The sequence below is a fragment of the Melospiza georgiana genome, chromosome 10 (genome assembly GCF_028018845.1).
Source record: "Melospiza georgiana isolate bMelGeo1 chromosome 10, bMelGeo1.pri, whole genome shotgun sequence".
Lineage (NCBI taxonomy): Eukaryota > Metazoa > Chordata > Aves > Passeriformes > Passerellidae > Melospiza > Melospiza georgiana.
Window position 1 is genome coordinate 16,694,603 of NC_080439.1, and position 106,670 is coordinate 16,801,272.

The window sequence follows — 106,670 nt, forward strand, 5'->3', positions numbered from 1 at the left end:
AGAGCTGGGCCATTGGCCCTATTGGAAAGGTGTTTGCTGGCTGTTACTAAAACACCTCTGTCTCTGCACAGGGTATGCAATTCTTCAGTAGAGATGTGGTCATTGTTTAGCCAGTACAACAGTACTAAACACAGCGAGCTGATCTGCGGTTTTGATTTTGTTTAAAGTCATCAGAAACATCTTCCTCAAAATGTAAATCACTCTTCCATGTACCAATATGAAGGTTTTCTTTAATGTATAACTGACTCTTTATTAGCATAAATGTTGTGATATTGCATGTTAATGTTTTCCCATGTGCTTTGCAGGGAGGAACGGGTTCAAGTCCTTTTCCCTGTGAAGTTTACAGAGATGTGTGTGTTGTGATTTGGGACAGGAGGTCTTTGTCCTGTGCGTTGCCTCTGTACTTCTGTTGTACATCAGCTGAAGTTTGCTACTTCTGGTGGCTTTTGGGAGGCTGAATGTTGTGTGAATGACTGTATAATTAGGTGTTGAAGAGTGTCTTTTTAAAAGCTGTGTGGGCAAGAGTGTTTGCCAGAAGAACAGCAGGTGGTGATGGCTGTTTTCAGTAAAAAGTATTAAGAGCATAGTTTCCATTTTAATAGAGTTTTGAAGACACTATTCAGGAAGAGACTTCTGCTGAAGTCAGATTTCAAAAATATGCCCTTTACCATTGAACATGAGGTAGAGGATTGAAAAATGGAGAATGTGAAAGTTCCAGTAAGAGACAAGAAGACATCACTAAGATGTGCTTAAGGTGAGTTTAATGTTTACATATTTGATCTTAGTGGGATTTCATTTACAATCTGTAGTAGAATTCTGCTAAGCCTTATCTAATTTCAGTTCCTTCTTAATTTCTACTTAAAGCTTCTTTGTAATTTTGTTAAAATTTCATTAGTAGGATTGTAGTTACATGTGTGAGTGCAATTATTAATGTTTGTTTTCTTTGCATTAATGTGCAGCTGAAAGCAGTAACAAGACTTAATAAACATGGAGTTTAATTCTTTGGAATTTTTTTAATTAAACGTAGGATTTGAGTTTTGTAGCTGTTTGAAGATGTGTAGGCATGTACTTTCCTTGTACATGAGCTTATTTAAAGGGATTTAGAGTATTCCTCATTTACTGTCATAACAAATGTGATGATCCTATGGATCCCTGGTGCAGTTCTTGTTCTTTTCCATGTTCACTACCTTTACAGCTTTGGTTTACTCTTTGTGTCACCTGGAATTAATCCAGACAAATTCCCCACTGGCAATTCACAGAATAAATGAATGCCAAGCAGACTAAGTCTGTGATGTTAAACTACTCCTGAATGCAATGTCTTTCCTGTTTTCCAAAGACCAACTTTGCTCTGTTGACCCTGAAGCTTCCAATGCAACACAATTTGTTCCACTTGCTGCTGCTCATTTAGAATCAGCCACTGGTGTCAGATTTACTTTCCCTCACGCAGTGGGAACAGAAACTTTGCACTGAATACGCTGGGTGGCTGAAGTGTTTTTATTCACATGTATTGCAATCAAATTGTGTAGTACCTGATGGGTGGCACTTACATGTATATACATATGGTAATAGAGTTGGGACAAGCTTGCACAGAGATGGGGTTCCAGTCTTTTCAGAAGTACCAAAAACTGGAACTACTTGTGGCCTCTGCTTGTCCAAAACTGGTCAGAACCTCTGTAGCTCAATCCAACCCTGTGGCTCTGCTTTGTTCCTTGTGGTGCTTAGGGGGAGCTGCACTCTGATCCGGAGCTCCCCCTTCCACGGAGTCCTGTAGAGCAAGGGTTGCTTTGACAGCCTAGAACTGGACTAAATAATGTGCACAGCAGGCATCATCTTGTGTGTGTCTGGGACAAAGGTGAATTTCTGTTGAAACTCTCATTTTGATAGCTTGGACAGTAAATGTAATAACCACTGTGCTCAGTTTGAAGTGTGAGTTTAATGGTTCCCCTGTCCTCTGGAATGTTCATTTGAAAAGACTGTAAAATGCAGAACTTACATATCCAACTGAAAGCTGGATAAAGGTACAGGACAATAGTTCACCCACTTTTCTGTCCTTTGCTGTGCAGGGAAGTGTTTGTAGATTGTGTCCCCAAACTGCATTTAATATTAATTTAATACCTCACATCAATATCTGCCTGGGTCTGGAGCCAGTCTGACAGTCTGCCTGCTCTCAGCAGCTGCTTGTCCTAAAGCAAGAACCAAATTGCTGCCCAGGAGGGAAAGGCCTGATTCACCTCCCCAGTCCTGGAACTGCTGAGCTGGACTAGCTGCAGACAGGACAAGGAAATTGTCTGGAGAGCTGCTCTTTGCCTGAGTAAAACTGGAGGGAGAAAATGGGGATCCACCAGAAAGTGCAACTTCCAGCCTCTGTTTATGAATAGAGTTCATTTTAGCAGTCCTGGTTTTGGGAGGAAAAATTCACAATAAGAAGTCCAGAGCCTCAGAGTGATGCTACATTAGAGCCTGGTGGTGCTTTACAATGGCTTTGGAGTTCATGTGCAGATTTTCCTTTGCAAAGTTACCAGAACATGCCCCAAATCCCAGTAATGCCTGAGTTTCCTAGACCTTAAGAGCTACTTCTGCTAATATTTGTTGGCTGTTTGGATCTTGCTTCTTTTGAAATTCTGTTAAAGATGAGGCTAATAATCTCCTGCAGCTTGTCTGTCACAGCATTTGGTATCAACTTAATTATGCAAATCTGCAATTCCAGAATAATGTGGGATCCAGGCCAAGGCTCTTTTAATTAGAAGTTTGGGTGTATTATTCTGTATCTCAGGAAGGCTGTCTTCAGGAAAGGGAGTAATTAGAAGCCTTCACAGTGCGTGGGTCTGTGTTGTTCCTTGAGCTGGAGCTGGCCTGGCTGGCGGGGTCAGCACCTCCTGGGGACTGGCTCTTATTAGCACTCGGCAGGGAGCAGTCACACCCGGGCTGCTGCTGGCCTTCCAAGAATCCTGCTCTGAGTGCCCTTCCACAATGCCAAATGTGAGCTGGTTAAACAAACACTTCGCTGGGCCCTGCAAGTCTTGGGTTTGTTCAGATCTGCCGATGTTCTTTTGCTGGAAGATTTTTAATTGAGGTGTAATGTATATAAACATTAAATCTTTCAGAAACGAGTCCCTGGAGCTGGGCATGTAAATTCACATGTAGCAAGCTGACCTCCCCCTTGTCCCACTCTGACCTGTGGGAGTGTGACACTGGGGATGTGGCAGAGGGATCCTGGAGATGCCATCTTGGGTCAGTGCTAAATGCTGGCTCTTCAAAGTCAGGACACCACAGGAAAAGCTGAGAGAGTTGGGCTTGTTCAGTCTCAGGAAGGCTGAGAGGGGATCAAATCAATGTCTACAAGGGACTGAAGGGTGTCAAGAGAATGGACCAGGCTGTGCTCTGTGTGTGAAGCAATAGGACAAGAGGCAATGGCAGAAACTGATGCCCAGGGAGGGAGGTTGGACCAGATGTTCCATGGAAATCCCTTCCAACCTGGCCCCTCCCCTGATCTTTGTTACAAATACTTGATCCTGCTATAACCTCCAATTGGCTCATTGCGTTTAGTGGGTCTTGTTTTGGGTGCACGGAGTGTCTCGGCTATTTTAAAAAGTATTTTAGACAAACTGAAAACTGAGTTAAAATGGAACTGTCTGCAAGTGCCCTGTAACTGGCTGAGGACACATAACCTGGTGAGTTGAGTATGACAACCAGCCAAGGCCATGCAGTGCCTTTCTGCAGCACATTTGTTAGTACTGGGAAGCTCACCTCTGTGTCTCAGTGCTGCTTTCAGCCTTGCCCTTGCCCCAAAGCCTGCATCACCTGCTGACAGACCCTTGCTGGATCACTACTTTCTGATAGCTAAAAAGAAGAAATAAGAATAGCTTGGGAAAGAAGGCTACTTAAATAAATGCAGTAGGTTAGATGGGGTTTTGGTCATTGGGTCTTTAGTTCCTCCAAAGCGGTGATGGATTGGAGTCACAGGGTTTGAAGCCAGAGGCAACCTCTGAGAAGACTTTTGTATTCAAGTAAGGCCTTAATCTTGATTTTTATCTTAGTACTGTGTGTGCTGTATATAACTGTCATCTACAGGTTAATTTAGTAGTTTTGTCCTTGTTATAGGCAGAGCTTGAGATTGGTGTAAAACAAAAAAAGAAAGTTTTTAAAAGAAATTAGGAAGCCTGAGTCATGTATTTAATGAGGCCTTCTCCCGAGGTGCTTAGGTAATACATACTCAGTCTCTCTCCAGTTAATTATGTTCTAATAATCTTTGTAAAGTACCTTCCTTACAGATGTTGCTCTGACTTTATTAAATCCTGTGATGCATCATCAGTTTTGGTGGTGTCAGCTGGAGCAAAGGGCTCTTTGCCCTTTGGAACAGTGCAGAGGACTAGACACAACTCAGGAATTGATTATGAAAAGGAATTTTTAATTAAATTAATTAAAAGCCTTTCCACTGTAGAATTTTATACTTCCAGCAGGCAGTATTCTCTGAGGTTTCATACCATAAAGTGTTTATTAGTTGTTTATGTTTGGACTTTAATTTGTGCAGGGCTTACCAGTGTGTGCATTAGTGCCAGTTCATATTTGTCCTGCTCTTACACACAGCTGGAGTGTCCCACAGCTTCCTCTATGTTCTGCTGTGTTACCAGTCACTGCCAGGTGGGAATGGGGCCCTGATTTTTTTAAGTCACATATCAGAATTGTTCACCCCTCCTCCCCTCAGCAAAGCCACTTTTCACATACCATTGAACTGCTATTTTTCTAATCTCTTGAAGAGATCTTTCTTGGCACGTTCAGTAGGTCACTGTGAAAAATGTGCTTTTCCCTTTGGCAGCCAGACTGGGAAGCTGGGGGAAGGGGAGGCAGAGAGGAAGGCAAGGACTCATTCCATTCAGGAGCAGAGTGAAATCAGCACTTTGCTTTTCTTAGATGACCCAGCAAAAGCCAGCACTGTTCTGGTGGCAGCCATCCCTGCTCCCCTGAGCCCAGCAGTGGATGAAGCTCTTAGCTCAGCAGCTGCAGCAGGGAGGGCCATTGCACCCAGGCTCTGTCCCAAGGCTTGGGGGCAGTACATTGGACACAAAGGGAGGGCATGAGGATATCCTGGGCCCAAAGGGCTGAGGAGCCTGGTTTGGGCCCTTCCCCAAGGATATTGAGTTGTCAGAGCAAGGGGAAGAGAACGGGAAGGTTCAGCTGGGTGGTGGGGCTGCCCTCCTCTGAGGAACAGGGTCAAACAAAGGCTGAGCTTCACTCCCATGCTCCTTGCAGGAGGATTGGTGGGTGCTCCTGACCCAGAGCTGCTGGGGAGCTGAGAACCAGTCCTAAAACTGTTCTCCAGACAGCTGCATTTCAGAGCTGAGATTGTTTCCCTGTGTCACCCCTGCAAGCACAGCAGAAACACACGGTGGAGGATTCAGGATTTGGCCTTTTTTGTGAGTAAGGCTCAGGTTTTTGGCTGCTGGGACAACAGGAGAGATGCTGCATGCCTTCAGCAGCCTCTGTGGGAGGCACCTACCCATCTGGAAAACAATTTGGCTCCCCCTGGCCACAGCAGGAGCTGGAGAGGGCCGAGGTTTCTGCATCATTCCCTAACCAGCCCTTGCTCTCCACCTGCTCTGCAAGAATTCTCATCCTCTGTCACCTTCACCCCAGAGCTGCAGCTGCCCAGCAAATTCTACCCAGCAGGCTGGAGCAGGGCTGGGGCTGAGAGCTGCCAGGCAGCAGTGATGTCTCTGCACCAGGAGAGCCTGCCCTTGCTCTCCTGTGCCCTGAGTGGGAGCAGCTTGCAGGGCAGGAGTGGGGGTCCTGCTCCCAGAGAGGGGGCTGTGGGGCTGTAGCAGCCCAAGGATCTTCACCTGGGCTGGGAATGGGGACCCTGCTCACGGGAGCTGCTTCCAGACACAACCCAAGGCCTGATGAATTGACTTTCTCCAGGGGTTTTTTGTGTTTCAGTGTTTTCCTGTACAGGCAAATTCCCCTGTTCTTCACAGGCAGGAAGGCAGATGACTGCCTGCCCCTGCCCTGTAGCAAGGAGTTGATGAATCATTTCCTTTTCCATATTTTAGTGAAATTGTGTAGTTCAGAGCTCATCTAGAGCATTTTAATGTTTTCAGCACTTGCACTCTTCACTCTCTTCCTGCAATTGTCTGAAGGCTGGATTTTGTTTTTGTCTCCCTCCCAACAGCAGTTACTTGCTTGAAGTGTTGCAGGTGGGTGCAAAAGAATCTTTTTCCTCATTTTCTAGACAGTCTTTTTTAATTTTTATTGTACATAGGTGTCAGTGTAGCTTTTAAAGCATGAATGTGTGTTTCTACCAGTGGGAGAGATCTCCCTAAAGCAAACCAAGGCACTGCTGCTTATACCTTTAGACCTTGGAGATTTTACTTAGTTGAATATAAAGTTAGGGTCATATTAAAAAAATTAGTTCTGAATTTTCAGAATTTTGAATAACAGACTTATTGATGCTGGGATTTCTTAACAGTGAACCACTGCTTTGTGTGCTTGGCTGTTTGGGGGGAAGCTGGCAAGTCAGCAGAGAGAGATGTGCTGCCCTTAATTAGATGGGGCTGGACAGATCACCAGAGGCCCCAGGTTTGATTTAAATACTGGCTACAGTGGGACAGCTCTGCACAGGAAGTGGGTTTGGCCTGACCTGTATTGTGCTGCTGCTGGGCTGGCAAACAGGGGGATGAAAGGACAGTGTGATTTATTGTTCACACCAGAAGAGAGCTGGAAAGAAGTGTATTTTCAGCATTCCTATTGTAGCTTATGCAGTAAGCTAATTACCAATATGTAAACCCAAGGAGCAAGAAAAAAACCCTTAGACTTTGACTAAGGCTGCTGATTACATGGGTATCTCAGGAAAAAAAAAAAAAAAGTAAAGGGGGGAAAAAGAAGCAGAGGGCACTGAGAATGGGAAGCCTGGTGCCCAGCTTTTATGGGCTATGTACAGTAACCCAGGACCTGGTTTCCAGTTAGGCAGGAAGTTACCTGCGTTGTGAAGGGTGTAACTGGGAATCAAGGCTTTTTCCCAAAGCTCCTCTTTCCTGATTTATATCTGCCCTTATTGTTATCTGTTATGTTCACACGGTTGGGTTTTTTCTTTTGTTATTTTGTTTTCCTTCCTTGTTTTCAAAGAACAGCTTATCTGTGTGCCCCAGAAGGGTGGGACTCAGAGATCACAGGCTTTTTACAATGAGCCAGAGCCAGCCTGCCGACTACAAGGAAATTTGCTGAGCGTTTCAGCCATGAGTGCCACATGGGCTTTGCAAAAGGCAGTGATTGCCGCGGTGGGACTGGGCTGGGTCCGGAGCGGCCACTTCCACTGCCGGGAGACAAGTGAGCATCACCTCACCCTGGGAAATCGCTGCTGGTGACTCTGCTGTCCTGTGTTGTGAACGGCAGGAGGATGCAGTGCTGCTCCTGGACACTTGGGTGGCAGGTACTCAGTGCCCAGAGCTCCAGAGCTGGGAGTGAGCCTTGAGCCGAGCTCCGCTGGGATGTGACCTGGGACCGCTCGCTTAAAGCCTTGTCACCCTGCACCTGGCCCCTCTGGGGCACACTGTGCTCACCCACGTGTTTCATCTGGTTACTGCAAAGCCTGCGGGAGTCCAGGCTCATTCTCTCCAAGGCTCAGAGTACACCCTTGTGCTCCCGAGGCAGAGTAAAAGGAAGGCACCAATTTGTCTGGTTTGATTTTTTTGCCCGGAGTGTTTGCAATGGATGATGGAGCAGAGTCTCTGATGACCGTGCATCTCCTCACCCATTTGGGACGCTCAATCCCTCTGCAGCAAACTCTGGATAGGCTTCTGGAGTGGCTCTGCCTGGACGTTCGCCTTTTCCTGGTGTCAGAGCGAGTTCCTCCGCTGAGATACTACGAGAGATACCGCAGGAGGAGCTGCAGCTTTCCTGGGATCTCCATCCTCCTTTTCCTGCACGAGGACTTGGGAGAAGAGCGGATCTTCCAGGTGCACGAGCAGTTCCAGCGCCCTCCCTGGCGCTGCCAGCGTGCCCAGTTTGCCAGTTCCCGCTGTGCCCCGTCCCAGCAGGAATTCTACGGGCTGGAGGAGCAGCTGCCCGTGTGGGGCATCAGGCGGGTGCGCCGCGGCCCCGAGATCCTGCGCGTCACCCTGCACTGCAGCTTCGACAACTTCGAGGACGCGGTGAGGCTGTACGAGCTGATCCTGCGGAGGGAAGGCAGCGTGCAGAAGGGCGCCCTGTGTGTGTTCGTGCTGCGCTCCGGCCCACACGCGGCCGTGCAGCTGTGCCTGAAGCAGCTGCCCATCGGGGTGGCGGCCGAGCCCCCCGAGTCGGCGGCCCTGCAGTTCACGGTGCAGGAGATCGGGCAGCTGGTGCCCCTCCTGCCCAACCCTTGCGTGCCCATCAGCAGCACCAGGTGGCAAACGCAGGACTATGAAGGAAACACAATTCTGCTCAAGGTATGTGTCCGTGGGGCTCTTTTATCCACTTGTTTCCAAGGGAAGCAGGGCTGGTTCAAAATGGAAATAACGATTTTGTTTGTTCATGTTTTCTTTTGGGTTTGTGAATGCAGCAATTGGTGTCTGCCGCTGCTGCGATGCTGTTGATAAATATAAGCACTGATCCTTGGAATGTTTTTATACAGTTAAATTAACATCATTACTGCTTGCCTGAAATGCAGATTGTTGATCTTTTCTAGGGCACACTAGCTTAACATCTTCCCTCCTCTGCCTCAAAAAATGATTGTAGCAGCCTAATCTTTTTCTGATAAGTCATTGCTGTATAAATGTTTTTCAAAGTAGATTTTTGGCATCCAAAACCAGAAGTTTTGTAAGTGTAATGTTGATACAGCACTGCCTGCAATTAAGGTTGTGAGCTCACAAGTGAGTTGCAGTCGGGCAAAAGTGGCAAGGAGATGTGTTCTAGGAAATCTCTGCCTTTCTTTTGAAGTGTGCAGTCCAGAGGTTATATGAATACAAATTAAAAAAAAAAAAAAAAAAAAAAAAAAAGAAAAGAAAAAGACAAAGTCTGTGCTGAGATCATATGTAGTGAGAATTACATAAGTGAGTAGAATGGAAGTTTGGCTTTCTTTCCATTCTAATAACCCCTCCCACCTCTGGTTATTTTTCTTGTAATTTGGATTTTAAATTGTTTGACCTGTCTTTTTCCTCCCAGAAGTTGTCTGTTAAAATTAATTGCTTGGTTCAGCCTATTTTTGTGCTGCTCTGAACACTAATCTTAGGGCAGCCCTTGCTGCCTCATTCAATATCAATTTATAAAGTGGTTTTCACCCTCTTGGAGTGGTCAAGGCCCTGGGTATCTTCACATAGCTTTGAAGTTGGTCTTACCTGGAGTAGGGGACTGGGCCAGGTGAGCTCCAGAGGTCGCTTCCTAAATTACTCTGTGGCTCTTTCTTCCTGCTGTAGATACAAGGTCTTTGAGCTGACAGATGTACACGAATTCACTGGCAGGAAAATTTGGAAGCTTTTTTGGGGCTGTGACCGTGCTGCACTGTGCTCCTCGCAAAGGAAGGTGTAATCCACTTGAACTGGAGGATGTATCTTGTGTCCAAGCTCCAGACAGCAGGCTGACAGCCCAGTGCTTTACTCTGCAACTCTTCAGCCCATACTGTAAATCTTTCTTTTGAGCACCTGCATTTACCCCCTGGCCTGACCTCCTGCCATACTGCAAACTAAATCCCAGGCTCTGCTCACCGACTCCACATGGAGTTGTCACTGCCCCCTGAAGCCCCTTGTGGTAACTGGCCGTGGCTGTCCTTTCCCGGTGTTTATCGAGGTTTCCCTGGAGTGCATGCGGATTTTTTGTACGCCCAGCCTCCTTCGGCAGGGACTCCCCCAGGTGTGCTGACTCAGGCTGCAGGTGACCCCAGCACAGTGGGGCTGGGCGAGAGCATTTATTAGTCCAGCTAGAAATGTGATAACTGGCTTCTCTCGTTTTCAACAGGTTCAAAGCAGCTCCAGGACCCTCGAGACAAACATCGGGCTTTCCCAGCAGCATGGTAACACAGGCAGTGGAAGAATCCCGCAGGACAGTGTGCCGGCCCCTCTCGCTGTAAAACAGGGCGATCCTGGGCAGAGGAGCCGGGAGGTCACAGCTCCGAAGGGTAAAACCGAATGTGCCCCAGGTGAGGCGTGCCTGGGCTCCGAGCGGGCGGGCAGTGCCCTCCAGAGGCCCCTGCGCTCTGCCCCCGGCGTGGCCGCCCCGCAGCAGGGCTGGGCAGCGCTGTGGCTGCGCGGGCGGGCGGGCCGGGCGCCGCGGGGAGCCGAGACCGACGTGGACACCGGGCTGGCCGTGCCGAGCCCTGAGAGCGGCCGCTGCCCGCTGAGCCTGTTCCCCGGGGCCCTGCGGAGCAGCCTCCGGCCGCTGACAGACCCGGGAGCCGGCACCGGCAATGCCCTGCCCGGCCCGGCGCTGCGAGCCCCGGCCCGGAGCGACGGCACCGCGCACGGAGCCCCGGGCCGGGGCTGCAAGGACAGAGCCCCGGGCTGCAGGGACAGAGCCCCGCACAGAGCCCCGGGCTGCCCCCCGCCAGCACCGGCACCGCCAGCAGCGGACGAGGAGCAGGAATTCTATATATGACCGAAACCAAACGTGCCTGGTGGACTCGTGCTTGGCAAAGGACAGCGGAGCGCTTTGGGAAGTGCTGTGACTGCTGCTGCTCTGTCGCTGTGACATCCCGCTAGGGGTCACTGAGGCAGACACTGAATTTCCATGGAGAGATGCTAAGGAGGCTGCAGGAAAAAAATAACACTGTATTTACAGAAAGCTGATGTTTTGGTTTGGTTTTTTAATGCGCAGTAGGTGAGGGGTATGTTGTGCAATGAATAGGAATAAGCCATGTGACTCCTACAGCCTGTTCTAAGATGCTAAAAATTAGACAGTGATGTCTTCAGATGGGTTTTCAAGGTGCAGCTTGGCTGAGCTGCCCAAGCAGCTGGATGTCCTCAGCTGTGGGAACTCACAATCCCTTGCTAGGACAAACTGGAGCAAGCTCGTGGCATGGTCACAAGTGGTCATGCTGGTTTTCCTTTGTTGGTATTTAAAATCTATACGTGTTGTCAGTTTTATGCAAGATTTGAAACATAAGAATATTCTTTGAAATATTTCTATTGAGACCTTTTTCCCAGCTCAGCACAGTACATGCAAAAACCACACACTTGAAGAGAAGTGCCAGTAAAACCTGCTGCTGCCTATTCATTTGACACTTAAAATAAACACAGCAACAGGCCAGGCTTTGTTAAACCAGTGTGCAATTAGCAGGCAATCTTAGCTGGTTTTTAATTAACAGAAGACAAGAGAAGTTGAGAGTCTTGGAGGGAATTGCTAAATCCTCAAGAGTAAAAAGGACGGGGAGAAATGAAGTCATGATTCAGCATCAACAGATGCTGAAATAACTCCCATCTTGATAAGTTTGCTTTCTCAAGTAGGATTAAATAAATCTCAGCGGGAAAGAGATGGGAAGAATATGAAGGAGGAATGAAATTATTCAAAGAAGAGCCCCAGCTGGGGATACTTACCTTCCAAACAGTACCACAAAGAGGTATTTTCTCCCTTAAATATATCTGAATTCTGGAGGGGATATAGGGAAGTCCCTGCTCTGGGCCCTTCTAGCTGGTTCTGCCCTGCCAAGTAATGCTCATGAACCCTTCAATTTGGGGACCAAAACCTACAGAACAGGACATTTCATTCACTGGACACTTACAAACATCCCCCAGGTTTTCACAACTATGGATGGGATAATCATGAACTGGGAATCAAGGCAGAAGTGGGATTCCTGGGAGAAACAGCTTTAAAGAGAGATTTCATGGCCTTCTCTCTATTCTCCCATGCCAAGGTACTTGAGTGTGACTATTTAGCATAATTTTATTTTACCTAAAAGAAAGAGGCAGAAGGTCAGTATCTAGCCTGGGGGAAATTCTTCATCATTGGGAAAAAAAATGGGACAAGTTTCACCTTGCCTGTAAGAGATCATGGAAAAGGGCCTTGAGTCAAAGGAAAATGGCTCTGAAAATACTGCTTCTAACAGTGAGCATGTAAAATCTGTGTATTTTAAGCACAGGATATATCCAGTACAATTCAGTGTTACACAGGCAGGTGTGCAGGGTGTGTTGGGTCAGAGGGCACATTTCTCCATGGACAGACTCAGTAGTGGAAGGCAAAGATTCCCATTTTCCAGAGTGCTCATGTCTCTGCAGCCTCTATTTTATACTTCCTTGCACACTGTGCCATTTCTTTCAGGATTTAAAAAAAGTCTAACAAGGAGCACGGCTTGGCAGGGTGTGCTGGAGATCAGTGTCCCAAGCACCCTGAGAGAGAGGAGCTTCCTGAGAAGGAGCCAGGGAGAATGGGTGCCTGAGGTGTGTGGGGCTGGCAGCGAGCTCAGCCAGGGCTGCCCATCCCCTGTGCTGTCCCAGCAAAGCACACAGGGGAAAACAGCCCTGGTGGGAAACTGAGGAGGGAGTTGGACAAGTTATGCTGAGAGGATCATGCATCACAATGTAGGGGGATAGAAAATAAGAAATAAAGGTGGTATAGAATGTAATCTTACCCCCTAAAGAGTTGCAGCTGAGCCAGTTATTAAGGATTGGAGCAGGCCTGATGTTAACAGGCCGCAGCTGTAGCCAATAAAGAAGAGTGTTATAAAAGAGTGGATTGGTTGGTTGTGGGGAACTGGAGTCAGTGCCTGGAGGAGCTGCCTGCAGAAAACATCAAGGAGGTATGAAACTCTAGCAATATGGAGCCCTTGCAATGTAATAGCAATAGAACTCTTGCGGTATAATGACAACATCACATCAACACTGGATGAAGGGAAATGCAGTGGGATTTTTACCTTTGGTATGTTGAGCTTGGTATAAGGGACTCGGGTGGGAATGGCTGTGACCATTGGGGTCATGGTGCTGTGGGTGCTGAGCTGCTGATTCCTTTGATGGACAGCAAGGTGGGCAGCACTGATTAACACCCTGTAACCGAGATTCTAATTTTGAGGTGTGTGCTTTTTGGGGGACACTGGGATCCTGCTTTGTTCCAGGCAGTGCCATACCAGGAGTGGGGACATGGGGACTCCTGTGAGCCACGGTGACCCCAGAGGGGGCACAGATGCTGCCATGTACCCACAGGGGATGGTGATGAACAGGCCCATCCGAACTGAAAGGCTTTTCTCCTGGGTCCCTGGCACAGTCTGGGTGATGGAGGGAGGAAACCTGTCCTTGCAGGAGCAGGGTGTGTGCTGAGAGAGTGAGCCGTGACACTGGGCTCACAAGATGCAGGAGAACTTGCTCTGGGTCACTTTAATACAACCTGAAGGGGTGAGTGCTGTTGCTTTTTTTTGTTTAGCCCCTGGAAGCAGTAATTTTGTCTTTTGTCTCCTCTGGGGCAAGCACAGTGGTGTTTCTGAGGGATGAGGTGCCTGGATACCAGCACCAAGGCAGGGAGGCTCCCTTGCTCCCCACTCCTGCCATGGTGTGGGCAGGAGCCAGGAAGCCCCTGCTGTGGTCAGTGAGGGCACAGGCTCGGCCTCTCGGGCTAAAAAGAACCTGGCAGCCTTGATTCTTTGGGGAAGCACATGCTGAAAGTCCTTTTCCCTGAATTCTGGGCCAAATTCAGCTTTCATGAATGCCTTGGTAAATCCTGAGGCAGTTCTGTGAGCACAGCCGAACTCCCAGATTGACGCTGTGGGGCTGGGCTGGGCCTTCCCTTCTCTCCACCCGTGTTGGTGCCTTCCCTTCTCTCCACCCATGTTGGTGCCTTCCCTTCTCTTCTCTGCACCCAGTACAAACAAAGCCTCGCAGCTGCTTGGTAGGGGAGAACAGGTGTTTCAGAAATCTCATGTTTGTGACGGGAACACAAACCAGAAATTCTCTTTTGCTGAAGGCGAGTGTGGCAGCTCCAGCCCCTGCTGTGTGTAATTGGTGCCCACCTGTGTCACCTGTGCAGGGCTGGGGCAGTGATGGTCACCTTCTCTGCTGTCACCTCTTGTTTCTTGCAGATTTCCAGATTACTGCTGTTATTGTTACTTTGTGTTATTGCTGTTATTATTGCTGTTATTGCGGTTGTGTCTGTCGGGTTTCCGTTGTCCCGAGTGCCGCGGTGCGGGGCCGGTCGGGCTGTCCCTGTCGCTGCAGCTCCGCCTGCTGCCCGCACACGGCATCCTTCCCCCGCCGTGTCCCTTACTCGGGATGAGATCATCCATCATTTATTAGATGCTCAAAATTTACCGGAGAATTGCTCTTGGAAAGGGACAGCGAACATAAAAGATTTTGCTAAAATTTCTATGACAAAACATGAGGTCAAACAAAACTCATTTTTTGTCTATCTTATAACAAGTACCAATGGCACAAACAGAAGATGTCATTATAGAACCGATCCTATTCTTGATAAACAATGCACTATTTTACATAATGTGTCTAAGCAGACATTCAAAAGGGACAAGCAGTAGCTTTTAGCCCCTATCAGTTTTTGTTATTTTTCAGAAATTTTTGGCATAAGTCACATTTTTTTAGTCTTTTCCTTGGGTTATTTTACAGGCTGGCATAATCAGAATAATTTAGCCTTTTTAACTCTATAGCAATTAACTACTAAAACTCAGTTAATCTTTTTATTTGAAAAAGGTTTGGTCATCATTCATCACCCACACACATGGATATAATCTGATTAATCACATTAAAGATCAGAATATTTGGTCATCAGAGAAGATGTTATTTAAAGGACCAGAACAGGAACATTAAGTGTCAGAAAGGCATTTCTCTGCACTGCTATGTGCAGCAGCAGCTCTCCCAGCCCAGCTGTGCTCCTACATGTCTGAGCTCCTCATGGAGCTTCACTCCCTGTCCCCACCCTCCCAGCAACCTGGGCTTTTAATCCTCACTTTCATTAACACAAAATTAACCTGATAGATTAGGAAGCAATAGAGGTACTATTAACAAAGAAAGCCCATTTCTCTCTCATTCATTAATTTTCTCTGACAGCAGAGTAGTCAGTTAGGGAGATCTGTCATGTAAGTGACAGGGGAAATAGAGTTCTTCTTAATGTGTTTTATTGTTTTTTGGCAGCCTCAGCCAGTGATGCTGTGAAATGTCAGGTGCAGTGGTTACTGTGCATCTGCTGTGTGTGAGAATAGTTGATATAGTACTGACAAGCTTGCTACAAAGATGTTTTACTAAAAAGTGCTATAAATTCTCCCTTTTCACCAATAGTTGAGCACTGAATGATCACTCTAGTTCAGATGTGATGGAGCAGGGCAGGGATGAGGTGAGGAGTGGGGCCTTTGCTTTGGCAGAGCAGGAGCAGATACAGAGCTTTCCAGGTCATGTCTGTCACTCTGTGCCTTGTTTGCAAAGTGGATTATGAAGCTCAAAGGCCCTGAGGCTTTGCTTTTCTCTAATCAGGAACAGGAAACTTCTGTGGCAGCCAAAGGAGAGGTCTGGGCTGTGAGAGGGACACAGAGGGCCTGGTGTCTCCCTGTGGTGCCCTGTCTGTGTGGCACACATCCTTCGCTTCCCTCCCATCACTCATGTAGGTTGGCAGTCAGGAGGATTCTCTGCAGCCCCTTCTGCCCATGGCGCTGCTGCCATTGCAGCCTGGAGCTCCTGCCCATCCTTCCTGGCTCTCCTGCACTCAAACTCAGCCTTGCAGCAGCTCTGTGGGCCTGTGTGCTGAAGATGTAAGGTCTTGCTGCTGGATTTTGCTGAGTGAGCCTCCAGATATCAGTCCTGCCATTCTGACAGACAGGCTGGGGTGGGACATGCAGGAGTGGAGCACACACAGATTAGGGCAGGGGGCTCAGCTGGGATGGAGCTGCCCAGCCTGGGCATATTCCTGTTGGAGCTCTGCCTTGTCCCCTTCTCAGCACTGTTTTCCTGTTGCCAGCACCTTTCTTTTGTCCAGGGAAATGAAAACTCATTTTTCCTTGTCTTCTGGGCCCTGCTATGGTGAGTGTGAAGGCACATCCTTGTCCCAGGGATGGGCATCAGGGAACATGGAGGAGGCCTTGGCAGCAGGAGCTTCCTGAGGATGGGATGGGATGCACAGCATGCCCTGAGTGCCCCCTGGACCTTGGGAAGGAGCCTGGGGGTGTTGTGCTTCTACCTGGCCCTGTGCCTGCTGCTGGGGCTGTGTCCCACCTGCAGGGCTCGGGGGGCTGGAGCTGCTCTGTGACCCCTGCACATGGAGGGAAACCGAAGGTGAGAGAACAAAAATGCCTTTTGAAGAGCTGCCTGCCACTGCAGCGTGTTCCTCAGGGTGAGCACTCTGCCAGGCCCCTCTCCTGGCACAGGAGCTGTGCCTGCAGCCTGGGCTTCAGCAGCCAGCTGTGTCCCAAACTGTGCCCTTATCAGTGTCAGCTGCTCCCCACCAACTCTATTTCCAGCAAAAGTTGCTCATTTGCAATGCAATATCCTAAATTAAACACCCCAAACACTTGGTACCTCACTGAAGTGTCAGAAGTGTTCCCTACCCCCAAACCCTAACAGCAGAAATACAGAATACAAAACACAGCAGGTGTTACAGTAAGAGCTTCTTTCCTGTTCCCATGTGTTTGTCTTCTTTAGGTGCAGGGGATGCACCTGATCAACCTGTACTAAAAATTCAATTATCCTGTTTTTAAAAGAGAAACAGGGATCACAGCCAGGTTTGGGAGGGTGTCTGGAGTGAGGAGTCAGTGTCCCAGGGAGCGTTCAGGATGGATCTGTGTCCCAGGCACTGCCAGGGGACAGTTTCATCTTCCATGGAATTTCTCAGCCTCCCATTTCAGCAGGCTCCTCCCAACAGCACAACTGCATTGCAGTTCGCTGTACTGTGCTTCTAATGTTTAATTCTTATTATTTCAGAGGGGTTTTGAGAGGTTTTCATCTCCCATTGAGCACTTGTATTAATATTCCAGCTCAGGATCCCAGTTTTGCTGCTGATTACAGGCAGGGACAGACCCAATTCCTATTAGGGTGAATTTATATTCTTTAAGAGTCCCAAAAGCTTTCTTCTCCCCTATCACCCCTCTTCAGGCACTGGCAGCCTGGCTGTGCTGGGAGGTGATTAGGTTTGTAAATTTGTTCCTGCAGACACTCAGTGACACTGTTCATTTTCTCATCTCCCTCGTGCCACTGAAGTTGTGACAGCCTCGCTTCTTTAATTGGGACCATCTCCAGCAGCATCTCAGCACCAGAGGAAGCCTCACAGGGGGCAGCCTGGCAGGCAGGAGCTGCTGTTAGCTGCCACAGCTGGTGGAGATTGAGCCTCCCTTCCCAAAACGGGAGGAGAGCGTGTGAAATCCCCTGACAGCTGACTGAAAGATGCTTGCTCTGAAGCAGCCTCCTGCCTGTTGGCCTTGCTGGGTTTCAGCACCTTGCTGGGGAGAAAGAGGAGAAAGTCCCTCCTTGTGCTCCTGCCTTAGGTTTGGCTCCCTGCTGCTCTCCTGGGAGTGCTGTGAGAGATGGAGGCATGACCCCTTCCAGTCCCTCCTTGTGCTCCTGCCTTAGGTTTGGCTCCCTGCTGCTCTCCTGGGAGTGCTGTGAGAGATGGAGGCATGACCCCTTCCAACACTGTCCCTTGTGCCGCTGTGCTGGGAGCTGGGGTGGCCCTGCTGGGTGTGGGGCTGCTTGCTCAGGAGGGCTGGATCTGCCTCAGGCTGGGGCTGCCACGCTCATGGCCCTCACAGGAGCCCAGGCCATCAGAGCCCATCCTGGTCCTTGCTCAGCTTCCCTCTCCTGCTGGCAAGGATGGCTGTGTGAGCAGTTCACTCACCTGAGCCATCCTGGCCCCTCGCTGCTTTGTGAACCTGAACCTTCACCACTGGATGGTTGAAGTGGGAGTGTGGTTTGTGGTTTTGCTTTTGCTTTACCAGAATTTGCTTTAAATGCGCCAGGGATTCTCAATTAAAAGGATAAAAAAGTGAGATTATACTAAAGGATCCTCCCAGGATAACACAAAGGATTCTGAGTGTGCAGTGAGCACAAAGGGAATGTATTTTGGCCATTCCAGTGGCTGGAAGTTTTATTTCCACTCTGGCAGCAGAATTAGGCAATCAGACCTTGGTTATGTTCCTGTCCCTCCCTCATTTGTTGGCTGTGTTAGACAGAAGTGTCCTCTCAGGGTGCCCAGGTGTGCTGGGAGCAGCACCAGCAGCAGCTTCCTCTGGGTGCAGAGCTCTGAACTGGAAATGGTCACTGGGGTGGCTGCACAAAACTGGCATGAATAAATGGGTGTTGTGAAACCCTAGATGAAATGCAGCACTTCATGGCGCTGATATTCCACTTCCTGGGCTTTCCTTGTCCCCTGGGCATGGTGGCTGCTGTGTGGCCTCCTGCCAGTCCAGCCAGCTCCTGAAGCTGTTGCTGCATCTGCAGAGGTGAGCAGTTGGAAGGTGACTGATCAGGCTGCTCCTGCCACCACCAGCAGTGCCTTGGTGGAGCAGTGACACTGCCTGGGCTGCACTGAGGGTCCCACTGGCCTTGGTGGCTGCTTTGGCCACAGCTGCTTTCACTGGCATGTTCAGGGGTTTCACACTGAGGAGGGCACTGGGCTCCCACCTCTACAAAACCTACAACCAAGCCAAGCTGTGAGGGTTTCCAGGCACTCTGTGAGCTGGGACACCAGAGGAAGGGAGAGGATGAGAGCAGAGTTTCCCTGAGAATTTGACTGTGGTTTTCTCATCTTGTTTTAATTTGGAGCTACTGGGCTTTGTGGAGGGAACAGCTGATTGCAGAAATGCCTCATGCTGATGTTTACCAGATATTCTTTCTAGATGGGAAAGTCATTCTGTGTCATGAGAAATTTCACAAGTGTTGGCTTTTTTTGCTAGTTGGAGTGAAACCAGATTTCAGGAGGTTCAGATTTCTCTCAAGCTGGGAAGTGTGGCCACCCCGAGGTGCAGCTCCCTGACACCCACTCAGGCTGCTCAGCCACCTCACCCTGCAGCCCCTGGCACAAAGGGTTAAAGTGCCATGGGAGCCAAGCACGTTCTGGTGGGGAAGAGCAAAATTTTACTTCTCTGAGCTGCTTGGACTCAGCAATTGCTTCAGTGGAGACTTCTGTTTTCCAGTCTCATTGTTCAGCTCTGGTAATAACCTCTGTTGTGTTTACAAGTTCTAAGTGATGACAGGCCAGAAGCCTCCCCAGCATTTAATTCTTGCCATGTCAGAGGAAGGCTTTGCCTGCCTCCATCAGCACCCAGGGCTCTCTGTCCTGCCTCTGCTTGCCCTGGAGCTGAGATATGAACAAGCCCAGCCCTGGGCTGTGCCTGTGCCTCACTCAGGGCATCCCTCAGGCATCTCTTATTCTAAGAGGTTGCATTTGGTTTGTAATTTGCTGGCATTGGTAGGACAGGTACTGTGGCATGGGCATCCTGAAGAACCCTCCTGCTCCATCTGTGCCTTGTGTGGTGTTTGTTCCTGGGTTTAGTCTGGACAGAGGGAATTGCTGCCAAGGCAGAGGTGGCAGCAGGAGGTGTCAGAGGTGCAGTCCCTTGGCAGGCAGGCTCAGGTGGAGGGGCTGCCAGGTGCTGTGGGAGGACATGCCCAGGGCAGGAGCTGGTCCCTGCCCATGCAGCAGGGCAGGAGGAAGGGCTCCTGCTGCTCCCTGTGGTGCTGCTGGCACAGCCTGTCCCCTCTGATCGTGCCTGGGGAGTGCAGCACACCAAGCTAGCAGCCTGTGTGACCCTAGGCAGCACTCAGGGGCTGGGAGCAGAGAGCTCCTGGCATTCAGGTTCCAGAGTGGGAGCTGCCAGGCCAGGCCAGCAGCCCCCACAGTACCAGGCAGGCTGTTGGCACCAGCTGGGTCACTTCCACTCATGGGGTGTGTAGGGAGCTGTGTTCAGAGAAAACCTGCAGCCTTTAGCCAAAAAAAAAAAAAAAAAAAAAAAAAAAAAAAAAAAAAAAAAACAACCCAACAGGGAGGAGAGGAAGGAAGGAAAACCCATAAAACACTTTCTTCTAATGTCTTGCAGATTCACAGCCCTTGCCCCACTCATCTGGCTGCTGGGTTTTATTTTCAGCTATTTGATTAATGAGAGCATGTTCTGGGGCTTTTTGAAGCATGGAGACTACTTCCACCCCCCTGGTGCCTCATTCCATCCATGGTGAGCCAGCAAGGTGGTGCTGCCATGGGCTGTGCTCCCCAGGGAGGCTGGGGCTGCATGGCAAGGTACCACTCTCTGCAGCTGGATTGGACACAATTTACCAAAACCAGGGCCAGAGAGGATTTTTGTCCAGGTTTAATTTGAGCTTTCTGATGTAGCTGTGAGATCTGAGGGACTCCTGTATTTCCTGTGCTCTGCTGTGCTTTTATGGCAGGAGCAATGACAAGCCTCACACCAGGCTCGTCACCAGAGCCTGGGTGTGAGTAGTTTGTGAGGGAAGCTGTGCTGACAATGGAAATACTTCACAAGTATTGCAAAGGTTGAATGGAGATCCACACCCACCATGGACACCCTGGGCCTCTGAGAGGTGGGTGAGGATGGCAGTGCTGGCTGCCCACACCTGGTGGCCACCTAGAAACTCATCTGCGTTTCTCAGTTGTTCCTCTAGGTAGGATTTGTGTGCAGGAGAATCTATCATGGTTTTGATTCAACACATGGTTGCTGCTCAGAAGGTGATTATTTGAAAGCATTTGCTCTATCTGTGTCTGTTTTGTGCTCTGTCTTGCTTGACCTACACCCAGCAATGCACATTGGCAGCCTCAGCCTGTCCATCCGTTATCATTAATGCTCCAGCATGTGGTTTTGCTTTATGGAGGATTGCACAGGGTTGCTGATGGTAATGGGAAAGGAGATGTTTTGGGCATGCAGCAGCCCCTTTTAACATTGACATTTTGGATGGGTTTTGAAAGCAGTCACCCGTTGTATGTTCTAAAAGCTATTTGCCTGTAATCTTAAATTATGATAACAATAATAACAATAACCTTGCTGATGCAGAGGCTATGTGGGAGAAACAGTGAAAATTTACCACAAAGCTTTGCCAAGCTTGAAGTGGTTTTTTTTCTGTTCTTCTTCTCCCTTTTAGTAATTGAAAGCCCTTTCTCCCAGCAGTGGCTGGCAGCTCCAGCTGTGCTGTGTCGTGGGGAAGCGGGATCTGGCTCCAGAGGCAGCAGGGTCTGGGCTGGGTCCTTTGGCAAAACACGTGGGAAGCAGCGCAGTCATTCCCCCAGAAATGTGGGGATGCAACTGGCCTTTGGTCCAGCAAGGTGACAGGGGAGTGACCACATCCCCTCCCCAGCCAGGTGTGCCCAGGGCTGATACCAATGCGTGTGTACAGCTCACGGGGCCTGGCTTCGGGCCTCAGAATCCCTGTCTCATCCAGCAGGGACACTGCACAGCCATTCCTCAGGGACACCTGGCTCATCCTCAGGGACACCTGGTTCATCCACAGGGACACTGCACAGCCCCTCCTCATCCAGCAGGGACACTGCACAACCCTCCTCAGAACACCTGGTTCATCCAGCAGGGACACTGCACAGCCACTCTGAGAACCTCTGGTTCCTCCTTCAGGGACACTCACAGCTGCTCCTGCTGGAGCGATGCAGACCCCAGCCTGCTCCAGAGGGCAGGACAGCCATCGGTGGGGCTGCCCTCAGGTGCAGAGCTGCAGTTTGATGCCCCAGAAGCCACCAGGCCGTGGGTGAGGGCAGAGCTGGGCTGGCAGGGTGAGCAGCGAGCTCCAGACGCCGCTGGGATGCGGAGCCGCCGCGCCAAATTAATGAGATTGTCACAGGCCGGTCACGGCTGAGGAGCTGCTCCCGTCCCAGCCTCTGCAGAGAATTACCCTGCAGAGTGCCATTCCTCAGGCTTATTCTTAGCCTAATCGGGTGTACTGGTTTGGGGTTTGGAAGTTGGATGAAAGTCAATTCATTTGAGTTTAAAATTCAGTCAATCAGATGTGGTTGGCTGAGTTGTTTTTTCTTTCACCTCACGCTTCACAGACATTTTGATGGTCGGCATTGAGAGCATTAGGGCTGAAGTTATCCAAACCTCTCCACTGGATAGGAAAATAGCATTATTCTCATTTTATCCAGAAGGAAATGAAAATACAGGGATTTTTTTGTAGCTTGCCTAACATCACAGAGAGACTCCCTTTAACAAAAAACAGATCTCTCATCTCCTAATCTTACAGATTAAAAGTGACATCCTTCTTCCTTTATCCTTCTTTCAGACACTTCAAAACTTTGCACTAACAGTTTGTTTTTATAGACATGGCCTTGATAAGTGATTTCTTTGAGCAATAGCCAATTCACAGGCCATTGTTCAGTGGTAATGAGCTGGCTTAACATAAATTCAACAGCATGCCAAGACTCTACACCTGAACAGGCATCCAGAGGTTGGAACCCTGTCTATTATTTGAAAAAAAAAACAAACAAACACAACCCATTATTGTTTAGAAAGAAAGATGAGGACAAGTAGGAAGAGGATGAATGCAGAGTTATGGGATATGTACAAACTGCAGTGATTTCAGGCACTCAGGCTGGATTCTCTGTTTTCTTATGCTGCACCATCACTCCCTGTTTCAGTTTTTAGCACTCCTCTTTGTCAGGGATGTGTGGAAACAATGGTGATGCCTTTATTTGGAGATTCTGGGGGCTGGGGATGGCTCTGTGGAGGCTGGTCAGTGGTGGGTGGAAGGAGGGAAGCCTTTGCATATCTGCAGGAGGAGAAGGGGCTTTGGGGTGGCAGTTGAAGACATGGCTCTTGCTTGGAGCAGTGGTGAGATATTCAGTGTTGTGAGCTATTCAGTGTGTCTTTCTCCATCTGAAGTAGGAGTTGAGAGGCCAGCTAGGCTAAAGTTAAGGCTCTTCTTGGTGAATCTGGGCACTCATAGACAGGAGGGTATCTTGGAGGGATGTGCAGAGTGGGAACAGAAATAATTAATGACTGGTTTTATTTCCATTTTCCTTATGTGTTTACATTAATTGAACTACTCTTGTCTTCCCCCCCCCCCCCGTCTTTGGACATGCTTATTACTACAGGCTGCTGGAAAATCTTGGGGAGAGGATGGTCTTGCTTTGCAGGAGCATTGATTGTGCTTGGAAATGAAGTCCTTAAGAGCATGCAATGTCCACCCTTCCCCTAGTCAAGAAGTGGCTGTTCCACTTGTGTGCAGGGCATTCCTTGGATTCCAGATGCTGAGGGCTCTTTGCTGTGCTGGTTTCCTGTGGGTTGGGTCAGTCGGGCAAGATGTGGCTGGTGCTGCCTTTCAGAGGTCACACATCTGCAGAGGTTTGCCTCATCCTTCAGGAGAGCCCCACAGCCATCCATGGGTTCCCTCTCAGTGTGTGCTCGTTGCCAGGCTCCTGCCAGGGACAGAAAGCAGGTCCAGCAGCCCTGGGTGTTGGAAACATTGAGGCTGGCCCTGCTCACATGGTGCTGCCCTGCAGAGCTGTGTGAGTTGTGTACTGCTGGTTCTGCAAAGCATGACTGGAACTGATTTTGTTTGTTGCTCGCAATAATTTTCTCCTGGGGTCAGAGATTAGGCAGTTTTGGTTTGCTCTTTTCCCAGTTTGGTTTTAATTAGTATTGGACTCCTCACTGCTGGTTCTCTTCTGCACTTGCTGTATTGCAGTCACTTTGCTCTGGGCTGTTTTCTGAGAAAAACTGGGACATACTCAGTACCTTTGGTAGATGTTATGCCTGGAAGGTGGCCCAGTGCTGTAAGAAGTGCTCCTGACTGGGTGAGGGAAGCCAAGAGCTAAACAGTTATGAGAGTGTTCCAGTTAAAACATGGGAGTACCTCATACCATTTCAAGCTGGCTTAGCTGTTGTCATCACGGTACCAAAGGCAAGGTGAGTCCAGGAGAGGGCTGGTTGTGTAAATAATCACTGAAATTAGGAGCTGTCAGTGATAGCCTGAAGCCACCCTTTCCCTCCTGCCCACGCCCTTGGCTGGTGTAGCCAGGCCAGCTGTGCTGTGCAGGGCTCAGGAGCAGGGCTCATCCTGCAGGATCAGGGACACACAGGGCATTGCTGGGCCTCTGCAGGGCTCATCCTGCAGGCCCAGGGACACACAGGGCATTGCTGGGGCTCTGCAGGGCTCATCCTGCAGGATCAGGGACACACAGGGCATTGCTGGGGCTCTGCAGAGTTCATCCTGCAGGCCCAGGGACACACAGGGCATTGCTGGGGCTCTGCAGGGCTCATCCTGCAGGCCCAGGGACACACAGGGCATTGCTGGGGCTCTTCAGGGCTCAGGAGCAGGGCTCATCCTGCAGGCCCAGGGACACACAGGGCATTGCTGGGGCTCTGCAGGGCTCATCCTGCAGGATCAGGGACACACAGGGCATTGCTGGGGCTCTGCAGGGCTCATCCTGCAGGCCCAGGGACACACAGGGCATTGCTGGGGCTCTGCAGGGCTCAGGAGCAGGGTTCATCCTACAAGCTGTGCCCAGGTACACACAGGGCATTGCCAGAGCTGCTCCAACAACCCATGCACTTTTAGCCCCAATGTTCTGCTCTGCTTGGTGTGCCTGTGATTGTTTAAATCTCTTCTGAGAGTGTTTCCCAGGGTGATAAGATCTTAGTGGCACAGTCTCAGTGGTGACCATCTGTGAGTTTATCCTTGCAGAAGGCTGTGCTCTGCCTTTGGGGCAGAGGAGCTGATGGAGAGCCCCAGGCTCTGCCCCAATGGGCCAGGCAGGCAGCTCACAGGGAAATGGGACATCAGACATCCTTCTAAAGCCTCATCCGGGTCAGGGAGAAGCTAAACAAATACTGCTTCTCTTAGCCCACTGAGGTCAGTACCTCCAAATCACATTTTATGGGATATTTGGCAATTTAGGGCAAAGGCAGTGGTAAGAGAACCTTGAGTGGAGGTACCTGGTTTCAGTGGAATTTGATATTGGTGACCTTTGTGCCTAAATCAGCCAAGCCCCAATGTGCTTTTGTCAGTGTGAGTTCTCTTGGCAAGACCTGAGTCTTCTGCTATGTTTGTGAATTTAGTGGGGCAGTGCTATGCCCCACAGTTCTGCTATGTTTGTGAATTTAGTCAGGCAGTGCTATGCCTTGCAGTTCTGCCATGTTTCTGCATTTAATGTGGCAGTGACTTGCTGGTGATATTGCTCTGGGATGGCTGAATACTGGAATTTTAGTGTCTAGTGCTGAACAGGCATAAACTTGCTAGTTTGTCAGCATGACTTCCTTTTTTTTATTCTATTTGTGCATTAAATGTAACAAACAATGGAGAGCCTCACACTGTGCTGTGGAAATGCTTCTATTCTGTCTTGTGCTCTTTTAAACATTTTGTAGATTGCTTTGTTACCTAGAAGCATAAAGCTCCCTCATAAATTGATGCATATCATGACTTTATAACACTTGGATATGAATTAGCTTGTTATTCATCTGAAGAAAGGACTTCAGAAACCACAAACATGGTCAGAATCACCTTGATCCAGTTTTACTCCATAGTTTTGCTTGACAAAGCAGATGTTTTCTGTGTGTTCAGCAGAAGAGGGGTCAAACCCTGTAGCTGAGCCTACTATCTATTTCTGGCAAAACCACTGATGTTTTTACTCCTTTTTGAACAAGACTCTTCTTAGAACTTATTTTGATTTATTAACCCGGTTGTTTGAGCACAGAGAAACAATCTGGAGCTGGGACCTTGATTCAGGAAAGTGTGTGCTCAAGTATTTCTGCTCTGAATCCCTTCAGGCTCAGCACAAAGGCTGTGAAGGAGCCTGACATGCACAGAGACACAGCTCAGCCTCAGATGCTTCTCTGAGGGGTTTGGGCACGGTTGGCTCTTCTGCTCTGTGTGGGGTGATGGGGTCTGGACCATGCAGCTCCCACAGAGGTGTGATGGGGCTCTGCTGGGCTCTGCAGGCTCTCACAGCTGAGGAGCAGTGCCCTGTGCTGCTCTCTGCTCTGGAGCAGTGCTGGCACAGGCTGAGCTGCTGGAGCCCATGGCAGCCCATGAGGCACACAGTGTCCACTGGCAGGGCTGCTCTCTTATTGACAACAGCTGGCTTTGGGGCTGTCACCCCATGCAGCTGCACTAAATCATCTCCTCTCTGTCTCTGTGTCTCTCAGGAACAGAAATCTCCTGTTCCCACGTGCACTGTGAGTGTGGTGACACAGCACAAGGACAGCTCCTGTTCCCCATTTGGCCCATGGCAGTGTCTGTGGTGTCCCCAGGGACACAGCACAAGGACAGCTCCTGTTCCCCATTTGGCCCATGGCAGTGTCTGTGGTGTCCCCAGGCTGGGCACTGCCCAGACACGTCCCTGAGGTGACACCAGCCCCAGGCTTGCAGGGGAAAGGTGCTCCTGCAGTGAGTGGCAGGATGAATAATGCCATTCCCATTTTCCGTGGAGCCCGAGTGACGAGGCAGCACTCATCTGGTCTGAGCCTCCCTTCCTGTTACTCACAGAGCTCCTGACTAATTCACACATTTCTGGCCAAGGATTTTCCAGCGTGGCTGCCTCAGAGAAGGCATTTCTGGCAAAAATGTCTGGGTTTCAAGGGTGAGAGGGAGTCTCTGCTGCCAGGGATGGACATGCAATTGCCAGCCTATGTTTTCTTTATAATTGCAAACTCTATAAGCATTTCACTGTGATTGGAACTTGGAGCTGATTTAGAGTGCTGCAAACAGCCTGCACTGGCCCAGGCTCAGCAGCAGAGGGTTCCCAGGCCGAGGTGGAGCTGTCCCTGCAGGGTGGGTGGCAGTGCCACCGCTGCTGACGGAGCCGTGTACGCACAGGGTGTCTGCTGGATGTGATTACTGCTCCTCCTGCAGCATGGCTGCTGGGAAAGGAAACCCATGGAAACAGGAGGAGGATCCAACAAACAGCCCAGCATATGACGAGTTTGTGCGTTGTCCATTAGTAAGAGATGGCAGCAGCCCAGGCCGGGATACACCCGCCCGCCCCGAGCGCTGATGGCCACCAGATGTTCAGGCAGATGTGACCAACCTCTGCTGCAGCAGCTCAGCCTTTCCCTGTGCTCAGGGCCAGAGGCAGAGCTTCCCCCTCCGAGGAAAGGTCTCTGTGGGACATGGGGGCTTTGGGATGTTTTCAAAGGCCCGAGGTTGTTTGTATAAATGCTGGGAAGCTGTTTCAAGCAGCTTGCACTGTGTTGTGAATGCTGTTTACTTCTGGGCTTTGAAAATGTGTCAGATGTAGACATTGCTAAGACCCAGCATTGTGTGTGACACTGGAGTGAAACCTGGGGATGGGGAAGGAGGGAATTAAAACACCTCAGCTCACACTACTTATATCTTGAATACATTTATCTTCCTCTCTATCCCAGAGAAATCTCAGTGGGCACCACTGTGTCTCAGTCATTAGCCAATTATTTTGTGTGCTGACTTAAGGAAAATTAAATCCTGGCCCTTCATGTTCTTTCCCAAGCACACACTTTAACTGTATTTTTAATTTTGGGATCATTTGTCAGAGTTTTTAATTATCAGTCTTGGCTTATCCTCATGTGGCTTTGTTAGCTCAAGAAAGCCTTTTTCTTCATGAAACCTGTCTTCAAGACAAGTTCCATGGGTCTGTGGGTAAAGTCCTGAGGGGCAGCAGGTCTTGTGGGCTGTCCTTGTCATTCTAACTGAGAATAGCAGGGCTGGCTGGTCAGTGACACAGGGACAGGGACAATTGCCACCTTTGGCTCCCAGTGACAGTGAGCTATTACTCAGGTGTTTCTGGAAGCCCTTTTCTACCCAGCAATGATCTGGCAGGGGATTCACACCCAGGCTTGGATTCATCCCTGGTCTGGTCTGGTCTGTCCTGCTCTGTCTAATGGCCAGGACTGAGAGAACCTCAGCTGCATGGAGGCTCAAAAGGGCTGGGCTGGGCACTGCATTTCATGCCTTGGCTGCCCTGTGGTCAGCACACAGCAGCACAGCACAACTGGCTTGGGTACAGAGTTTGTCAGGGAAATTTCTCTTTCAATCCATAACTGTAGTGCATCAGTCAGATTTATTCTGTTATCATGGATCCTGTGGTGCCTACTGTGGCCTCTCTGAAGTGACAGTATGGCTCTGTGTCCCTTTGGCAATTGTTCACTGTGCAGGTGCCTCTTGGATATCTTCACTGAAAAGCCAGGATGTTTTAGTACAAAACTTCAATACCTAATTTTCCCCTGAATTCCCTAAATAAATCACATACTCATCTAGAAAATCCTCATATATTTCAACTTTGTTTTACTTCCTCCCCTGGCCACTCCATTTTCTTATTTTATCCCTATCACAAGGGATCCCTTGTGATATCCCTTTATTCCTTATTTTGTGCCTTTCCTAACTCAGTTAGGGAGTTAGGGAAGGTTTGTCTGTAAGTGTGCCTGGAAACTCTGCACATGCACTCCATAACAGTACCATAAATTGCTTCCTTTCCTATCAAGTGCCAATAGAGACAATTCAGGGTTGTTTTTTTGAACCTCCACCTGTTCTCTGGACTTGCAGCCTGCACAGCTACAGCTCATTTCCAGCATGGGAGAGCCACATTCAGGAGCTGGAGCTGTGAAGTGATGAGCAGAGCCCTCAGCTGCTCCAGCTGTTTTTCTTGGTAGATGAAGATCAGCCCAGTGAAGCTGGTGTCTCCAGGTGAGCTAAGGAAAAGGTTTTAGAAGGTCAGTAAGTAGCTGTCTGTTATACAAACCTGGGGTGGAGATCCTTGTGGTGAAGAATGAATCATAACTTGTGCACTACCTGGTGTTCTTGCTTAAGAAAACAAACAGTTGTTGCAAATCTGGACAAACAGAGACTTTTTGATCAGGATTTGTTCTAAGCCAGGGCTGACAGCATGTGTCATCTGAGGTCATTATAAGAAGCTCTGCATTCAATTGATCTCTGTCAATAGTCTGGGTATAACGATCTGCTAGGAGCTGACATGACAGCAAATGCTGTGTGCCATTTCCCTGGAGTTTCACCCAGCAGAGTGGTGCCTGGCACCCTGTGTCCCCAGCCCAGAGCACAGGAGCCCTGTGCTGCTGTTGGCAGAGGAGCCAGCAGCACGGCAGGGCTGGCTGCTGCTCTCCTGGCAAGCTCTGCTGGGCTCTGCTCTGTGCAGCCCCACCCTGACAGGACAGTGATGCCTCTGAGGGACAAAGTGCTGCACAGGACAGGGCACCCAAGGGGACCAGAACTGGGGTCTCTGCCACCTCCCTTGGCAGCACCCAGCCTGTGCCCTGAGCCAGGCAGGGCAAAGCCAGCCTCAGTGACACTGGGGCCACTCCTGTGCTCAGGCAGTGATTGCATGTGGCCAAAACACCCACATTGTGCAATTCCTGCAGACAGCACGAGGAAAATGAGTTTCCACACACTTTTTCTGTACATTGATCACTGTTCCTTTGGGATGGATAAAGCTGGTAGGTCTGGGCCAGCCTTGTACCTGCTCCTAGCAGAGGGGAAAGGAGCCATCAGTGCCTGTTTGTTTCCCTGGTTTATGAATTTACCTGTGTCCTATGGAGAAGGAGCCCTCTGTGCCCCTCCAGAGCTGATCAGCAGAGCAGGATGAGGCATTGGTTCTGCTCTTTACTCCCAGCAAAGTTTGTGCCTGTGGGCAGAGGGAAGGTGGCTTTAGGGAGTGCTCTTCCCTCCTCAGGGCTGTGTTGGGATGCTCCTGCAGCCCTGTTACAGGATGGTGTCACACACAGCTCTGTCAGCCTGTCCATCCTAAGGAGATTCCCTGTCTTAATGCTGACTGTGAAAAGTAAGAAATATTGGGATTTTATAGCTTGACAGACATGGAATCTGGAGCTTGGCTGCTGTGCCATGAGGGGACAGCATGTCCTCCCTTCCACTGTTTAAAATAGGTGGATTTGAGCACTATAATAGAGTAGGCACTGTGGATGTTTAAACTTTCAGGATGATTGATCACCTGGCAGAGGGAGCAGATGGTGTGGTGATGAGTTCCAGATCCTTCCAACTGAGCATCACTGAGGAAAGTGCTGTGGACCAGGCTGGGGGGAGGCTGCTCTCAATTTAATTTATTTTAAAACCCCCAACAATGTAGGATTTCACATTAAATCCTCTTAGCTCATAAACAATAACAGTAAAAATTGACTTGGTTTGCAGTTAACTGCCTGAGCCCCTCTGGTGTGTGAGCCAGGGGAAAGGGCCTTGGTTCACAGCCCCATGAAGGCTTTGGGGAAGGAAGGCTTGGATTTAGTGCCTGGTCTCAGCCCAGAGCTGCTGGGGAGCTGAAGGGAGCCCAGGTCTCCTCCCAGCCACAGGGCCTTGTCCTGGGCTCTGGCAAAGCATTCAGTGCATTCAGTGCCACTGTTTGGATCACCCTCCTTAGAGACTTTTGATCCCTCTCCAGCCCAGTTAAAATACTCCAGTGGCTGTACTGGAACCATTATTATCCCACAACAGGGCTGTGCTCAGTGAGCTACCATGGATCTTTATCAGTGAAAAGCAACTAAGGAGCAAAGCTGAGCAGCCTCCCCAGCATGCCCCAGTTCCCTGCTAACCTCAGCTCTCAGGGGAGCATTGATTAGAGTTTATTATTGATTATATTTACCTTTTTCCTTCCTGGCATAATGGTACCAGCTCTCAGCATGTGTGCTGTGGGCCAGAGGAACCCCTTCCCTGGTTCCCCCCAAGCTTTCCCTGGGGCTCAGTGCAGAAACATTTGTCTCAATGTCAGGGGCTGCATCTCCATGTTCTCCTTGATCCCCACTGTTTGCTGGGGAGGCTGGGAATGACACATTGGCTTCAGTTCACAGAGCATTCACTGCATGGGCGTTTGAGGAGCCAGTTAGTTTTTTGAAGGCAGTTTCTGGGCTTTAGGGTGATGTAGAGTTTCTCTCTAAGCCAGTTGGCAGCAGTGCCTGGGTGAAAGCCCATGCTGTGTCACTCTTCCTTGAAGTGCTCTCCCAGCTCTGTGCCTGTTTGGGCTGTCTGGCTTGACTTCTGCAATTAGAGAAAGGTTATTGTAGGTTTAAAATGTTGCCTGCTTTGGCAGTATCTGCAGTCCCTTAAGGCAAGGATGCCTGTTTATTGTTATAGCACTGCCTAAGCACAACACACAGAAATCCCTGTAGGAAAGAGTACTTCAGTCAAGTCGATTTTTTTTTGTAAAAAAAAAGAAGTTTTGGCTGGCCTCTCAAACTTAAATGCCATTGGAAACTAATACTAAGTTTATTTTTTCCTCCATAAATCACGTCCCAGGGCTTTTGTTATTCTGCTCTCATCCTGCCCTATCTCCCAGCGCTGATAAGGAGCTCTCAGCTGCTGTCACAGATGCCCGGGGGTGAGCAGAGCTCCTGGGGCTGCTGGCAGGGTTCCCAGGGCCTGAGTGAGCTCCTGCTGTGAGTGATCCATGGGCTGCTCTGCCAGGGCTGGGGCTCTACCTCTGCCAGCACCTTCTGCAGCTGTGCTGCCCAGGCCTGCTGGCAAACAGAGTGTGCCAGCACCGTGTGGGGCTGGGAAAAGGGATGGGACATCACCAAATGGCTTTCCAGCAGCTCCTGTGCCTGCCACCCAGCCTGCTCACAGCACTGGGGTGGGTGGGCTGCTGGGAGCCCCTGCATCCCAGACATTTGGGAGCAGCTCCTCTGGGAACCAGTCCTTTTCAGACTAAACAGCCAGCCACCAGATAAGCATCTCCAAAAGGAAGAATTTCCATTGTGGGATGGACTTGCATATGAATTAAAACAAGCAAATGCCTTCAAATCTATATTGGGCTGTTGTTGAGAGGAACTGGAATATCCAGTTCAGTATGGCAATCCCTGCATCCCTCACCACAAAGCTAGGGATGGATGGGGAGTGAGAGCCTGTCTGTCAGGCTGTTACAAGGGTTTGAACACTTATGCATTTTTATAAGTCAGAACAACATCATATATATGTATAAACTGTATGGGTTGTTTGTGTTTGTCCCTCCAGCACACAGCTTTGAAGCTTTCCCAACACTGCACTATGGCTGTGCAGGGAGGAGCCAGCCCAGCCTTCCCGTGTGCCTTTTCCTCACTCACTTTGATGTGAGGATGCCAAATGACAGGAGAATTGAGTCCTCCTCCCCCTGGTGCCCAGCTGGGTGCAGGCAGACTCCTGCTGCTCAGAGGGAGCTCCTGCTCTGCTGGGCCCCAGAGCCTTTGCTGGCTCCTGATTGAGCCAGGAATTCTGGATCCCTGGGATAATGTGGGATAGCACAGAGGGCTTTCTCCAGCTCACTGCAGAGGACACTGGTGCATCATTCTGATCCATCCCTACTGCTGAGCAGCAAGGCAGCCACAGGTGAAAGGAATTCCTGTGGTGGGAATGCCTGCCTGCACTGCCTGTGCCCTGCCCTGCTGCCAGCAGCAGCTATGGAGGCGTTTCCAGTGATCTGGCACACGATGAGCTGGAATGATTTCTGATTTCACTCCTGACCCAGCCCTCCCCCCTCCCTCCCCAATCCAGTGTGCATAATTTAGCAGGGACAAGGAGCCAGCTCATCATCTCTGCTGTGACACACCAGCTGATGGAGTGGCCTCTGCAGCCACCAGCGCATCCTGTGTGAGCTGTGCCTTCCATGGCTCGGCCTCCCAGGGCATTTATCTCACTGTGCTCCTTGCTTTTGACGTGAGCTTCATGCTAATGAATCTCAGCTCTCTTGATGTTCCTCTCAATATTCCAATTTTCACATTTTTGTCAGTAAGGAGCAAATCAGGTCCCTAAAACTTCACAGGAGTTATGGTTTCAAAGCAATTTTTGTTAATGCATTACTCAAGGAAGGCTATTACCAGAACAGGTGTAGGTTTATCTTGCAGAAGGAAAAAAGCCAGACTTAAATATCTGTGTGTAGCTTTATCTGCTATAGTTTCCCTTTTGGGCTCTGTAACTACTATATGAGAGTCTAATGTTATATGAAACTCATCTCTTTCAGAGGAAGAGATGAAATAGCTGTGTAAATTCTGAACTGGTTTCTTTTTCCTGCCTTGTTAAATGGCAACTGTGGGAATGATCTTTTTTGAGGATGAGGATTTAATAGGAGTGTTTATTACACCAATGTTTTTCTAAATGCATGAAGTGGAACTTACACTTAAATTATCATTTGATTAAAATTGGGATTATGTGAGCTCACAGTAATGATCTTTCTGTGAGGATAATTTCTTTCTCAGCTCTCTGAAGGGAAGCTGGGAGGAACCCTCCTGCAGTTAGCAGGGTCACAGTGTTATTGCAAACCTCCTATCATTTTAAAAGGGTTTTGGGACAATAGTTATTGGAAATACAGTGCTGATACATGCCTGTGAAGTTGCAGTGCACTCATTGCCCTAACTTATGCTGGGCTGCAAAAATCCTTTTAGACTTTTTTTTTTTTTTTTTCCTAAAGGTGAGTCTGAATATTGTGATTTTTAAATACTTTTTCTAGGAGTTGAAAAAATTTTAAACCTCTCCACCAGCACATGGCAGGAGCTGTGCCTGGCACAGGGAGCTGTCTCAGCCAAGGTGCTCCTGCACTCCCTCAGCAGCTGATGGTGGGAATCACTGGCAGGCACAGGGTTTCCAATGTCCAAATGGCGGCTGGTGGCTTTTCCTGAGAGAGCTCAGCAGGGAAGGGATGTCCCTGTGCCCTTGCAGCTGGCCAGCAGCTCTCTGCAGTGTCCCTTGGTGTGTCCCAGGGCTCCCAGCCTGCAGGAGCTGCAGTTCTCTCCCTGCTGCAGTGGGTGTGCTGGGGGCTGTGCTGTGCCATGCCTTCCCCTTCCTTCTCCCTGTGGGACACAGTCCAGCACACAGCCCCCTCCAGCCCTGAGAGCAGCAGCCAGGAAATGAGGGACCGGCAAGCTGCCATCCAGCAGGGCTGTGATGCTGATGTGACCCTAATTGTCCTGATGCTTCAGGGCCAGTGATTGCCAGGTTTAGACTGGGGTATCCCCTCAATTCAGTCCTGCTTAGGGAGGTGTTTTTGCAGGCAGCTGTGCTCACAGTAAGTCTGTGTGGAGCTCTCTGTTACTGGAATTATTTCCACACTCAGCATAAAAGCACTGAAGTGCTGTGGGCACACTTGGGCATAGAGGCAGCCTTGGACCTCGTGCAGGCTGTGACCTCGGATGCCACTGGCAGTTTTGTTCTCCTGTAAATGCCTTGAGGATTGAGGGGCACGGACAAAGTGCAGGAGGGTACCAGCATGAGCTGCCATCACCTTCATGGTGAAGCCTGGCACAGGCAGCAGGGCCTTGCTGTGCTTGCAGGAGAGCACAGCCATGGCAGAGGGCTGGTCCCTCCCTCTACTCGCTGCTGGGCTGCCTGCCTGCAGATTTGGAGCGTCCCTCAGGCTGCACAGAGCTGCCCTCCCTGCCCCAGAGCTCCTGGCTGGTCCCTGCTGCTGGCAGTGCCAGGCAGAGCTGGGCAGGGCAGATGGAAACTGCAGCAGGGACTGAGCACATGCTCTGGGCTGCTCCCCCAGCCCAGCCCAGCTCTGCTGCAGCTGCCAGGCCGGACAGGAGCCAGAGGGAGCCTGTGCCTCTGAGGAGCCTGGGCTGAGTTTCCACAGCAGGGTCCAGCAGGCTCTCCTCCAGCTCCAGGCTCCACTGAGCCTCCCAGCTCCACTTCCCTTCCCAGGGTGTTGCTCAGCACAGCTCAACCCCACAGCCAGAAATGAAGTTCCTGTGCTCTGTGTATCTTGTTTCTTCCCACCATCCTTCCAAGGACTGCAGTCACAGGCTCCCAGTGCTCTCCTGCAGGGTGGGCTGTGTGCTGTGAGACAGCCACTTCCAAAACTGGCTCTGGCTTTGGGGAGATTTGCAGTGCTGATGGCTCCCCTCAAACCCCTCATCCCAGCTGTGATGTGCTTCTTTCCTGCTCATCTCTGTATCCCTGACTTCTCCTCCTCACCCCTGTCTCACAGGATGGTTGTTCTCTCTGCAGTGGCACAGGACATGCTCCAACTGCAGCAAAGACACTGGAGGCTGCTGACACCACCCTTCCATCGTGTCAAAGCATTGCTCCACATCTGGATAAATTTCTGCCAGGTTTTCACTAAGTCAAAATGAGGATTTTTCCTTTTCTCTCCTATTCCTGACACAAACGTTTCCCTTAACATCTTGAAAAAGCTCAGCCTCAGGGAAACATCTAGCTTGGGAAAAAAAAAAATAAATCCCAAGGTGATTGATTTCAGTTGTGCAGCTTCTAGAGGCACCTGGGAAGGGCAGGTTGGGAGGCAGAAAGCAGGAGGCAGCTGTGGCTGAAGAGCAGGGAGGGAGCAGCTGGCCAGCACAGGGCCACCAGCCAGACCTGCTGCCTGCATGCCAGCTTGGCTGCAGCTCCATCAGGAATTAGAGCAGAATGCTGTCATTCTGAGCTTGCATTCCTGCTTTTTGGGGGCACTCGCAGGTAAGTGTTCAGCTGTTACCAACAGGCAAGGCTGTAAAAGGGAAGGGAACATGCAACATGGGGCTGTTCTGTTGATTAGGCTTACAAGGGAGCTATGGGAGGGCTGGGATAGGGATGGAGAGATGTGAAAGAGGTGCTGCATGTCCACATCATGGTGTTTGGTGCTTGGTTGACTTGGCCTTGTTGTGCCTTACAGTTGTGTGAACTGATGAGCAGCTAACTGAAAGCTCCAGAAGGTTTTTGGCAATGAAGGGCTCTCCTCTGCACCTGCCTGGGCTGCCTGCATTGCCCATTATCACAGCATTAACTTATAGCTTGCAGTGCCTTCTGAATGATTTCTTTAATACCAGGCCTGACTTGAAGTAGGTCAGCTGAAAAATGAGTAAATTACACTTGCAAAAATGTATGAGGAGCTGCAGTGTGCATGAATCTAACTGCCATTTAGCAGATCTCATAACAAACTGGAAATTAGAGTTGTAGATAGAAGTTTTCCAGGCTGTGGCTGGTGAAGCAGCCTCTGCTGCAGGACCTTTGCCTGCCCTGTTGCTCCTGCACCTCACCTGGGCAGCTCCAAGGGCAGCTCACAACAGAGCTTTGTGTGTCAGACCTGTCCTTTCTGCTTTTCAGGTGAGATTATTCCATAAACCCTCATTTCTTGGGGCACTCCTTATAACAAGGATTAATGTGGCTTCCTGCAGCACAGGGACCAGGAGTGCAGCCACTCTTCTGAAAGCCAAAACCTGCATTTTATGTTAATGTGGTATTTGGGAACCACTGCAGTTTGAACTTGGAAGCCTGTGAAATCCTTCCAGCCTTGGTCACTGAAAAGCCCAACTCTCAAACTTTCAAACCTTGCTCTTTTTCTTTATAATGGGGGTGGGAAGGTATTGAGAGGAAACAGTTTCAGCAATGAAACTGTAAGCTATTTTTTACTTTCTTTTTACAGGAAAAAACACAGAACACCCCGAGTCTTTCAAAGCTGTATTCTGAACATACCCAGCCAGAAATGCCAGCAAATCTGTTTCCTTAAGGGTATTCTTTAGTCACCAATTAACAGTTTAAAGTCCAAGTCTCCAAGAAAAGAAAAGCAGTTTAATATAAATATGTTGGGTGAGTTGAAATGACAAATACTTTGAAATATGCATTTAAAAATATAATTAGTGTTTTCTTGTTCTCAGGCTTGTAGTTTCTGGGCCAAGCACCTTCAGACTTCAGAAAATCAATTATTTTTCCTCCTCTCCCTCTCCTCCCACCTAATTTGAACATTATTCCCTTTCCCCAGTGTAGTTCTTGTTCTGCTGTCTGCCAGGCATGCCTCCTCCTCCAAACACAGACAAAACCTGCAATGTATTTAAAAATAAATGCTTGTTATGCCCTGGCACCCATGCACGTCCCCTTCTCGGGTTCCTCTGGAGGGCAAGAAGCTCTTGAATTTCTTTAAAATATATCAAGGAAATGCCTTTAAAAAGTGCCTCTGAGCTCCTTCCCAGGTGCTCCTTTTGCTGGCAAAGTGCACTCTCAGTGCCCAGCAGGGAGGGTCCTGCTGCTGACACCAGGGAGATAAGCAAGCCTCAAGCTCAGCGTGTCAGGGCTTGTCTGTGCTGTGCAAATGCCCTCAGCACAGTCTCTGGGAGTCCTGAGGATGGCCAGGGCACTTGGGAAGGAAGGTTTCAGTTGCTGCCCAGGTCCATGGTGTATTTCACCAGGGGTAATGGTGTGTGAGCCTGGAACACTTGTGTTTAAGGAAAACTTGTGTTTGAGGAAAACCTGTGTTTGACACTGCTGCTGCTGCTGGAGCTTCTTCACGCTCTCATGGTGAGAAAATTCACCCAGCAGGGAATGTGAAACACCCACCTTGCTTTATTGCATCCTCAGAGCCCTGCTTTGAAATGCTGAGAAGCTCCTTAGGAGTCTGCATGTCCCCCTCCCTTGCCCAGCTGCTCTGTGGTGAGTTTGCCATCCTCCTCCTTGCTGCAGCAATCTCTAGCACAGGGTTAAATGGAGTCTAAATTCCTCTTTCTGATTGAGGGGGCATCCTGCATAGTTGCATGGTGCTGACCTATATCTTTAATTCTCCACAAAACCATTAAAAAGAAAGCTATAATTATTCTGCTTCAGGTTAAACTTTAAATGCAGGCAGGGAATTAGCTGTAGACAGCCAGCAGTACCATTTAAAATCTTTTATTAAACAGTATTTTGATATCTGCTCTTACTCTCATGCCAAAACATGTATTTTGGGGCATAAGTGTATAAATTACTCAGGGAGAGGAGGAAGGGGTAAGACTGTGCCATGAGGCAGAAGTACCTCTGCATCCTCAACAACTCAAGCAGGAGCCAAGGTCTGACTGCACTTCATTTCTGAGCAAACCCCACAAACTTCCAGTGGGACTGGCACAGAGGCACACAAAGATGGGCATGAGCCTAGGGCTGCATTCCCAATCATGTGCTGCTGCTGGGTTCTCACCCTTGCTTGCTTTTGGGGTTTTAAACCTTGTTAGTGGAAAGAGCACTGAGGGCTGTGGGTGTGTAGGATCCTGGGAAGAAACAATCCCTGTGCCCAGGAGCTCTGCTGAGCCTGAGCTGCAGGAGGGGGCTTTGGCCAATTTATGGAGAGAGGAAAATGAATGGGAATATTCTGTGCCTTGCCAAGGCTTTGCCACAGGAATCCTTGGCAGGTCTGGAACTCCTTGGCAGAGCAGAGAGCCTTCAGTGCATGCAGATATCACAGCAGATGGCTGGGTCTGTGCAGTCTGAGAGTCACTGCTGTGCTGGGGCTGCAGAGTGATGCTTTTTGTGCTCCCTGCTTTGGCATGGTGGGTCCTGCCTGTGTGACAGGAGAGCATTGTCCTGGGAAAGAGTGAGATGATGGGGAATGGAAAGGCATCTTTGAATACAGCAGAGCACTTGCCTGGAAAGAGAGGAGATTCTGCTGCAGTCAGCATGGTCATGCCTGTGTGCCACCAGCTGTCAAGTTCAGGACTCAGTCTCGGGTTTAACCTTGATTTTAGCATTTCAGAGCCTGTCCCCTGCCTCACTGCCCAGCCCTGCTCTGGGCAGCATGGGCTGGCCTGGATAGCTCCCTTGGGAGAATAATGAACCTTTCCTCTAAACAGGGAGAGGGCAGGGTGGTGCAATGCTGATCACAGTTTGGATGAGTTCTGGTCTCTGTTTGCCTGTTTTCTTAGCAGCCACCACTTGCAACTCATACAGCACTTCAAAGAGAGAGCAGAGACAGGCACAAAGCCCCTGGGAGCACCTTTCCTTTGTGCTGTGTGCAAGTTGCTAATTGCTATTATATGTTTAGGCACTTGGATTGTGCATAATTGGAAATCAGAGCCGTGCAAAATCAGGTTGATAAATACATTATTAGTAGCAAAATACATCCAGTCTTTGGGTATGTGTTCTTTTTTTGCACAGGTATTTCAACAGCAATTTATTCTCTTCAGTTACTCAGCATAACTGTAGTAGCAGAGGATGAAGTAGCAGAGTAGCATTAGGTTGTTGATGATGGGTAAAGGACTGTCCAAGCTGGTGCATCCCATGTGTTTTTGTTACCTATTAGAGTTTATCTGTTCAATATTCCTCCACAGGGGACAGAGGGAGAACTGGCCCTTCTGATCCAGGCTACCAACAGTCTTGTGCCTGAGCAGAGTCAGCTCTATTTAATATCTAACTTCTTCCATGTGTCACTCCAGCTGACCGAGGAGAAGTGCTTGCAGATGCCTGAGCTGAGGAGAGCAGCAAGGGAGAGGGCATCACATGCATCCCTCTGCTCAGGAGCTGTCACGCTGCCAAACCCCAGAACGCTGGAGTTTCCAAACCCGGTTTCTCTCGCCCTCTAAATCAGCTCAGTGTGCTGTGCAGAAGAGCAGTCTGAGGGGCACAGAGTGAGTACAGCTCCCTTATTTTTAATAGAAAATAACCAACCAAACGTTCTGCAGATGAAACTCAGAACACTGCTGCTGCAGGGCCAGGCCTGCCCAGGTGGATGGGACCCTGTGTTCCTTGGGCACTGTTCTCCCCTGCAGCTCCTTGCTGTCCCCTTGTCCTTGGGCTGCAGTAGGGCTGGGCATTTGTGTTCCAAGCCTTTCCCAACCCCATCCTGCACTCTTTCCCCCTGCCCCCAATCCAGGTGACTCAGCCCTTCCTTCTGTGGGGCTGCTCCTTGTGCCCATTCCCTCTCCCTGCCTGGCCTCCCACACACCCAGCCGTGCCTCACTGCTGCCTTGGGTTCGTGTGCTCTTTGCAGGCAGAGCAGGAGTGAGCAGAAAAGTGCTGCTGTAAGGAGTTACCTGACTTGTCCTTTTCTGTGTGCCTTGGCTGCTGTCCCAGCTCTCCAGAGCAGGCCCAGCAGTGCCCCAGCCTCCCAGCTCTGCTTGCAGAGAGGCTTGCCTGTGGTGACTGCTCAATGGCTCTCAGTCTAAGGCCTGAAAAATGTAAAACACCCTGGAAAAACTGCAGGCCTTGGGTACTTAACTCTTTGGTGATCATGGAACAAGCAGCTCATAGCTGTGAATATGTGAATGTTTCTCTTTTGTTGCTGACTTAAGAGAGAAGTCAAATCAGCCTTCCCAGCCTCATCTAGAAAATCTGTGTAGACATCTTTTCTTGTCTGCGTTAGGTACTGCCCTAATGCAGTACCTAATTAGAAGATTACTTCCCTCTTTTTGCTCTATTTCAGTTTAAATATCCTGGAATTAATAGATTATGGCTTGCTGCATTAGAGAGTTACCAGTTTCCAGGTCCTAGCAAGGATTGATGTGTGAAGACACTGTGCCATGGACACACTTGCAGGGAGAATTGCTGCATTAACCTGCAGAATCACGAGTTGTGTGTGAGCAGCATTTGCAGTGAGATTTATCTCAGCTGACAGGATCTCCTGCTGCAATATGAAAGACATCCACAGGCTTGTGTCACCAAGTAGAGGTGACAGAAAAGCTAAAAAGTGCCCTCATCTCTCTGCTGCCATGTCTGCCAGTAAGCTGGGGGATGGCAGGGGGGATTGGGCTGTCCAGGCTTGGGGCAGCATTTCTCTCCTGTGCACCCCTGAGCAGAGGGGTGAAGGCACCTGGAGCATTGGGGTTGTGTCAGAACTACAAACCTGGTGAGGATTCCCAGCTCCACTCAGCAAGGTGAATTATTACATCATTTTTATGCCTCAAAAGATAAAATCATATGTGTTAGAAAACCCCATTAGAGGTTTCAGCCTATGTACAGAGTGTGCATTCCATGAACCCCTTGGCTGTGGCCTGTGTGAAAAGGCACAAGCTTCTCTGTGAACTTCAGCTGATCTTTGTTCTTCCTCTAGAAACCAAGCACATTGTTTAATTTTTTTGGATAGTACCCACATCACTTATGGGCACTTCATAAATACGGCTAAACCCATCCTGGCAGACTTCATCTCTAATTTTACAATGTGGTTTTCTCTGTCAGAGGACTACACTTTATCCTAACTGCTTTAACAGCAGCAGCCAGCATGATTCAGGTTTATTCTCCTATCAATCATACATCTGTGCAATCAAAATAACCAACTCTGCTGTCTGCAGGGCTGTACAGTGCTCCTGGAGCAGCAGGTGAGGGGCTTTAATCTGAGATTCCCACTATGAAGATGGTGCAATCAATCCATCTGACTTCTTAATACCTCTGTGTGGGTTTTTTCCCCCTCTGTGACTAGGAGTGACTCACTGCAACTTCCCTGAACTGCTCTGGAGCAGCAGCCTGCTTATCTGTGCTGCTTGTTCCTCTCAGAGGGTGAGCGATGGGCCAGTACCTGCCTGGCTTGGCCTAAGCCTGGCTGTAGGGACAGGCAGTGGTGTGAGCTGCTGAGCCCTCCCAGGAGATGGGCCTGGGCCAGCCTTGGCCCTGAGCAGCTCTTGGACGGGATGCTGCACTTGTGGTTGGTCTCTTGGTGCTCAGAGAGCCAAACTTTTACTGGTTTTGGGTTTTTTTACTGTGTTCTCCTTTGCTCCCTGTGAATGCTCTCCTTTGGCAAGCAGGAATGTTCAGGAAGAAACATCTGGAGCTGCTGGGTGAGAAGAAAACCATATCAACAATTGATTTGAATGGCAATAACAGTTGTTGATGGGAGGTCAAGACTCTGGTACGTCATGTCTAACAGTTGTTTATCTTCTATAGTTTTTTCAGAATGTTTCCTCACTATTTTTTTAAATGGAAAATCTGGGGGTGGTTCTTTCCTTTCTGCTTGTAATCTCTCAGTTTAGTTAAGCCCACAAAAATGCTGAGAGAAATTGCTTAATTCCACAGAAGTCTGTCATCATCTCTCAGCTTGATATAAATTTCTGTTTGATTTTTGAGGAAACTGTTGTTTAAAGTGTTTTTAAGCCATGACAGAAGATATCTGTACGCGTTACGGAAAGTTATTTAATAAGCACAACTAACATATTGCAAAACCAATGTTCTGCGTGTTCAGCTCTTAGGCACAGGTCACAGGAATGTCCTAGAGGGTCTGGCTCAGCAGGCTGCATGTGCTGTGCTTGGGCAGGCACAGGTTTCACACACATCACTCCCAGGAGTACGTGTCTGTGAGGCTCTGTTTTGCTGCTCTGTTCTGCCTTTATCAATGAAAACTCCTGCTCTCAGTACAAGGATCAGCTTCCAGGCTTTATGGCATTGGTGCCATATGCTCCAAAGGAGATACTAACTATGATCTCCCTTGTTACTTCTCCTCAAATCACCTTTTTTCAAAGGGCACATTGTGTTCTGAGTGGTTGAGGTTTGGCATAGACCTGTCTATGCACGTGGCAGGACAATATCTGTAGCAGAACAAAACAGGTTTGTGGATGTGTAAAGGCCCTGGCTTCCTGGAAGAGTTGTTGGTAAGAACACTTTTTTGGCCAAAGTGTCCATGATTCAGCACCCATCACTGATCTCTGGAAGTCATCATGATACCTGTCAAACAGTCAAGGGTTTTTCAACTCACAAGTAAAAGTTCTTTCCCAAAGTTTTTTTCCATTCAAGTTTTTTCCTAAACTGCTGTTGTGTGCAGAGCCTTTTAATTAGATCTTTCATCTAGGTCTGTTAATTTATTAAAAGGACAGTCTGTACTAACTGAATGAGCACCATATCCCTTTGCTTTAGCCTTTCATTCTTCCAAAAGATCTGCTTTTAACTGTGGCAAAACCATTGAGTTCAAGCCATCACCTAATCTAGAAATATAAGGTGATCTTGTCCATAGCACTGACACCCTACAGACTCTCAGCTGGCACTGACCTGAACCTGCCATTGAGTTCTCTATCAGCCTGAAACATCTGCTCTCTTGTGACCAAACTGAGTAAGAACCAAAACTGAGGGTGTGTTTTGGTTTTTAGGGTTTTTTTTTTTTTTTGGTTGGTTGATTGGGATTTTTTGGGGGTTTTTTTGTTTACAAGTTTTTGTACAAATTCTGAGAAACTTCTGTACCATTCATATTCTGAATGTGGTCATGGCCCTCCCTTGGTACAGAAAAATACCCCCATGGTTGTGTAGCTGGTTCCCCATGGTTTTTCCCAGCTGAGGCTCTGCTGACAGTCAGGCAGTGTGGTGTGGTGTGGTGTGTACCAGGCTGGAAAGGCACCTCCTGACTGGAAAGCCTGTGTCTCTTGGTGGCAGAGGCTGTACAGAACATTGAGCTGGCTGGGAGGTGGCCCTCACTACCCCTCATTATTTCCTGAGATAAATAGGTGGTTTTAGTAACACATAGTGGGATTTTTTTTTTTTTTTTTTTTTAAGAAAGAAAAGTCCAGCAGTTGATTTGGAGGAGCAGGGGAATTCAATTCTCTATCAAGGAAATCAGGAGGAGACATTTCCTCTGGGAGATGGTGATGGAATGCTGGTCCTTGTCTGCTTTCCCAGCAGTGGCTCTGGGCCAGGAGCTGAGCAGTGTCCTGGGAGTGATTCCCTGCCCTGGGCAGGTGCTCTGCTCTGCCCTGAGCCAAAGCCACAGCTGCCCATCTCAGCAGGTACATGGGGCTGGTGCACCACAAGGAAAGTTTAAGCCAAGAATGTTCTGAGGTCCCACGCCTCAAGGGAGGTTGCAAAACCATGGCCTTTTATGTTCTGATCTGGGACAAAGCCAAATGGAGTTTTCACAGATGGGAAAACCCAGGGATTCTTGAACCATCACCCGTGGCCCACCTTAAGGTGTTGTAAGTCAGCCTTAATTACACAGATACACAGTGGCCCTAGAGACAGCCAAAATATTTTCCAATGGTTGCAACAGAAATGGCCAGGGCAGATTGTTCTCCTTCTGTCATCAGCCCTGCCTCAAAGGAAGCTCTGTGATTTTAAATGAAGAGAAAACACAGGGTTTTGGGGACAGAGCAGTTCAATGTGCTGGCTAAGGACAGAGCACAGCTCTGGGTTCTCCTCTGCAGAGCATTCCCCCCTTGCAGAGCAGTACAAAGCTGTATTGAACACGAGCACGGCCTTCCTGGGGCTCCAGCTGGTGCAGCCCTGCTCTCCTGCACTCTCATGGCTGGGCAGCAGGGATGGGGCAGGTGAGAAACACGTGCTAAACCTTGGAAGAGTGTAGGAACCAGAATCAGAGCATCACTGACTTGCTTGGGAAGGTGAGGGGTCAGGCAGTGGCATCCCACCTTGCTGTGGGTGTGACAGGGCTGCTGCTGGGTGTAGGAAAATGCTGAGCTGCTCTGCCCAGGGCTGAAAGCAGAAAATGACTCCTCACTGTTTCCCTGTAGCTCTTCTGGGCAGCTCTTGTGTTGGCTGTGAATGTTGTGAGGTTTCACTGGGGGCTTTGCAGCACTGATGTATTCCAAAACAACCCAGAGGTGTTTGCTGCAGCCAGAGGAGCTGGGCTACAGGGTACATTTGGATTGTTTTGCATTAGTAGTAATCCTACACCTGGGTCATAAAAGATAACAAACTTGATCCAGTGGCTGGAAAGAAGACCCCAGTATCACCCCACTCATATTCCACTTGGAGGGATGAATAGAAATGAAGTTCCCATATAGAGGGTTAACATCAAGTTGAAGCCCTACTGATTTCTCTTGAAAGTTCCTCAGGAAGACCAGCTGCAGACAGCTCTTAAAACTAACTTCACTTACAGCATCCTATAAAATCATGGGATAGATGAGGAACCTGTCCCTTTTGCCTGTATTATTCAGCCCTACTTCAGCTCCTTTCTCCTGCAAAGTCTGTCTTTTGCAGTACATCTTAGCTTTATCTAAGGGCTCCTCCCCAAATCTACATTTTTTCCATCTTAGTTATGTGTGGAGAAAATCTTATTCAACCCAGCCTGAGAAATGAGAATAAGAAAAGACTCATCTGAATGATTTCTGACCATTTGGGTTTTGGTTTGGGTTTTTTGAATTGAGTTAAAGTAGTCCCAGCTTGTGCAAACTCTTATGAAAAAAATGCAGGCAGCATTAAATTTCAGTCAGCAAATATCCACAAGGCTGATGGTGGTGATGGTAAAATCCTGTTTACATCAGTTTGCTGTTGGTGTTTGTTCAGGGGTGCTGCTCCCTGCCCTGTGCAGTGACTCCCCTGTGTGTTCCCAGCGTGTCTGTCTCGTGCCAGGTGTAAAGCCAGGAAAATGTGGGGCAGAAGCTGGGGCAAAAGGTTCTTCTGGGGGCTCTGGTGTCAGGGGCTGAGGCTGAGAACAAAACACAAGATGAATCCACTGAATCATCTGCCCTGGGAACTGCCTGTACACTCACTGGCTTCTGGAAATTGTTACAGCTGTTAATTTCCCAGGACAATCCCTGGGAGCAGTTCCTGTGCCATGACAGGAAGAATCTGCTGTTAGTTTAGGCAGGAGATGAATTGCCTGTATTGCTAATCAGCAGGGCCAGAGGTGTGAGAGGATGAGCACCAGGACCTGGGTGTGGGCACACAGCAGGGATGGAGATCATTCCCAATGGACATTGCTCCTTGTGGCACCTTCCAGGCATTTACCTGGTATTGGGAAGAGAGAAATTCTACCCCACACCTCCCTCCTGACACCAGATAAAGAACTGAAACTTGTGGCATCAGGTTCTGGTGGGCTCCAGCTGCAGCTCTGAGGGTCAGTGCTTATCTTCAGGCAATGGGCTCCAGACTGGGCTCACCCAGAGCATAGATCAACTCCAAGGCTTTGTGCACAAGGAGGTCATTAGCAGGAAGGAAATGAAGGGAAAATTAGGAATCATGTTTTCAGAACAGATGAAAAATCCCTCAGTGATCCCACACCCAGGGTTGTCTGTGCCCTTACACTGAATAGGAGGAAGAAGGAATAATTTCCTCACGTCTCTTTTTGTGCCTGTTAAATAATTAATATCACTGAAGCACTGGAAAACCCTGGGTTGCATTCAGGCCAAAGAAAACATATTTTTGCTATTAAAAGCACACTCTTATTTTATCTTGTCAGCCTATGAATTTCTTGCAGACCACGCTAACACTTGCAAAAAGGAGTTTCTCTCTTCTCTTTTTTCCATGCATGCAGCTATTTACTTTGGCCAGAGATAAGGGAAAATTTTTGGACAACACCTGACCTCACTGCAGAGTAATTGTGGGTATGGAGTGAAAAAAACCCTCTTTTAGCATATTGCAGCTTGTGACACCCTTGGGAACAGCAAAACCCCCGAGACAGCCCCAAGGGAGCACCTGGGGGGCTGCAGATTCCTCCTCCACACTGGCCCAGGGTCTCTGTGCCTGGTGCTGGGCATCCCCAGCACAGTGTTGGAGCTGACAGTGGGCAAGAGAGATGCCACTGTGGGAGCAGAGAGCCCATTACGAGGGGCAGGAAGGAAATCTGCAGCTACTACCAAGGGCAGCAATAAGGAAATAACCTAGTTAATAACTGAGGTGCTCAGAATTAGACAAATAGTGCAGCACCTTCATTTCCACATGCTTTGGAATGGGTAAGAGTTCTCATGAGTGTGGCTGTGTGGGACTGGCATTGCCACCCAGATGTGAAAGCTGCAGCTGGGGGCTGGCCGGAGCAGGGGGGAGGCAGGAGCAGGCAGCTGGGCCAGGCAGGCAGGAGAGGGGGAGGACAGGCCCTCAGGTGCATGAGAGAGACCTGTAACCTGTGCAGGGGACAGCCTGTGCACAGCAGTGATGCTGCTCCTCACAGACACCTCGGCACAGGGATGTGGCACCGAGGGAGGGAAGGGGCTGGAGCTGATGCACCGCAGAGGGGATTGGGCTGTGGAAATAAGCTGTTAGGATAGATTTTACTTTATTTTGAAGACAATATTCCCATTCCATCTACATTTCTGGTAACAGCTGGATTGTCTGCAGGTTTTGCAGCAGGCTGTGTTTAGCAGCATCCTCCTGTCGCCTGTCTGCTCTCACTTGTGTTTATGGCAGGAGAAGAGAGCAATGCTAAGGAGAGATCCAACCTTTAAAAGTCTCTTACTCCCAGGCCTCTGGTGGGAATATTTTTTAGGTTTTTCAGGTGTACAGCTGTTGCAGATAGCCCTTGATACCCTTAGCTGCTAATTTAGAAGCAAAATAGAGCTGCTCACTCCCCTCAGCCCCAGGAAGATTGGCACAGAAGGTTCTTAGCATGGTGCTGGGAGGAAGATGTCTTATTTGAGTGTTGTTTTCTCCTGCAGTATTCAGCTGGGAGCAGCCTTGACTTGCTATCCTGCTCAAAGAGGTCCTGTGGTTTTCCAGCACCACTGATGAAAAGCAAAATCTGCATGGCATCCCTGGGGGCTGGGGGAGCTGCAGCAGCTCTCAGAGCAGGTAAACCCAGATTTCCCACTTACCACAGCTAATTACAGGGAAGGGCAGAGATGGTTCTTGCCCCCCAGACAGCACACCTTTATCATTTTAGGGGGTTTTACTTGACTAATGCAGCTGTTCTTACCTTTATTCCTACAAGGTCAAACCATTTGTTTTCATGAGGTATGCTAATGTAATCTATTTTTTCTTCTTCCTCAGCCATCTCTTAAAAAAAAAAAAATCTTAGATGTTTGTTTGGGAAAGTGTTGTTAGATGTATTTTTATGTGACATATTTATGCACACTGTGGCTGATCTGAATTCAGATTAGTGATTCTGCACTAGAGCAATAACTGATAGGTTGTAATGTTTATAAACGTTGCTTTGAGATTGAAATTTAAGAGACAAGCATAGGAAATAGATCTTAGCACAATACACTGTAACCAAATGGAGTCCCAATAAAGAGGAATAAAGAAAACAAATTTTATATCTGGGCATTTGCATTCTCCCAGATGCTGGGTACCATCTGCCAGGATGTTTTAGCTCTAAAGTAAGCTGCAGTTTAACACCTATAAACAGAGATTGCTTCCCCTCTTCTCCTCTGCTTCTGCAAGGGAAGGATACACACACCAGTAACTTGGGGTGAAAATTTTCTGGGAAGGATTTTGGTGGGAGAGGAGGTTTGTATCTTCAGAGCATTCATATTTTGGATGCAACAAGGCTGCAAACTGTGGTTGTTGTTTTGAAGAGAGCCATGGATGTGTGACATGTATTCATGTGCAGTTCATGTGTACTAATTACTCAGTGTTTCAATTCCAACCTTATTGTTATATCAAAAGGATGTATAGATTTCCTGCAATTTGAGATTTTACTGGAGGGATGGTGTTTACTGACATATTGAGAAGTCTTATCTAGTTTTGGTTTTGTTCTGAATCCCAGGGATACTGCACAAAGATGAGATTTATTAGAGGCTGGAATGCTCAGTTGTGTGCATTATTTCCATTGGGTTGGGAGCAGATTCAAAGCTGGAGAACTGGACATTCACATGGAACAAGAACTGAAAAGTACAACTGGCACTGGGTTATTTTTTTCCCCTCTGGGTTATGCTGACAGCAGCCATTACATTAAGGCTGAAAAGTTTATTTACTATACAAAGGCCATATTTTCCCTTCTTATCCCAGCTTTCCTTGGCTTCCATTGCTTGGCAGCATCCCCTTAACCACTAACACCCAGAGGCGTGGTATTAAACTGGGATGAGAAATGAACATGCAGAAGAATTTTTGAGATTTAAGTGGGTATGGTTCTAAGAAAACCACTGGAAAATATGTTTACCCCAAGCATCTGTAGCACCTAATTGAAGCAGTGATATTTTCTGTAAGAACACAGGGAATACTTTTCTGCTTTCTCTTTGGCTTTGAATTTCACTTTGAATTGATGTGACATAATCCATGGAATTATTTTCTCACAGCTGCAATGAAACTTTCTGCCAATAGACAAGGATGTGTTAATGGGGGTGAAAAGCTTACATTCAGTTCATCTTTGGTGCTTTCTGGAGTCTTTGTTCAGGAAGTGTTGCTCCCCCCTCATTTATTGAAACCCAGTACACAGTAAACACTATTACTTTTGAACTATTAATGTTGCTGTAAATTTGAATGGTGGGAAAGGGTGGCAGATTGTGATCAAAAGGGAGCTGATCTACAGCTGTGTGTGAAATAATTGCTGATACTAAATGTGACAGAGACTGAAACCCACATTAATGTGCCCATAAAGGATGATGTAGTGCTCCTGAGCCTGCAGTATTGGCATTGCCACATGAATTCCTATGAATCTAATTTAGGAGAGCATAAAAGAACCTGTAGCACCTTTGGGGCACCTGCAAAGTGCTGCTGGTTGGTACTTGGTGTTCATTCATATTGCTTTTCTCAGGCAGCTCTGATGGGCAGGCTGAGTCCCCAGCAGTGGACTTGCCGGGACAAGCTGCTCTGTGCCACCATGTGCTGATCTGTGCCATCCTGTCCCTCTCTGTGCCACCGTGTGCTGATCTGTGCCACCGTGTGCTGATCTGTGCCATCCTGTCCCTCTCTGTGCCACCATGTGCTGATCTGTGCCATCCTGTCCCTCTCTGTGCCACCATGTGCTGATCTGTGCCACCATGTCCCTCTCTGTGCCACCATGTTCCTCTCTGTGCCACCGTGTGCTGCTCTGTGCTGCCATGGTGCTCTGCAGGCACATCCCCCATCCTGTAATTCACTTTTATCCTGTGTCTTCCCGCACATTTGGACTTGCCCATGGTCAGCAGGCAGGGCCAAGCCTGGACAGATGCCTGAGCCCCCAGTGCCTGCCCCAGCCAGGGAAAATGGGTTCCCACACCTCACTCATCTCTCCAGTCCCATTTCCTCACCTTTTATCACATATGCTGAAACAGGAGCTGTTTCAAAAATGTACTTCTTAATTATTTCTTTTTTCCAAAATGCAGACTAACGTTTCTCAGAGACCTTTGAAGATGTAAATTCAGCCAGATATATTTTAAAGCTCTTTTTAATCAGCATCAGAGCCCTCATTTGAGCCATATGGAGGAGCAGAGGAGCAAACTGGAGCTGAGGCATGGGACAGGGTGTGTGACACAGCAAACAGCCCCACCAGCAAGTCACACCAGTGAGGTAAGGCCAAATCACAACAGAGCATGAAAGTGCCATCAGGGTGGCTGGAAAAATGGATTTCCTCATTTAACCAACTGTACCATTGTGCAGTCATGCTCTGGAGATTAACAATGAACAGAAGAGGCCACTGAGGCAGTGCTTCAGAGATGGGGACTTCATCCTGCAGAAGGGTTACTGACAGCCCTGACTGCAAACAGCAGGACAGTGTTTGGGTGTTTGGGCTGCACAGGCAGGGCCAGCAATGGGCTTGGAGCAGAGGTAATCTCATCAATGTGTCTGTGGGGAGAAGGGCCAGAGCAGAAATGGCCCCAGCTGCTGCAGCAGTGCTGTGCCAGGCAGTGCCTGCCTTTCACAAGCTCTGCAGGACAGCAGAAAGGTAAAACCCCTGTTATGGGGACCACTGCCCAAACATTCCCTCTGGGAGCAGTTGGACAGAGCCCTGCTCCTCCTGGCCAGTGTCAGCCTGGATGCTGGACTGATGCTGGCTGTGGAGTGGCGTGCCCAGGAGGAGAGGAGGCTGCTCCACCAAAGGCTCACAGCCTGTCCCACAGCAGGAGGAGCTTTGGGCTTTGCACAGGCTGGCAGAGCTGTTGTGTAGAGCAGGGTGGGCTGGCTCCCCTCACTCTCCCTCTGTCACTCCAAAGCATTTTGTGGGGTGGCTTTTGGCCAAATGAGAGCAGAGTCTGGCCTGCTGAGGCCAAGGGGCTGCTTTGAGGGTGCAGCCCAGGGCAGGGGGGGAGCAGCACCTCCTGCTCAGCTGAACACTCATTCTCTCACTTTGCATAAAGCAGAGCAGGGCTTTATTCCAGGATTAGTGCCGGGCACAGCACAGAGCTGAGCTGAGCTCAGTGGGGTCTCCATTGGTGTGCACAAGGAGCAGCCTGGGGAAGAGCTGTGCCTCACAAACACAGAGCCAGAGGTGAGAAGGAACTTCAGACTTTGCCTCCACCTTCCCATGCATTCAAACCTGACTTGGATTCCCTTCTCCATCTTAAAAGTTCCTCCAGCCCTGCCTGACTCCAAGTGCAGGAGGAGCCTTGATTTTGTCACTCTTCTCCACCGTTCAGCCCTTTTTTCAGCAAGATTATTGTGAGTGCAAACTGATGGGCTGGGAAGGGCAGAGCTCTTGCCCAGTTCTCATGTACACCTGTGGCATCTGAGCCTCCCACTGGTGTCACCATGAGGGTGGGTGCTGGGAAGCTCCATTGACAGGGATTTCTCAAAATGTATTTTTACCATTGCAAGTACTGTCAACTTTCTCTGCTACCTTTTGCCTGGGTTGTGGAGGAAGTGCACAGTGTTGGGCACCAAAATAGAAAATATTTATTTAAAGAAGTCAAATGTTCTAATTTCTTCTCTCTTCTGGTGGCTGTAAATTAATGGCAGTTCAGCACTCTGCTGAAATAAGTGCAGTGGGATTGTGGGAGAGCTCTTTTTAGACAGAAATATAAATATACACCACTTTAATTGTGTACATTTAATACACACCCACTCATTTGCTTTTTAATGTGAACAAGCCTTTAGCAGGCTCCAGAGAACATTGATACCCACATTCACTCAGCCCTGGAGCAGCCCCAGCTCCCAGGGGCTCCAGCTTGTCCACAGGCAGGTTTTAAGCAGCTACAAGATCACTGCTCAAGGAGTCAAACAGCTCTTCCTGTGGCTGTAGCCTGGAAAAAGGGCTCCACACTTGCTAAAGTGGCAAATTAGCAAAGGAAATGTAGGAGCCCCCTGCTCTGCTCATTTCCCACAAGACATTACTGGGTGGTAAAACCTCCCCAGCAGCAATAACCATCACATGGTGTAATGGAACGTGGTCAGGCTGTGGGTTCTTGCCCACATGTGTGGTTGGTTGTTTTTGGCAGGGGAAGAAGGGCTGCCCTGTGCTTGAAGGTTTTTCAGAGTCCTCTGCAGTGGCCTTATCCTGACTGGGAAGTGTCTGACTGATGCTGGTGATTTCTGGAAGCCAGCTCCAAACACCCAAGGGCAACTCTGTACTGGAAAGGGGGCAGGACACCCCAGCAATGTTGCTGATGGGCTCTCCAGAGCTATCAGGCCACAGAGCTCTGCTTCTTTATGTAACTTCACATTGATACACAGCTTTATCTTGAGTTTTTTGCCATTTGCTGTCAGGGAAATAGAATAGTATTTTAGTTCTTTCCTTCCCCTTTGTATTGGAGTGTAATCACCATCCTCAGCCATGTGCAGAGAGCTGCATCCTGGAGCTGTAATTGCACTGGGGACACACCAGAATGCAGGATAATAACTGCATGCTAATGAGCTCCATGCTCTCAGCCAGGATCAGACCTGCCACCTCCCTTCCCATTGAAATTACTGTGCCCTGCTCATGCTGCTTTTCTGAGTGTATGCTGAGGTTTGCAACCAATTGGAGCAAGTCTCAGTCTTGATTCAAGTTGTCTTCTGAGTTATCCAACAGAGCAAGGCAAAGCCAGGACAGCAAAGCAGACATGGATCTGCAGGGCTCTCTTTAATTTTAAATCTGCTATTTAAGGGAGTAAACACAGCCATGCTGAAGATGCATAAATACAGCTTGGAGTGCCATTGAAATGCAGGTCAAGGTTCCAGCCCTGCCTGGGGGTTTCATTACCTGACTGTGCTGCTCCAGGAGCAGGGGTACAACACTGCTGAGCCTGATGAAAGCAGGTAGGCAGCTCCACTGCACACTGCAAACAGCTCACACAGGCTATTGCTGAGCTGGAATTGCTGAATTATTGCTGACAAAGGCCTTTGGCTCTCCAGGGGCTCTCCAGTGCTCCAAGGAGCACTTCCAGCATTTGCCAGCAGTGACCAAATTGCCTTCCAGGTGCTGGGAGGGAGGGATAGAGCTGTCAGTGTGATAGTTGTTAACAAAATACATAATTTGGAGGGGGAAAAAAAGGACTTCCATTGATGCACATTCATTTGCTTTGCAATCCAAGTATATGACTGCTGAAGAACATGACTCTGTTCCATATTTGAGACCCAGTCTGTGTTTGTGTTTTAAGTTCGCCTTCCAAGCAAAACATGTGCAAGGAGAACATTTAAACAGGAAGGGTTCATGGATTTTTTTTTTTTTACCTCATAAATTTCTGTAGGTCTTGTTGCTGCTAATTACTGGAGATCTCAGCACAAGAGCTTTTCTTTCTAGCAAACCAGCTTCTCATGTTTCCTACCCTTCAGTTAATCAGTTTTAATCTCCTTTCTGTTTGTTTATTTAACTTCACAGAGCTAATTGATGTTTGTGGCATGAGTCTGCCAGAGCCTGGCACAGCAGAGTTTGTGTGCGCACAGCGTGGGCAGCGGGTGGGCTCTGGCAGTGCCAGCACAGCCCCTGGGTGTTCCAGGAGCCAGGTCTGCCCTGTGCCTCCCAGGGAGGCTGTTCTCCTGCAGGAGGGTGCCTGTGGGGCTGAACAGCAGCCCAGCACCGTGCAGGTTGGGCACAGACAGCTGCCAGGGCCGGTGGCTTGCAGCAGGCAAGGCAGAACCCCAGCTGGAGAGGCTGGGTCGGCATCAGGGAAGGCAGGGATGTGCATGGAGACACTGCAAGATTCCTCTGTTGGGGCTAGAAAAGCAGATTAGAAAATAAAACATTGAGGGTCTCTGTAGAAACCTTTGAACCTTTGTGTTAACTGAAGGAAGATGCTCGTGGTGAGAGCGGTGGGCTTGTGTCCTGTCCAACTCTGCTGTGCCCTGTCCCCTCCCTGGCACAGACACACCCTTTGGAAATGCCAGGCACCCGCTGCTGGCTGTGAACAGGGAGCAAGAGCAGCTCCTTCCCCCCTGTGCCCTGGAGTCAGACTCCACAGATGCAAACCAGGAACTCTGTGCAATGAGAGTTGCTCTCCTCACCCACCCACTCCTGTGCTTCACCCCAGTAGCTGGCCTGTGCCCCCACAGCAGCCTCCACACTCAGCCTGTCTGGGGGGCTTGGTGTTCCCAGTGCTCTGTTGGGTCCTCTGAGCAGCATCAGGAGATGGCTCTTCTCAAAATCCAGCTTTAGTTGATGGTGAGGTTCTTTTGTCCATGCGTTTTTTGCCTTCACCATGCAAGAGTAACTAAGTAGAGCTGATTTTAATGAGTTTTTCCTTTCATCCTTTATAATGGGTCCCTAAATCCCATCAGACTCTGGCCCCCTTATACATTTCTGTGATGTCACATGGCTACAGGCTCAAAGCAGATGCCAGTGGAGAAATCTTCCTGCCTAAGGGGAAATCCTGAAAGACTGGGTTTGCTCAAGGTGCCTTAGTCATGCTCACCAATGACATTGTCACTGCAAAAGAGGCTTGTTTTTATTGGCACCTGTGCTGCTGGGATTGTGTTTCAGCATAGGAGGAACAGGCTGTAGTGCAAGAACCCTTCAGAAGGTCCCACATGAGTTCCTGGTATGACAAAACTAACCTCAAGCCATGAGTTAGGTGGCACTCTGTTTCTAAAATGACTTGAGGCATTATGCACAGTCCTATAAAGTTGCAAAATGGGGCTGCTGTGTTTCCTCCTGTAGCTCAAGAGGTTTGGAGCAATTGGTTCATCATTTGCTACCAAAAAAGCACTTCCCTGAAGCAGTGGCTGCCACATCTTCTTTTGCAGCAGGCTCTTTATTTTGTGCTTATAACACTGCAGTTTATTTCCGTGGCAACGACTCTAATGTGATCATTTGCATCCATAATAACTTTGCAGTTACTAGAAAAGGTAAAACTGTGATGATCTTTTTGAAAAAGTGAGCTGGGTCCAACTGAAACTGCAAACTACAAAGAAAATACTAACAATTAAGTTGATTTCTAGGGCATTAAATCATGGCATATTGAGCTGAGCAGATGATTTTTCCTGTCTCTGTGCCGTGGTGAGGGTGAGCCTGTGTAAGCTGGCTGGAGAGCGGAGGCTGTGGAGCAGGGAACACACAAACACTCTCAGTTGTGTTTTACTTAGGCTTTCACAACGTTGCTCTCTGTTTTCCCTTCCTCGAGGACTGCAATCACTCATGCACTGCTTTCCTTCCCTCTGCTAAGTGATGCACAAATTGTTTCTGCGTTCCAGGTTAGTCTGTGACATCCCTCTCTTGTGTTGCGTGGGGATGATGAAGATGCTGCCCTGCTCATCAGGAAATGAGTGGGCTGCCTGCCTCCAGCCTCGCAGGAGCCCATCCAGGCTGGTGGAACAGCCATGGCTCAGCACCAGCCCTGAACCAGGGTTTGCCCCAGCACTGCCCATTGTTCAGTGGTTTTGCATGTTTTATCTTTCACCTGTGTCCACAATCTCGGTGCTGTCCTCCACTGAGCAGCTTAGGATGAAACATGGACTTTCCTGGGATAAGCACATTGACAAACTCAGGCCAAAATGCATTTCTCTTGGTTCAGATTGAAACAAGCCACAGGGTGTTTTTTCTGTCTCCTGTAGGTTTTGCTTGCTTGAAATTTGTTTAGAACACAGCATTAAAAAAAAAAATTCTTACACACACTCATGTTTAAATAAAAGAGAATGCTGCTTGTCTATGAGACACACCAACTGTCTTGATTCGAACAATCCTCTGTTTTGATGAGTTGATTAAATCTATTTTAGCTAAATACTTAGCAGAAGTCAGGCTACTGGTGATATAAAGTGAACTAAGAAATATGCTCTCCATATTCTTTGAGCAACCTGGGCTAGTAAAAAGTGTAAGAACCCAGGGGGTTGGAATTTGGATGGTCTTTAGGATCCCTTCCAACCCAGGCCACTCTGGGCTGGAAGGGACCATAATTCTAGACTTTCCTGAAAAGCTTTCCTCCATAAATTAGAAGTAAGAAAGCTGGCGCTAATAAAACAGAGCAGGATATCAGTTTGGCTGGTGTAGAATGCCAGATAATGCAGTTTTCCATGAATTACTGACTGCATAACCATGTTAAGAAGTTAAACTTCTCTGTGAAAGGTAAGTTACATGTAAGCTACTTTAGCCCACACATGGTCATGAGCACTTTATCCTTCCTTGAAGCAGCTTGGTGAGCAAGTATCTCTTTTCTTTGTTGTATGTGATGTGGGTTGAGATAGAATTACAAAACTAATCCTCCTTGCCTGCTGCTTTGTCTCATCTCATTTTCATAGGCCAAGAAGAACAAAAATCCCACATCCAATAATGCAAATGTTGGCTTGCCTCAGCCCTGTGTTCCCCTGCCAAAGAGGGGTGAGAGGGCTCTTTCCAGCCCCTGAATGCTCCTGGGACATGCATGATCTACCCTGCAGCTGGCCTGGGTCTGCCTCTTCTTCCTGTGTGTTGCTCCTGCCCCTGGTGCTCACCTACACCAGCATATGGATTTGGCAGGTAAAGCTTTTGCTATGTATAGATGATCTGCAATCTGATAATTAATGCCTGGTCTTAATTAGAGCACAGTTCTGAAAAGTTGTCTCTCTTTTAAATGTCCTGCTTTTCCTGTTGCTTGATACTGCAGTTTCTTCACAGCTATTGGAGTCACCACATCATATGTGCTCCTTGTTGCTGTGTTTATTTTTTTGCTTCAAAATCAGAGTATCTCAAGATGGTTGCTTTGTTGTTTCTAGAGAGACATGCAGACTGAGCCACTTTCCATTTAATATTAACTGAAACTCGCTGGAACATTATCACCTGCATGGCAACCAGAAGCCCATCTGTGCTAACATCAACAGTCCAAAGTGAAAGAGTGTGCTTCTGACAGGAGAAATACACACTGTGGAAATCCTTATCAGGTCTGAATGGGAAAATCTGGGTGGGAAGAGCCACCCTCTCCCTAACACCAGGCTCAGGTCACGTCCAGTTTCAGCAGTGAGTAATGGACAGCAGTGATTCACTGCACAACCAGGCTCATAAAGTCCACTCCTTCCTCCCAGAGACAAATGGGAGTGATATTTTTACGGGCAAGTGTTATTGTTGGTGAGCCCTTTCTAGGTCAGTCCAACCCAGCACACGTAGCCCCTCCTGGCTGGCTCCAGCTCCACTGGGAGCTGGTTTGGAGGGACCTGCTGGACAAGGCACATGGCAGAACTGGGAACTGCCCACAAAACTGCACCTCGGCCAGCACCTAAATCCAGGAGGGCTGAGCTCTACTCTTTGAGGGAAAAAGAGGAGTGACAAAGGATTGTCAGGGAAGAGGAAGCCTGGTCATCTGGTGCTCTTTTGTTGAGAGATGACACCAGTGCAAGCTCCCTGTTTGGGGTTTTGCTCCCCCTCAGTGTAATGGTGCTCTTCTGCTTACAAGAAATCAGCACAGTGTTAATTTCACTGTGTCTCAATTATTCCTTTTCTGTTTTCCTACATATATGGCTGCTTTACTGCTTTAATGCAGTATTTTCCCTTAAGCAGTTCTGTGCAGTACAACAAAAATAAACACACGGCAACGTGCGTAAGATGAAACCATTAACCCACTCAAAGAATACAGTTCATAAATTAAAACTGCTTATGCTTATACTTTATTATTGATTGCTGAGTTGATACAAGAAGAAGAACTTGCCCTTAGGAAACAAAACTCATGGTTCCTTAAGCTTTTCTTTGTCAGGAAGCCAAAAAGACAACATTGAATGGAAATGTCACCATTTGTTCTTGTCAAATGTAGTTTATTCAATTAGATCTTTTATAACTCTACTGAGTTATACAAAGGAGGTTAATATTTTTTTTGTTTTTCTTCTTGCTGTGCCTCTAATACACACAGAGATAAGTTGGCCTAGTAAAATATACAGTGTAATTTGGTAATGTGTTTATTGGATTCCAGTAAAAGACTATGAGAAATTATCCAAGATTTTTGCTTCTTCAACTGAAGTTTTCTTCTCTCTCTTTTTTGTTTTGTTTTCCCTTTTTCTTTTCTTTTTGGTTTTTTTTTTTTTCATTGTTTGGGAAGGTGGGTAATAATCTTGCAAGTTTTTGTTTCCTGAAAATGCTTCAAAAAAGAAATTCCTCAGAGCAGATTTGGGTTTTTCCCCTGAGTTAAGAAAGAAAGAAGAGATTGTTGGTTTTGGGGTTTTTTTATGAGTTAAGAAAGAAAGACTTCCTGAAGAACCAGGTCTTGAGATACACTCATGTTTTCAAAAATTTAACTGTGGTTGTGAAACATATCTGACATATTGCAGAATGATAAGAGGAGCTTAAGTTTACAGTAACTTACCATTCAAAACTGTCTTACAGAGGGTTCAGATCCATTCAGGGTTTATGGATATGGTTTAAACCAGCAAAAACATATTCCTTTTTCCTTGTGGGCTTAGTTTTCTGTCCAATTGGCAGCTGGAGCTCCACTCAGCTCCAGAGGTCAGAAAAATATCACCACTGATGTAAGGAAGGGAGGCAGGAGCATGCAGCCAGTGCTGGGGCAAGGAGAGGACCAGAGTGATGTCAATTTTATGTTCACTTTCCAGTGACAAAATTGCAGCCAGAGCAGCTGGGTAAAGCTCTGGGCATGCTCACAAGTTCTGCTGGACTGGGACAGTGCTACCATGCCTGGCCACAGATGTGAAGAGGAGGAGAAGCAAGGCTGTTCAGCACTCTTGGGGCTGACAACCACATGTGTGGCCCATGGCTGCTTCTTAAAAGTACCTTTCACTATGTGAATCTACAGGAGATGAGTGAATTTCTTGAAAGAACCAACACCCTTCCTGGAAAAATTGCAACAGTTCAGAAAAGGTGAAAGTTGAGCACTGCCACCCTCTCCCTCTTGTGTAATTTGATTAGCTCATCCTCTGAGACAGCAGGAGCTGCCATGCCCACCGTGCCAGCTTTGGGGCTTTTTCTGAGTCTTGTATTGTACTGGGAACTGCTGTCATGTTAGAACTTAGCTGAGGACACGAAACCAACTGCAGTTTGGCAAGCCACACAGGCTGGAGCTAGTTTTTGTTCTCTGTTCATTCACCTGCCTGTGGCTTTTGGTGCTGCCTAGGATATAATCAACTTGCTCTGGAGATGCTGAGCATGTTTGTCTGGAGCTGGGCTGGTGCTGACTGATGGGCAGCAGCAATGTCCTCTGGGCTGGTCACTCCTGTCACAGCAGGCACAGCTGCTGGGCTGTGACATGGACAGAGCCCAGGGCTGAGGCTTCTCTTTGTTTCTGACAGGAGCATCGGAGGGGTCTTCACAGCTTTGGCTGCCTTGGCTGGTAAGGACCTAGTGGGGCTGACGTGCAGAAACCCTTCCATCAGCTCCCAGGCCAGACAGGGGAGCAGAAGGGCTGGAAATGAAGGTGTGCTGTGGCACAGGCTTTGTGGAGCAGCCTCTGGGAGGGACGCTGCAAACTGATGACTAAGAGTGGCCTGGAAGCTAAATCCCATCTAACCAAGGGTGTCAATTCAGGAAACTGCTTAATCCCATTTAAGTGCAAGCTGCTTCCAACAGAGGTGGCCTCCTCACACCCCACATGTGCACTCCCACCCTCTCCCTTCTCTTGCCCCTGGGTGTCCCCGAGCTGTGAGGTTGACTCAGACCATGCTGCTCACGCAGTACAAAGCAGATGATGTTCACTGGAGGCTCAGTGTGTGTCAGGCCATAACTATGCACACAAGAATCTGACCTAGGAGGCTCCATCTGCCAGGGCTGAAGGAGAAATGCTGCTCTGTTTGGTGGCCTTCCCTTTGAGTGGATTGTGTAAAAGGAAACCGGACTGCACAGAGTGAATAATGCTCAGGGCTGAACTCCATCCAGCAGCTCAGGAGACTAAAAATCAGAAAACCACTGAAAGCTCCTCTTAGCTACTTCATGTAGGAAGCACACAGAACCTGGAGCCTTGCACCAAGCTCCAGTAAGCATGACTGCAAAAGAAGGAGCCTTCTTTTGGAAGAAACCAGCCAGCCAGGGATGGTTTGGTGGGTTTGCTGATACATTTATACAAGTGAACAGTCTGGAGGCCAGGAAGGAGCTCTGGTTTCCAGATAAATGCCCTCTCCCACATTTACTTTACTACTGAGCACAGCTCACTTCCATTTCCTTTCCTATTCTTTGCTCCTGTTTCAGGACAGGGATGAGAAGGGTTGGAGAGGGGCTGGGGCTCAGTGCTCACACAGCGCTGCAAGGGAGCACAACCCAAAGGAAACACTCTTTCATCACTGCTCTTCTTATGCCTTCATTTTAAACACAGCTTTTCCATTCCAGGTGTAAACAGTTCCCAGGTTTATCACCTCTGGTTTCTGGAAATGGACATTGATTTTGGGAAGCAAGTGGAAGAGCAGCATTCTGCCAGGGTAAGTTCCCAGTTGCCAGCAGTCTGTTGCACAGGGCCTTGCTGCCAGAGCACAAGATTGCTTCTCTGCAGTGAGAAGCCTCTGGTGATTGCTTCCTCCAGTCTTGTCTGATGAGTGTGCTTGCACACAAAAGGTGCTACAAAACTTCTGGGAGGAAAGGCAGATCAGGGAAATTTTGAGAAGACATAGGTGGGAACTGAAAATGAGAGACAGGAGAAGACTTCTGGGTTTAATCTGTGATGCAAAAACCAAAACAAAACCAAAAAACCCAAACCAACCAAAAAACCCTACAAGACCTCAGAGAACTCAGGACATAAAAGCCAAAAAAAACATAGGAGTTCTTTTTCCAGCTTCCCCTGCTCCCCGTTCCCCTGTGCTCAGTGTGGGTGTGTTGCAGCTCAGCATCTCCCCTGCACTGAGTCCCACACACTCCTCCTGTCCTGGTGCTGCAGGGGATGTGTCTGGCACACAGCCTGAGGCTGCCCAGGTGAGTGATGCCCACCTCAGGCAGGAGATGGCTGGCACACACACCTGAGCCTGCCCAGCTGGGAAATGCCCACCTCAGGCAGGAGATGGCTGGCACACACACACCTGAGGCTGGGAGATGCCCCCTCAGGCAGCTGGGCATTCCCACCAGTGCCCTGCCTGCCAGCCCAGCACCAGGCACCCAGCCAAGGGGACCAGGGGCCTGTGTGTGGCTTCCCCAAGCCAGGCTGTTGTGGGTGAAAGTCAGATGGTGAAGAGAGGTTTGGGCTCTCCCAAACACCTCCCCACAAAAGCCTGTGGGTCTCCAAGAACTCGTCCATGCAGCTCAGGATGGGCAGGTGGCCCTGCCCCTGCCTGCAGTGGCACAGCTCCATCCCAGGCTGCACAGGAGGCAATTCCCAGGGGGACAGGGATGGAAACAATCACTGGCACAGAGCACAGCTCCTGGCAGACCTGGACTGAGCAGTGCTGGACTCCAGACTGCACACTCAACAGTAAAATCCATTATCACACCAAGTAAATACATAAAAATACATTACTTCAGGTGACTTTATATAGTAAGGTCCTGCCTGTACCATTGCTGAAGTCTTTAGTGAGTTCCTTCTCTGGTAAACTCTGATCTTTTTTTTATTATTTTTAATTATGTACTATTCCAGAAATGTCATCCTATTTCCTGCTGACATACAAAGTGCCTGAGGCTGTGATTGAAAAATCTTATGAAAAGACACATATTCTGTTTCTAATCAGATATGTTTCTGTCTTTAGAGTACCTGCTAGTTTCTTTTTGCCTGCATGACGTTTCTATTTTGATCTGTCCTCTTCTTTCCCTCCCCCTGTTGCAGTACCTCTGTCTCCATGGCCCATTTCTTTTTCACAAGTTGTTAATGTGAAAAAATTACACTGCCCCATACCTGGGCAGGTCAGCTTCAAGCACTCCTGAATCACAGCTTCAGCCCATGTTTACAGTGGCTAACAATGAAAAGTGTTTTTATGCTGAGGATAATGGTGTATTTGCACTGTGAGATAAACCTTAGATGTAAAAATCATTATTTATTTAACAGGCACATCAAAGAATACCACGAGAGAAGGGAATTTCAAAGTTTCCCAGAATAATTAGATTTCTGCTATCATGTATTTTTTTCTCCTGACTCAATAATAATGAGTAATGGAAGTGTAGTTCTCAGAAATCATTTAAAGCATTACTAGACTGAGAAGAAAAATAAAGAGGAATTGTTTCCTTAGGAGCCAGAAATCCAGTAAGTGACAGGACTGCACAGCTAATGAGAGAAAGAAAGGTCTGACTTGGAGCAGACTGCAGCACTTCCGAAACCTGAGAACGATTTTCTCCATGGAAGGAGGAGAAGTACCATTGGGAAAGTTCATTGCTTGATTTCCTAGGGTGCTTTCCTTAATGAAATGCATATTTAAATAAGCAGGAGCTGAGCAGTGGAAGTATCCTATAGCATCATTGTGCATTGTGCTCCACGTACAGAGGCACCACTGAGGGCAGCCCTGTCCCCAGCATTGCATATTGTAGGTGGAGAGTGGCACAGAAAAGACATCCTTTGTGGATCTCCCCTTACAGATTTGTCAGAAGGACTTTCTAAAGCCTCTGATGGCTGACTGTGAAACAAGGCCCCAGTTGATTAAGAAGCCGACTGGCTTGGCGGAAGAATGAGGTCCTCAGTTTAGATTCAGCCTGGTTTCCGCTTTCTGCGCCCTTTCCACGGCTCACAGAGAAATCCCTCACTATTTGTTAACCCTTGCTCTGCCTGGCTGAGCCCTGGCAAGCTGTGGGTGCCCATGGCTGTCTGTGCTGATGCTGTGCCCCCCAGGCTCAGCAGGCAGGGCTCGGAGAGAGCTGGGTCCCCGGGAGCACAGAGGAGGAACCAAGGGAAAAGGGCATCCAGCAGTGAAGGAAGCCTCACAAAAGAGGCACTTTTTTCCATTTTTCTCATTGTACTTTCAAGTACTATCAAATACAAAGGTATATTTTCCTTTGTCCTAAATACTGTATTACAAAAAAAAAAATCTGTTTCAAGTGGCCCAAAGTATATGGCTGAAAGCTTTTCAGAGATAATAATCTGCAGGTGTGTTCCAGCCCTAGACAGTGATGGATCTGCTGCAGGGAGTCCTTCCAACAAAGAAAGGAGCTCCTTCTCGTGGGATGTGCAACACAGCAGGAATGAAAAGCTCGAAAGAATATTTATCTATGTACAGGTGACAAAGATAGTGTCAGTTTAATTTTAAAATCAATATAGGCATTGTAATTATTTCTAATAGCAGGAAGCAAGACTCTTATGTCCCTTGTCATTAGGGCTGGTGAAGTCAGGACAGGGAACATAAGTGGGAGATTAGTTCAGGACAGGAGAGAAAGGCCAGTTTCAGAGCACAGATCCCACCAGATGGATTTTTAATGTGCCAGGAGGAGTAAAAAGGAGGCTTATCCTCAGTGCAGTACAGCACTTTTGAGAGAATAATATTAACAATAGCATATACAGCTGTCATAAGGAAATTTTTTTCTGGACTGGCTCCAAGAAACAAGGTCTGGACCAAAAAAAAAATAATCCCTCCAATAACATGTGTGATAAATACAATACCTTCTTGAACCTAGAAGGAGAAATAGAAAGGCTGGAAAGAGCACTATTGTGCATGACTTTTGTGGTATTTTTGTGGAAAACTGACTAACAAGCACATGATGTGCAGATTGGTAGAGTGGGGGGAAAGTGCTGGGACAGAAACCTGAGTTTCCTGAGAAATTATTCTGACTGACATTAAAACAAACTCAGTTCACACATTTGTAGGAGAAAAACTCCGCTGCCAGATTTCTAATGAAGAGGTAGCCATGATCAAGGCACAAAAAGCAAAGTGGCATGGCAAAGGTTTCAAAAACTGGCACATACTGGAGAAAGTCTATATGGAATATGTTGGCTCCAACTGCAATATTGAAACAGCTGTTGAATTTCAGGCTGAAAAAGCATAAAATATTGAAAACTGGTAACACAAGCTCCAATTCTGAAATACTTTTGTGACAAGCAGAAGAGAAACTCATTAGGCAGCTGAAAATGTCACAGAACTAATTGTTTCATTTTGCTAGCTACCCTCTGTTGCATGCATATCAAAAACCACTCATAAATATGAGGAATGTTCAACTTTTTAGGAGCAGTAGTAGACTCTGTGACATCTGAGCATCTCCATGCTCCAAATTCTTGCTGTCTGGCACCACAGTAGAGAAATGTCACTATTCCCATCTTACAGACAGGGAGGTAGATGAAAGCAAATGAAATGATTTCCTAAAGGTTGCACTGAGAGCTTGTTCACAGGTCAGGCACTGAACCCAAGTCCCCAAAGAAGTAGCTAAATCTTTGGACACTGGAGGTCTGGGGTTTTTCCTGAGTTGTAAAATGGGTCACTGTTAATAATCCAGAATTGTTGTTCTTTTCTCCTTTGACATATTTAAGGGTTTTCAGTGCCACCTCCTTGTTCTCTCATATTTTATATAGAGCATGCTCTACATATTTGGGTGCAAGCCAAGCGTGCCTCAGTTCCCCATCTGCTCTTCTTATGTTGCAACTTATCTCCCATCCCACCTCTGCATTGTCTCTTACAAGTGCATCTCTAATCTCAGGCAGTGTTCAGCAAACCCAGATATGAGTGTCACAAGGGGTGGCTGCAGCAGCAGAGCCCCTCACGGTGCCCACAGTGCATCTGTGGAAAACTTGAGCAGCCCTACTGGGTGTTGGAGATTATTTTCAAGAACCTTCACTAAGCATCCACCAGGAATAGGGAGACAGCTGTTAACACTCCAGAAATACCAAGTGAAGGTTTGAATGCCAATCCAGAAAAGGAGTTGAAAATATAGTAGATGATTTATCAAGGGCATACTGGAGAAGTGTGAATAGAGATGGTGCTGTCATGATGTGTCTTAAAGTGCCTGATATTCAAATGACTGCTTAGAGATTTCCAGTCAGATATGGCAAAACCCATGATAATTGCCAGTGTTAAGGGAGTCTCTGTTAAATGGGCACCAAAAGGCAAAATGTGAAGAGCTTGAGGACAAAGATTTGTTGAGGACAATGGAATTTGGCTGATTTGGTTTGCTTTGTGAAATTTTTTGGTTGGCGTTGGGGTTTTTTGTTTCAGTTTTTCTTTAGTTTTGATTTTTTAAAACATTCCAATGGAAATTGTTATAAAGAATTAAGAAGAAAATGGCATTTAGCACTATCCCACTTGCTAATAGTGGGCATTCTCCCAGTCTCTAGATCCAGAAAGGATGGATCCCCAGGTCTGAGGGATGGAGCAGTGAGTGTGGTGGGGACTGAAGGAAGAGCATCTGCTGCTTTTGTTTCCCCCACTTCACCCCTGCTGGTGTCAGAGGCAGCTGGGAGGCAGTCAGTCATGCCAAGGGAATAGCAATCCAAACAATAGGAATAGGTAATAAAATGTAAGGGATGCTTGGCAAGAGGGCTGTACAAGAGAAGGAGTGCTTTAGCCCTAGGTGTGAGGTGTGAAATGCTGAATGCAGAGTGTTTAGGAAAGATGGATGCAGGATCAAAGGAGCTGCTGGCACTGCTTGAGTGAGCTGTAAGCTCAGTTTTGTCTTCGTTGTTTGGAATTGGCTTTTAGCTTCTGCTGCTCTAGTACTGCACTGGTTTGATAGAAACTTAATAAAAGTAGGAGTCAGCTGCTCTGAGGGACCCACTGGGAGCACAGTCCCAGTCCATCAGGTAAGTAGCTGGCCATGTGTGGGCACAGGTGCCACTTCTGGGCACTCAGTTGCCATGCCAGTGCCAGAGATGTGGTGTGTGCCAACAGGAAACCCGAAAATCGAGTCTTGAAGGTATGGGGGTCATTACCAGAGATGTGATGTACCTTGAATCTGTTTAATAACAGTGTCTTAGAACAAGCCTAGTGACCACAAAAAGAGACCAGCAAGGTTCTGTGCATCTTGAATACAGTGTATGGATACTGGGCTCTGACTCTCTGTCTTTGATGTTGGGTAATTATTTATTTCTATGCAGACTGGACTCTCAATGCTGCTGAACTGGAATTCAGTTGTCCTGTGTTGCTCTGCAAGTGTGAACAGACCACTCCTGAAAGGTGAGGGAGATCTGGGGTGTTTGGTGGCTGTCTCACACTGGTTCTACACAGGTGTGAAAAGCTGGGGTCAGACTCGCTGTATTTGAAACAGGCTTAATAAAAATGTCTTTGTTTTGCCTCTGAAAGGAAATAATATCCAGTAGGCAGTTCTCTGTTCTTGATGACAGTGAACACTCAGTACAAATGATGTAATATTAGATTGCTCAACACTTAACATGGAGAAAAAGCTTATAAAAATTTGATATGTGAAGATTTATTGAGAGAAACCATGGCAAGCTCCCAGGAACTCCTCTGTGACAGAAATAGCCACCCTAAGAAAGCAAAGTCCAGAGCACCTCTGGGGCCAGGGCTGTCCAGACAGTGAGATAGTGAGAAATGGTTTCTCTAGAAGCACAGGGAATTGGAGTGCTCTTGAAAGAATTGGATGGATGAGACATGCTGGTGCTCTGAGCTCTCTCGAAGCTACTTTAGGCCTAATACCCAGCCTTTCTCCTACAGGTTACTAAACCCTTGCTTTGAAATGTGCCATTTATTTAACACAAATGATTGTTCAGCCTGAACAAATACCACTCACAAGGGGCAGGCATCAAGGCACCAGGTAGGAGCACTACCTTTGGTCCAGTGTATTAAACAAGTGGGAAATTCCTCAGAAAAGCTGAATTTACTTTATGCAGCTCACTGCCATCTGGATTACCTTCGTAGACCTTCCTGATGATATGGTTGCCAAAAAATAGGTTCCTCTGATGCCACAGGACATGAGAATGATAACATAAGGCCAGGGCAGCATAAGGTGTCTGACTCCTGTTGCTTCACACACCATGTGCCTCCTGCCCCTCCAGGCACAGTTAGAAGAACCCTGAGAGGGGGCTTATCTGCAGTTATTTGACCTGGGCAGATGTTTTACATGGCCCTCCCTGATCTCTGAACCACAGGCTGCACCAAATGAGCTGCAGATATTGGCTGCTTCATGGCATTGTTACCTGGGGAGGCACATCCACGTTCCACTGGAGAAATGCAGCTCTCAGTGTCAATTACCCAGGAACTCATGAAGGTAGAAATCCCAATTCATGTATTTATGATCCTTGGGTATGTGGCTCTGCAGACAAGCTGAAATGAGCCATCATTCCTGGGGTGATCCTCTCTCCTCGAGCGCTGACAGCTTTCCTGAGTGCTGCATCCCAAGGGAGGGCACTGGGGCTGCTCATCAATCACTCCTGAAGGGCTGTCAAGCCTGATGGGGCAAGAGCAAGGCTGAGCCAAGGATGCTGCTGCCTGTGTGGGAGCTTTCTGACTGCACAGCTTATCCACTGGACCCAAATGGTGCAACTGGAAAGCAAAGCAGCAAAATCCTCGCTGACAAAAGTGCATGGAGGCAAGCCAGGACTAGAGCAAAACAAAAGCTGCAAATAAAATATAGATCATCTCAGTTTGAAAAAAAAAAAAGGATTCTTGTGTGGCCAGGGTAGTCCACACAGTGATGGGCACAGAGAAGGCTTGGGAGTTTGGACATTGATTTATGTCCCCTCTTATGACACTGGAACACAGTGGGGAAGGCAGAACTATCAATCCAGCATAGCAAAAATAGAAAAAGTCATGTTTTTCTTTTAGAAGGAGGGGATGTGGGACAGCCTCTGGTTCACTGTGTCCTGTCTTGGTTAAAGGGTAGCTTTAATCTCTGGTCTGCTGGGCTGTGTGTGTTTGGGGTGAAAAGGTGCTGACCCAGGGAGGACCCCGAGAGAGACTTTGGTGCAGAGCTGAGGTTTTCTGAGACTGGTCCATGAGCCCACCAGCTTCTATGTGGTTTCAGAGTGCAGACAGCACACGCAGCCTGGAGACTGGAGCACACCCCCAGAACTGTTACATAGCTGTGGAAGTGGCAGCCACTCTCTGTGGAGCCACAGCAAGATGGATCACTGTGGTACCATCCTCTGTTCAGGGAGGGACACTCCTGGGGCTTGGGCCCCAGTCAGAGGTTCAGACCTGGGAGGAAAATGTGCCCCTCCAGAGCTGTCCAGCCTCACTCCATGACTTCACTGTGCCTAATTAATTCCTAATTGCTGGGGAACCACTGGCTGGGGGAACTGTCCAGCCTTCTAGCTTCTGGCATGGTGAAAGGTGACCAGCCTGGGACAGGCTGAGCATCCTCCCTCCTTCCCTGGTGGTGCTAGGATCCATGATGGGTGCATCTGCTGCAGCCTCAGAAAGAGAAGGAGTCTGTGCTGGTGCAGCAGGGAAGGGACAGCAGAGACAATCTCTGTGTGGCAGGGGCTGGCCTCGGCCATCTGGACAGAGTTTGAGCTGGCACTGCCACCCAAAGGGACAGAAATAAATGAGGTGGGTGGGAAGCTGTGGAGGATAACCACAGGGCAAGAGCATGGGCTGCATCTGTCCACAACACCCACACACCCTGGGAATGGCAGTGCTGAGCCTGGGAACACTGCAGCATCCTGTGTGTTCCCTGCTTCCTTTGTTTTTCCCTTGTGGGATCATCCCCTGTGAGCACTGACCTGAGCAGATGTGATGCATTTAAGCTTCAGTCCAGCTGTTTGTACTGAAGAAATATCTTTTGTGATTAAAGGTGCTCATTCTGTTTTTGGTAGTTGTAAACAAATTTTCTGAATCTTTCTGTTTCTCTGTTTTTTAAGAGTATCTGTCTCCCATAGTGCTGCTTGGTTTTACCTTTTAATTACACAAAACCAAACAAACCAATCCCTAAACAATATTGATGTCATATGTTTTTATATATTGACCATGTATTATAATATATTAAACCTTTCTTACAGACTGACTGATAGTGGGTAGTTGGTCTTATAGTCTTAAAACACAGTAGAAACTAAACTTAAAGAATTATATTTGACCTCATCTTTTTTTTTTTTGTTACATACATACCACTCCTCTGAAGCAGACTGTCCTTATACTTCAGAAAATGGAGACATTAATTCACAAATTAGTGTGGCATTACGAAAACAAACTCCACCCTCTTCTGAAAGAATGAGTTTGAATTGTGAACCATCCAGTCTACTTCTGCCTTCAGAAAATGAAACCTCACAAACTTCAGAAACTTAAGAACTTGTTAGCTTGAACTCCAGCTCTAAGAAGGGGACATGGGAAAGGATCTTTCCCATCAAGTCTTAAATTAATTCTTTAAGCTTTGAACCAGTTAATCCTGTCTTTATTATTGTTGTAGCACAAACTGACTCAATGGGATGTCTGGATTGAACCAGAGGCAAGAACCTCTCCTCCCAAGCAGAGAGCATTCCTGGGGGAAGCTCATGCTGGAATGCAGAGGGGAGTGGGCAAACCCAAGACACTGAGGCATCAAACACACCAGAAGTGGTGAGTGGAGAAATAAATAGGTGAAAATAGAAAAAGAATGTTTATCAATATGATGGTAGGTGCTTTGTACATATGAAACTTTTATATCTATCTATCTATCTATCTATCTATCTATCTATCTATCTATCTATCTATCATCTATCTATCTATCTATCTATCTATCTATCTATCTATCTATCTAATCTATCTATCTATCTATCATCTATCAATGTAAAAAACCTCACCCTACCCAAAGTTGAGTTTTTAATTGCCAAACCTTAGAGAGGTCACAAAAAAACCTGTCAGAAGGCACAGAAGATGAAGATCATTAGCATGATTAGAGTTCAAGTGCAGGCAGGAAAATAAAGAGACCAGAAATATCTTGCTAAGACATAACAAGGTTTTCAAAGCAAGCCTTGAAGGATGTTTATTAGTGGAAAGGCAAGAAACCTTTTTTAGCCAGACACTTGTGTAAGTGTCTGGCTAAATAATGTGTAAGATGGCAGCCTGATCTGCCATCTTACACATTATTTTGAACACTACCAAAGCAAGATTTCCTGTGTGCCACCTCAGCTTGCAAACTCAGAAGCTGCCTTTGTTTTGGGAAGAGGCAGGCCAAGGTGAGATGCTGAGGTTTGGCTGGGGTGCCAGCTCTGGCAGCCCTGTGATGGGGAAGATTGTGCCAACAGAGAGTGGAAGTGCCATGCCTGGGGCAAGCCTTGGTGCACAAATGCAGCCAGGTTGGCAGCAGGGGAGGTTTGCATGGTGCCCTGGTGCTGCTGGGCTTCCTTCTTGCCCCAGGGGCCAGTGATTACAGGCTGCAGCTGCTAATTACCCAGAGGGTGGCTCAAGCCATGGGGAATCACAGCCGTGGCATTTCTCTGGGCTCTCTGCTGCCTGAGCAGGCCCATGGCTTGCTGTCCCCAGCAGGCTGTTGCATCCAAGCAGGTTGGAATCAAAACCCTGAACGTTGTTTGTCTCTACAGGCCTCTGAAAGAGAACAGGAATCAAAATTGATTTCATATTCTTGGCCTGAATATCAGAACTAATCCTCTGAGGACACAATGTACTCGTTAGACCCAAAAGCCACTTGAATGGGTGGGTAAAACACAACAAAGCCACCCCAAACCAAAAACCTGAATGCCTAATCTGTAAATCTCTGGAGAGAATATTAGCTCTTTATTGTTTCCCTATCAATAAAATGCAGGAAGTAGTCTAAATGCCTCACCTCTACAACTTCCCATTATTTATCATATCAAATGTCCTTTCTTCCAGGCTTTTTGGTTCACTCCTGCAGATAGATTATGCAGACATGTTCAGCATATGGAGCAGAACAGATCCAAACTCTGTTCAATCAAATGCAAAGTGCCTTCATGTGCTGCTGCTTCAGTGTGAGCTCCCAGAGAAGGCAATGCATTGAAGTGTATTATGAACTGAGAGCATGAAAACACCCAGGTAGTCTTGGAAAAATGGTTAATCAGTAAGTATTCACTGGAGTTGGCAGGCAAGCACATTTTACAAATGCTTGTTTCATAAATATTTATTTTAATAATTGAATTTGGGGAGTTTTTAGACAAAAGAAGCCATAAAACAGTGAAGAGAAACTTCAAGATTGAAATTCTTATGTGTGTGATTTTTTTTTTCTTTATATTTCTTATCATTTCTTTTCTTCTTTTTCATTTTGAAAGAACTGAAGAAACTAAAATCTACAAAAACCAGTCTCAGGCAGAACGCAGAGCCAGCACCAGGTACCCAGAAGAATGAGTCAGTAATAGAGAAACCTACAGCTTGTAACCAAAATGCCTGGAGCTGTTTGCACTAAGTTATCTTGAATAAACTATGTGTTGTGTATTTCCTGAAGAGCATGACCAAAAACTCACTGAGACCGTGGATCTCCAAGTAGGTTATGGCTAAAAGCCTGACTAATCTTTTTGGTGCATGTCCAAAAGGATGTTTGTTTGTTTTTACTCATTTCGTACTCATGAAAAAAAAAAAAAACCAAAACCAACAACCCAGTGAACTTAAGTGGGGTTTACAATACAGGATTCATTTTTCATTTGTTAGAGAGCATTTCCTCTAGACTGTAGACAGATTGTTTCCTGGCAGAGAAGATCTGTATTGATGTGGTCAAGATTTAAAATTTAGCAATGAACTTCCTCTACTGGGGATGTTCTGAATTTCTTCAGTGCAGTGAATCATTCTGGTGGTGGAACCAAACTCAACTTCCTTATGTTGAATGGCAAAAGAACAACAAAAACTTTCCCAAATTTGAAAATATCACTGAAAAAGAATAAAAGCACAATTGTCTTCAGCCATTATGGGCTGCCCTAATTTGATTCACATGGGAAAATGCTTTGTTAATGGCTTTCTTCCTTTACTCTTCATTGGCAACAAACCAAACCAAACCTTTTTCTTTGTTCTTTTCCTTTCTGCATTGCCTTTCCATCTGGTTTTAGAAGAAGCTGGTCCTGTGGGCTAGCAAAGATTTTGAAGTACTAGAGATCTGGGGTCATTTCTGCAGACATCCACAACAGCCATGGACTGACCACATCCATTACTGTGCTGTAAAATGGGAATATTCCACTTTACCTCAAGAGGCTGTTGCTAGAAAATCTATTTATTGCTGTAAGATGTCCAGCTGGTATTAAATAATACCACAGGACTATTTAAGGCAAATATATAGTTTGTATTTTTCCTTACGAGTGTGTGCTGTGTAGAGTTTAAGCTAATAAATCTCGATGATGATTTATGATGAGGAATTCATTCTTAAGAGGAACAAATTTGAATAGATTTAAGTACATCCACGTAATAGAAATATGTGCAGCCTCCCAGAACTCTTTGAAATATAAATGTGAGAATTCCTTTAGGTACAGTGCTGGAAGCCTTCACGTCAGACCATATTGCCAGGTGCCAGGCAGAAGGAGCCAGCCAGACTCGCTGATTTATGCAGCTTTCTGCTGGAGGACCCCAAAGACTGCAACCCTCCACTGCTCTCAGCTGTGGGGCAGGAGGTGGGATGAGCTCCATTAATGCCTCCTTCAGCTTTTAAACTCAACTAGAAGGTTTATTCCCGTGTGCTCTGGACCTACAGTCTTTTGTCTGCTTTTCTATACCAGCTTCCCCATGTTTGATATTCATTTTATTCCCTTCCTTAGGGTATTATTTACAACTGAAGAGCAGAATGTTATAGGCTGAGCTGACAGGGCACTAAATATAGCAAAAGCAGGGCAGTTCCCCACTCTAATCATCTCCTTCTGCTTTTATGTAGATAGTAAATGATGGGCCACAGAGGGAATTGCCATTTGTCTCTAGGAAATACATGTCAAAGGAGTTTAAGCGCTGCATCCTGCCCACACGGGGAAGTTAATTTAGGCTTGACGCAGCAGCGCTGGCTTTTCCTAGCACTGAGCAGTTGCAGATGAGCTCTTTAGTCCTTCAGCTGAGTGCCATAGAGACTGAGGTTTTGAATAGGGTACTTACAATGGCAAATGGCACCATTTCTAGCCTGAAGGAACAGGCAAATTTCAGCCAAATCCCGGTACCATTGATTCACATCATTGCCCTGGCCGTCTGTCTGTCCCGGCCTTGGGAAGCAGCCCTGCCTTGGCCGAGGCTGGGCTCTGCCCCACAGGACCAGGGCCAGCCTGAGGCTGCCATTGGCTTTGTTTGTGCGTTGGGCTCGTTCCCCTGACTTGCCTCCCCTGAGCCAGCTGACTTGCCTGTGCTTTTTTCCCTGTGCCAAGTCTGCTTTGCTGCCTCCTTTCAGGTCTGGAGCTGTTCTGCTGCCTGCTCTTTTAACAGCTGTCCAAGTGCGCAGGAAGAGTCGAACCAACACTAAAACCTGGCCAGCTCTGCTCACTTGGGTCCTACAACCTAAACACAGTGCACTGAAGTTTAAGCAGCAGCCTCGCTGATGGGGCTTAGCCCTAAATCCACACAAATCCAAGGTAATCTGGAAGCAGCTCAGGCTGCTGCTTTAATATCAGCCTGAGACGGGGGCTGAAGGAGCTGGGAGCTGCGTGCGTGCCTTGACAGAGAAAGTTTGTGATCTAAAAGGTTTCAAAATCTGCATAATGAAAACTGCCAGAAAGTTTAGTGCAGCAGTTCTGCTTTTCCCCGTGCAGAGCTACAGGGCACAGGTTAAGGCTCAGCTCCAAGAACAGTGAGGTATTGCAATGCAAAGGAGCAGAGGAGATGCTGAGTACGAGGATATCAGTTAAACTTTCTGACCAGCCTAAGGGTTCTTCAAGTATTTTATCCACTGGCTGACTAATGTAAAATACAAAAGTATTCTGCCTGGCAAGCCAGGGGCAGAACTGCAGTCTCCACCCTCCCAAAGGATGATTTAAATATGAAGCTACAATGCCGTGGTCTTCCTTTCTTTCTGCCTGCTTAAATGCATTTTCAATTCTTTAATGCAAAGTAGGAAGGCACCAAAATCTCTCTTTCTCCAGAAAAGCCTCAAAGAGGGTAGACATAGACTTCTCCTGGGAATACCAGCAACTCTCCTCCTGCCTTCATTAGAATTAAAATCACACTCCCTGTGCTCTCAGTGACCACCTAACCCTGAGGCACAGCAAGAACGGGGTGCTGCCTCCTCCCTAGCTGTGAGCTGAGCACAGCACCAGGTCCTGCCGTGTTTTTTACCTAGGCAGTCTCAGCAGTGACCAGAGTCACCAGTGAGCCAAATCACCAGCCTGATTGTGCAGGAGTGTGGGCAAGAGCAGAAGCTCAGGCTCAGTCCCCCAAGGAATATGAGCTCTTCATGGTCCACTGTGGATTTAGATTCTTTGTGAAGTCACCATTCAGAAGCATTCTCTTTTACCCTCATGAATGTACAAAATACAGATGATTATAGGGGTCTATAAAACCTAAAAACTGGACACACTGTTTACTTCAGTAATTATTTGCTCATTACAGGGAAAGCATTTCAGAGTTGCTCCTCCTGAGGTGCTAAGGTCACCTGCTTTGGTGATTGTGCTGTAAGCCTGCTGTGTCCCAAGGCACCAATACTTCCCAGTTAAAACACTGCAGAAGAACACAATGAAAGCCAATAAAAAATCCTCCAATTCCAAAGAATTGTTGGTGGAAATGTTTCCTTATTTCTGACACCAGTGAAGGCAGCCTGCTTGTTTGCAGGGTGAAACAGAGCACAAACTTTTTAATTGTCAATCCCAAATTCACCTAAATGATTTAGGGCCAAATATTCCTCTTATTTACACCAGTGTAAATTTAGGGAAATTTCATCCAACTTAATGTACTGCCAGGTGGTGGATTTTGCCTCAGATCTCATTATTTTTGGGGTTTTATTTATATTCAGCCACTTTGTGTATACACAGATACAAAGCAGTAATTTTTGCCAGCAAGAAGAGAGTGGAGTTTGCTATATAAATCGGTATTTCTCAGTCAATATGTTGCAACCCCTGAAGGGGTTATAAAAACCATCTGGGGGCTTGTAAAAAACTGAAAATTTTATAACAATCTAAAGCAAAGAAAATGTCATTTCTTCTACTCTCCATAGAGCAGCACCATTCTCTTGGCAACCTGTCAAAACCATACATGAAACAATAAATTCTTTAGGCTTATCACTTTTACCATTTTTTTTTCTTTAGCTTTATAAAACATGGATGAGAACTGGGAAGTTTCTTTTTTCCCCCCTTTTATGTAGGATTTCCTATCTGAGCTGCTTGAGAAATGTTGCTTTCAAATTTTTGGCCTCAAAAGGCAGTAAATTTCTTTAAGGGCCTCCGCCTTGGTCTTCTCCTAACCTGCTTGTTAAAACTACAGCCTATTTTGTCAAGCTTAGGCTTGTTTGTGTTGGAGCCAGTTTTTCTATTTCACTGTGACTTTCTGCCTGTCAGTTTCCTCTTTCAGCCTAAATCACACTGGGAAACATCAACATTTCCCTTTGTGGGAAGAGATGTTTTGCATCAAGTGGAAAAAATGGATGAGATTTCCTGTATCCTCATTAGCAGTGTGGTGTACAGCTTGAAATCTGCCCTTTCTAAGGTGAGATACCATCTGAAGAACCTCTCTGCTTTTAAGTGTAGCCTCACAGCACATACAGCTTGTCAGTGAATTTTGCTTTCATGTACGCATCTTTCATCTCCGTGCATAGGTACTTATCTATGAAATTAATTCTAGTAGCTACCAAGTGTGTCCCACCTAAAGGAATCAGAGGATAAATTCAGAAAGAAAGGCTCATTGTTGGTTTTTTCCCCTATGAGGATGAGACGCCTCACACAAGGCCTGGGCAGGCAGCAGAGCTGGTGGGGCTCTGAGACCCTGAGTGGGGTAGGGGAGAAAGGAGGGGATGGCAGTGCTCCCCTTTTGGCAGCTGTTTGCTTGGGTGGGCAAATCTCAGGCAGCTTCACCTCAAACTCCTCTTGACTTCGGCTATTTTTGCCCGATTTCCACAAATTATTTCTTTGTTGGTGCAAAGTACTTAGTAGGTATGGTGCCTCGCTCTTTCCAAAAAGCCTGACTTGTTAACTGTTTAGTGGGCACGAATTTGATCACTTAAACCACTTGCTGAGGAGCAGGAAGAGTGCCCTCTTGCCTGGGTGGGAGGTGGTTGCCCACAGGAACTGAATGGGCTGTGGGCGATGTGGCAACCACCAAGGGGAGGGACTGCACCTCTGGCCTCTACTCTTCAGCTCCAGCTTCACTGGGCTGGAACTGTGCTGTCCAAACTGGGTGGAATCAAAACTTGGACAATTTCATGTCATTTTCATTTGCTTGGAACATGACTCGCTTTTCCCTGTCCCATTTCTACTGAAGACAGGCTCCAAAGTCTGCACATGAGGAGGATGGGCTCAGATCCAAGAGGAGGGCATTTGGGGGCTTGGCTGTGGGCTTAGGTCTGTCTTCAGGCTGTCAGACTAGAACCAGGATTCCTGCTCCAAGTTCTGAGTTCAGCTAGCTAGTCAGGGTCTGGCTCTTCAGCTACCTTTCCATGTGCCAGATTGTACCAAAATGCTGCTAAAATCATTCAGTGGTATTTGCCCATGTGGTTTTCATGATGCTGAGTGGTTGGGCAAGGGATCTGACATGGTCTACACAGCTTTCTGCCTTCATGCCTGAGAGAAAATGGATACCCAAGGGTTATCTCTGCTAATATGAAAAAATATGCAAAAAGTGGCTCTTGGGTATTTTTGTGGGTTTTTTCATTTCTTAATTAATCTCCATTCTCAATTCAGAAATGGATCTCAGTAGAAATGATGGTATGAAACATTTTGGGAAAGGAAGCTAGATTTTAATTAAAATTTAAAAATCAAGCTGGTTAGTAAATAGCCTACCAAATGTCCACCTCAGCTGGTGGAGAAACCATTCCTGGACAGCCCAGCCTTCTGGCACCAGCACCTTATCTTGGCCTAATTCCCTGTGCCCTGGCTGAGGCTGAGCTCCTTGCCTCTGAGCACTGCCTCGCTGTGCCACCTCTCTCATCCATGTTTCCATCATTTCTGTTCTGCCCAGGCACAGGGCCCTGCACTGATAGAGCCACCTGGATGGACACAAGGCTCTCCACCATAAAGACCAGCAGCAGCTGCCACCAAGGCTGATCCAGCTCGTGCCAGGAGATGGGTTGTTTTGATTTTTTATCCAGAGAAGTCCAAATCCTGAGGGAAGAAATGTGGTTTATTGCATACTTATCCTGTTTCTTCAAAGCTGAACTGTGCCATGCATGAAAATTTGTTTGGAAACAGGGATCAGAAACGATGACTTAACAAGGCAGTGCTGTGTAACAAGGCAGTGCTGTCCACTGCCGCACAACACGCTGCCGGTTTTCCTGAAGTTGTCAGCACTACTGGTTTTGTACAGAGTGGAAATTCCTTCTGGTACTTTGTCAGTCAAGGAGTCCAGGGCTGTCAGTCAGTGTTAAGGTTAACGTGTTTTCCCAGGTTTACACTTCTGTCCTGCCGCACCGCTCTGTGCCTGTGCTGCTACACTGAAGCAGCAACCACTCCCCTCCCTCCGATCCCTCCCGCTTTTCGTTAGTGCAGATTAAACCCAGGGCCATACAAGGGGTGGGGGTCCCAGGCTGAGCCATTTCCTCATCCCTTGGTGAGGACGTGGGAGCACACGGGGAGGAGCCCCTTGGCCCAAACCCTCCAAGCTCCCAGCACGGCACTGCCGGGAAGGGGCCGCATGGAGCCGGCCTCGGCGGTCCCTGTCCCCTCACCACCCCCGCGGTGTCCTGCCGGGCCGAGCCTCGCCCCGCGGGTACCTCCACCGCTGCCCGGGCTGGCCCTTGTCCCCGGCAGGGCTGGCCAGCGGGGCTGTGTGACACGGAGCTGAGGCCGGGCCGGGGCCGGGCTCGCCCCCCGCGCCGCTCCGGCGCTGCCCTGGGCGGGCCCGCGGCGCGGGGCGAGGGGCGGGCGGGCGGGCGGGGCGGCCCGGGCCCTATAAATGGCGGGCGGCGCCGCCGCGCTCCGGCCGAGCGGCGCGGGGCGAGGGGCAGCAGCGGCGCGGAGGCGGAGAGCGGCGGGCGAGGTGAGCGGGGCCGCCCAGCGCCGTGCGGGCACAGCCGGAGGAGCGCCTGGGGGCGGCAGGGGCGCGGGGCACCGGGCGGAGGAACGGGGCACCCAAAGTTTGGCTGCTGACAGCGCGGGGGTCGCTCCGGCGGCTCCTCGGTGTGCGCTCCTGTTACCTGCTCGCACAAGTTTCCCAGCGCCGGGTGCGTGGGCGCTGTGCCGGGAGCGGGGCTTCGGGCGCGCCGAGTTTCTCCCAAGATAAGGCGCTGGCTTTGTGCGAGCAGCGAGGGGTTTTGCCCCGAAAGAAGCGGGTTTGGGGCTGGCAGCCCGCGGGTAGCGGCACCGCTTCGCTCCCGGGTGCGGGAGAGGCGGCACTTCCCGGGCACCGGCTGCGCTGCGAGCGCTCGGGAACTGCAAGTTGCTCGCTTGCGTTCGTGTCCCTTGTCTGCCGTGGGAGAGAGCTTGCTGCTGTTGTGCTAAATAAAAGTAATAAATCATAATCCGGGTAGTGACTGAAATTTTCTTGGCTTTCCGAATGGCAGAGTAACGGGGGAGGAACATTTTCGGCCATTGCCCTTTGGGGAGGAACGAGTGGTATTGTGATACTGTAACAGGATTTAGGGCTGATAGCATCCCGCTGTGTGCTGGAGTGGAGAGCTGGTTAACCAAAACTCTGACCTCGGCTCACTTTGGAGTGATACGGGAGCTGCTTCGTGTGTCGCGTCCTGGGAGGATTTGGAAATGCAGAGTCCTTTGTCTCTTGGTGAAAATGGTGCTTGATATTTTGGCTCAGTACTGTGTGATGTTGGAGGATCTTAACAGAAAAATACCTTTGGAGAAACCTTTGTAGTAACAAATAGGTGTTAAAATGTCAAATTTCCCATAAAACTAGGGAATATCTGTTTATGGGTTAGAGGCCTTTGATTTATTTCTCTCCCCCTTTCTCATGCCTGTGTATGATTCTGAACGTGGTTTGGCTTTTGTGGTTGTAATCGCATTCTTGGGCAACTTCCTGAAAGAGAAACCTGGTAGAATGACTTTTTTTTTTTCACTGCACTGAAAAATGACCTCTTGTTCCTTCACTTTCTCTGGTGTGAGCATTTAGTAATGTCTTGTCCCCAGCTTGCCACAGGAATTCATTAGAAACCTGATTTTGTAGGGGCTATTCACGAAATGTACGTAGGTGTAAGCAGCTGTGCTGCTGTGTAGCTTCGGAGAAACTGCAGACATCCTCGAGGAAAGTGAAAAGCAGCTGCATGCCTGCTGAGTGCTCAGATGAGCCTTTGGAGTGTGAGGGGAAGAGCAATGCAAATAAAAAGGCAGAATTATTAAGTAGATTAATTCAGCTGCATGTAGGATGTACTAGGTTGGAGATCTAGCATTTTGTGGGGTGTGATTAAACTCACGAGAATAGCAGCTGTTTGGCACGGGAGCAAACTTTGAGTGATGAATGCTAGTCCACAGCTTTTTACAATTACAGACAAGTTGTATGTCAGGCAACCTATAAGCAAATTGTGTCAAGTGCTTGAGATGCTGGAAGGCAGCTTCTGTAGGCATTGCTGTTTGATGCCCTCCCCAGGTATGAGGACGGTGGAAGAACTCCTCTCTGCTCTGATTGGTGATATGGCCATCACTATAGTCACACATACATTTATATCTATATATAGCTCCATGCATCTCATGTGGGAGGCAATAGAAACTCATGTCAGAACAAAAAAGAAAACAGAAACCCGCAGTGGGTTTTGTCTCAAGGTGTATACAGAAGTGTTGGAGCTTCTGTTTGGTGTTGTCATTGACAACCAGGAGAATAGCACGTCTTAGTGGCATGTGGAGACTTTTAGCCTGAGTGTCTAAATCACACAGGCAGAAATGTGTTCCCAACCCAGAGTTTCTTACCAGCATCTGCTAGGCAGAAAAATGTCAAGCAGGGAGCCCAGCAAGTTGCACCAGGTATTTTTAGAATAGGTTGAAGTGAATGTGTCTGTATAAATAGTGAAAAATAAGCACCTCACCTTGCTGCTAGGAATTACAGTGGAGATGCAAGTAAATTTCAGTATCCACAGCAAGGGATCAGCTCAGAGGGAGCTCTGGGTGGAGATTTGTGGTGGTGGGCACAGCATCTCCCTGGCTCATGCAGCTGGTTGTGGCTTTTGGTTCTTGATAGGAACTGCTCATTCTTGAAAAAGCTGAGGCTCGGTGGAAGGCTTTTCTTGGAAGCTGGGGTTAGGGGTTGTCCGGGCTGCTTGAATTGCTTAATCGCAAGCATGCATGAAAGAGCATGCTTTTGTAATACTGATTATGGGGAAATTAATTTTGATCATCAAAACGTTTCCAGTCAACTTGGTTTGTTAACTGAATTCTGCAATTCTCTGGGGTCCAAGGTTTTATACATGAGAAGACAGGAAAAAGATGGATAACCATCACTAATCTGTAAAGTGTTGCTAGATACAGTCATCTTTATTTATGTGCCTCTGAGCATCTTCCCAGTCACCTGTGACATAGCTAATGAACCAAGCTTTACAGCAAAGTGCTGGCCTGTAAGAACCATGTCATTCTGTGCACCTCTACTAGCCATAAACTTCTTCTGAATAAGTGCAGTGATACAAGGAATTGCCTCTTTTTGGTAGTGGTAGCATGGAGGAGTCAGTCATCTACATATGATTTTAAAGATTTAGTGTAAATGTAAAGATTCAGTGTAAGTTAGGGAAGTATGAAAATATAAGAAGGTGTTTATTATTATTAAAGTAGGTAGCTTCTTTGTGTAAAAACTGGACAGCTGAATATGTGCAACCATGTGTGTGTTCAGGTGTCCCCTCTGTGATGGTTGAAGTGGTGGGAGGAGAGCAGTAAGAGGTGGTAGCATTCTGCAGCTGGAGCCACACAAACGTTTAGGCTGGCATGCCGTGGGGGAAAAAAGCTGTCCTGTGTTCTGCTGGTTTTCCTCTCACTTTAGGGAGAGACTCTAGTTCATACTTGACTTCTGTCAGCAGAGCTGAGGTCTCTGCTGAAGTGAGAGCCAGCAATGATGGACTGGAAAAGTATGGGGCAATTTTAGTGGCAATGCTAGTGTAAGCTGTAGGTTCTTAAGCTCTTTATCATGGCCTTGAAATACACTTAAATGCTAACCGAACTGCTTTCTAAAGCTGTTAGCACCTCTCCTTGAGCAGTGTCTGTGGAAAGCATGCGTTTTGGCAGCTGCTGTGTCTTTTCTGTGGTCTGGTATTTACCTGTAATGGTCAGAAAGGTGGTTTTTCCCCTTATTTTCAAGCTGAAATCAAAAGGTGCCTTATGCTGGGGTCCAGTAATATGCCACAAAGCAGTTTAAGTATGAAAGCACATTCATCTTGTGGAATTATCTCCCCTTGGAGAAAATATCAGTTTTGCTGACCATGTTAATGTGGTGCAAAGTGTGGGCTTCAGGCTGTCTGCTGTTGGCATCAGGGCTTTGGAAACAGCAGCCTGAAATTCTCCTCAGTGCTGTGGGACTGTGGAAGGGATCAGGACTGATGGCCAGTGAGTGCTGAGCTGCAGAAGCCTGTTCAAGGCTGTGAATTTGTGGTGGCCTTGGCGAGCAGGTAGGTTGGTTTGTGAGAAATAGGAGTTACCAACAGACTGTAAGCTACAGGAGCAAATCCCCCTGGAATCTCCAGAAGCACTAGTGAGAAATGATTGTATATTCTACCTCCCTTAGTTCAGCTGATGTACAGGGGATATGAATTCATGTTCATCAGCTATGTAGTTTTGACCAAGCCTGTTTTTATGTTAAATGCTTTCTGTATTATTTAACAGCTCTCTCTTTAAGCTTCTGTTCTCACAGAAGGACATGTTGAGGTATTTAGTGATGTTTCTCACTGCTTCTGAGATGGTCCTGTCATCTGGTGGGAGCTGTAAGCTTCTGCTTGCCCAAAGCTGAACGAGGTTTCAGGTTTTTTGTTTGACTAGGACAGGGACAGTTTCCCATTGGCTCTGACAGGTTACAGGTCCAAACCCAAGTGGAGAACTGAACATGACTAGTTTTCTCTCCTCCGTTCTGTTATAGGATAACTTTACATCCCTAAGCAATCTAAGAACTGCCATGTAGAAGTTGGTGCTTTATCTGTATGTCTCCATCTTGCTACACCCCCTCCTCTCCCAGAAGGAGCAGTTCTTGTGTCTTTCCCAGCAGTTAAACAAGCTGAGGCCTCCAGCTGCTCTGGCAGCTCGCTTGGAGAGGTTGCTTTCCCAGCTAATTGCCTACTTCCTCTGCAGAGGTTTGTCATCTGCCTTACAGAAATAGTGATGGACTCCGTGGAGCCTCAGCCAGCACAGCTCACAGCCCAGCCCACAAACTCTCAGGCTGAACTGAATCAGACAGTTTAATATGCAGGTCATGACCTGCTCTTGGAGAGTTCTTGTGCATAGTTCATACTCTGTTGTCCCGTTTTTTACTATGGAAATTTAAGTCTTGCCTTCCCAGAAATCTGTAGTAAAGCCAGGGGGGTAAGTCAGAAGTGAGGTCAGTTTAACAAAAAGAGTGTTTTCTTAAATACAGCTCTTTAAATAGCTGGCAATTCTCTTATTGACTGGTTAATGTGAGTCTTCCTGCAGATGACTGAGGAGGTGTCTACCTGAGCATATGGATGAGGTTCCCAGCACAAAGTTTCATTCCTGCATCCTAACAGCACCTGGGACTTCCCATGCTCTTGTGGCTGGCTGGTTCCGCTTCTGGAGCTTCCTGGGGGAAAAGATGGATACAAGTAAATGTCTGTGCTGTGAAATATGAATCTCCTTATCCTTTTTGAGTAACCTTCAAGCTAGGGCTGGAATGGCTGAGAAGAGGCCACTAAAAACTAGTCTCTCCTGTGAACTTAGGTCTGTTTCAGTGATGCTGTCCTGGATACAGAAGATCAATATACATTTTTCATTTTAAATAAATGTATAAATCAATATACATTTTTCATGTTAATAACTTGGCTCTATTACACTTAGAGGGTTATATTTGTTATCTAGTTTTTCAGATAATGTTTCTAAATCAGCTTGCAAATAGGAAGTGGTTGATTGCTAATGATGTACAGTGTGATTAATAAATAAATAAAAGGCTAGTCACTCATTACGCTGCAGATCGCCAACCACAAGTGCAGTAAATGGTTAGAACAGCATTCCATCTCTCCAGGTAATTTGTCATTTGGTAGCATTCCCTGTGTATAAATGCTTAAATTATCAGGGTTTGGCTATCAATGAGCTTGTGTAAGTGCAAGTTTTTATGAATGTCATTGTTATGAACAGAGAATACTGGAGTTCCAATCCATTTTTATAGTGAAATGACTGTATGTACTTTTAGACTAACTGCCAACACTGTACTGCTGTAGTCTTTCCTCTTGAAGGAGGGATAAGTAAAAACTTGAAATAATGCACATGCATTATTTTAAGTGAGGCTTCTTCAAGTCCTCTTGAGAGACTGTCTTCACATCTTCTGCTACCATTTGGGCATCTCTAAACCCAGCTGGCTTTAGTTAGATGTTGTATGGCTGATAGATCCTAACACCTCTCTTAGCTTTCTAGGATCATAAAAATGTAAATAATGAAAAATGGTATGGCTCCATAGAAAGCCGAATTTTTAGTTATGCTGCAAACCCTGACTGAACCATAGAGTGTGGGGTGATGGGAATTGGGCTTTGTAGCATTGTTTAGTAGGAAATATAATTATCTCTTTTGCAGAGTAACCTAAACCTCAAAATTATGGAATCTGGAGGCCAACAGTCATCTCTCTTCTACTCTGCAGTGACTCACATGCTTTTTCAAAGCTCTGAAATATTAACTATTGGCTTGAGGACTCAATTCTACACCTTTAGTTTTCTTTATTTCTTACACAGTTTTGGAGGTTTTTTTCCTTTGTTTGTCAGTTCTTTAAGCCCAAGTGTTAGAGAAAATTTATGAAAGTGTTACGAAAATTTACCTGAGAAGAGGAGAACCAGATTTGTTTGCCTTGCAGGGATGTAGTGGTGTGAGTCTTGCTATCAGATGACACTAAGATACTTGTACTAAGTGAAAATGAATAAGGGTACTGAGTTTCCCTTTAATATTTTTTAAGGAAGAAAAGATGGTAAAATCCTAAAGCAGAGGTGGGACTTAGGGTGGAGATGGTGATGAGATACCTGATAAGATACCAGCCATTGTTAGTCCAGCACCTTGTAGACTATTTACCATAGATCTGTACTTACACAGCCCTTAATTGCTAAGGAATTAATAGCCTGCACCTCATTAATGGGAGCTTGCAATGCTGCAGGCTTGCCTTTGGCTCCTAACGAGCCTGTGGTTGCATAGTGAGCATTGCCAATGCACAATAAATGTGGGAACTGGGGTTCCATGAGGCCTCTCTTGCACTAAAAAACTAAAACTGGGGGCTTGAGTTTAGGCAGGTGCTCTGGTTGTCAAACCCCGTTCCCTCCCCTGGGGTGAGCCCAGAGAAGGGGGCACAGCCTCCCCACCGTGCTGTTGGGCCCTGCTGTGCTCCCCTTTGGGGAAACTGGTTCTGCAGCGTTAGTCTGCATGAGCTGACTGTCCCATGCTCGTTTCTTCATTATGTTAAAATACCCACACTGCACAAAGAACTCGAGATCAACCAAACCACTTCTTTAATAAGGGGACACCAGTAAGCTACAAACATAATTCTGTTTAATCTTTCTGATGCTGTAAGGCTTGATACTAGGTCTTGGAGAATTCTGTGGAAACTACTTTAAATACAGGAATAAATAATACCTAGAAACTTAAGCAATTGTAGTTGAGCTTACAGTAACAAGAGAACACATAAAATTTGAGACTGGGGGTAGAATTGTGCAGTACCATAGTAGTCTCTATAAGCCCCCTGCCCTGTCAGCTGTATTTGCTTCATGAAGCAGAGCTAAATTTGGCTCTTTAAATCATGTATAAATGAGGGATGGAAGTAAAAGCAAATGGTACATAAAAGCCTATCTATGTTCCTGAAACTCTCAATAGTGCCCCTGTAGTTGTTGTACAGTCACAACCCAGTGGTGAAGGAAAACCCTGGTCAGCTTTGCATGATGTGAAATTGATCTTTGTAATTAACTACCATGAACCACCACCAAATGCTGTACGAGATGGATAGATACTGGTGAGAAAAATTAGTCTGGCTTGTGAGCTGAAGACCCCAGTCATGAGGTTACAGACAGTTTGAAATGGAGGTGGTCTCTGCACTTCATGTTTAACAGAAACTCCCAGAAAATGGGGATGGTCAGGACTCTCGATAAAGAAGCACTGAACTCCAGCTTCCTGCTCATGGGGGAGCAGTGCTTGGACAAAGAGATGGTTCCTGTGTGGGACCAGCTGGTTTCACAAGCTGGTGCTCTGCAGGGAAATTCCCACTTGGCAGGGGAGGTTGGTTGGACACAGCTGAACAGGCTTTCCAGAATGCACTAAAAACCTCAGAGGGATAGGAATAGAAGAGAGAGGATTAAGGTTGGAAGAGGAAATATTCGGAACCAATACCATGCTTTTGGCATTCATGTGCAATGCTGGCTGTTGTGCCTGATGTCAGACCAATGTCTTAAGATATAAAATTTTTTCTTTAAAAAACCCATCACTTCCAGCTTATCTCTGTGTACAAGTTATGTTTATATCTCGTTGACAGTAGCTTACTCTTCTTCAGAGCAATGTGAGTACTGAGCTGTTTAAAACCTAGCAATCATCCTTTCTTGGAAATGCTCTGCATATACTAAACTTTCCAGGTATTGAGTAATAATAGAAGGAGTTGTTAGATGAAAAGGAAGCACCAACATTCAGGAGGATGAAACATTTCCCAGATCTGTCATGTGGAAGCAGCCGGAACTTCAGCAGGCTGAACTCAGGTTCAGGGTGAGGAGAGGATATTGAAGCTGAAGGCTTTGGTATGTAGGAGGCGTAGGCAGGAGGGGAGTCAGGAGCACCTGTGAGGGGCAGGGAAGCCCACCGAAGGTCTGGAGTGCTTTACCATGCTGCTAAACCCATCAGCTGGAAAACAAGACCCAGCACATGACCTTCCCTCTGCAGCAGAGTGGTCTCCTTGCTTGGGAGAAACAATTGCTGTGTGCTCAGCCAGCTCCTTTAATGACTGTTAACAAGTTTGGTGGAGTATTTATTCAGTCCCGCTGGAGAGAATTGGTTAAATGCCTGAAGTGAAGCTGCTTTCTTTCAGCTCATATGTCAATTGAAATAAGACTTTTAAATTAGTAGCCCAGATGACAGTGGCATGGAAACGTCAACATCTCAGACTTGGAGAGGTCCCTGAATGTTTGTTCCAGGCTGGCCTTCTCTGGTCACAGAGGCTGCCCAGTGGGCTCAGAGGCTCTGAGGGTTTGGGGCTTACTACAGTGAGACCAGCAATGCTGTGAGACTGCTCCTCAGTTTTAGTCCCTGTAGCTCTGCTTGCTGCTCTTTGGTTTCAGCTATTCACAGAAGTGCAGTCTGCTGTCTGAGCTTCCTTGTGCTTGATATATCTTTAAAGAAATTACAGAATCAATCTTGCAACTGCAAGAAGGAGCTTTTAGGATTATACATTATTGCTGTTGAAGTCAGGCTTCAAAATAAACACTTGGAAGTGTCTCATAGTGCAGTAATTACAGATATCTGAAAATCGATGTACAGTTGATTATTTCATCCTCAATCCAAAGCAAAGTGTTCTTTAGCCTCTCTGGGGCAGGCCTTTTCTCCAACTTAGATATTAAATATAGGCATTTTTTCAGATCATGTTTTTGCCTCTGATCTTGAACCAAACTAATTTCTGTTCTTCCTCTTGGGAAGATTGCAGCAGCTTAGTTTGGCTCTCTGAAAATGAAGTTTTTTCCTAAGCTAGTTTTCTGCTGTAGGAGGATCTTCATTGTTAGCAGTATTTTGTGCCTGGGGCTGAAGATTTACTTTTCCCTGCTCCACCAAATGCTTTTCTAGACACAGATTAAACAGCCTGTATTAATATAACTTTGCTTTTGTAACAAGCATTCTATAAATGTAGGCTGAAAGCATCATGTCCTCTTTGTTGATATAATTACTTCCATAATAATTTCATCTGAAAAATTTAAACTAGGTACTACGATGGTGATATGAATAGTTGAGCCTAGTGAGAGTTGAGTGTCCTGCCCAATACATCTGAGAGTCAGTGTTTGCAACACCAGCATGAAGCTGAGCTCGTCCCAGGGTTGGGAACCTGAAGAGTTTCCATCATCTGCCATGAAACAGCAGAGAGCTATCAGGACATGCTGCTGTGTTCCTCCTCTGCTTCCCCAGAGCTCTGTGCCTGACTGGAATAGTTGTCTGAACATTCCTTTGTGGCTTAGGCTAGGCTCTAGCCTAGCAGTTGGAGTTACAGCTGGTACCTCTGTGTGCTGTACAGACTGGGGGTGGTGCTGCCCTGTGAGGCAGGGGGAGCTGAGTTCTGGGTGTGCTTGCTGTGGAGATGGCACCTCTCATATAAATGAATGTGTGCCACTGCTCTGTGCAGCTCAGAAACTGTAGCATTAGGGTTAAGGGCTGGATTTGCATAACAAATGGCAATGTATGATAACACTGGCTCCGTTTCTTTGGGTTAGTGACAGCATTGCCATTGCGTGTTGAGAAGTGTAAATTGTGGATGTTGTCCTTCCTGTAAGTGCTCAGTCTAAGAAGTGGGCAGCCTACCCTACAGAGGGACTTTTTTTTGATCCAGCATCTTTCAAAAGCCCACATTTATGTAAATGAATTCGCCTATACACTTTCCTCCTCCTCAGTTTAACTTTGTAAAAAATATAAAGGTCATAGGCAAAGAAATGCCTAGCCTGTATTTTTGTTTGGTTTTCTGAAGCATTAGATTCAGATTTAACTATCACTAAGTTTTTTAGCTTCAGTGCTATGAAAGCTTGTTGAAAGCTTGTTGATATTCTGTATAGCAGGTCAGCTGTTTTCCATCCCACACATCATGCATCCTTTTGGGTTTCTTCTCCCAGCACTGTGCTTAAGCTGTTTCTTTCAGGATATGCAAATGCACTTCTTGGTACTGGACTGCATAGAAGTTGATTTCACTGAAATCCACGATGGAAACTTCAATTGCAGGGATGCCACTTCTTCTCAAAGATCCAGTTGTCGTCCCAGTTACCTGGTTAAGTTACACAGTGGCCAGAGCAGGGCCAGGCCAAGAAGTGACTGCTCTATAACTAGTGATGAAAAGTGGTTTTACTATTTTTCCATGCTCAGAGCACTGCATGACTATTTCACTTATTGAATAGGTATTTGCTAGAGATTGTGCTCCAAAACAGAGACCAACCCATCTTTATGGTGTGTCAGGAGGGAGAGGTTAGGCAAATATGGAGAATTCTGGAGAAACCAGATGTGAGAGGTGATCAGTTGAAACAGAAAAAAGCCCAAAATTCTGCAGCAGTGGCCTTGTGAGCAGAGTTGGGTTGTTTTGACAAAGCTTCACATGTTATGGGGAAAATACAAGGCTGTCACCCTGAGTCTGTCAGGGGCTGTCATCAGTGAAATAGAAAACTTGGAGCCTTGCAATATATTCTGGGAAAGTCAAGGAGAGAAGTGTCTGACTTCAGTTAGGTTTGTGCAGATGAAGTACCTAAAAGACAAAGAAACATTGTTTTATTTGATTTCAAAGTGTCACTGCTGTCTCTGCCCTCATAGTATGCTTCTTGCCATATAATGTATCAAGGGTAGATTGCCCTCAAGACAGCCCAGTGTCCTGTGGTTTGCTGTCAGGATCCGGTGGAGCTGCCTTGGTCAAAGCCCGGGTTTCAGATGGCAGCTCAAACTGTGCTCTGTGATTATCTGGTACTGTCTCTGTCCATCACTGTGTGGGACAGGCTGTATTGCACCAACATGTGCTGTTGCTTGCTTCAAAGTGCCTCCAGTAAGACTTTGTAATAATTTTAGGACCTTGAAGTTTCTTTTTGCCAAGATACTAGGTTGAGTTAGAAATCTGCTTATTATCGGGATTAAGAATTTGTTTAAACTACCCCTTGGGTTTCCAGGTTTGGGAGAAGAGATGGCCACCAAACCACCAAAGAAAACCCTAAAAGCCAGCCCTAAATGAAGCTTTTCATAGAGTGCCTCCTGCAAGGCAGCAGTGCCATCAGTGTGGAGCTGCTGTGAGAGAAGAGATTGTTGCCCTTAAGAACAAAACTAAAGGTTTCAAGTGGTTTGTGTTCGCATCAAACAACACTGAAGAATGTTCCTTAACGATTTTAATTTATTTTGAAAAGTGCAAGTTTACTTTCCCTGTCAGGCTGTTGGCTCTCCCCCATGACATTTTCTTGCTGTAGCTGGTGATGAGGGGTGCAAGACAAACGTAGGAGTGACTCATGTAACCTGCCTCAGGGGGATGCAAACCCAATCCTGACCTGCCTCAGGGGGATGCAAACCCAATCCTGACCTGCCTCTGGGGGATGCAAACCCAATCCTGACCTGCCTCTGGGGGATGCAAACCCAATCCTGACCTGCCTCAGGGGGTGCAAACCCAATCCATGGTGCTTGGGTTTTGTTCCTGCTGGTCTCAGCTGCAGCGAGCCCAGTCCAGCCTAAATTTTGGACTAAGCTCGAGTAGTTGCAGCAGATGGTGATATGAAGCTCCTTTGGAAGGAATTGTGCTTTAGTGACCTCAGAACTGCTTGGGGGATTAGTAGGTTTATGGAGAAGACTTAATTATTGGGTGGGCTCTTACCCCAATTTGTAGTACAGCGTTTTCACTTTTTCTTGCATAACTTAAATCAGCAAGTTCCTCTGGTCAGAAGTATGCTAAAGTTGGGTTTGGGGGAGAAAGATGTATAAACTCCTGCATTATTGCATTTTCAGCATTTGCTTTATTCTGCAACGGCAAACTGCGACAAAGCCAACTTCGTCCCCTCAAACGGTGTAGAAGAAAGTGGAAATGCTGTATTTGTCGCTTTCAAGTGTTTTAGCACAGTTAAAGTACATGCTATTAAAAGATGATTAAACAAATCTGTGCAAACACCAGCTGGTTTTGTGCTAGTGCGGTGCTGCAGCACGGTTTGGACTCGCAGCGTAGGTAGGCCGGCGGTGGCGCAGCTCCCTGGGCTGTGTGGGAGGCGGCTGGCAGTGGCAGGGCTGTGCCTCTGCTGGGCCCCAGCACCCTGGGGTGCTGCACCCAGAGCAGCAGGGGTGCCAGCCGGCTGCACTGGGGGCCGCAGGGCAGCACAGACCTGGTGCTGCTGCATTTGTTGTGCACATAACGCTTCATTCGGTTGTACGCCTTCTGCAGCCTTGCTTCTGAAGTCAGTGAGGAACAGGCTCCTGGCTGGTCTGGAAATGGAAGTCGGGGCTGTGAACTGTGTAAATGAAATGTCTTAATGTTGTGAACAGGGAACATAATTTAAGGAGATTGGAGATTATTGCATGTATTTTTTTCTAAGTATCTCTTTACCCTAAAAAAAGGCTTGAATGCAGTTTCATGAGGAGGAAATACAGAACAGCAGTTACAGTGCTCGGTGTTTGACATTTGGGTTTGGCTGTCTCTAATCAGTTGCTGATAGGTCCTGAAGAAAATGTTGATGCTGCTTGTGCTTCAGCTCTTTGGAGCTCATGGATAATAATGCTGAGTTCTGTCAGGTGTTAGACCTGCAGATGAAAGTGTACCTGTTTTGAATATTAACTTCATTCTGTATACATTAGGTGCTCTGTGTTCTTAAATGGAGAAGTACAGGTTGAAATCCAAGTTCAACATTTGCATTTTAAAATCCAAAATTTTCCTCTACGTTCCTGTTATTGAGAATGCCAATTATGCAGCTATCTTTTATTGTTCTAGGCAGGTGTAAATTCCCACAGCAGAAGGTCTGTTTGCATATGTATATATGCTTCTGTTCACTGCAGAAAATGATCTATGAGGTGTACTGTGCATCACATACTAGTGGGTGAGGACCATACCACACTCTCAGCACTCGTTTACCATAAAGGGCAATCTAAATAGAATGCCAAGGCTCACTTAACTGAGACACAAAACTGCCTCAACTAGGGTGTTGTGGGAGATGGTCTTCTAACTTGGTGGCTTTTGTCCTTTATGTAGGCACTGGTATCTAGCTATGTCATGATTATCATTGCACCTGGAAACCCCTAGACCTAAAATCCTGGTAGAGCTAAGTGAAACACAGTGAGTTGTGTGAGTCCCATTGCCAGAGCTCTGAATGGTGTGTGGCACATGTACAAGACTTGCCTGCTCTTTAGATGAATAAGAATTTATGTTAAAAATGCTGTTCTTGTGAAAGCTGACTTAACTCCCCCCTCTTGTTTTCTTACAGGTATCTCCAACCAGGAATCATGAACTGGCATTTTTCACTCCTCTTTGTTCTTGGGACTTTAATGTCTGTATGTTCCCAGTTCAGTTTTTATCCTCTGGAGGAGCTTAGCTCTGATGTTGGAATCCAGGTCTTCAATCAAATAGTGAAAGCTAAGCCTCAGGACAATGTTGTTGTTTCTCCTCACGGGATTGCATCTGTCCTGGGAGTGCTGCAGCTGGGAGCTGATGGCAAGACAAAGAAGCAGCTGACAACTGTGATGAGATACAGTGTAAATGGTCAGTGATCCTAAGGTGGTTTTGGGTGTGTTTTGTCAGACTCTTCATGATGTATGAGATGGCTTTCAAAGAGTGGTAGATTGCATCATGCACCAATTAACTCTGTTTACCAAAGCAGAGAATGGACATGCTTGAGGTTAATTGGCAATTTGAGCATGGGTATGTACATATACCCAAACTGGCTTATAAGCAGCTTGGTTAATGACTTCAGGGCCCTGGCTAGAACTGCCTTTGTCCTTGCCAAATTGGTGTTCCAGAACAGGGTGGATGGTGGTCCAGTGCTAGCTCTGAGTAAGAAGGTGGCAGTGCTGCATTTCAGGCTGTGCTGAACAACCTTTAATGTGCCACTCCTTAGATAACAGGACAAGAGGATATTTCTTGGCACCTCACTGAAAGCAGTGCAAACTAACCATACCATCGACACTTTCACTTTGCTGTTCAGTTTTGTGCACGTGTTTCTGCTGTCAGAATCCCTGTATGTGTAGTTCTTGTAGTGCCCTCTTCTTGAGACAGCCATTTCTGCTTGCCTGGGCCTGACACTGCATGCATCTGTGTTCATATTCCTCTGCCAATGTCTGCCCCTCCAGAGGGAGTAGGCTGAAGATCCTTACTGCTTTAATTTGCATGCTATTTTTGTGAGTGTTTGCCAGCAAGACTTAACATCTTAGTGCCAGCATTCTGCCTTACTTCCAAGAATAAAAAACCCTCCAGGAGGTAAGTGCACATTTAAATCTTGAGCAGTATTGTCATATAACATGTTGTCATATAACATGTTGTCCTGTCTTCATTTGCTTTGCTGTTTTGGTCCTGGATTTGAAGTACAACAAAATTATTTGACACGTTAACATCTAAATGATGTAGATGGAAATCCCTTCATGGGATAATCAGCTCTAGGAACATTTGAATGCTTAAAATCTAAGTACTTGCAAAAATGTTGAAGTATTGTATCAACTGGTTATATCCGGCCTTCAGAATTCCTAATCCTTACTGTGAGACACAGAGGTTCTCAAACACCTTAGAAGGTAGCCACTGCCTGGTTAGAGGCTTGGTATGGGATGCTGCCTCTGTCCTTGCACAGGTTCCCCCTGCTCTTGTTCATGACTACCTTAAAGTCCTTTGGCAACTGCAGCAAGTGCTTCTTTGGAAAGGTATTAGTTGAAAAGTATTTAATTTGTCTTTAGCTGTCTTTTAATGCAATTTAGCAGCTGGAAGCAAAGAGGAGAGCCAGCACCATGAGACCAGCCAGCTCTCCCCGGACCACCAGCGAGTGCTCCGTGGGCCACCAGTGGTCCACAGAATACAGTTTGAGAACCTCTGTTATGGTATGTTCTCCAAAAGAATTTGCCCATAGTATTGGAGAGTGAACATGTAGAAATTCATACCAGTGGTGCTGTTAAAGCATTCATGATACATGAAACAGCAAAGCCATCTGAGGTTTTTTCTTACATGCAGCTAAAAGAATAACTCTAAACTAATTTATTCCTTTCACATCTCTTCTTTGTCTACATAAGAAAGTAGTCAGGAAATGTTTCTGCCTAAATTGTATTGGGAAACAGAGGGAACCCTTTAATAACAGCCACCCAAGGCTGCTGTTTGATAGAGTGGTTGAGCATGGAGTTGCCTGCCTGGCAGTGGCTTCCCTGTGTAGAAAGGCACTCATTGATGGCTGTAACACGGGAGAACTGGGTATGGTGAGCATAGCAGTTCTTCTGTGCTGCCATCTGCTTTCCCTTACACACAGTGAAGGAGCTAGCAAGCACTCTGTACAATCTGCTCTGGGTCCTGAGGATCTTGACTAAGCACTGGAACCTACTACTTTCCCTTTTCCTGTTTTTAGAAGCAAACTCATGTGTTAACTCCTGCTTGTAGCTGATTTAGGCCAGGACTTAGTCGTTAAGGAAACTAAGACTCAACCTGGAAGATTATTATAAAACTCTTGACAGCTTACTTTATTCTCCAGTAAATGGAAAGGAAGTAAAGAAAATACTTTAATTTTTGTTTTACATTCTGAGGCTCAAGACCGTTTGTTATGCAAATCCTGCAAAACTCTGAGTGAGTAGGCTGACCCTTTGACTTTCTTTGTCATCACAGAACTGACAATTGACCTGGCTTATATGATGTGAAATATTTTTGGAACAGTTTGTTCTGTGGAAGAGCGTGATTTGTAGCTCTACACTAATATTTGAACCTCAGTGTAATCTCAACCACTGTCTGTAACATTCTGAGCAGACAGTTTAAGGTGCAGCAGGCACCATAGTGGAGTTCATGTTTTTGCTGGGAATCAGCAGATGAGACCTCAGAAATGGATATTTTGGAAATCCCTTCAGAATGCTTGCTTTGACCTTCCTTTTTTAGTCCAACACTTAATGTCTGACTTTACATGTCATTAATAGTTGCATATAAAGTAACTGTTGGTTTATCATGTTATTCTAAGTTAAACTTGCTGTTTTTTCCAACTAGGAGTTGGTAAAGCCTTAAAGAAGATAAACAGGCTGATAGTCTCAAAAAAGAATAAAGACGTTGTAACAATTGCTAATGCAGTGTTTGCAAAGAGTGGCTTTAAAATGGAAGTGCCTTTTGTTACAAGGAACAAAGAGGTGTTTCAGTGCAGTGTCAAGAGTGTGGACTTCGAGGACCCAAATGCAGCTTGTGATTCCATCAACCAATGGGTGAAAAATGAAACAAGGGGTGAGTATTGGGGAGTGCCTTTGTGCATGGCAGGGTGGTGTCTGAGACCTCCAGTTTAGATGGAAATACTGGAGAAAGATATTGGGAGGTGGAGAAAGCTCTGTTCTGCAGCTCAAAGCTGTCCTTTAGCTGGCATTAGTGTGATGCTTTAGAGCTGGTTGGTCAGGAAGCAGCAGTCTTGTTGCCCAGCAGATGTGCCTGTGTGGTGGCCTGGAGGGATGTGTTTGGGGTGTGTGTCCATCCCATCCATGGGATCAGAGCAGCTTTTGCTCTTCTTTGCACTCATGTACCTGGTGAGAAATCCAAGCACAGTTATCTTGGGTCCATGCTTTCTCTCGAACATAGATGCTTTCAGGCAGCTCAGATGTTTTACTCAGTAAATCAGACTCACAGCAAGCTAAAGGGCAGTTCAGCTTTTGCTCTGACTGCCCTAAACTGTCCTAAGATATGACCCTGTTCTTAGGACTCACATTTAGTGGAGGATTCTTAACTAACCCTGCCTTGACAGAACTCCTCATGCTTCAAGCCTCTGGAACCGATTGTAAAGCTTATAGACACTAAAGCCAGAGATCACATTTTGCAGCATGTTCCCAGTCTAGGAGAATTATGTGTTTGGTACCTTCTGGAGCTAAACCCAGTCTCTCCTGGATGTGAGGAGTGTGTTAATGATGTTGGATGTGGTATTTGTCAAATGAGGCTGTCAAATTCTTTCTCGACCACATCACCAGTTTTGCATAGCAATGTTGCAAGCAGTGTGTGAATGGGGAGGTATTTCAGCTGAAACTATTCCATGCAGTCTTAGATCTGCTTACATGCTGGAAAAGGTAGAGCCTTGTTAGCTGTTGAAACATCAGGCTATCATTTAGCAAGATATGTTTATTTCTAGTTATCCCCAAATTTACTTTTTGACAAAGAATAGCACTGACTTTATGGATTTTAAATATATTGTCCCATGAGGAGCTGGCACACTCACAGGTCAAGGGGTCTAAAGTAATGTGTGTCAGGTGCTTCAGAAACAGTTGGCCAATATAACAACAGCAAATGCTCAAGAATTCCTTTCTTTCTTCTAGGTATGATTGATCAGGTTGTAGCTCCAGATGATATTGAAGGCAGTTTGACCAGACTGGTGTTAGTGAATGCTGTGTATTTCAAGGGCTTATGGAAATCACGATTTCGACCTGAAAATACCAAGAAGCGCCCTTTTTATGGAGCTGATGGGAAGACCTACCAAGTTCCCATGCTGTCCCAGCTGTCCATCTTCCGCTGTGGTAAGCCCAGGGACTCCCACTGCCACCAGCAAAGGTGTAGAATTTGCTCTTTCCAGGAGCTTGCTGTGCATTTAATGGTGCTGTTCTTGTAGCTGATATAGATGGATTGTTACAGAGGTGTCTCCTGCTGCTGAGGCATGGGCCAGGTACTTAACAGTTGCCTTAAGGTTGGATGCTCTGTCAAGTATTGCCTTATCCTTTGCCTTCAAAAGGGAAAGTCTGAAGTACCTAAATTGAGAAATTTGCATTTTGCTGTAAGAAAGAAAAGTACATGTTTATAAAGGCTGAAAATAAAGAAAACTGCCAACAGGTAGAATGGTAGGAGGCTTACCTGGTGGTGAGAGAAAGATTGGAGTTTCAGTTTATATTTTACTGCAGATAGAGAAATGGGACTTGCACAGTCTGCAGTCCTGTGGGAGCCAGAGGAGCTGGGTTAGAATGTTGGCTGTATCTCCTGAGGTGTGAAACTGCTCTTCAGATTGAGTCACAAGTGAAAAGAAGTTCAGCAGGTTCTGCCAGACTTCCATCAGAGACTCTCAGAGCTGACACCAGCAGCTTGATGAGACTGACAATGTACTTCAGAGCTGCAGTTTGCAGCCTTATGGGGATTTTAGTGGTCAAAGTAGGATGGATGCTCTGATTAAAAACTTGTGTTGCATCCTTGTAAGAAGTGCTGCCTGGAACTTACTTCATGTTTGCTAGATACACTCTGAGAAATAGGCCTGAGAATACAGCTTGCTATAAATCTAAAAGCAAGACACGCTGTGCTTTTAAATGCCTATTTGTGCTGTCAGTAGTGCTCAATTATTATTAGTAGACTTGAGGTTAAAGTAAACAACTGTGACTCTGTCCCAGACCTGTACATTAGAGCAGATGTAATGCAATACTTTAACTGCTGAAAGTGTGAGTATATACTGCAGTATATACTAATTTTGGAGTTTCAAATGGGTTCTATGACTAAAGGTGGGGTTTAGCAAGACTATTATCTTGAAGGCTTTTGACTTCTGATGCTGGTTATAATATCCATTATGTTGGCCTATGTTTAAGGTAGAGAAACTATTAAAGCTAGAAAGGAACAAAACAAATACTGCTGAGTTACTCATTTCCTGAGGACTCAAATGAGGTATTTTTTATCTCTAGATTTCCTAACACAGGGCTTCTATTTTATCCATGCTTGGAATGGAATCTTAAACTTTAAATATCTTAAGTCTCTTCAGTCCCGTCTGCTGACTGAAGCTGAGCTCTCCTCCTGTTCAGTTTGCCTCAGTAATGATAGCAGCAAATCAGGAAAGCAGCATATACCTGCTGGACAGTTTGCCTTGTGTGACTGTCCTGGAGCTGACTTCTGCAGCCAGTGTTAGAAGTGTAGGATCCAGCCTGAGAACCACTGCCATAATAAATGGAATAGTGAAACTGCCAACTTTGGCATGATTCTTGCAAAACAGAGGTGCAATACTGCCAGTTTGGTAGCAATAGGAGTTTAGAGCAGCTTTCATGACGCTGGCAACAAGATTAAATTTGTAATGAAGCTGTTGATTTTCAGCTTGGACTGTCAAGTACAGATTTAGATGAAGAAAGGGGAAAGACAATAAGATCTTGTTGCTATCCTAAAACCTTGCCTGAAATACTGTCTGTAGTTAAACTGACAAATTTTAACTTGAAACTACTATAAAAAGCATTTGCTTCCCAGCCACATGCCAGAAATCCCACAGTAAGCAAAGGGAGCTTGGAGGAGGAGAAGGTTGCTCAAAGGCAGTCTTGCTGTAACTTGGATGTGCTGCTATCTCCCTCCATCTCATTTAATTGGCCTCTTGCACTGCCTCTAAGTGGCTGCTTTCCACTATCTTGCAAGACTTCAGATTGCTTCCTAATCAGATCCTTATTAAGCAAGAAAATTAAGCAAATGAAACAAACTAATTCAGACAGGAACCAAAAGGGCTTGTAATAACTCTTGGAGGAAGAAGCTTGTCTGCAAAATCTCTTCAGTTTGGAAGGATAGTCTGCTGCTATTCCTTGCTTTATTTTTATTCTCAATTGGTTCTGGTACAGCTGAGATCTGGAGCAGAGATCCATTTAATTCACTGACCTGGTCACTTCTAGCATAGCTGCCTTGCTGCTCTGGGCTGGTGAGATTTGTCTGGGAAGCAGTGTGGATGTTAAATGAGTATTTGCTCCATGGTGTCATCCTGTCTGTGTTTTATGGCATACCAGCATCCACACAGAGCCCATGCCTTTTGAAGGGCTGCCCAGCAGGAAGCCTGGGACTTTAGAGCTGGTTTTGAGGTGTGGGCAAAGCTTTCCTGACAGACTCTTCTAGCAGCCGTTGTGTTAAGGTAGAGATTTAAAACTATAATGGCTGTGGCTCACTAGTTTGGGTTTGTTTGTTTCTATTATTTTAGGCACTACAAGTACCCCAAATGAGCTGTGGTACAACATCATTGAGCTGCCCTACCACGGGGAGATGATCAGCATGTTGATTGCACTGCCCACTGAAAGCACAACACCGCTCTCTGCTATCATCCCCCACATCAGCACCAAAACAATAGGAAGCTGGATGACAACCATGGTAGCAAAAAGGGTGCAGGTTATTTTACCAAAGTAAGTACTTACACAATCCATTCCTTCTTCTGGAAGTGTTTGGGGGGATTATTTATATGTATCTCATCAGATATAAGAGAAGGAATACTGAAGGTGACTTTCCTGCATAATACCTGATGCATTCTATTTTTGTTCCAACCAGATTTACAGCAGAAGCAGAAACAGACTTAAAGGAACCTCTGCAAGCACTTGGTATTACGGATATGTTTGACCAGTCAAAGGCAAACTTTGCAAAAATAGCAAGTAAGGGTTTTTTTTTGTTTTAATTCATGGTGGTCCTTCATAGTTGCTAGCTCTGAATAAAGTGCTGCTTTACCAGTGCAGTTGTCTGCTTTCTCTTGGCTAAGTGTTGCCATGACATTGGAGCTGGTTTTATGTTGTAGCCAGCCAGGCATGACTGCTTGCTTCTGTTCAACATTGCAGTGGCTTTTTTCCTCCCTCATCTTACATTACAGCAGTAAATCATGCTGGTCAGCTGCTTAAGATTTGATATTGCAACCTGGGGGTCTCAGGCATTGTCTGAAATCTTTGGCAGGGCTTAAACAATACCATACCTTAATCTGTAGCAAATACTGCAGCTACAGTGTGTAACAGCTACGTGTTTAGTGACTTGAGCTGTAAGAAAGCATGTGTGAAAAACATTCACACTTTAAGCAACTCAGAGCTGTAAATATTAGTATCTGAAAATGGGGTGTAAACACTTTTGAACTCCTGGCTGTAAAATGTCATCTTTTTTCTCTTCTGCTTTCATTAAAATCCTGATTAGCTTCTATAGAACTATCTAACAAAAAAGCTTACCCTTGTGCTGGCTTAATTTGAAAACAAATGCCTGTCTTTCCTTGAAAGCAAGGTGTGTTGCTAAGTGCTTTTTTTTCCCCTGACACTGAGACACATGGGAGTGTAACTTAAATTCAGATAGCAAAATTTTTCAGGTTTTTTAAAATTAAAGCTAAAAATGCATGTAAGCACTTACAACTTAAACCATCAATAAGGAAACTTAGGAAATGGGGAGGAACAAGGAGTAAGGTTATTCCATACTTTTGTAATTACTCACTTAGTGACTGTATTCAAAGGTATTGTTCTGGGCTGCAGCTTTGGGATTCCAGCAGGACTGTTGCAGCTTTTAGCATTCTGGGCCATGCTGACAGAGCTGCTTAGCTACACAGCACTCCAGGATTCTCTCAGTGAGTTTTACTGAAGGTGCTCTTCTCCTTGGGTCTTTCAGGAACAGAAGGTCTTCATGTATCTAACGTTCTGCAAAAGACAAAAATTGAAGTTAGTGAAGATGGAACCAAAGCTTCTGCAGCAACAAGTAAGCAATTGTACTGATGTACTGATAACTGTCAGACTTGGGCAAACTCCATTAGAAGGCTTTGGCACTAGGCAAAGAGCTCACCTGGACATCACTGCAGCAGTATGCTCAGAGTTGGATCAGTTAATGGGTTTTATGTGATTTCTCAGTCAAATCTCAACTTGCCAATGTTGATCACTGTAAGAATATTGACAGGCTTACTTCTAGGGAAGTGTCTTCCCATAGCTTAGACTTTATATCAGCCCACTGATAGCACATTCTGGCTATCCAGGTTACAAAGAGGAGTAAGCTACTGCAAACCTTCGGGTGAAAACCCAAGACTTCCAGCTCTGTGTGGGTCTTGTCTTTTTAAATGCTTCCTGTAAGAATATCATGTGACCTGTGTGGCTTTAAATGTCCAAGTTAGTTTGTTTTAGGCATTTGTCTGCATCTATTCAAGATGCAGATATGTGTAGACATGCATATATATATATCCATCTACAAAGAAACTTTACTTTGATAGAGTATGTAATGCATTATGGTGCTTGATTTGTCTCACTCTAAACCTTTTTTTTTTCTTCAAGCTGCAATTTTAATAGCCAGGTCATCCCCTCCTTGGTTCATAGTAGACAGACCATTTGTATTTTTCATCCGGCACAATCCTACAGGTAAGCAGCATCTGTAAGTTCTTTTGGCTTAGAAGTTGAGTATCAGCTATGTAATAGTGCCAAGTCTGAAGCTACTGAATAACTATTGTAAAAATGTACTTGCAGGGGGTTTTTTGCCCTTAATTTTATATTATCTTATTGGGAATACAACTTGAAGCAGGGAAAGAAATCCATTTTGGCTGTCAAGGTAACAGAAACAAGTCTGGCAGGTTTGTGGGTATAAAAGAAGAGTCTTTAATAGTCATAGTTCCCCTGACTGCAGAGGAAACAGCTCTTTACTGGTGGTGAATTGCTGGACAGGACCCAGCTTTCTGGCCAGTCAGACAGTGAGGGCCAAGGCAGAATAGGGGGTTGGGGATTTGGGGTGCTGCTCCAGCCTGCCCTGAATATGAGTGTTCCAATATAATGCTCACAGCTCCTTTGCAGCATGGGCTGAGTCTCCCAGAGCAGAGTTGCCCTTCTTGCAGTGACCTGTATGATCAGTATGTCAGTCAGTGGGGAACAAGGTGCTGCTGCCAGCACTGGGGAAGAGCAGGCTGCTGGCAGCCAGCCCCATGCCCAGGCTCCGCAGAGCATCAACAGGGCTGTGTGTCTCTAGAAATAGGAGCTGGCCACCTATCCAAACATGCACTTCCCTGGCTCACAGACCTCAGGGAGGCTGGACTAGACTGGCAAGGTGGCTTGGCTGTGCTCTGTGGCCTTAAAGCTTTCATGGAAAAGTTGAACTCTATTTACAGATGATGGTAACCCTTGTTTTTGTTTCATCCCTCAGGTACAATCTTGTTTATGGGACAAATAAACAAACCTTGAATGTGGAAAAGACTTTCTTCAAGAAGTAAACAGGCACACCCCTGTTCTGTTAAATATTTTGTACACTACTCTTTGACTTCACTCAAGAACTAGTTTTAACCACTGACTAGGTTTTGAAACAGGAGTCGACATAGTTCTGGCTTTGTGGGGAAAATACAGATTGAAAACTACAGTATCTCTTCAAAATGTCTAAAAGATTCTCTAAACTACTGAATGGTTACCTATGCTAGCAGCTTCTGAGCTTTTTCTGTATCTACTAAGAATTTTATGTATGGCTTTTTGTGAGAGGATTTTAACAAAGAATGATAAATGTTTCTATTAATGTTGGTTTCTTCTTGTGTGTGGAAAAGGTCTAATTTTGTAGATACCACCTATCAAGATTACTTTTGGTTCTTGAGTATCTTGGTACCTGGATATTCTTGGTAGAAATAGAATAAAAGTTCTAGCAGTTTTTATATAGTGCATGTATCACTGAGAGTTTTAAAACTAATGTGGTGTTCAATACACATCGCATTGTCCTGTCTCATTGTAATGTAAACTTGTCATTGCTAGTATACACTTTCTATTGGATTTAAATTTTATATTTGTTTTTGTACAAAGGAAAAAAATAAAACTGCATTATGAACAGTCAGTGTTGTGGATTGTGGATGTGCTCAAGGATATTGGCGTCCAGAGCCCTGTGTAATTTGTTTGAGATTTAAGAAGAGTGAAAGGAGGGAGATCTTCTGTGAGACCTTTTTGTTGTGTGTAGGGGGGTGTTGATTGGGATTTTTGTGATGGGGTTTGTTTGCTTGTTTGGATTTTTACTTTAGTCTCTCTTTCTGATGACCTTTTTTGAAGTTGTTCTGCTGTGGATAAATTATCCATAGGTTTGGTATCTGAAGAGAATTCTATTTTGGTATGCCCAAGTTACTGCTGAAAACTGCCCCATGAGGATGTCTCAGTGCACCTTTGGGCTCTTTCCTCCTGTTCCCTTGGTGCAGTTTATATGCACATAGGCATCTCTTCATGCCCCTTGCAGGACTCTCCTGAGTACCAAACTCTTTCCAAAAGATAAGCAGCAAATCCCTTTGGCTTGTCACAGATGGTTCTTTGTTGTGCTGCTTCTGTGGCAACCGAGGGACTGGGGTGGGTGAGGGAAATCTTTGGCAGCTCTGAAGGGCACGCTCAGGGAGAAGAGGCTGCTGGTCTCGGGGAGAAATTCCTGCAGACTCAGCCCTGGTGGAAGTAGGTGACTGCAACATGTGTCCATAAAGAGTGTTGAGCCTCTTGGTCAGGTAAGAAGACAAGATGAAGAGAAAATGCTTCCAGCTGAAAATGCCTGAATGTGTTGTGCATAGTCAGTCCTAACCCAGTCCAAACCCCAGGCTGAGAGCTCATTACATGCTGCCAGATATTGAACCAATCTGCTAGCATCCCTTTTTCTGCTTGAGTTGAACACTGCAATCATCAAGAAGAATAAATCTGTGGGTGATTTATGGGATGTGTTAGCTGCCTACCACCCAATCCATGTAAGCTGGGGAAGGGATGCTCGTGCTTTGTCCTGAGGGCTGGGTCTGCAGTAGGTGAGTGGAGAAACTTAGCATGGCCTTGTTGTCTTCCTGTCTTGTTGAAGAGAAAATGAACCCTGCAGTGGGGAATGAAAAAAAGATACACTCAAAAGCAACAACCAGAAAATAAGCATGGAGATCATGTAACTAAAGATTCCAGTGCTGAGCAGACCTCTCCTGGCTAACCCAACCACATCTGCCTTCAGTTCCTTGCATCTCATGGAGGTAAGGAGCACAAGTAACAACAGAATAGTTACTGGGCTGTAAACAATTACAGTGACATTTGCATTAGTTTATCTTGCATCTGTTTTGAATATGGTTTGTCCTGTAGGAATAGAGAAATGTTGCCTCACAGAAACTACAGAGCCAGGACCTGAGGTGGACTTAATTCACACACAAATTGTATTTTTTTGACTACTGGGGTGCAAGACGTCATCTTAGGGCTCTGGAGTGGTGCAGGATTGTATTTCAGAGTAACAGCTGCTGTTTTAATATCAAAATAAAATTGCAATATGAAAATTAATTTTCCAGTTACTTCTATTTAATGTTTGTGTTAAGAATTCAAATATTTCAGGGTTGGCATTGAAACTGAACTCCCACAGGACTTACACACAGCAGCAGTGTCTGCTCTGGGCAGCAAACATTTGGGATTAGGTTTGGGCAAGAAAAAAAATGCAGTGACATAAGCTTTCAGGTTTGCTTTAGCACAGTTTCTGTGTAAACAACTTTCAGTCCCTTCTGTTAGTCCTGAAATAACTTGTAAAATAAGATGATTGCTTTAGAGCACGAACAGTGAGTAACTGGGTATTTTGTTTTTTTCCCCAAAAGTGGACAGTGAAGAGGGTGGCTTGGCAAAGGTGAACAGGATTTTTTAGCCTGCTGGAGCCAGGACTACCTGCCCAAGCTGAGCAAACTGAGGGGGAATACTACACGTTACAGCTACTCCTGGTGAGCCTCAGTCTTCTGCAGTACACGGGTGAATTATGTCACCACTCAGAAGAAGGGGAGTTCAGCTCTGCCACTTCTAGGCAGCACTGTTTTACTTTTTTCAATGCTGTAAAAGTTTAAATGCAGGTTTGAACGTAGATGCTGGTGGTATTTGCCTATGAACTGGGTAGAGGAGCTTGGGGTGAAAGGAAATGAGTTAAAAGCCTTGGAAGGTGGGGGTCAGGTTAGCTGCTAAAAACTTCCTCTTCAGTAGTGCTGTAAAACCACTGTGCTCTTCCATCCTGGGAGCTGAATAATATCAAATTTCCAGTCCTGCTTGACAGAGTAATGAGTTCAGTGTGATGTTTTTGCATTAAGGCAGAGTTTAATGTAGTCTATTAACCCTTAGTGTAGCAGTCTGTTAGCTGCTCTTGGAAGGCTTTGGGCAATCTGATTGCAGTCGGTAGAGGTGGCATGTTAATTGTTTCACAGTCACCTTTGTCTCTAGGACTGTCAGGTCCAAGGAGAATGCTCACACTGCTTGGTTCAGCCTACTCCTCCTTTACTCCCAGCTGCTTCACAGTTGAACTTTGTCAGCCTGGCAAAGCTGAGCTGGTTTTGGGCCCCTGAGCCGTTCAATGTTTGAGGGTAGGAGAGTTGGGATGGAACCATCCTCAAGGAAGAACAGAGACTTGAATGTGAGAAGCTTAACTTATCATAGTAATGGATGGGTAACTTCAAACAGGATTGCAGAATTGCTGCCCAGATGGTCTCATTGTCTGCCGTTCCTGGCTGCTCTCCACAGACACCTCAGTTTCTCAGTCTTTAAAAGCACAGATAACACATGCTTTGTAAACCTTTCTGAGGTGGAAAGCCCTGAGAGACTGATTGCTCTTCAGACTGAGACTGAAACCCTGGCAGGAAATGACTGGAAAATGCTTGTGATTACAGTTGCTTTAGCCTAGAGAATAAGTAGAGAGAGAGTTTGGTAGACCTTGCCATGCATTTTCTGAGCCAGGAACATAATGAAGAAAGTAGTTAGTCATGAAGTAATTAACAGGTAAAATAGCAGGCTATTAATCTGCCAAACCATGTCTTAACTTTGTTTTTCTAACTTGAGAGAGCTCTAAAAAGGCTGATTTTCTTTTACAACTTCCACATTTCATTAACATTGTTGATTTCAAATCCTGTTTGCTGGACAGAGTGGAGAGTGTAGGGAAGGGCCAGTTCCTCAGCACGTGTACAGGGACAACTGCAGTTCACCCTTTGGCATCACAGCACATTCCCTGCTGGCAGCCTTCTTCTGACAGCAACCTCTCCCTTAAAAACATGGCTGCATGGCCTCCCAGCAGCAACGTGGCATAATAAAGATGAAAATGAGCAAGAAGTTAAAATATCTCTTTTGTAAGCAACATTTTAAAAACTCTCCCTCATATTTCAAAGAAACTAAAACCCAAAGAGCTTAGCCCCACCAGTTTAAACCGTGTGCATTTATTAGTAGTAATAATATCAATACCTGCAGTGGCTGAAACTTGTCTAACATTAATAATTTCCATTGTTATGTGGCACGAGGAAGCTGTGATGTTGTTGTATTGGACGTGACACCCAGGAGGAGACCAGCTCCTGTCAAAGGCTGTAGGGGACTCTAAAGGTGGAAGCTGCAGTTGCCCTCCTCCCCAAGAGGGTGGTGCTGGTGCCAGAGTGCATTCTCCCTGCTCTTGTTTCTGGGCTTGCTGCTATGGCCAGGTGGGCACTGCTCACTCACTCGGTGACACTCTGCTGTGCTGCTGCTGCAGTAGTGATGGCTGTGTATTGCCAGCTTACAGCAGGATGGCAGCTCAGTGCTCTGCTGTCCTCTCTTTTCTTCAGATCGTGCTCAAGTTCCCAGGAATGCTAATTTTTGCTTTCAAGATCCTGGTGAGGATAATTCGTACAGACTGGAAGAAATATTGGGCCCTGTCTGGGACGCATGTGCTGTGCATGGTGCATTAACACAGTGTCATTTCTATTCCAACGTGCTGCCAATGCACAGTCAACCCTGATGAGAGGATTATCTTCCCCAAGCCTTTTGGTAAGTCCATGGCATCTCCCCTGAATGCTGGATCCAGGCTCCTAATGCACCACATTCCCTGTAATTAAGTGTATAAGCTCCTGAAGGGTGTTTGTGCAATAGAGGGAGTGAATCAGATGATTTTTCTTTGGGGCACTGAGCACCTGGAGCCTGTGGCCATCAGTTAATTACACTGGCTGTGAGCCACCCTGTCCTAGACAGAAGGGCTGGGTTTGTCTCCTTGGATCACAGGCAGCATTTGTTCCACGTCCAGACTAATGCGTGCCGGCTGGTTTGGGATCGGAACAGGTGGTGGACAAGGGGGAAGGCAGGGATGTATTTTCTGCTGTATCTGACCAACCTGGGCTATTCTCCCTTCCTGAAAGGGCTGAGGTGAGGACACTGCAGTTGGCCTGTTCAAGGCTCTGCTGGCAGCTGCGTTCCTATGGCAAGCACAGCCCTGTGTCCCCTTTGTCCCTTCTTGCCCCAGGACCCAGCTGGCTGCTGGCTGTATCCAGTGGCAATGGGGCACTGTCAGTCCCTCTGAGAAGCAGTGGGACTGCTCCACTTTGGGCTTAAAAAGCACCCAAACCAAAACAACGACAGCAAAATCATCACCCAAAGAAAAGCCTCCATTCTGAGGCAAAATGATGGCATTTGAACAGTTTTGTTCTGGGGTTTTTTGTTTGGGGGGGGGGGGTGTTTTTTTGTTTTTGTTTGTTTGTTGTTTTTTTTTTTCTCCTGTTGGTAGCTCTTAACAGTGTCCTGTAAGCACCATGGCCAAGCAGAGGGGCTGAACAGGTGACTTCCCTGCCTGGCTGCCTCTGCACAAGGCAGTGATTCAGCAGGAGGTTCCTCATGTCCTCCTGTCCCCATATCCCCCTGTTCTATACCATAATTCCCCATGTTCCCTTCTCCCCCTGACCCCATATCCTCCTGCCTCCCTGTCTCACTCTCCCCAGACCCCCTGTCCCCATTACCCCATACCTTCTTGTCCCTCTCTCCCTGCCCCGTATCTTCCTGTCCTTGCCCCCATAACCCCCTGTCCTCATATCCCTCTATCCCCACATCCCACTGTCCTTGTTACCCTCTTCCCATCTCCCACTGTCTCCATCTTCCCATATGTCCATATCCTGCTGTCCCCATCCCCATCTCCCTTTATCCACTCGTCCCTCTCTCCCCCTCTCCTCCTTCCCCACATCTTCCTGTCTGCACCCCCATTTCCTCCGTACCCCTTTCCCCACATCCTCCTGTCCTCATGTCCCTCTATCCCGCATATCCTCGATCCTGCTGTCCCTATATCCCGCCGTCCCTATATTCCCGCTGTCCCCCTATTCCCCGTTCCGGCGGATCCGTCCCTCAGGCGCGGGCCCGGCGCGGCCGCAGCGCCTCCTGGCGGCCCGGCGCGCACAGCGCAGCCCGGTGCCGGTCCCTCAGCCGGTGCCGGTCCCTCACGGGGGGCGCGATGGGGCCCCGGTGCAAGAGCAGGAAAACACCGGGGATCAGCACATCCCCCGCTCCTGCGGGACGGAGGTGCCCAGCCACGAGCCGGAGGAGCTGGTAGAAGGATGTAACCCCCAAGCCGAAACACCACCATGCGTCCCTAGCCAAGGTCAGCAGGATGATGAGTAGCAGATGATGAGGCCAGAGGGAATGTCTCATGTGATAAGAAAGGAAGGTTAAAAACAGCTCGTAACCACTAGTCATCAAAAAAAGTGTTTGGATAGTACTTCTTGAAAACATTTCCCTGTGGATGTGCAATCCTAGAGCTGCATATTCGTTCAGAATCCCTGCTGTGAAGCCTCTGTATCTGGAGAACACCATCTTCCCCTCTTTGGGCAGAGAGCCAAACTCACCTCTGACAACTGGCAGGAGCTAAGCAGGTCAGGCTAAAAAACAGAGGAATAAGTGCATACAAGACTGAATAACCAGAGCATTGGGCAACAAAGTGCCTTTTGGTGTCTGCTTGGATCACGAATTATCATTCTGACTACAGATATGTCCACTGGGCCAAGCACTGCATTGCTATTCACAAGCACAGGGAAACCTTGCACAGAAAAAATGGTCAAGGCCTGAAACACTGTGTTTGAAGGATTTTAGATCCAGCTATGCCACATATTTTGCTTAAGTGGTCATTGCCTGTTGTCTTGACTGGGATGATTTGTTAGGCCAGACCTGGACTAATACTTTGTCCTCAGTGACCAATTCATTCTGG

At 46.9% G+C, this 106,670-nt stretch overlaps 2 protein-coding genes across 2 annotated transcripts; both read left to right on the forward strand.

The window, feature by feature from the left end:
* The first annotated feature begins 6,110 nt into the window (after positions 1-6,110).
* Positions 6,111-77,330, forward strand: FAM124B (family with sequence similarity 124 member B). Its single transcript, XM_058031417.1, has 7 exons — positions 6,111-6,191; positions 7,125-8,420; positions 9,925-10,417; positions 59,605-59,693; positions 60,091-60,180; positions 76,859-77,087; positions 77,266-77,330. Exons 2-7 carry the CDS (start codon positions 7,701-7,703, stop codon positions 77,328-77,330), a joined length of 1,686 nt encoding a protein of 561 aa, XP_057887400.1. The 5' UTR covers positions 6,111-6,191; positions 7,125-7,700.
* SERPINE2 (serpin family E member 2) lies at positions 77,066-100,559 on the forward strand. The gene is made up of 9 exons (XM_058031560.1): positions 77,066-77,087; positions 90,331-90,605; positions 93,066-93,293; positions 94,364-94,561; positions 96,961-97,159; positions 97,302-97,402; positions 98,385-98,471; positions 99,035-99,118; positions 99,891-100,559. The coding sequence occupies exons 2-9, from the start codon at positions 90,350-90,352 to the stop codon at positions 99,926-99,928; spliced, it is 1,191 nt and encodes a 396-aa protein (XP_057887543.1). The 5' UTR covers positions 77,066-77,087; positions 90,331-90,349; the 3' UTR covers positions 99,929-100,559.
* Positions 100,560-106,670: the final 6,111 nt, after the last annotated feature.

Excerpts from the sequence above, each read along its gene's own strand:
- SERPINE2 (XM_058031560.1), top strand. The coding sequence starts at position 90,350 with ATGAACTGGCATTTTTCACTCCTCTTTGTTCTTGGGACTTTAATGTCT. Across the intron at positions 93,294-94,363 it reads GGTGAAAAATGAAACAAGGG|GTATGATTGATCAGGTTGTA; the intron begins GTGAGTATTGGG and ends TCTTTCTTCTAG. Across the intron at positions 98,472-99,034 it reads CAAAGCTTCTGCAGCAACAA|CTGCAATTTTAATAGCCAGG; the intron begins GTAAGCAATTGT and ends TTTTTCTTCAAG.
- FAM124B (XM_058031417.1), top strand. The coding sequence starts at position 7,701 with ATGGATGATGGAGCAGAGTCTCTGATGACCGTGCATCTCCTCACCCAT. Across the intron at positions 59,694-60,090 it reads AAGAGCAGCATTCTGCCAGG|CTCAGCATCTCCCCTGCACT; the intron begins GTAAGTTCCCAG and ends GGTGTGTTGCAG. Across the intron at positions 60,181-76,858 it reads CACAGCCTGAGGCTGCCCAG|GGCTGGCCAGCGGGGCTGTG; the intron begins GTGAGTGATGCC and ends TGTCCCCGGCAG.